The 137,236-nt window shown below is 60.1% G+C and overlaps 3 protein-coding genes, 2 long non-coding RNA genes and 1 other non-coding gene across 22 annotated transcripts; 3 read left to right on the forward strand and 3 right to left on the reverse strand.

Annotated features, from left to right (window-relative positions):
- The first annotated feature begins 1,649 nt into the window (after window positions 1–1,649).
- PTP4A3 (protein tyrosine phosphatase 4A3) lies at window positions 1,650–38,607 on the forward strand. Of its 10 annotated transcripts, none has more exons than XM_070631116.1 (8): window positions 26,273–26,377; window positions 26,606–26,732; window positions 27,380–27,520; window positions 29,121–29,995; window positions 32,204–32,296; window positions 34,965–35,095; window positions 35,765–35,839; window positions 37,860–38,607. In XM_070631116.1, the coding sequence occupies exons 4-8, from the start codon at window positions 29,891–29,893 to the stop codon at window positions 37,975–37,977; spliced, it is 522 nt and encodes a 173-aa protein (XP_070487217.1). In that variant the 5' UTR covers window positions 26,273–26,377; window positions 26,606–26,732; window positions 27,380–27,520; window positions 29,121–29,890; the 3' UTR covers window positions 37,978–38,607. The 10 variants fall into 10 exon arrangements, with proteins under 10 accessions (XP_070487219.1, XP_070487218.1, XP_070487213.1 ...); XM_070631115.1 differs by having other exon boundaries at window positions 26,606–26,672; XM_070631118.1 differs by lacking the exons at window positions 26,273–26,377; window positions 26,606–26,732; window positions 27,380–27,520 and adding exons at window positions 1,650–1,738; window positions 11,023–11,152.
- LOC139085182 (uncharacterized) lies at window positions 19,542–26,944 on the reverse strand. Of its 2 annotated transcripts, XR_011543286.1 has the most exons (4): window positions 26,751–26,928; window positions 26,558–26,670; window positions 25,571–25,727; window positions 19,542–24,832 (listed from the first exon to the last, which is right to left on the reverse strand). It is a non-coding gene; the product is annotated as an uncharacterized lncRNA (long non-coding RNA). The 2 variants fall into 2 exon arrangements; XR_011543285.1 differs by lacking the exon at window positions 25,571–25,727 and having other exon boundaries at window positions 26,751–26,944.
- Window positions 38,608–41,500: 2,893 nt separating the features above from the next.
- On the reverse strand, window positions 41,501–106,523 carry LOC103542478 (maestro heat-like repeat family member 5). Of its 7 annotated transcripts, none has more exons than XM_070631103.1 (30): window positions 106,245–106,523; window positions 100,112–100,278; window positions 98,604–98,749; window positions 97,232–97,360; window positions 93,916–94,075; window positions 93,602–93,654; window positions 83,239–83,346; window positions 82,794–82,910; window positions 81,997–82,116; window positions 80,806–80,952; window positions 80,018–80,140; window positions 79,167–79,246; window positions 76,545–76,680; window positions 75,277–75,372; window positions 73,484–73,588; window positions 72,045–72,180; window positions 71,586–71,755; window positions 67,337–67,486; window positions 65,968–66,122; window positions 58,106–58,265; window positions 56,491–56,672; window positions 51,114–51,251; window positions 50,539–50,653; window positions 49,640–49,783; window positions 44,257–44,433; window positions 43,599–43,754; window positions 42,722–42,844; window positions 42,404–42,506; window positions 42,085–42,159; window positions 41,503–41,739 (listed from the first exon to the last, which is right to left on the reverse strand). In XM_070631103.1, exons 1-30 carry the CDS (start codon window positions 106,433–106,435, stop codon window positions 41,642–41,644), a joined length of 3,960 nt encoding a protein of 1,319 aa, XP_070487204.1. In that variant the 5' UTR covers window positions 106,436–106,523; the 3' UTR covers window positions 41,503–41,641. The 7 variants fall into 7 exon arrangements, with proteins under 7 accessions (XP_070487207.1, XP_070487204.1, XP_070487203.1 ...); XM_070631102.1 differs by having other exon boundaries at window positions 93,602–93,657; XM_070631105.1 differs by having other exon boundaries at window positions 41,510–41,739; window positions 42,722–42,841.
- Window positions 88,513–88,584, reverse strand: TRNAA-UGC (transfer RNA alanine (anticodon UGC)). The gene has a single exon. It is a non-coding gene; the product is annotated as a tRNA-Ala (tRNA).
- Window positions 106,524–115,170: 8,647 nt separating the features above from the next.
- Window positions 115,171–119,582, forward strand: C8H8orf90 (chromosome 8 C8orf90 homolog). Its single transcript, XM_070631100.1, has 2 exons — window positions 115,171–115,305; window positions 119,088–119,582. The coding sequence occupies exons 1-2, from the start codon at window positions 115,239–115,241 to the stop codon at window positions 119,558–119,560; spliced, it is 540 nt and encodes a 179-aa protein (XP_070487201.1). The 5' UTR covers window positions 115,171–115,238; the 3' UTR covers window positions 119,561–119,582.
- Window positions 119,583–123,029: 3,447 nt separating this feature from the next.
- On the forward strand, window positions 123,030–123,888 carry LOC139085179 (uncharacterized). Its single transcript, XR_011543281.1, has 2 exons — window positions 123,030–123,402; window positions 123,701–123,888. It is a non-coding gene; the product is annotated as an uncharacterized lncRNA (long non-coding RNA).
- Window positions 123,889–137,236: the final 13,348 nt, after the last annotated feature.

The following is a 137,236-nucleotide window of genomic DNA, read 5'->3' on the forward strand; positions in this document are numbered from 1 at the left end:
AGGTCAAGCTAAACACTTAAAACAATTAATAATTAAAATAAAGTGGGAAATGGGCAGCGTTAGTGGGGGCTGAGCTCCCGTTTCAGCGGAGGGCTCCTTTCTCCTGGGACCTCAAAGCTGGAATGCACCCCAGATGTTGCTGGACCAACAGCAAACCTGCCTGTTGTTCTCTCCTTGAATGCACCCAGGATAGGGAACCCCAGCTTTCTGGTTAAACGTGGGAACCCTGGAGCAGCTCTACTCCTGACTTGCTGTGTGATCTTTGGAAGGTGCTTAACCTCTCTGTGTCTCATCTACAGAATGGGGAGAACAGGCCTTACCTCTTAGGGCTGTGTGGGAGTTAAATATGCTGGTGAACTGAGATTCACACCCAGGTCTGCAAGGCTCTGCCCTCCGCCCCCTGCTGCTCCTTAGGGAGGAATTGGGGGCTTCTGGGCACCATCCAACCACCCCCATCCACAACCGAGCACACATCTTCGGGGTGCCAGATGCTGGTCTGGGCACTGGGGACACAGCTGGGGACACAGGTGAGGTCCCCACTCAGACCGTGATGTGTGTTCTAACTGCTTAGGGGGACTTTCTGGCAGAGTCGAGAGCACAGTGGGGCTGAGAAGGGGATGGCCACGGAGATGGAGCTCTCAGAGGTGGTGACAGCTGAAAGGGACCACAGCAAGTACAAAGGCCCTGAGGAGGGTGGGACCAACTGTTGGAGAAACAGCAGGTGCCTGAGGCTGCAGCAGCGAGGTGGCACATGGAGGAAGCTTGGAAGACAACCCTGGTCCCAGTCCGGTGGCCTTGGGACAGTGAGGTGCCACCCTGAAGGGTTCAGCAGAAGAGCAGGCACTCATGCTTGTCTTCCAGCGGTCACTACGGCTGCTGAGGGCCGATGGACCGAGGGGCGTCCTCCTTGGGGAAGTGGAGGCAGTACTGGAGCAGGCTTCGAGCCTGGGCATTTGCCTGGGCTGGGGGCTCAATGACCCTGGTGCGGGGGACAGGGTTGGGTGCATGGGTCCCAGGGAGACCCCGGCTTGTTTTCATGCCCACCTCTGTTCCCCCTCTGTCCTGGGCCTCCTCCCCCGCCACCACTGGCCTAGCCATAAGCCTTCCTAGGAAGGGCTGACCCACAGGGAACCCCCTCCGCACTCCCCAAGGGGCACCCTAAGATCTCCCCAGGGGCTGGCTGGGGGCGGGAACGGCCGGCCCCCCACGTGGCAGCGTGGTACGGAGGCGTGGCGGAGCGCAGGCGCTCAGGGGGGGTCCGTCCACGCGACCCCACTTCCCACCACCGGCCCTCAGAGGGACAGCAGCCACTTTCTGCGTGCCTCTGTGTGTGGCCCCCTTGTAAGCACCATCCAGGCCACGCGCTCCCAGCAACCCCGCCCGTGCACGTGGGGCTCAGCCTCGATCGACATGGGGGAAACTGAGGACTGCAGAAGTTTCCTGTAACCCCCGGCCTCCGGATCCCCTCCCTCCGCCCTGGCGCACACGCCCTTTTCATCCTCACTTTTGGGCAAACCCACCCTTGCGCCCGCTGTCCGCCGCCCCACACGCCCCTTCCCGCCCCGCGGAGCCGCCGGGGCGCGTGACCGCGGCGTGGGGAGCGCTCCCATTGGGCCCCGCCGCCCACGTGACCGGCGGCCGGCCGCGCGCCCGGGGGCCGGGGCCGCCCATGCGCGCCGGGCCCACGTGCGCGCGCGCCCCGAGCCCTCCGCCCGTCGTGCCGGCGCCGGACCGCCAGGTCAGTCTCCTCGGCGCCGCTCGGCGGGGGCGCGCGCGGCGGGGGCGCGCGGGGCCGAGGGCGCACAGGCGCGGCCCCGGCTCCGGACGCAGCTCTGGGGCGCGCAGGCGGAGGGCTGGCCGCCATCCCCGCGGAGACGCGTCCCGAGACCCTCGCCCTGTGCCGGGCGGCCGCTCCCAGGAGCGCGGGCCCGGCGGGGGGCTGCCACGTGCAGGGTCTCAGCCCGGGAGGCCGGGCTCGGGGACGCAGCCTGCCGCTCCTCGCCTTGCGGGCAACGGGACGCCTCGGGCTGGAAGGCGTGACCCTCCTGTTTCTGCAGGGCGGGAAACCCGCTACCCCGAATTCATCCTCCCCAAGGTCCTGCGCAGAATCTGGCTCTGCCCCCATTCCCTGCTCAGTTTCCGCATCTGCACAGTTCTGGGGACGTGCTCTCTAGAGCTCCTGCCCACCAGAACCCCACTGGGCTTTTCTGCCCCGGGGTAGGAGGGGGATGCCAGCGGATGTCGCCGGAGGCTGAGCTCCAGGTCCCAGTACCATGGCTCAGACCCGCGTTGGGGCTGGTAGCCCGGCAACGGAGCCTCACCTCCCCAGGCAGTACCCCGCCTACAGAAGAGGTCAGCTGCCTTGTCCCAGGTGTCGCAGGGATTAAACAGGTGGCTCTTGACAGGCTCCTATGTCCTGTGGCAGCTGGTGGCCGGTGGGGTTGGGGTGGGTGGGAGAGCAGCCATCAGCCCAGCCCGGCGCTTTCTGGGAGGAACGTGGTGACCCCACAGGTCAGAGCCTGGCTGTCGAGGTAAGGCTGCCTGTCTGCTCTGAGATAGCAGGTCTGAGGGCAGCTGGGGCCCATGCCAGCAGGTCACAGTGTGCCTGGGCACCCCAGCCCTGGCAGACGGGCATGCGCCGTGCCTCCTCTCCTGGCCTGTGGGCTCTGTGGTCTGCTGTGAGGCGACAGCGGGTGCCAAGCGCCAGTGTGGCGTGTGGGCACTGAGGGGGCCCTGCTTCTAGGCTGGAGCAGTGCAGGGGACTGTGGACCAGATGCCGTCAATGGCCACAGGGTGCCCCCGTGGCCTTGCCCAAATGGAGGCCCTGTGCAGTACTGTGCCAGCTCCCTGCCCCACTGACCTCACAGCCTCCCACGAGGTTATTAACCTCATTCTCGGCGAGGCCCTGCGAGGTGGAGACGTCCACCCCACAGCTGCAGACCTAACCAGAGCCTGTTTCCTCGTCCGTGAAGGGGGTGCTGGTTGTCCCACCCTGCAGGCTGCTGTGAGGAGTAAACCAGAGAGGCGCCGAGCCGGGGGCCCACCCTGAGGCAGGCATGGGGGTCTCCCCACGCCCCCCATCCCCGGGTACCCTCACTGCAGGTATTCAGGAGAGAAGCTGTCCTGGTCAAGTGAGAATGCCAGGGTGCCCCTTGAATGTGCCGTGGTGCAGCTGGCTGCCCCCTCCACAAACACACAGTGTGCCAGGCCCCACGCTGGGCTCAGCCTCAGCATCCCGTGTCTCCCTTGGGACTGTGACACTGTGTAGCCGATGGGGCTGTGTGTGCTGACCGATGCGTGTGTCCAGGGCCCACTCTGCCGGGTGGGCTCCCGCCACTGAGGACCAGGGAACGGAACAGATGTGGCCCTGCCCTCGTGGGCCCTGCCTTCAGTGCCCGGTGGTCTAGTGGGAGGTGGGGAAGCGTGGCTGGGAGACGGGAGTTGCCAGGGTGTGTGGGGCGCCTGCTGGGAGCCAGACCCCTTCCCCACCCCATCCTGTCTACCCCCTGACAACGGGAGGCATTGTCCACTCCTCGTGCAATGAGAGGCTGAGGCTCAGCGAGGCTCCTCGCTTCCTGAGGTCACATGGCCTCTGGCAGGGTGGCTCAGGAAGGAGGCCCCTTCTGTCGGACCCCACGTCTGACCCCGTGACCCGAGTCCCCTGTGCGGGCTGGGCAGTGTCCCAGTCGGTAAACTGGGAGGCTGGCCCAGGCCAGGGTGGGTGGAAGGGCCTCAGCCAGGCCCACTTCCTGCCGCAATGACCACCTGCTGCCTGGCTGCCCGGCCCTGGCCTGGCCTGGGGCCCGTCCCCTCCCCTGCCCAGGCCTCAGCTGGGAACCCAGGGAGTTGGGGGGGAAGCTGGGCGCATGTCCCCTGCCAGCCCTCGAAAGGCAGGTGGTGGTGTGTACGTTTGGACGACACGAGCCCCAGTGCCTGGGGGTCTCAGCCTCAGCGGGCGTTGAGGCGGCTTGAGCCTCGTGGGGACCGGTGTTCTCCTCTCTGAGAGGCGACAGTCTGTCAGGGTGGCTGGGGTGAGCTTCCACGGTTCCCGGCTGGCACAGCGGGCAGGGAGTTTCAGAGACTGCTTGTCCAGACTCAGGCCTGAGCCCAGCATTGCCCCCCACTGTCCCAGGGTCTCAGGCCTCTGTGCCACTAACCCCTGCTCTGTCCCGAATCTTCCAGGCCACCGCCTTTATTGTGCACCTACTGTGTGCTCTGCTCGAGCTTGGCTGAGTCCTGGATGGGACAAGCTTGGGATGCGGGACCCTGGAAGGTCGGTGCAGGCCAACCGTGAACGAAGTGGTGCCCAGAGGTGTTGGGGCCAGAGCCCCTGCTCAGGGCCCGGCGGGGCTGGGGCCAGCAGGGAGGAGAGCCCGGGGTCCTGTGCTCAGGAGATGCTTGCTGGACGAGAGGCCGGTGGGGTCGGGCCCGGAAGGTGGGTTCAAGGCCCCTCTCCTGCTGGGTGACCCCGGGGGTGGGCGTCACCGCCCTCGGTCTCCGTCCTGCACCAGCAAATAAGAGGCTGTACCAGATCAGTGTTTGTCATCTTGGGAGGCACCCCCAGGCGCTTGGTGCTCTTTGAGATGCACACGCACATCCCCAGGAGATTCTGATGTCCCCAGGCAGGAAGCACCATTGCTAATGTGGACAGATGGAAGGTTGGGCCCCCCGCCCACTGCAGCAGCCTGTGGTTCCGTTCCCTGATTCCGATCCTGGCGATGGGGTGGCAGGAGCCCTGGAATGTTCTAGAGCAGGACGGTGGGATGGAGCAGGGCCTGTAGGGGTTCGACTTCCCTGGGTTATGGCCAGAAGTGGGGGCATCAAGAGGAAGGCTCCCACCATGGGGGCCTGGGGGTCTTGGGTGCAGGGCTGGGGGCTGTGGGCTGGAACAGAACTCTAAGCCGAGGACATTGGGGTGGGTGCGTCCCTGCCTGGCTGCACAGAGTGTGCCAGTCCATGGCAGGTCCTCGGCAGTGTGGCTTTGGGCCAGCTCTTCTCCTCTGGGGTCTCAGGTTCCCTTTCTGCAGAAGGGGGCTCTGACCTACTCTCTGCGGCTCCTCCATCCCCCCAACCCCCCCCGGGAGCCGAGGAGCCTGTTCCCACGGCCTCACTCGCCGCAGAGACCCCGCAGCCGGGGCTGGCCCAGCTGGAGGAGGCGGGTGCGAGGCTCTGCCCGTCCCCTTCCCATGGGACCGGTGCTCCCGGCTGGCCGCTCTCCTGGCCCCGGGGCCCCTCTTGTGACTCAGGCTTCCTGGAAGAGGCTCGGAGAGTGCGGAGGATTCCCCACCACCCCACCCAGAGTTCCTGCCCACCAGCCCGCATGACCCATCCCACCCCCGCAGCTACACACGGGGGCTTTACCTGCTTATCTGCTCTGCCCCTGGCTGCAGACATGCCCCTTCCTGCTGGCTCCCCCCACCTCCCCCTTGTCTGCTGGTGTCGGGACAGCAGCCCCCTCGGCCCCGCGCCTGGCCTGGGCCCTGCCAAAGCAAACATCTCCCTCCTTCCTTTCATCTCCTCGCCGGGTCAGCTGCTGGGCTTCCTCCTGGCCTCCGATCCTCTCTGGCCGCCTGCCCGGTGGCCCATCTGCTGGGAATTGCCATGCGGAACTCAGGGGGTGCCCGGGACTGCCCGGGGCTCCCCACAGTGACCTCACTGTCCGCTCCACACGGCCCTAGGGAGCCCAGAGCCGTGGCCCCAGCTCTGCCGGCCTCTCTGGGCCTGCCCCTGCCCTTCCTGGACCTCGGTTTTCTTGTCTGGAGAACGGGGAGCTTAGAGCAGACCACGGACCCCCTAGCAGACTGGGTGAGGGGTCCGGACAAAGCTGATGGCCTTGGTGGTGAAGCCCCAGCAGCCTGAGCCAGGCTGCCTGCTTCCAGTCCTGCACCTGCCCTGTGTGACCGGATCATGGAGGCTCGCCGTGTACGCTCTCTGAGGCCTGTGACCTCGGGAAGAGCTGTCCGTGGGTGCCTCGGTTTCCCTGTCTGTCAAGTTGTACTCTTGGGCCAGGCCCTGTGCAGGGGGTGGGCAGAGAGTGCCTGGGGTCCTGCAGTGACAGGACCGCCTGGCCCCGGGAGCTCATGTGCGGGAGAGACAACATTCAAACAGTGCTCTGTGTTGTTATTGTTTCAATCACAGATTTAGTGAGGTTCCTTCTAATGATGCAAACAGCCTGGGACTCCGTGGCTGCTGTGGGCCCTGGGCTTCCGGGCCTGCGCTTGACTTCACAGGAGCAGACGGCCCATACACGCTGTTCTGCATCTCACTTGAAATTTCCCTTGATGCTGACCGTGGACCACTCCCCTGATGGCGCTTGTGGGCCCTTGTTTGTTAATCAGGACCCTTGTGATAGGGTTTTATAAACAGGGCCCTCGTCCCTCCCGCCCCCATCACCTCCGTCTTGGCTGCTGCGTAGATGAGTAGGTGGTGCAGGCTACTGGCTTGGCCTCACTCCTGCCTCCCAGTGCCTCTTGTGGGGTGACCCAGGCCTGTGTGGGCCCCTGTGGGGGATGGGAGGAAGCAGAAAGAGATGGTCTTGAACCCAGGAGGGAGCCGTGGGTGAATAGGACCCACAGGAGACCCAAAACTTTGAGGCCGTGGTGGGGCAGGAAGTCAAGGTGGCCTTCTGGGAGGAGGTGGCATCTGGCCTGGGCTTGAAGGATGTGGGCGTCACAGTAGCTGGAGAGAGGGGTCTCTAGGAAGGGGGCTAGGTAAAGACAGGCCCCCGTGGGGCTCAGGGCCTGTTGAACAGCATCACCCTATGTGGTATCACCACACGCTTGTGCGGGGCCGGCGGTGAAGCTCGTCTGGGACGCCTCCCTGACCCTTACTGACCCTCACGGTCAGCTGTGTGGCAGCTGCTGTCACCACCTCGGTTCCCAGGCGGGAAAGCTAGGCATTTGAGGCCGAGTGTGTGCTCAGGGTGTCAGGGTGGGACATGGGGCTGGGGTGGAAGGCAGGTGTCTAGTGCTCCTTCAGCCAGGGCTGTGCGGTCCTAGCAGAGCGGCCTGGGGCCATATCGGCCATCCCCTTGTCCTGCTCTGGCCTGGGGTGTAACTTGCCTGTCTGTGCCTCAGTTCCCCATCTGTAAATGGGGGTGCAAAGCCCTTTTGTGGGGATGTTGGGAGGCATGGGGGGGTGGGCCCAGGCGGCCTGGCCACACAGTGGGTGCTCTGTGGTGGGTGACGCGGCCCTCCCTGCTCCCGCCGCTCCTCCGTGGCCTGCGCGGCTGGGCCGTTCCCACGGCTGCCGGGCAGCGGCAGGAAGCCATCTGGAGGCCTTGTTTACCCCTCCCCCTGCTGCCCTGGCAGGAAGTCACCGGAAGGGCCGTCCCGAGGGGCCCCCAGGCCTGTGAGGACAGCCAGTGGCTGGGGGTCCCCAGCTGGAGTGTGGGGGCAGGGAATGCGGAGGACAGAGCCTGGCGCAGCTGAGCGCGCCAGGGCCCACCGTGTCACGTGGCCTGGAGCGTGGGTTAAATCATTCGTCGAGGGTGTCCATCTGTCCGTCCACCCTGTCAGCTACCCCGTCCCCCAGCTTGGGCCCCAGACAGGGCCCAGTGCGGCCATGGCCCACCAAGTCACAGTCTCTGGACGTGGACGAGGCCACGGCAGCCTCAGCCGTGGGTCGTCTGTGTGATGTTGGGGAAGGGTGGGGTCCAGGGAGCCAGAGGAGGGGCTGCTATCCCACGGGGTGGGGGGGCCACCGGAAGAGACCTTGGGGCCAGCTGACGGTCGAGGAGGAGGTGTCCAGGAGAAGTGGGGAGAGGGGTGCAGGCAGAGGGTCGGAGGCCACCCCGTGTGGTGGGTCTGAGGCCCTGAGAGGCTGAGAGGGGGGAGGTGGCAGGAGGCAAGGTAGAGAGGGGGTAGGGTCTGGGGCATGGGCGGTGACAGTGGGGGGATGGTGACCATAGGGGTGGTCACGGTCCTGCAGACCCCTTTCTCTCCACCCCTCCCCACCTCTCCCGCCCCTCCTCTGACCCCCCACAAGACCCCCAGAGCAGCCTGTAGATCCAGACATGCCCGGAGCAGGATCTGGGCCTGGGCTTCTGCCCCTCGGGATGTGCCCAGCTGCCCTGGCATTTGCGGCCACTGCGATGCCCAGTGACTGGCCTGAGTGTGGCCCGCCAGGCCTGGGGACTGTTCCCACGGACACTGCCAGCTGGGCCTGCCCTGCCCTAGGAGGGACCTTGACCCCAGCACGGCCTTGCGTCCTGTGTTCTTGGCTGCCTCCCGCCTTCAGGAGCCTGGTGGGCTCGAGGTTCAGACAGCCCTGCCTGGCCAGCCACGGGGGGCCGAGGAGCATCCCCAGCCTCGGTTTCTTCCTCTCCCCCTCTTAGTTCTTGGCCTGCCTGTGTTCTCACTGCTTTTCCTCCCTCTCCCCTCCCCCCTCCTCTCCTTCCTCCCTTTGGGAGGTTGTGGCCCAGGGTCCTTGTGGGCAGAGCCCTCCCTGAATGTGCTGGGGTTTGGGGCCAGGCGAGTGTCCCCCACCCTCCCCGTGAGGAAGTGAGCGTGAGAACCAGGGCTTCGGTCGGGATCCGGGATCCAGGAGACGCGGTGGGAGGCGTGTCCATCGGCCAGTCCTGGGCGAGAGTGGATGTTCCAGGGGCATCCACGGGCTGAGGAGGGCGGTCGTGGGCCTGTCCCGGGAGGGTCGCTGGCTGTTCCCAAGCCCGTATGTACTGCGTGCGAGGTCTGCTAGTCTGTGACCCAGCCTCACAGCCACCCTTGGGGTGCCGGCACCCCGTTTGCAGAGGATCGCCTCTCCAGGGCAGAGCCTAGGCTGACCCCGGGTCTGAGCAAGGGCGGCCTTGCCCCACTGCCTTGTCATGAGACACTAGGTCCCACAGAACGTGGAAGCAGAGGGACGATGCAGTCTTTAGAAGACGGTGGGCTGTGTGCGTGCCCAGGCGGTGGCTGGGTTCCCTGGCGCTTCCGGAGATGCATTTGAAATGGGAGCAGCCTGAGGGGTGTTGGGGCACCCTGGGCAGAGGGTCAGGAGCCCGGGGAGCTGGCCTCGGGACAGCAGCTGGCATCAGCTCCTCAGACTGTTTTTTCCTGGGGGTATGACAGGATGGGGGTCCCCCCGCCCCTCCCCTCCTGTGAGGGGGTCTGGCTGGAAACTGGGTGGAAAGTGGGAGAGTCTTGGTGTGTTGAGGGGTCCGGTTGGGGGCTCCTCGGCAGCCGAGGGCCTCTCTCCCTCTCCTGCTGTTGCTGGGCTGGGTCCGGGAGCGCTGGCCCCCAGGGTCCCCACCTGGTTGCTGTGGCCGGGAACTGCGCTTTTCTCCCCGTGAGCTCCCCTGCACCCCAGCACAGCCATGGTGTCCAGAAGGGCTAGGTGATTGTCAGCTGGTGGCTGGGCCTCCGAGGAGCTGGGATTCAGGTGGACAGGGTGGTGCCAGGCGGGGGTCCTAGGTAGGTGGCACTGAGTGGGCAGAGGCCTGGTGGCAGCACAGGATGCTGTGAGGACACAGTGCTCCTGGCAGAGGGCACAGCGTGTGCAAAGGGCCGGAGGCAGGCCCATGCTGGCAAGTTGCAGGAATGGCAGGAAGGCAGGTGAGGCTACAGCAGAGAGAGCAGGGGAGCGGTGGGAGAGGGGGGTCGGCAGGTGGGCCTTCGGGCCGTAAGGGTGTGGGCTTCTTTCTGAGTGCCATTGGAGGGTGTCAGCTGAGGAGGACAGGATGGACTTAGGTGTCACCGGGTAGGAAGTGGAGGGGCAGGGGCGGGGGCACCCAGATGCCAAGGTAGGGGCTGGCTCTGGGCAGAGCTCCCCCCAGGCAGCACCTGGCCCAGGTGTTGTCATCTCACCTGTCACCCTCCACCCGCCCTGGGGTGACGCTTCTGGGCCCGCTGGGGATTCCAGGAGTTTCCGCTCCCTCCTCTTTCGCTTAGTCCTGGGACACACCTGGATTTGCAATGGCAGAGACCTGCCCATTGCCGCAGCGATGCTGAGAGCCCATGCCCACCCGAGCCCGCCCTCCCGGGAGCAGCCCCTGCGGGTTCCCCTGAAGCCTGGACTCCTCTCTGCTCTCCACCCTGGCCTGCCTCCTGGCCGTGGCTCAGGCTGTGCCCTCCGCCCCGCACACCCACCCCCATTCTCCCTTCTTGGTTAGATCTCTTAAGGCCAAAGGGGGACAGCGTGCCCTGCAGTGAGTGCCTTATGGGTGTCGTCCAGCAGGCCGCCCAGGGCAGTCCCACTCTCCAGGGCCATCCGCAGTGCTGCTGTGGCTGAATGGGGCCTAGACTCTGGGGGGTCACGCGTGAAGCTGCAGGTGTCTGTCTGGCAGGGAAGGTGGCCCCTGCGCGGGTGAGGGAGGCGTCGCCCCGTGGAACCACCTGGCTCTGTGCTCCTCTCTTGTCTGGCGCTCACTCTTGGCTGTGAGCGAGCGCACCCTCATTCTGCTCTGAGCCGGCTTTGCCTCCTGCCCCTTCCCTCCCCAACGAATGCATCTCCCGCCTGTGCTCACTCGTGCGTTAGTTGTGTTTTAACTTCTAAAAGTGCTTGGACAAACCTCCCCGCCCTCAGAGGCCAGCGGGCCAGCCTGGAGCCCTGGAGGGCGCCTCCCCACCTGTCTGGCTGCTGGGACCTCTGTCCCTCCCCGACCTGCCCAGTGCCCTCGGCTGCCTGGTGCAGCCCCCTGGGCCCGGGAAGGGGCCAGCTAGGTGCCCCCAGGTGTGGACCCAGATCCTGCCCACCATGGCCCCGGACCCCTAGGCCTGCACCCCCCTGCATACCCCGTCTGCCCCCTCACTCCCTCCCTGGGTTTCTTCCCACACCTGGGCGCGTGGAGGACTCCACCAGGTTGCGTTAGTTGGCATCTAACCCTCCTGCTGTTCTGGTACGCTGTGGGGTCTCAGCGGGATGGATGCCTGTGGGTGTTTGTTGAGACGGCCCCCCATGTCCAGCATTGCTCCCCGGGACGTGCTGCAGCTGAGGCCCTGTGGGTGAAATGAAAACAGATCTGGAAGTGACCCCAGTGTCTGTCAGCTGAGGAGCAGATAAGCAGAATGTGGTCTCTCCACACAGTGGAATATTACTCAGCGGTGGAAAAGGACGAAGTCCCGGTCCGCGCTACGACACGGATGACCCTTGAAAGCGTTGTGCTGGGTGAAGGAAGCCAGACACAAAAGACCACATAATGTACGATTTCATTCAGGTAAAATGTCCAGAAAGGGCAAATCCGTACAGACGGAGAGTAGATGAGTGGTTCCAGGGCCGGGGCGGGTCGTGCGGAGGGCTCACTAACAGGTGTGGGGTTTCTTTTTGGGGCGATGGAAATGTTCTGGGATTAGACAGTGGTCATGATAACACAACACTGTGAATGTACTAAAAAATACCAAAGTGCATACTTTAAAATAGTTACAATAGTCAACGTCAAGTTATGTGCATTTCATCTCAATTAAGAAAAGGAAATTTAAACAGCTGCCCTGCCCCGCACAGCCTGGCCGGAGCGGGGCCTCAGTTAAAGTCTGCAGAATAGGATTAACCCAGCTCTGCCCAGGCGGCCAGCAGGGAGGGACTTTGTTAGCTCTTAGAGAAGAGAGGGAAGCCGACACTGGTGCTGCGCTGGGACACGGCGGGGACTCGAGAAGCACTGGAAAGCGGAGTGAGGCCGTCTTCCCTCCTGCCTGAGCGAGGGCCTTGCCGCGGTGAGGTTTGTTGAGTGAATGAAGGAGGGGAGGCTTAGGGACAGGTTGACGTGTGCGAGCCTCAGCCCCCAATGCGCACGGCCTGGGCTCCTGTTTGTCGAGAGTCTGTCGTCAGTGTCTCCCCCCGGGTGTCTGTCGAGCCTGGGTGGCCGGGTGCACACAGGGTGCGGCACAGGGTCGTGACAGACGAGGACTGCACAGTGCCTGAGCGTGGCCCTGGGCAGCCCCGTCTTGCTCTGCACGCAGTCCTTGCCCCATCCGGGCTCAGAGCTGCCCTGGGGTCAGATGGAGCAGTGGGCACACCTTGGTCACCTCTAAAGTATGTGCCTCGCCCGTTCTGTCCTCGTACACTTCCTCGTTTCTCCTGGCTGGTCCCCGTGAGGAGGGGCCCGAGGCCCTCTCGCCCACCCAGCTCTGGGCATTTTGCCCTGTGTGAAGAAGGTGCAGCCCCGGGGCTCCTGGCCCCCGAGGGGCTGACTGGTGGTGGCCCCCCAAGTCCGGGCCCGGCTCTGTGTGGGGAGGCCTGCGAACCGCAGCGTCCATCTGACTGCATGGTGCTGCTGAGTGGGACAAAGTTCCCGGGCCCTGGGGACTGTCCTCTGAGCTCCCTGGCCCCTGCCCCACCTTTAGGGTCCGAGGCTGTTAGTGCTGCCGCCCCAGGGAGAGGGGCTCAGTCTGCTCCTGTGTGGGGAGCAGGCAGGGAGCCGGCTGGGAGTGGCCCGCGCTGTGCCTGTCACAGGCCTGCCAGCCTGGTGGCTGCTGCTGCACCTCCCGCCACCCGTGCTGGGTGCCCCAGCAATGCCCAGAGCCTCGGGAGGGAGCAGGGCCCAGCGCAGACCCCAAGCTGGAAGGCGCCTTATAAAGTGCCCGGTGGTTTCCAGTCCCTCCTGGGGGTCCTCAGATGCTCGGGAGAGGGGGCTTTCCCTCGGGACACCGGTTCTGATGGTTACCTGCCCCCTTCCCTGGAGCAGGCAGGTGCTCTAGGCAGCCGTGCAGGTGGCCTGGGGTCCTGATGCCCAGCTCCCTGGACACACTGTGCTGGGCCCTCTGCTGCCTGCTGTCTGGGAAAGCTGTCTGATGGCGCTGGCCAGGCTGCCGCAGGGCTGGCAGGGGCAGGGGTGAGGGTGGCACGCTTGGCGCGTGGTGGTGCCTGGGGAGGGGTCTTCCTCCAGTCTGGGCTGTCGTCATGGCCTGTGACACCTGCAGCCAGGAGCTCATCTCGCCACCCTCAGTCAGTGTCACCATGGCATGAACAATGTGGGGACACCAGGCAGGGGGTCAGGGTGCGGGGGTGGCCGGACCTGGCCTCTGCCCCCACCCCTGCTGTGACGGTCACCGCAGTGACAACCAGTGTGGCCCGCCTGTGACGCTCTTCCTGGCCACGAGCCGGGGTCTTCGTGGTCACATTTCACAGATGAGGCGCCAGCTCAGAGAGCTGGACCCGGCCACACAGGTGAGCGGGAGTCAGGGGGCCAGGAGGCCGCTGGGAGGCTGGGGCCCGAGGCTGCCCCAGCCTGGCGTTGCTGAGGGGGTCTTCCGTGAGTGCCTCCATCGCTAGTGCCTGGTGTCAAAAACATTCTGGAAATGTGCTGATGGCTGCCCCCCGTCCCCGTATCAGAGACGAACGGTCTCTGAGCCGTGCTGTGGGAAAGAAGCCCCCTGCAGTGCCCTGAGGAACCCACTGGGAGGACCACAAACCTGAATGTGGATCCTCCTGGGGACCTCAGAGTCCTGCCAGAGCGCCCGTGGGTGCCCAGCACTGCAGAAGCATTTGAGGGGCTCGGGCAAAGCTGCGTGGAAGAGGAGCGTCCTTCCAGACTCCAGGAGAACAGCCACCCGCAGCCCCACGAAGGACGAGCTTCTAGCAAACCCTTTTGACAGATGAGCGAACTGAGGCACAGGGAGGTTGAAAGATGTGCCTAATGTCACACAGCTGGCAATGGGGGAGCCAGGATGGGACCCAGTCCAGGCTCCCAAGCTGGGGACCCTGTGGGAGGGGCCGGCTCTGCGGGCAGTAGCCATAGCCTGAGCAAGAGTATGGGACCGATGCTGGAGCCACGCTGGGCTTGGGGTGACAGGAGGGAGCTGTCCCCTCCCCTCGGGTCCCCTGAGAACCTGCCCGGCCTGGGTTAGGGCAGAGGCTCCATCTCGGGGTTGGTTCCCGTTGGTATGACGGTCACTGGCACCCACAAGGTTATGGGGGGTGGTGACTGTATGGGGTACGTGGAGTCCCGGGCACGGTGCAGCGATGGCCCCTCTGGGCGTGGGGGCCGGTGGGGTGTGAGGCGCCCGTAGGGGCACACAGCGGCGTCTGGGCCGCGGTCACCCTCCTGTGGCCTGGCTGCTCGGGGCGGGGCTGCTGAGGCGTGGGGGGCAGAGCCCCTGGGTGGTTCGGGTCCCCGAGTACCCTGCACGGGGCCCGGCAACCGAGACGGCCCGAGAACGCCATGGGGCCAGCATGGGGCCGACGCGCTCCTCGCCTGAACGGGCTTCTGATGGGACCTGGTGAGGAGCGAGAGGCAGCCCGCGGTGGGCCCTCGGCCCCGCGCCCGCAGGCCCCTCTCTGTTGCCAGCCTCGGCCGCCCTCGCGCCTGCTCTTTGGGGCGCCAGGGGGCTGCGTCTCGCTGCCAGGCTGGCCCAGAAATAGCCGTGACCTCCGCACCCGACTTGGCAGCGCCCAGCCCGCAGGCCTACGTGCGCCCCGCTGGGTCCGGGCGGCGCGGCCGGTTATTTTGGCCGTGGCCTCCCGAGGCCAGGTCAGAGCTCTTTCCCGCGGCCCCTCTGACGCGCGTCCACCGGGCCTTGGCCCGCGGCCTGGCCACCTCCGTGACCTCGTGGCCCCCTCCTGCCCCTGACCCCAGTGGCCTGCACTCTGGGCAGGCAGGGGGCTCCTGGGGCTGGCGCAGGCACTGGCAATGGGGCCTCCTGGAGCCAGGACATCTTTCAGAGGGCTGGGCCTCAGTTTCCCCTTCAGGGGCTGTTTTAAGGAGAAAATACATAGGAAGTGCCCACCTTGGGTTGGCTCTGAAACCTGGCTCAGCCCCTCATAGCTGTGTGGGCTCAGGCAAGTCACTGACCGCTCGGCCTGGGCCTCGGTGTCCTCATCCATACACTGGGGCCATGGGTGCCTTCCAGGACTGCTTCGAGGGTGGGTGTGGGGAGGGGCCTGTGTCGAGGGCACTGTGTGAGGCCATTACATGGAGCGGTCCTCGGGCCTTCCCCCCATTTCACAGGACTGGACCCCAGGCCTAGGGAGGGGACATCCATGGGATGTATGAGGAGTGGTGAGCTGGGCAGTGGCCGAGTGTGGACTCAGGGCCGTGAGTGGCCTGTGGACCTGGGTTCCAGCTGGGCCGCAGTCTCCTCTTCTGTGACATGGGCAGAATGTGCATGCCTCCTGCTCTGGCCAGCTTCTAGGGGTGGTGATGAGCACAAGTGGCCACCAAGCCCTGATGCCCCAAGGTCCCGTCACCCCTGAGGCCCAAAGCTTGCTGGGCACCCGTCCCACAGGGTCCTGCTGTGGAGGACAGGCCAGCTCTGCTCCCTGCCTCCCAAGTGGGTACAGAGGGGCTGGTGGGCGTAGGGGATTGGCTGCCCTGTCTGAGGGCGGAGGCCCCCTCCCCTGAGGTGCTGGGGAGGGGTCTGACCCTGCCTCCTGTTGGGATCAGACTACAGCAGGAGGGGCTGCATTGCCCGCCTGGGGCTGGCCGCACGCTGACAGCCCTTCTCCCGTGCCCCGGGTCTCCCTCTCCCTTGGGACCCTGCCCTGCCCTGCCACTGCTGCCCCTCCACGGAGAGCAGCTGGGGGCCCCGGGTGGGCGCGTGGAATCCAGCCCAGTTCTGGGTCCCTTCTGCAGAGTAGGCTTAACGAGCCTGCTCCTCTCCTGTGTGCCCGCCTCCTGCCCTCCAGGCCATGGGACAAGTCTGTGGGCACCTGCGGGGTGGGCACCTGTGGGTTACAGTTCCTGTTGGCTCGCCTTGCCATGGGCCGGTTATACTCACTTCGTGCTGGTGACTCAGAAGACCCAGAGAGGTTGGGAGATGGGCCCAGGGACACACATCAGCTGTGGGGAGGACTTTCTTAGTTGTCCTGGGCATCCCAGTGGGCACTCAGTGGAGGCCTTGTCCCTTTATGGGCTGAGGACCCCTGTGGGGCCTCCAACTGATCCTAGTGGGTGAGGATTGGTGGGCAGCCTGCCCCGGCCAGTGTGCGGAACTGTTAGGCCACACAGACCCTCTGCGAGGGCCATGACACCTACTCCAGGTCTCTGAGGCCCTGGCCCAGGGGTGGGCTTGTGCCCTGGGGTTCCTTTTGCCTGTCGAGGGTCCCGTGTGTGCACATGGCACGGGAGGGGCCGGCGCTCTGCCTGGTGAGCTGGAGAGTCCTGACTCTCTTGGGGAGGCCAGACTCGGGGGCCGCCTCTGGGTCTCCTGGGGGCCTCCACGTTCCTGGCAGGGGCTGGAGCTGGGGGCCTGGGGGCGTGAGGGCCTCTCAAGGGCCATGAGCTCCAAGTGGATCCGTGAAACTCCGTGCCCTGCTGGGACGCCACGCCCATTCTGGGCACCAGCCTTCAGGGGCCTTGGAGACTCGGTGGCATAGTGCCAGGAGTTGGTGCCAGCCCAACGTGGCCCCAGAGGAGAGTGCCGGGCACTGAGGGTACAGGCTGGGGCTGGCTTTCAAGCTCCGTTCCTCCTGTCTAGAATCCTGGAGCGGCGGGATTCCCAGTCCAACACGCCATACTCCGGAATAATGGGCTCTGGGCTGCTGCTGCTGCTGGCGTCTCAGATCAGCAGACCTCCTGCTCCACGGGCAGGGAGGCGGGGGTGGGGGGGCGAACGCTGCTCCCCATGGTGCAGGGTCAGCTGGGCCGTGTGTGTGAATGCAGATGCTGGGGCCCCATCGCAGGTAGCGAGCCCTGGGACCCTTCCTGTGACCCAGGCCGCAGTTTTGGAAACAGGGATGAGTCCAGCTATGTCCATTCCAAGACGGCTGGGCTGGGGCCCCGGAAGGGACCGTGACGGGCCCAGGGCCCATGGTGGGAGGCTCCAACCCTCTGGGTACCAAGGTGGGGCCCCTGGGCATCAGAAGGGTGGACACCCCATCTCCATGTGGAGGTCCCTGGCAGTGTAAGGCTGGACAGCTCGCCCTTTCTGCTCCAACTTCCAGCCTGGGCTGAGGCCTCCCTGGCCTCATGGAAGAGGGAGTGTGGATCAGAGGGCATGCAGGTGGAGGGCCGCTGGTGGCATGGTGGTGCCAGGCTGCGGCAGGGTGGTGGGGACCCCAGCCCTCCTGGTACAGGCATCTGGTCTGGACGTCCCTATTTGTGGCATACGTGAGTGTACGTGTCTCCGATGTACACATGGACAGAGTGGCCATCGGGTTGTGTTCTCGGTCACACTGGGGGACGGAGGATGAGCACTGGGAGTGCTGAGCCCCTGACCTGGCCGCGGGAGCAGAGGCATACTGTCCACTTGTGTACCAGGATCCTCGGAGGTCTGTGTCCTCCCGTGGGGGGATGTGAAGGGGACTGGAGTGGTGGGTGGTCCTGGGTGGACCTGGCCTCTGGCACTGGCCCAGAGAGAGGGACGGGAGGTGGAGGCAGGGCAGCTGGGCGAGGGGAGGTTTGTGCAGTGGGGTGGGAGAGATGGGGAGAAGGGCAGTCAGATGGGGGCGCAGCCAGACAAAGGCCTGGCGGCAGGTGTGTAAGTCACAGCACCTGGCAGGGGCCGCAGTAGGTGCAATGGGGAGCAGGAGAGGTGGCCGGGCTGGGGGCTCAGGAGGGCCTTGGGGACTGGCTGAGGCACCTAGGGGCCACGATGCAGCTGAGCTTGCACCACCGGCCCTTGGGAGGGGCCTCCATCTGGGTTAGGGTGACTGATGGCAGTGGGTGGGCAGCCAGTGGGAACCAGTGGGGACATGTGGATGGGGGAATGCCCTGGCAGGGGGCGATGAAGTTATGGGGCAGCCGTCTGGGTGGCAGGGGCTAGAGGCCCCTCCTACAGCTAGAAATTGCCCCTCATGGCTCCCCCTGCAGAGGAGCAGCCTAAGCATGGTGGCTCCCAAGGAGTACAGTCCTGGGGGCTGTGCTGGGCCTGAGATGCCCCCACCCCCACCCAGGGTCGGGGAGAGGGCTCTGCCCCTCCTGATGTCACCATGACTTGGGCAGCATCCTGGTGTGGGAGGAACAAGCGACCCTGGCCCTGGGAGGCAGGACCAGCCCCTACCCCACTGGGGGTTCCTACTTCCTGGTGCTTTTTCTGGGCTGGAGCCCAGGCCTAAGTGGGATGGGCTGACTGGCCTCTCCCTGCTTGCTCGTGGAGGCGTTGGGGACTGAGCACTGAGCTCAGAGGGCTCTCTCGGCAAACCTGGCCGGGAGAGACCTTGAGCCCCTGAGCGGGGGCTACTTAGCTTGGGGGCAGGTTGCAGAGGGCTGGGCTGTTTCTGTGTGGGGCGTGGGGGTACAGTGAGCCCCCCCCCCCCGCCCCCGCAAGGATCTCCTTCCCAGGCCACAGCAGGCAGGGGGAGCCGGCCAGAGACCTGGAAGCCCCTAGCTGTCCCCCTGTCCCCGCCCACCCGCCGGCTGCAGGGCCTGGGCCTTGGTGCCTGGGACCCCCCTCCCCACTGGCTCTGTGCCCGCCCTCCTGCCCCTCCAGCTCTGGCTGCCTGCCATTACAGGGCCCTGGGGACTGTTCTGCCCTGGCGGGCCCCAGAGCCCAGCCCAGAAAGGGAGGGGGGCTCTCCTGCCCTCTTCCCGGGCCCAGGGTGCCCGCGGGACCTCAGACCGGAGTCCGCCCCCTCCCCGGCTGCCCCAGCCACGCTGCGTGTGGGGCGGGGGGGCTGGCTGGGCCGGCTGGGCGCGGGATCTTTCCGGGCTGCCCCACCCGCGCCCCCGCCTCCGGCACGATTTGCGATTTACGGCGCGGGCGGGCCCAGGGCCTTTGACGCGGGAGGGCGGGGGTGGCCGGGATAAAGCCTGGCCGGGCGCGGCGCCGGGGCCTCCAGGACTCCGGACGGTGAGTGTCCTCGGGCTCCCGCGGCCCTGGGCTGGGGCTGGGCTGTGGGAGGTGGGGGCCCGGGGTCAGACCCCTGAGGGGGCGGGGCCGGGTCCCCAGGCTACCCTCGGGGCTCACAGCTCAACTGGGAGCCTCAGTGGTTTCCTCTGTCCAATGGGGCGAGGGGTCGCCCTGGGATGGAGCCTTTTCCTTCCAGAGCCCACGCTGACCGTGTTGGAGCCTGCACTCTCCCTGCAGCCTCCTTGATATTGCTGTGTGCCCGGGTCTCCGGGTGGGGGTACCCTGGCCTCAGTGGTACAGGAGGAGGGTGACCGACTGCCGCTCCCACGGTCCCTTCCCCACTGCTGCACCATCCGGAGCTGGGACGGGGTCACAGAGCAGAGCGGGGCCTCAGCCAGCAGTGGGGTCCAGCGTGGTTCCTCTGCCCCTCGGGTAGGTACCCAGCCCGGTGGTGCCCTCTCTTGTGAAATGAGGGTCTCGGTGCAGTGCTGGCACGATTGTTCGTATATTGTTCCATTGGGGAGTGGAAGAAGGCTCTTGAATCATCTCTCCAGGCCAGCTGGTGTGGGCAGGGCTGTCCCGGTCATCGTCAGGTGCTGCGGGAATGGAACCCGCCACGCGGTGATCTGTGGTTGGTAAGACTGTTAATTGAGATGCTGATTTTGGCCACAGCCTCTCTGGCTGGGGTGTAGACTGACATCCCCCTCTGATCCTTCAGCCACCTGTGGCGCCCTGTCAAACCCCCTCATACAAAACAAATCAGTGGAGCTTTGGGGACACAGACCGCCCCCCCAATAAACAGAGGAGCTTAGATCTCTGTGGCCCTTGCAATCTTTAGGCTGTGTCAGAAAGCGTGTTTTCAACAAGTGGTAACTGCCATCATGAATATTTTAATTTTAATTAAAATTAATTTTTAGTGAAAGTTTTATTAGTATTAATAACAATATTTATTGTTCTTAATGGCAGCTTAGTCGTCTGTTGTTATCTTGGGTTTTAATCATCCCCTGAGGGGTTTGGAAGTACCTATGGCTTTCTAGGTTGGTCATAACTGTGTGCAAAGCAGGAGTCCCTGGGCTGAGTTGAGGACCTGGGGCCTCTCCTGGGGCTCGGCGGCTGATGGTGGCTCATGTTGGCGGCTGGGCCTCCGGCGTCCACTTTGGCTGCTCTGAAGGCTTTGAGGTGTGTGTGAAGACTTCCTGGGGCCTGTGCTCTGAGCGGGTGAGATTTGTGTGATTCGTTGGTGGAGGAGAAGAAGGAACCCTGGGCTCGGGACCAGAAAGCCAGCTCTCTCCGTCTCGCTGTCTGGCCCCCGGGTAAGATGGGGCTCGTAGTCTTTGGCCTGCAGGGCTGTGCACGTGTGCAGGAGCGGGGTGATGGAGACGGCCTGAAAGGGCCTCCTGAGCTCTCGTGGGGCTCACGAGGAGTCTGCTGCGTTCCCCATCTCAGGGGGCCACACCATGTGCCTGCCATGTTCTCTGCCCAAAGGCCACCTCCTCACAGAGGTCTCCCTGATTAACCTCCCCGCTAAGTCATTTCTGTCTGCCACAATCCATTACCTGTTTATTATGTGTCCCCCCACCAACCCCCACTCCAGACTCGGAGCTCTCTGAGGGTGGGGTCATGGGGGTTTGCTCACCCTGACCCTCAGCACCCACCATGGGGCCTGGAGCCAAGAGGGTGCTGGGAAGGTACACAGAGGAGTGAAAACTCAGTGGGAGAAACTTGGGCACTGAGGGTCCTGAGGGCTTCCTGGAGGATAAGGGGCCCCTCACCGGGTCTCGAGGGTGAGGAGTATCTGAGGGCATTCTGGGCAGAGAGAAAAGGGTGACTGGAGGTGAGAATCCTACAGCCCCCTTTCCCCTCCCCCTGGGCTAAGGGTAGGAGGGGCAGGGGCCGGTGGGCCAGGCTGAAAAGTCAGAACTCAGTTTTGCAGGCCATAGGGAGCCACAGAGGGTGTGTGAGCAGCAGGACGCTGAGGGCCGCCATTCTAACTCCAGCCCTACGCCAAGCCTCACTGTGGGGCTGCACCAGGTGGGCCTTGATCCCGGGTCTAGTCTGAGGCTGGAGCTGGGACATGCACCCATGGAACCGTCCTCCGAGATAGAAATACATGTATCTCTTGACACCCACCCTGGTGGGGAGGGTGGGCCAGCTGGTCTGGCGGGGGTGGTGGAGAGAGAAGGGTGGGCTGGGGGGCTGGAGACTCCCAAGATTCCCCCCCGATGCGGGGCAGGGAGGGTAGGCTGCCCCCGAATTTGGGTCTCAGGTGGGGTCCTTAGCTGCTTTGGAGTCAGGGTAGAAGGGGCATCGGTGACATGGGTGAGGGGCCTGGGCAGGTGAAGCCTTGAGATGGTGAGACAGGGGTCAAAGGCACTAGGCCTCCGTGGACAGATGCCCAGGCTGGTGGACGCGCTGAGAAGGGAGGAGGGCAGTGGTGGTCTGCACCCTGGTGCAGGGGTCCAGCAGACGTTGCGGACAGCAGGCTCCGCGGTGCTCTGCGCCAGGCCCTGTCTTGAGCACGTTCCATGGCTGGATCCATCCATTCCTGACAGGGGCCCCGAGAGGCAGCGACTGTCCTTTTCCCTCTTTGCAGATGAGGAAACTGAGGCACAGAGAGTGACCACCTGAGGTCACAGGTCAGAAAAGCTCTCCTGAGGAGCTGGAGCTGTGGAAAGGCTGCGGTGGGAGGAGAGAAGGGCCCGGTGGAAGGGCGTGTGCGGCCAAGGGCTGGAGCTGGGGGGGCCCCACTGGCAGCCATGCAGGGGCAGCTCGTGGGGGCCCTGGGGCTCAGGCTGGGGTTCCATGGGGGACCACGCTGCCCAAGGCAGGAGCCGAGGGAGGGAGGGGAGGCTTGGCCAGTGCCAGCATGAAGGTCCTGGAACCCCAGTCTGCCAGCCTCAGGGGCGGCCCAGGTGTGACCCAGGAAGCCCAGTGACAGTTGATGCTGGGAAAATGCCACATTCTAACCCTCCATGTGACAGCCTGGGAAACTGAGGCACAGGATGGAGCAAGGATTCTGCGAGGAACCTAAGGAGCTTAGCTCTGGGGATGGGGGACCCCTGACTCAGTAGTGTTGTCTGCCTGGGGGGGCACCCCCATCCCCCTCTTGGGACAGCATTACCCGGCCCACCCATGGTGGGCAGTCTGGGAGGTGGCTCCTCAGGGCAGGGGTGGAGGGGTGGCCAGCAGCCCCATCTAGGAGGGCAGGAGAGGGCGGGCTGGGCCTTTTGCCTGTTCTGGTGATTTCTTCCCCTGCGTCCTCCAAGCTTAGCCCAGTGCCTACATTGGAAGATGCTCAATATATATTTTTAAGTTGGATGAATGAATGAATGAATGGACGAGTGAATGCATGCCTGGTTCTCTTTTCTCCCTTGGTGGGAGTCGTGAGGTCTGGGGTGGGAGCAGGGGAGGCCACAGCTGGGACACAAGTAGCAGAAGGGGCTCAGAGCCAGTGCTGAGCTCCGGGGAGGGGGGTGCAGTGTGGGGTTGGGGACGTCCTGGTCAGTGACGGGTGAGGGGTGGGGCCTCGAGCAGAGGAGTGCAGTCCCCCCACGTGCTGGAGCACCTGGATGGGCTGTGGCCAGTGTGTCACCATGTGATGTCACAGATGGCCTGGCCAGCAGTGGCCACATCTTCCAAGCCACGGACCTGCCCCTGTCGCTGCCCCTAGCCGTGAGCTCCCGCAGGAAGGGCCACACGGGGGCTGGGGTGCAGGGGGGCAGCTGGGAGGGAGGCTGCTGTCTCAGGCCCCTAGCCACGGGGGGCGCCTGCCCCTTGCTGCCAGGTGGGCTCATGAGGTGGCAGAAGGGGCACCTGCAGGGCACGGGGGGGGGGGGGTCCGGCTTCTCCTGCCGCACCTCAGTTTCTCATCTGAGCTGCTGCCTGGTGGCCACAGAGGCCCCGTTTTCCAGCTGTCAGTCAGTGCCTGGTGTCCCCTTTGTCCCTTCAACACCCCAGCAAGGCAGGGCTTGTTGTACGTTTACAGGCGAGGAGCCAGGCTGCGGGGGACGTGGTCTCAGGCAGCTTGGCGTCGCTCGGGTCTGTGAGCCTGCAGCCTGGCCCTGACCGTGACGGTCCGGTTCTCATCCCTCTGCCTGCCCTGCTCTGTTCTCTGGCACTGGTCCCATTAGGGGAGGGGCCAGGCCCCGCAGGGTGAGCCCACCTGGCTGAGGCCAAGGCAGGGAGGGCCAGGGGCTCAAGAGCTGGGCTGTGGGGAATGGTCCTCCTCTGGCCGGGATTGGGGTGACAGCAGGCACCTGGACGATTCTCCTGGTGCCACCAGGTGAGTGCCATCGAGGCCGGGGAGGCTCAGGGTGGGCCTGGCGGGCTCCAGGTGGCCACAGGGTTCGGGAGATCCAAGGTGCCTGGTCTGGCGCCCCCTGCTGCCTGCCTGGCCGCTAATGACAGCCAGGGTGGAGCCCAGCAGCCTTGCCCGTGCCCATGCGGTGCCCGCCCGCCCGCCCACCCACGGAGGCGGCAATTCCAGCTCCCAGGTCTGCGGTGGAGCTGTGGCCAGCCTGGGCAGTGCTCGTGGCTGACCGCACGTGAGGGTAGCCTTGGGGGGCCAGCTGCTTGGGTTGGCAAGTTGGCACTATGCCCCACGGGGCACCATTGAAGCCAAGTGTGTGGTGAGGGTGGCCCCGTGCGGCACCGAGGGCCGCAGCCAAGCTCCAGGGCGTGTCCTGCAGCCCTCTTCTCCATCTCGAGATCCCAGTGGGCGGAACAGGTGCCTGCCCGGGGGGGGAAACCTAATCCTGCTCCCAACAGCTCTGCTTCCAGGTCACGGCTGGGAGCCTTGTGACTGGCTTAGAGCTGGCACCACTGTGGAAGGTGGCTTTCCTCCCTGGCAGTGTATCCATTTATAGAGGCGGCCACAGGTCCCAGAGAGGGCGAGTGTTGGCCCCGGGTCACACAGGGAATCAGGGCAGCTGGTCAAGTTCTGATGATGAGGCTCCAGGCAACAGGAGCATGCTGGTCTCTCCCGCTGGCCACCTCCTCCGGGAAGCATTCCTGGACCACCTGATCCACATCTGTGCCTTCTGCAACGCCTGCTGTGCTGGCTTATTCTGCTCAGAGACTTTCCTCTTGCTGGTTCCCATCCTAGCAGTGGCACTCAGGAGGCGCTAGAGGGAGGGACTGATAACTTGGGGAGCCGCCCGAAGGCAGAAGGTGCTGCCAAGGGGTAGTGAGCTCCCCGTCATCGGAGGTGGGCAAGCTGGGGGATTAGATTGCATAGGTGACCTTTGAGGTTCCTCTGGAACTCAGGGGCTGAGCTCCCATGATGGGTTCTGGACATTTCCCAGATCTGGATCTCTGCCCAGAACGTTGGGTCATGTGTTCCTTCCACAAACAAGTGGGGAGCCCTCCTGGTGCCAGGCCCCGAGTGGGAGGCAGGGCGGAACTGACAGCCTCTGAGCCCTTCCTTTGGGACGTGCCCTCCCAGGGGCTGCGAAAGGCGTGTGGCTGGAGGAGAGGGGACAGGGCAGGGTGGGGGGAAGGAGGCAGCAGTGCTTGGTCAGTGGGGGATGCGGGACCCTCGGGGCTGCCGAGGGCTCTGGGAAGGTGTCCTGGGGATCAGGGTGGGCTTGGCCCGCTCAGGTCTCCCCTCCCGGCGCCCCCAGCAGTGGGGGACTTGAGCTCGCTCCGGGAGGATTCCAGGAACGGCTCCTGCCCTGATAAAAATAGACTTCTCCGAAGGGCTTGGGGCTGCTCCAGCTGCAGCAGGTGCCCCCCAGGCCTGGCTGGAGCGGGGGCCCCAGGCAAGGGGGCACAGGGATGCTGGGGCCCAGGGCTGCAGCCTGAGCAGCCTGGTGGGCTCTGTGTCCCGGGTGCAGTATCACTGAGCTTGACGGGAACTTTCAGGAGACAGGCTGGGATGGTGGAGGCGGCTTGCCCCAGAGGACTTCTCTCCCAGACAGCCAGGGTGGGATGAGCAGGGTCCCTGGGGGTCAGCGAAACTCAGCCCCAACTCTGGTTCTTCTGCTTCCTGGCTGTGTGACTTGGGCAGGTCGGTTGACCTCTCTGAGTTGCTGTGATTTATCAATCCAATGTGGCCAATATGTCTTGTTCACGGGACGTGTGTCTGGCAGTGTCCACAGGGATAGACTCTGAAAGCGGTCAAGGTGGGAGATGGGTGGGGCGCTGAGTGCCCAGAGCTGGCCTTCAGGAGGATGCTGCTGGAAGCAGGGAGTAAAAGCACTGAAGTGGGAGTCCCAGCCCGAGGCCCACCTTGATGCCCGAGGGCCGGAGCCCCGATGCTCCACCGGGCTTCGTTGGGGGCGTGCCTGTGGGTGGGGCTCCTTCCACTTGTACAGTCCTCCCATTCTCGCCTCCCTGACCGCTTGCCCAGCTCAGGGATGGGAGGACGCAGGGTCACAGGCATGGCTGACGCTCTCTGGGTATGCGTGTGGGGAGAGCCCGGGAGGGGGCCTTGTTCTCGCCTGGGCCCCTGGCCAGCTCCCCCCATCCCCCCGCCCTTGTGGTGCTGACCGCTGATTGCAGGGGCCAGCCTGGCTGTCTGGGAGCCAGGCTCAGAGCCGGGTTCCCAGCGAGGCGAGGCCTCCAGGGACTCTGTGTGCTGGGGGCTCTACCCACCCTGCTCCACCCCCTTCCAAGCGAGGGCCTCCGGGCTGGCCAGGCCAGGTACCGAGTGGACTGTGATGGCAGGTCCACTCTTGGAGCTCCTGGTCTGGGGAGCACTTACGTTCCTGACGTGGTGCTCCCAGGAGGCAAAGCCAGGACCCTGCTGGTAGGGGCAGGCTGGGACCCCAGGGTGGGGGGTGGCTTCACCTGGGAGAGTCACGGGGGGCCTCATGGGGTGTGGGCCCCTGCACTGAGAGTTGGAGGGTGAGCGGGATGTGGAGGTGGCTCCCTGGGTGACCCTGTGTGGGCTCCTGGTCCCAGTGCCTCACCTGCACACTGGGTGGGTGGGGAGGGCGGTGAGGACTCTGAGGGACAGCATTGACTCGGACGTGGTAGGTGCTCTGGAAGCGGAGGGGTCCTTGCATGTGAGGCTGGAGAGCTGGGCAGGGTTCTGAGCCCGCGGACTGGGCACCGTGGGCCCACATCCTGTGGGCGTCAGCCACCTTAAGCCACCTGGGCCAGGGTGCTCTCCTTCCATTTTCAAAGTTAGGAGCCCTCCCTCCAGGCCTTTGCCTGTGCTGAGGTCCCCACCAGGCGCGCGGCTCTGCACTAAGAGACTCCTGGCGCTCCAGCACGGAGCCCTGTGCAGCCCCCTCTGCTGTGGGAGCCCTCCTGCGAGGTGGGGCCATGGGGAGCCCCAGAGGGTTGTAGGGCTGGCGCGCACACGACGAGGGGCCCCTCTCCCTAGCACAGTGGGAGGAGGGCGGCTGCGTCGGCGGCAGGGGCCCCGCCCCGCGGTGGCCAGCGCCCTCCCCTCTGCCCTTGCGTTTCCCTTTCCTCCGCGGCGCTTCCTCTCCGGCTCGGCCCTCCGCAGCCCCTTTGTCTGCCCGGCGCGAGGCGGGCCCACGGTTATATTTAGGCGGCAGGTGTGGGAGCCACAACTAGCCTGGTCGCCCGCCGGTCACCGGCCACCCCGCCCACGTGATGCCCGGGCGCTATAAATAGCCCCCCCGGCGCGGGCCCGCCGAGCATCCGCTGGGAGGCCGGTGCGCCCCGCGCTCTGGGTCTCGGCCGCCGCGCCCGGCCCGGCCCGGCCCGCACGGATGGAGGCGGCGGCGGGACGCCTGCGTGCGCGGGTGAGCCTGGGCGGAGGCGGGCCGTGGGGCGTGTCGGGAGGACCCCAGCCCTGCACCCGGGAGGGGGCCGCACCTCTCAGAACCAGCTCCTACCCTCCCCGGGGAGCATGCACCGCGGGACAAGGTGGCGCCCGCCCACGACCCCGTCCTGCCCACGGTGCTCCCACGCCCCTGCCTTACCTCTCCTGGGACCCCACCCAGTCCTAGTCCTCCCCTCATATCATCCAGGGTCAGCCGTCCAGAGGGGCCGCCTCTCTCTGAAGCCCTCCGGATTCGCCTAGCTCCTCAGCCAGCTGTGAGCAGGAATGAGGGTGGTAGCCTCTCCAAACCTCGGGTTCCTCTTCCATAAACTGGGGTTGAGTGTTGTTCTTACCTCCTGGTCTTGAGATTGAAACCCCTGGGGAGCCCTCGCCGGGTGCTGGTCTGGTCAGGGCCCAGAGAAGGTCCCCCAGCTCCCAGCCGTTCACTCATTTGTGAACAGGGTGGATGCTGGGGCCTCCCCTCACGGGCTTCTAAAGGATGGCTGTTTGGGACACAGCAGAGAACTCAGTGCCCTCGGGTGGGAGGAGGCGGGCTGGAGTCCCAGGAGGGGGGTGTGGGGCGAGTGGCAGGGGGACCAGAGGGAGGGAGGGGCATCGGGCTCCCAGTCTGCTCCTGCATCGTGGCTGGTGGGCTTGGGGGATGGTGGCTGGGTGGACCCTACCTGGGGTCCTGCTCAGTGACCTCTCTGAGAGGTATGGTCAGGAGGGAGGGCCCCTCGGTGGGGGGATGCAAGGCCTGGTTGAGCCATGTGGGGGTGCCTGGGGCAGGAGTGGGGGGACATCACTGCTTTGCTCCCACCTGAGGTGGAGGCCCCAGACTCTGTGGAGACAGGTAGGGTGTGTAGCAAAACCCCACCCCAGGCTGGGCAGTGACCTTGGTCTAACCTCGGCCCAGACCCCTGACCCTATTCTAACCTGGAACCTGCCCCCTGACCGTCTAACCCCTGACCTGTGCCAACAGGTGACAACTTCCGGCTCAGGAGGGCATGGTGTGCAGTGGCGCTGGGCCCCTCCCTGCCCAGGACCCTCAGCCCTGAGGACCCGTCCAGGGATCCTGGGCTGTAGAGCCAGGCCATCTGCTGTTGCCGTGGGGTCTCGCCAGGTGCCCAGCAGCTGTGGGCGGTGAGGTGGCGGGTCAGCCCTGCAGGGAGAGACCTGTAGTCGTGTGGCTTCCTTGGGCCTTTTCCCTGCTTTCTTTCTGGTAAACATACACACACTTACGCACGCACGCACGCACATGGGAAACAGCCCGCTGCCCCAGGAGGGCCAGTGTTTGCGAGCTGTTCAGGGTGCCCGCGGCTCTCTTTCCTCACCTGCACTTCGAGCCGAAGCTCGCTTGGGGCCGTGGAGGCTCGGGGCCGGCTGAACCAGGACAGGATTCCTTCTCTCAGCCTTTCTCCCCTGCTTGGGGTACCCCCCATGTACCCCTCCCAGGATGGGGCAAGGGGCAGCGTGTGACATCTGGCACCTTCCCTGAGCTGGGAGCAGCGGTGGAGGTGGCCCCTGCCTGTCTGGGGTCCCTGGCTAAGGCTGCGGGGGCCCAGCCTGCCTGGTGGGCATCTGCAGAAGGGGGCACGGGGGGGGGCAGAGGTAAGAGGTGGGGGTGGGGTGGGACTCTCTGGAGGAGCAGCTAGGAGTGCAGGGGGCCTTGGGTTGAGCCCAGTGGCTGGAGGGGTCGGCTGACCACTGGGTCACTGCTGGAGGGAACTTGGGGCATCTGGTTTGGCTGCTCATGGTGCAGATGGGGAAACCAACGCCAGTGACGTGCCCGAGGTCTCGCAGCCCGTCCTGGGCGGGTGGGAGTGGGGCTGCGCTCCTGCTGGGTCCCCTGGCCCGGGAGCTTTGGGGCTCAGAGAGGGAGAGACAGGCTTAGAGGTGCTTGATGCCTGTCTCTGTGACCCAGAGGTGTCCCTCCCCGGGGCCCTGTCACAGCGTGACCCCACTCCTGGCCACCTGTGCTGTCACCACCTTGGCATGCGGCTGGCTGCCGGCCCTTTGACCGTCGTGGTCTGTCCTTGCTTCTCGGAGCTCTGGAGGGCAGAGCCCGGCTTGTGTCCCTCCATGCCGCTAGTCCTGTGGGTGCGTGGGGGAGGCGGTGGCCAAGGGGCAGAGGCTGATCAGGGCGGAGGTTTCCGTGGGGGCCTGGAGAGGTGCTGAGGTGGCTCCTGCTGTGCATGGGGCTGCCACCCCTCACCGCACTGTGGCCGGCCCTCCGCCCTCCGTGCCCGAACCCCTTCCCTGAGGACCAGCCGCTCCAGCATGATCTGGGCTCAGAAATGCCCCAGAGGAGGGGCTGGCTGTCCCGGGGTGGGGGGTGTGTCAGCTGATCACAGGCCTGGGGGCCCAGGCCCAGGGGGGCGAGGCCCATGTTACCACCGACTGCCTCGAAGTCTGTGTCTTGGGGTTCAGCACGCTCCGAGGTTGATGCTGAAATCTGAAATCCCCTGTCCTTCTGTACTCCCCTTGCCCCCCGGCCCTGGTGGCTGTCCTGTCACCTCAGGGCCCTGGGTCAGCCCTGGCAGGAGGTGTCCTTCCTTTGTGTTCCCAGGTGGGGAAACTGAGGCCTGAGGAGGGTCACTCTCTCAGAGGGTCCCGCAGGAGGGCCCGGAGAAGCGTGGACCGTGCTGGGGTGCGGGGGTCGGGCAGGCTCAGGCGGCAGGGGCTCTGATGACCCTGTTCTGCTCGTTTCCTCCTCCCCGCAGACATTGCCTGCCGCTGACCAGCCTGGGATTTATGGAGAGGGCCTCGGGGGGCAGCTCTGAGCACTGCCGCGCCCAGCATCGCCACTGCGCCTGCTGCTGAGGAGGCCCTGCCGCCGGCCTCCCCTCGCCCCGCCGCGCATGGCCCCCGCCCGGCCCAGGGCCGGCCCTGCCGCCTGAGCCCACCTGCCTGCCCGCCCTCCGGACTCCTGGGACCCCGATGGGGTAACGGGACGGCGGCCGCGCGTCGAGCCGCCGGCGACCCCCCCCAGGCTGCCCTGTCGGGTCCGTTCCAGGTCGTTTTCCTTTGATCCTTGGGGTCTGGGGCCCGCCTCTGAGCCCGGGGGCCGGCCGCCGTCCACCGATGCCCAGAGGACGTCCCCGCCAGCGCTCGGAGTCCCCGCAGGCTTTTTAAAGGGTTCTTTGCTGAAGTTTTTTTGGTTGTCGTTTTTATTTTTGCCCCCTGCTAATCCCCGGCTCTGAGAGGCAGGAGCTCAGACTGGCCGTTTTCCTTCTGCGGGCGCTTTTTTCTTTTTCTTTTGTAAGGCGTCAGGTTCTCTTGTTTCCGTGTCCCTACGCCAGCCGCATCCTCCCCCCTCCCGAGTATTTGCACAATATTTGTGCGGGGTATAGGGGGCAGGGTTTTTAAAAGGCATTTCCTCTCTCTCGGACAAGCACAGGGATCTCCTTCTCCCCAGATTCTGGGGGGCTGCCGGGGGTGTCTCTTGCCCGTGTCCCCAGCGCCCTCCTGGCCCCTGGCCTCACGGGGAGCCATGGCTCGGATGAACCGGCCCGCCCCCGTGGAGGTGAGCTACAAGAACATGCGCTTCCTCATCACGCACAACCCCACCAACGCCACCCTCAGCACCTTCATCGAGGTGAGTGGGGCCCGCGGACGTCCAGCCCCGGGCCTCCCGGGAGGCGTCGACAGGCCGGGGCTGGCCGGGTGGGGTTTAGGGTTGTTAACCCACGTGTCGCGCCGGGACCCTGGTTAGAGGACTTCCGGGGCCGGCCGCGAGACATGGGAGTGTCCTGGGGAGCACGGGTGTGGGGCTGTTGGGGGATCAGCTGGGCTCCCCAGGGGCCTGCAGGGTGGGCTGGCGTGAGGGCAGGTGGGACTCCGCACTGCGTGAATAGAGGCAGGGTCAGAGACAGGAGGCGGGATGGGCATCACCTCCTCAGGGCATCGTCTGTGGCTGGGGCATCCTGAGCCCTCTGCTGGCCCTTCCTTCGGCCTCGGTGCAGAGGCTGAGCAGGAGGGAGGCGGAGAGATGCCCTGGGAGGAGAGGCTGTGGACAGCCGGGAGACAGGCAGATGGGGGATGGGGCACGAAGGCTGGCTGCACGGCCAGCCCAGGCCACAGGGAGCCCCTGGGCTCTGGGGGAGGCCTGGGGGCTTTGGGCACATATGCTTGTGAGGAGGGGCTGGGCACGAGTCCAAGCTGGCCACAGGAGAGAGTGGCCACCGTTCCCTTGGGCGTCGGCAGGAAGAGATGCGTGTGGCTCCTAGCCACAGCGGATGGAGCAGATGTGTTTGCAGAGCCTTCAGCTCTCCATGTGGCCTCCCCTAGGAGCCTGGCCTCTGCAGAACTCCTTGCTGTTTGCAGAGCTTGTGGCTGTGTGTAGGGCTGTTTGTGACCTAGACTCTCAGCCCTTCCCTCTGCAACATGAGATAAGCCCTCATGGGTGCTTGTCATAGTTAAACAGGGACCTGGGCATGAGGAGACCTTGACAACTGTATAGTGGGAGGCAGTGGGCACTCTGCCATCAGGGGACCTGGACCCTGGACACTGAGCCAGGTGCCCTACAGAGGAGTGCTGCCTCCTCACAGCTGAGACCCTGAAGATAATGGCAGGACTTGGGGAAAGACTGAGCACAGCACTCAGAGTGTGACCAGGATCAGGGCTCAGAGTATGACCAGGATCAGGGCTCAGTGTGTGAGCAGGGTCAGGGCTCAGAGTGTGAGCAGGGTCAGGGCTCAGCCTATGATTAGGGTCAAGCTCAGCACATGACTAGAACTGGAGCTCAGCCTCTGGCTGGGGTCGGGGCTCAGAGGGTGTGTGGGCTCAGGGCTCAGTGTGTGGCTAGAGTTAAGGGTCAGTCTGCGTGAGGGTCAGGGCTTAGCATGTGACCCGTGTCAGGGCCATGTGCGTGACTGGGGTCAGGGCTCAGCCCTAGGCTGGGTGGCTGCACCCTCTGTGCAGGCACAGAGGGATTCTGAGGCACCCCACAACCTCCAAACCCTGCACCCCCTCCTGCATTCTCAGAATAGCTATGTCCTGGCTGTACTGTGTCCGGTGTCCCCATCGCATGACAAGCAAGGTCCAGCAGCTGATTCCTCACCACTCCCAAATTAGCTGCTGGGAGCAGGTGGGGTGGGAGCAGCCCCTGCACGTGGCTTCATGGAGTGGACCCTCTCCCCTGGTATTAATATCCCTGTGCCTGGCTGTGAATTCCCTTGACCTTTTCCCTGGTAGCCTGGGGCTTCCCCACTGGTGTGCAGGGCCAGAGTCCCTCCCAGCCGCCTCTGAGCGGGTGCCTGCCTTGCCGCTCTGAGGCCCCTGCCCGCTGAGGCCTGCCCCTCCCAGGCTCTGAAGGCCCCAGTGAGGGGTCTGGCCTTGCCCTTGACTGGACTCTTCATGCACCTCTGGCTGGATGGTCTGCTCACAGCGGGGACCATGCAGGGGCCCGTGTGTGGGCTGGCAGTGTTCTGTCCCTGCTTGGGGACCCAGGAGCTTTGACTGGAAAGTGGGGCCTTGCTGGTGCCATCTGGGATTCTGAGCGCCCAATAGGAGGGAGGTGATGTGCTGGGAAGCAAGGCTCATGGTCTCCATCACCATGAGAGTGGGTGGGGACGCCACCCCCCGTCTGTGGGGGTGGGGGGGGCCAAGGGACAGTTGCCCCAGAAGCATCAGGAAAGACTCTTCCACCCCCGGCAGATCATTGAGTGTGAAAGTCCCGCACCAGCGGTTCAGGCTCGGCCTCAACCTTCCTGTTTTGTTGAGGGGGGTACGGCTCTGCCCTGGGGGCCTGGTCAGGGGATCCCCACCCCTGAGCCTTGCCTTCCGCCTCCTCCCTCCCTGCCAGGACCTGAAGAAGTATGGGGCCACCACCGTGGTGCGCGTGTGCGAAGTGACCTACGACAAGGCCCCACTGGAGAAGGACGGCATCACCGTCGTGGTGAGGGCCGCATGGTGCTGGGTGGGCTGGGGGCGGGGGCTCCCTCAGCCTGGGCAGTGAGTTTCGTGCCCCCTCTCTGTGACGGAGGCACACGTGGCCTTGCTGCGTGCCACCTGCCACTTGCCTGGTCCTCGTGCATGGTGGGCACATCTCAGGGAGTCCCAGGTTTCTGATTGTGTGACCTTGTAAGAGTCCCCTCCCCTCTGCAAGGCCATTTTCCACCTCTAGAGTGGGCGGGCCTGTCATGGCCAGCTGGCTCAGGAGGCGGAGCACAGCCCGCACTGGCCCAGCCCCAGCCCACGCAGCCAGCCCTCCCCCGTGCTGGCACTGGCAGGCTCTGCCACGCGCCGCGGCTTCTCAGCCTCGGGAGAGCCCGGCATGCAGCTCTGCTGTGGGGAGACTGAGGCTGGGGTCATTTGCTGTCTGAGGCCAGGCCAGACTGTGGCAGAGCTGGGGCGGCTCGGGGAGCGGCACTTTAGTAATACCCCTTCCTGGTGCGTCCCGTCCAGGTGAACACCCCCTCCAGGTGCAGCTCCCCTCCAGGTGCAGCTCCCCTCCAGGTGTGCCCCTCTCCAGGTGCAGATCCCCACCAGGTGCAGCTCCCCTCCAGGTGTGCCCCTCTCCAGGTGCAGTTCCCCCTCCAGGTGCAGCTCCCCTCCAGGTGTGCCCCTCTCCAGGTGCAGCTCCCCTCCAGGTGTGCCCCTCTCCAGGTGCAGTTCCCCCTCCAGGTGCAGCTCCCCTCCAGGTGTGCCCCTCTCCAGGTGCAGCTCCCCTCCAGGTGTGCCCCTCTCCAGGTGCAGTTCCCCCTCCAGGTGCAGCTCCCCTCCAGGTGTTCCCCTCTCCAGGTGCAGCTCCCCTCCAGGTGTGCCCCTCTCCAGGTGCAGTTCCCCCTCCAGGTGCAGCTCCCCTCCAGGTGTGCCCCTCTCCAGGTGCAGTTCCCCCTCCAGGTGCAGCTCCCCCTCCAGGTGCAGCTCCCCTCCAGGTGTGCCCCTCTCCAGGTGCAGCTCCCCCTCCAGGTGCAGCTCCCCTCCAGGTGTGCCCCTCTCCAGGTGCAGCTCTCCTCCCGGTGCGCCCCTGTCCAGGTGTGCTCCCTTTCACGGGCTGGGTCTGACCCCATAGTCCTGCCTGGTGGAGAACACAGCCCCACTATGCAGACAGCCCGAGGCTCAGAGGCCACCCACAGCCCCCAGTGGCTCCTGCTGGCTCCTCTGCATCTGGGCCTGTCTTAGGGCCTCATCTCGCTGCCTGTGTTTGGGGCCCTGTTGCTGGGCAGCAGGTGCCACGGGAGGGTGGGTGGGCACACCTGGCTGGTCCCCGGGGTGGCTATCTGTGAAGGCCGTGGGGAGGGACCCTTGGGGCTGTTTCCTTGGTCCCCTGGCCCTGGGGAACCGTGTCCAGGCGGAGGGCAGGCGGCTGTGCTGCCACATTCCTGTGGGACGGGCTGTGGGTTCCTGGTGTCTCCCCAGCGCAGGGCTGCCCGCCTCGGGCTGGAGGCATGGAGCGGGAGACGCGGTCCTGTGTCCAGCAGGCCCCACCTGGCTCTGCTCGGGCCTCGGGCTCCTCAGCCCTTAGTTATCACTTTTCATTCAAGGACCCACTTATGACCCGTGTTACTGTGTGTAGTCACCTCTGATCGTCAGTTTGGAGTGGTGGTCTGATCGTCAGTTTGGAGTGGTGGACGCAGCCAGAGCTGGGGTGGGGTTGGCCTGGCCTGAAGCCGCCTCCGCCCCTGCCTGGCTGTGTGGCCCCTGGTGCCTCACCTGTAAGGCGTGGGTGCCTGTGGCCACGAGGTGAACCCGTGGGAAGCGCCTGTCCGTGCGGGGTGCAGTGCCCTTTCCTGCCCGCCCGCCGCAGCACAAAGGAGGCCGTTAGACTTAGGGGGCCCATGCAGATGGCTGCCCCCCGGCATTGCCGCTTCTGGAGGCTGGGGGCGGGATTAGCTGGGCCTGGGGATGTCTCCCCGTCAGCCTGGGGAGTGGGGCCCACCTAGGTTCACCCCTGGTGCCTACAGCACTCGTTCTGGGACCGTGCCCCCTCTGCGTCTGCTGCCCCAGGCCTCGAGCATCTCTGTCCTCACTGCCTGTGCCCTGAGCCCGGCCCGGCCCCCCCTGGGGCGCCTCCCCTCGCCTGGGACTGGCGGAGGCGGGTGGCACAGCTAAGTCTTCAAAATGAGCGTCTGGAGAGGCCGCAGGTGGAGCTGACCATGAGGCACCCTGGCCCCCGAGTGACGGGCCTCCCCCTCCAACCCTCTCTTCACTTCTTCCTGGTCACCGGGCTGGCCTGCTCTGTGTGGCCGTGCTGTGGGCTGGGGACGTGGAGAGGCACGGGGCAACCACGCTTGTGGACCAGACCCTTTGGGCCTGCTGACCCGGAACCTCTCTGACCCTAGAACCACAGTGCGGGCTGTCAGGAAGGGCGAGTAGGGCTCCTGGGGCTCCCGAAAGAAAAGGGCAGAGCATTCCCAGGGGGCTTCCTGGAGGAGGGAACAGCTGCGGTGAGCAGAAGAGGGTGAGGAGGCCGCCCCTCCGAGTGACCTCTGCCGCCCGCTGCCTCCCACCCTCGGGGGCTCCTGAGTGCCCTGACCCTGTGGAGCCCGCAGGCCGGCGGCCTGGGCCCCGCCTCTCCCCCCCACCCTCCGTCGGGGTCCTCACGCTGCTCCCCTCTGCAGGACTGGCCGTTCGATGACGGGGCGCCCCCTCCCGGCAAAGTGGTGGAGGACTGGCTGAGCCTGCTGAAGGCCAAATTCTGTGATGACCCCGGCAGCTGCGTGGCTGTGCACTGCGTGGCCGGCCTGGGACGGTGAGCAGGGGGCCGGGCGGGGCTCGCCTGCCCTTGGGATCTTGTGGTCTGACTTGCTGTCCGGTGTGGGTCTGAGCCCGCATCTCACGTGCCCTACTTCCCAGAGGGCGCCCGGACATGGCCTCCACCACCTCGCGGCAAGGAAGTCCTTCCCGAAGTCTGACCCCATTCTCTCCTGCTGTGGTTGCAGCTTTGTCCCTGCACTTGAGCAGGAAGGCACTGCCAGCACCCCGTCCCCAGACCCAAAGACCCCTGCCCCCACCAAACAGCCTGGCTTTGCCTGAAAGGACCCAGGCAGGGGAACCCCCAGTTGGCAGAGGGAAGACCAGGCAGGTGGGGTTGGTAGAGCATCAAGCTCTTAGCCGGGGCCACACCCAAGCTCGGCTGTGCTGTTCTCCTTCAGTCCTCCCAGCAACACATTTTACACACAAGGAGCCTGAGGCACAGAGAGGTTGCCTGGTCCACCTGAGGTCACACAGCAGAGATGGGAGGGAGCAGGATTTGGACCCAGGAGGTCGGGCTGAGCTGTGAGTCAGTGCCCACCATGAGGGACTGGGGGGCGTCTGAGCCATCCTCGGCCGTGAGGGTGAGGGCATCTTCCATAGGCGGCCTGTCAGGGGAGGGAGGTGAGGGGGGCAGAGCTTGGATGACTCTGCCGTGTGTCCCCAGGGCTCCTGTTCTCGTGGCGCTGGCCCTCATCGAGAGTGGGATGAAGTACGAGGACGCCATCCAGTTCATCCGACAGTGAGTGGCCAGCCGGTGGGGGAGGGCGGTTGGTGAGCGCCTGGGGGTGTGGGTTTAGGGGGCCCTTATCCTGCACTCCCCACCCTGCAGGGGCCCGGCGCCTTATCAGTGGGCAGTCCTGACCCCTGGCCCTGGGGTGTCCTCTGAGGTGTTCCCCAGTCCCACCAGCCTCATGTTGTGGTACCAACACAGCCTCCAGGCCACGAGGGCCCCGCAGTCAGGCCGCTGGGCTCCGAGTGAGGCCTGTGCCTGTGTGTGTGGCCTGCCGGCGGGTGCTGGGCGGTGTGATGAGGAGAGGCTGCGGTGAAGGCCCAGCCGGTCCCATCTCGTGGCTCAGCCCGGAGAGCATCGGTTAGCCAGGCCGGGCTATGCTGAGTAACGAGCAGGCCCAGCCCCATCTCTGACAGTAGGGAGTCGGGCAAATAACAACTCTTCAGGCCCCGTGATCCTGACATGGGGATGTCACTCCTCTCACCTTCCAGAAGAGGAAGGAGCCCCAGAAGCCATCCACTCCAGCCCTTCGGTGACAAACAGAAACCCACAAACCTCTCCCGGCACCTTGTCCACTCTGCTTCCGCACCCCTGGGGATGCTCACACACGGCATCCTTGAGAGCTGCCCTTGTGACTGCCCCCCGTGGTCCTGGCCGGCCCTCGTGGCCCCAGTCGGCCTCTCCCAGCCGCCCCTCCTCGGCCCCCATGGAGATGTCCAGGCCCACTGCTTCCTTGTGGCCCGCTGCTCCCGGGAGAGGAGGCCCGGCTGGTGCAGGGGTCCTGGGGCGACAGCAGGGACGGGCGGGGCTGACTGCAGAGGTGCTGGTGCTGCGCTGGCCCCAGCCACCCTCCAGCCCCATCCACCGTGTGTGTGTGCGTGCGACATGTACCCGCAGCCACATGCACGCACTCTGGAGGCTGTGCTCCCCCCTGCGCCTCTGATGGTGGCTCCCAGGGCACAGCCATCGTGTTCTCCCCAGGGCAGGCTTGTTTACCAGCCAAGCCTCCAGCTTTGCGTGCACTGGTGAGCATCTGTGCCTGCAGGAGCTCTGGCCTCCTTAGGGAGCTTGGCACGTGCACATGCGCACACACACATACACACACTCGCGCACACTCTTTTCTATCTGTGAGCTCACTGCAGCTCTGTGAATGGGCATAGATCCCAGGAGCGGCACCAGGGCGAGGGCTGGGCATCCCCATAGCCTCCCCTCACCCCACCCCTCACTGAGCCTGGGCTGGTCCCACTTCCTGTGGCTGTGGTTCCCTCACCCCGGGGTGCGTGAGTCAGGGCAGGCCGGGCTGTGCTGAGTAACAAGTGGGCCCAGACCCTGGGGACCGAGAACAGCCCAGGCTAGTCTCTCACTTCTGTGGCCTGACGCGGTTAGCAGGGGCTCTGCTCAGGGACCCTGGGATGCCGGCCGTGGGGGCTGCCCCATCTCCAGCACTGCTGGTCGCTGGGCCGGAGGGACAGGGCGATCGTGGAGCCATACGATGGCTCCAAAGCTTTATCTGGCAGACATGTGTGTCTCTGCCACTCATGTTTCATTGGCCGAAGCGAGGCCATGGCCATGCCTGAGGTCACGGGCAGGTGGGGAGGGATGGCTCCAGAAGTGCTTGGTGAGCAGCCCAGGTGCCCCCCGCACCCCATCCCCTGAGGTCCTCCCCTCCCTCCCAGACAGTAGAGGTGCCAGCTGCCCCCTGTGGCCCTCTGGGAGCCCATGGCCTGGGGGTGGGTGACAGTCGGGTACACATGGGGCCATGGGAGGGTGGGGACCATGGGGGGATGGAAGCCAGGGAGTCAGCCTGGAGGAGGTGATAGCCAGGTGAGTTGAAGGCCAGCAGGGGTGACTGCAGGGGGCCGGGGAAGGGGGATTCTGGCAGCGGGAACAGCCTGGGCAAAGGATGGGCTCTGCTGGCCACGAGGACCCGCCCCAGCCCCGCTGGACTCTGGGCCTCGAGCCCCTTGGGGCAGGTCACGTGGCCGAGCCCGGGTCCCGCCCGATCCGCACCCTGGTCCCTTCTCCCCAGGAAGCGGCGCGGAGCCATCAACAGCAAACAGCTCACCTACCTGGAAAAGTACCGGCCTAAACAGAGACTGCGGTTCAAAGACCCGCACACACACAGGACCAGATGCTGTGTCATGTAGCTCAGGACCTCGCCCGCGGGGGCCCCGCCCTGGCTGCCTGCACCTCGCCTTTCTCCGGACACCTCAGCGCGCCTGCGTCCGACTGGTCCAGCGCGCCCGCACGCCCTTTGCTGTGTCTGTCCGTCTGTCTCTCCCTGCGTCTGTCTGCCCGTGTCAGCGCCTTCTGGACCCCTTTCCCTTTGTCTCCGTGCCCTCCATCTCTTCATGTCTCTCTGTCTCTGTGCCCAAGGCTCTATCATCTCTTTGTCCTCGGCTCTCTCTCTGTGCTGTGTGTCTCTGTATCTCTGTGTCTGTCTCTGTGCTCTTGGCTCTCTCTGTCTCTGTCTCTGCTGTGTGTGTCTCTATCTCTGTCTCTGTGTCCTGTGTCTCTGTGCTCTCGGCGCTCTCTGTCTCTCTCAGGCTTACTGGGGGCCCCCGGTCCCTGGCCCTCCCGCCAGCACCCTCCCCACACTGCCCCGGGCAGCTCTCCTCTCTGGCCCGTTTGTTGGGGGACAGGTGTGTTTTTTGACTGCTGGGGGCCCGACCCCTCGTCTGTGGCCCCTCGCCCCGACATGTTCATGGCACCTTAAATTATTGGGTCTGGGCGGTCACATGTTCCGGACACTCGAAGGCAATAAACAGGTCCCTGTGGCTGTGTGTGCTGAGAGCCGGTGCGCGGCCGTGCAGGGTGGGCGGGTGGCCCTGCATGGTGCGTGGGGCCCAGGAGGCCACTGTCCAGGGCTGGACCTGCTGGGGCTCCCCCTGGTGGCCACGCCGGGTCCCTGTGCTCCAGTTCACAGAGTGGCCTGAGCCGGGCCTGCCCTGTGCCGTTTGGGGGACCTGGGGCAGGGAAGGCCAGGCTGGGTCCCCAGGTTCTAGCCCCCTGCAGGGAGGGTGGGTTCACTTGGTACTTCCTTGGGGCCTGTGCCCAGCAGGGTGGCCGCCCTGTCCTGCCTCCACCAGGCATCCTCCTTTCAGCCTTAGATGTCCAGAGGAGGGAGGGGGTGATGGAGGCCGTCTCTGCTCGGGTGGGGGGACACGCCCTCTCATCAGCCCAGGGTGGGGTGCCTCGGGGGCTGGGTGTGTGGGGGCCTTGGCCTGCCTGAAGGCACAGACTGCCATGCTCACGTGGGCCTGGGGGTCGGCCCCTTCCCAGGCTGAGGGAAAGGGTCAAGGAGTGGGCGGAGGTGGGAGGAGGAGCCCAGGGCTGGTCTGGTTGGGAGCAGAGAGGCTGGGGGCGGTCTGCCCCAGGGCCCCCACGCACGGCCACCCACCTCTGGACACCCCCCAGAGGTCTTTACTGATCCCTTTTCGCCCAGTTGCTGGGACCTCCTGGCTGTCGCAGCCCCGGGCCCCTGTCCAGGCGGCCTCCTTGCCTCTGCCACCTGGCCTCCTCTTCCTTGGGGCCCCATCCCGGCCTGCTCTTCCATCTATCTCACCCTGTACCCTACACCACGCTGGGGTGGGTCTACAGGGAGGGGCTCTCCAGTTCCCCAGGTCGTCACTCCTCTGTTCCCAGGGGAGGAGGGGGGCCCAGGAAGGGCAGGCCTTGTGCCCAGGGCTCACAGCGAGGCCTTGGCAGAGACTTGTGTCCCCCGGGTGTGAGTGCCCCCTGCCTGGGCCCATTCCACTAGTCCTTGAAAGTTGGCCCTGGGGTGGCTGTGTGGGCTGTGTCTTCCCTGGGGCCCTGGGCAGGTGGCCAACAGGGACACAGACCCGGTCCGTCCCTCCCCGGCCTGCTGCAGCTGGCCTGGCCGTGAACTGTCACACTGGTGCCGTTAATGGGCACCTCCCGTGCCGGGCTCTGGAGGGCCCAGCAGCCCTGCCTGGTAGGAATCCAGTTCCTTCCCGCTTCCAAACACGGTCTCTCTGTCTCGGTTCCCTGAGGGGCTAGTCCAGTCACTGCCGGCTCCAGGAACCCACTGGGTCAGTGCCTGTCAGCTCCCAGCTTTTACTAAACCAGACTGTCCCCAGGGAGAGTGAGCCAGCCGGAGGGGGAGTGTGGAGGGCAGCCTACCTGCCCACTGCCCCACGGCGGCCAGAGGGCAGCTGATGGCTGAACCAGGCAGGCATCCCCCTTTAGGGGACATGGCACCCCTGACCTGGGACCACAGCCACCAGGCTGGACCAAGAGCACCCTCCCCTCGGCCCCTTGGTGCCGATGGAGCACACCCACCGCAGCCAGGGGGTGGGAGCAAGGAGGGGTAGTGGGTGCTTGCAAAGGTCAGTGGACAACATGGGGAGTCGTGAAAAGGTAAGACCACCCACAGCCCTCCTTGGGGCGCCATTCAGAGACGGATGGACAGACGGACGGACAAGACGGGGCCGCAGACTCCGGCCCTCTCCCGGCTCCTCCAGCTGCACCACACGGTCATTTCCTCCTTTCCCCGAACACATCCGAGAACACAAATAAATCTGGTGCGTGCTCCATGAAGGTCACTGTATTTTTTTCAACCCACCATCCAAGTTGTGGGGCCTCCTCTGTGCCAGCCCCGTGCAGCCACATCGCTGCTCTGAGGGGCTCACAGTCTAGAGGGAGTCGGGGGTGACAGGCTAGGGGTCTGTCTAGTGCCGGAGGGGTGCCCAGCCTCAGGAGGCGCTGATGAGGCTCCCTCCAGCAGGGGACACGTAGGCTGGTCCTTGAACAGTGGGGTGGTGTGGAGGTACCGAGGTGGGTGCTCCAGGTGGGAGGAGCTGCCTGAGCAGAGGGGTGGAGGGGACCAGTGTGAGCACTTGAGAGAAAAGGCATGTGGGCAGGCTGGGCAGGAGCACCCCATTGGAGGCGCAGCCGGCTGGTCTGGCGGGGATCCCAAGAGAGACAGCCCGGGGGGTGGGGCCCTAAGGAGAACTCCGGCAGGCAGGAGACGGGCCAGCTGCCTGCTTCACACGTGGGAAAACCAAGGCTGAGAGGGGCAGGGACTCGGCTGAAGGTCAGGCGGGTCTCCAGGTGGCTCCCAGGGAGTCAGGGGACATGGCCAGGAAGGGCTTGAGCCCTCCGAGGGGTCTCTGGAGGAAGGTCTTAGTACCCATTTTACAGATGGAACAGCTGAGGCTCAGAGAGCTGAAATGCCTCAGCCACAGAGCTCGTCCAGAGTGGGCCAGGTCCCACTGGGAAGGTGTGACTCTGTGCCCAGGCTGGTTCTGCTGCCACCCCCACATGCCAACCCCGAGTGGGCTCAGGAGGATGGAGGTGGGGGCGAGGGAGACCAGCCAAGGGGCCTCTTCCCCACCCACAGCCCCTCAGCGACTATGGAGCTGGAGACAAACTGAAGGCTGTGGGGGCGCCTGGGTGAATGGCTCCATGCAGCCTTGAGGCCTGAAGGCCAAGGATGCCCTTGGAGGGCCCTCTCAGTGCCCAGGACGTCGGTGGGCTGTGGCTTGGGCTCCAGTCCAGTGGAGTCTACCTGATCTCCACGAGTGGAGGGGCCGTCATTTGCAGGGCCCCACACAGACTTCACAGTTTGTCTTCCTGTTCCCTAGTCCTGCCAGTGTCTCCTGGGCTGGCCTCAGTCCCCTGGGGGCCCACAGGTGGTGAGCAGGGAGCTGACAGGTGTGATGCTTCTTTGTTGAATCTAGATCTTTCTTTTAAATGGAAAATTGTGCAACCAAGCTCTGTGCAGACGGGGCGAGGCTGACCGATGCGGTGGGCACAGGGGAGGGGAAGGGGAGGGAGGATGGCTGGAGGTCAGTGTGGTTTGGCTGCCACCTCCTGAATGAATGACAGCTGCCTGGTAGCAAATTCGCGGAGGCCAGGCTCCGGGGCCTTCTTGAGATCTTCAAAAGCTCCAGGAGAGGAGGGACACGTCAGAGGTGACCTGGTCCAGCACCCACAGCCCCACCCTGGTGGAGGGAGCCCGGCCCCCACGCTCCCTGGGAGCAGCCCCCTCATCCCAGCCCGGGGTTGGGGGCTGGCAGGATGGGCCCAGACCCCCTCCTCCACCTTCAAGACCTGGGGTGCTCCCTTGCCTCCCCCACTCCAGCCCCCCATGTTTGGGAGCCCACCACAGCCTTATCGAGCCTCAGGCAGCCCGTGGAGTGGGTGTGAGCCCCCTTCTGGCAGGTGCCCGCATCCGCCTCCAGACGCGGGCTGCGGGTGTGGACTGGGGGGCGGGGCCGGGGGCCGCTTACTACAGAGCAGCAGGTTTCTGTCGACGCTGTTCACCATCCTGGACACGGCCCGGGGGTGGCAGCAGATGGTATAACCTGTGCGACAGATGGAGGAGTTCGCTGGCCACTGGAAGGGGGCTCGCTGGTGAGTGGGGGGCTCTTACCCAGTCCTGCCCCCCTGAGGCCCCCCCATCCACCACTTTCCCCTCTTGCCTGTGGACCCTGAGCTCCAGCTGCCGAGGTGTGGCGGGTGCTAGGTGGGCGAGCTAGGGCGGGTGAGAGTCGGGGGCTCTGGTGGGTCAGGCCCGGGGTGCCCCAAGCCCGGCCACACCCTGCTTACCTATGAAGAGCACGGCCCAAGTCTTCATGTGGTGTTGGCGGCTGTGCAGGTAGCTGAGCGCCTGTGCCAAGTGGATGCTGAACTCCTCCTGGCTGCGGGTCATCTGGAGAGCCCAGCTGTCACTGGCTGGGGCCAGGGGGGCTGGCCTTCCACAGACCACAGCCGGGAGCCCCAGCCCGGTGCCCCCTGCCCTCAGGGTCATGTGTCGAGTGGAGGACACGTGGGGAACGCCCAGCCTGGCCCCCGTTCCCCAGCCCTGCCTCCCCTGCTCCCCACTGCAGCCCAGTATCCCCCGCCCCTGGTCCTCAGGTCCCTCACCAGGCGGGTCCAGAGGAAGTGACGGGCACTGAGGCCCCTCTCCCAGGCCAGCGTGCAGAAGGTGGTGTGTTGCAGCCGCCAACGGAGCAGCACGGTACAGCGGTAGAAGGCAAACCTGGCCTGCTGTGGGGACAGCACGGGAGGGTCTGCCGGGGTCTCTGAGCTTGAGGACCACCGGCTTTGGGTGGGGTCTGGGGAAGCCTGCAGTGCTAGTGTGGCCGCCGTCCCTCCTGGGTCCCCGTCTCCCTCCCGCTGCCAGACCTCCTTCTGCCTGACACACTCCTCCTGGACTGACTCTTAACCCACCCTGGGCTCCCCAGCGTGGGCCTTGGGGAAGACCCCCCCACCTCCCGGCTCTGTGTCAGGCCTCAGGCAGGACTGAAGGTGGTTCTCCCATTCGCTTCCTAACTGGCTGCTTATTGTCCATCCCCCCCGATGGCCTGGAGCCCCGGGAAGGCTGAGCTGGGCCTTAAGGGCCTGGGCGCGGGGCACGGGCTGGCACACATTTCAGCAAGTTCAACCAACAGCCTGCGCCCCACCACGTGCTGGGTGCTGGGGACACAGCAGTGAGCAGAACAGACTGGGTCCTGCCTACACAGACGGCACAGTGCATGTGTGTATGTGGGTGTGTGTGTGCACGTGCATATGCCCACGTATGTGCCGGCCTGTGTGTGTACGTGCATGTATATGGGGGGGCGCAGGGAGACCTCGGTCAGGGAGATTGGTGTAGGTGTGCAAACCCATGGCCCCAGGGAGCACCCTTCACCCTCGGGCAGCCCTCTGCTCCCACAGACCCCCCATCGCCTGGTCCACTGGCCCCTGGGGCCCCTAGCCCCGCTGGGGGAAAGGCCCGCCAGGCCCGAGGGGAAGCACTGACCGTGACGACGTCTGGGCAGCGGTCCTGCAGGTGCAGGAGCAGGGGCACCATGCTCTGGTGCACCTGGGTTCGCAGGCTGCTCAGTTCCCTGCCTGCCATGGCTTCCACCAGGTCACCGAACAGCGCCATGGCCGCCGCCCGGATCCCGTCCCGCTCCTGCAAGGCAGGGGCTCAGAGCCAGAGCTAAACGGGCCTGGGGTTCCCAGCCTCCACCCAACTTGAGACTTCCCCCCCCATTGTGGGGAAGGGGCTCCGTGCCCTCAGCAGGACCCTCTCACCCAGGCCCGGGGCCCCTGGGGCAGAGCTGTGCCTCTCCGTGGGGCCATCCTCAGGGACCTACAATCACTCTTCTCACCCTGGTGATCACGTCCTAACACCCCAGCGTCATGAACGCAGCTGGCGAGAGCCTAGCCCTCTACTTCCCAGGGAGGGAAGCCGGCCCTGTAACGTGGGGACCGGCGGGGCTGGGGGCCTTGGGCGGGCGCTCGTTCAACCACGTGGAGCAGGGGCCCGGCACCACCTGGCGACCCCCGCCGGACCCTGAGCCCAGGCCGTCCCCCAGCCTCCATCCCCCGTCCTAGAGGAGGGGCCTGGGGCCCTCCTGGCCTTGGAGGAAGAGGGGGCGGCGTGGGGGCCACGCGCGCACGGGTGCACTCACGTCGTCGAAGAAGGAGCGGGTTTTGACGGCGATGCCGAGGCTCTGCGCGCCCGCGCCGTGGGCACCCAGCCGGTGCAGCACGTCCGACACGGTGCCCATGATGCGCACCACCACCGGCTCGCTGTTCTGGAAGAAGCCGTTGAGAAAGGGCGGCAGCTGTCCGCGGAGCAGGATTCCCTGGGGGCGGCAAGGGCCGGCGGGCTGAGGACACCAGGACCGGCCGCCTCTGCGCCCCTCCCACCCCCAGCCCTGCCGGCTGGACCCAGACAAACGCAGGCTGTCCCCAACGCCCCTCCCTAGATGCCATCCTGGCCTGGGCACCTGCAGTGCTGCGCCTCCCTACCGGGCAGTGTCCCCCACCCCCTGGGGGCCCGCTCTGGCTCTGCCCACAAGGGGAACGCACGCCCAGCTGTGACTTGCCCACCAGGAGCTGTGTGGCTGTGGACAAGGGCTTTCCCTCTCTGAGCCCCCTGGGGTCCTCCAGGGGTAGGGACTAGGAACCCCATGCCACTTGGCCCCCAGGTCCTTTCTTCTCCCGTCCCCGTGCTGGCCAGAAGGCCCCTCGCCAAGTGGCGGAGACCACCCCTCCCTGCCTCTGCTGGATCCTGCCTTCCCCTCTATTCCAGACCTCGCCTGGGTCAGACGGGGCCTGGGGGCTGGGCGGGACCAGGCTGGTCAGGTGTGCGCATCCTGAGGTCACTGGTTTCTCTCATCACAGGGAGCTGGGGTGCTCCAGTGGTGGCGCCAGACCTTCTAGGTTGCAGTGACCATTTTTCAATTTTATGCCACCTGAAAACAGCCTGAATTCATCTTCAGCCCATTCTGTCCGCACCACTTGCGTGCAGCGGACCCGTGTGCATCGTCCAGACTGACTGTTGGAGAGCAGCGTGTGGGCAGCGGACGTTTCCCGCCATCATGCCCCTTATCCACGACTTGTGTGCAAACCAGGCTGATGTGACAACTTTTAAACAAGCTTTGGGCAACCTCACTGGTTTTACAATATTATCATTTTCAGCAAGTGAGTCCCTTAACAGCAACACTTTCTGAGCTCCTTCTGGGTGCAGCCAGGGTTCTGGCTGTGGACGGCAGGGGCAGAGTGGAATTCTGATGGGAAGGACCACACAGTAACTGAGGCACGCCCACCATCATGTGTGTCAGAGGGTGACGAGCGAGATGAGGGAAGATAAAGCAGGGCAGGGGATGCAACGGGCTGGAGTGGAGGTGGGAGGGGGCGGCAATGTTGTTATAAAACTTTAAGTAGGATCAGAGAAGGTGCCACTGGGAAGGTGACAGCCGAGCAAATTCTTACAAAGAGGAACTGGAAGAGCATTCCAGCAGAGGGAGCAGCAGTGCAAAGGCCCTGAGGCAGGAGCACACCTGTGCTGTTTGTGAGCAGAGGAGAGACTGATTCACATCACCACAGGAGCCCCCTGGCCACGGGGTGAGATACACCGAAAAGGAGAAGTGTATCGTCTGTGGGGGAGATGTTGGTAGCTTCAGTGGGGAGCAGTGAAGTGGGAGAAGTGGTTGGATTCTGGGTGTACTGTGGGGTTTGTTGATCGACTGGATGACCCCAAGGTTTGGGGCCAGAGCAACTGGACAGGTGGAGTCCCCATCAGCTGCGATAGCGGCTGCAGGAGGAGCCTGAGTGGGGGAGGAGTCCGTTGTCCGCATGTGGAGTTTGAGACACCGGCCGTGATCCTAGCAGTTAGAGAGTCAAGGCTGGAGCTCAGGTCCCGGGTTGGGAGACAAATATGGGAGCAACTGGCCAATAGACGGTGCTTCAAGACTGGAGGAGACCACCAAGGGAGCGAGTGTAGACCAAGAAGAGGAATGGGGAAGGATTCCTGGGGTGGGCCTCAGTGCCAGGCCAGGGACAGGAAGAAAGACCAGCGAAGGTGAGAAGGCGCCTGCACACCGTGGGAGGAAAACCAAGTGAGTGAGGCGCCCCGGGGCCCAGTGGACGGAGAGGTCACCCAGTCCTGTGCGCTAAGGGGTCCAATAAGATGAGCACCGAGTGACCCCTGGGGGAGGCCATGGGTGGCCTGGACAGGGGGATGCTGACCAGAGGGCTGCCTGCCGTGCCCAGCGGCTACCTCTGCGCTGTTTTCAGCTGAATGTTTCCTTGATACGCGAGCATCTTCATAAAGGGCAGTTTCCAACAAGGACGGAAGTGGCTGGGATGCCATCCATGAGGACAGCACCCAGCTTTTCCCTGTGATTTCCACGTGGCAGTGCGGAACAAAGACTGCGGGCTGGTCCTCTAGACCCTTCTCTGGAGGTGAATGGGGACCACAGGAGGTACCTCCTCCTGCAACACTGGGCAGAGCTGGCGAGCGGCCCCATGGACAGTCACCCCCACCCCGTTCCTTGGTCAGAGGACCCCCTTGCGGCTTCTCCTTGAAGCTAGGTGCGACTGCTTGGCCGATCGGACAGGAGCGGGAGGGAGTGAACACCTGGTGGGTTGTGCCCTCCAAGGGCGGGCCTGCCTGCTGGCTGGCATGGGCCTGGTGGTGGCCACGCGGATCCCGCAGATGAGGGCGGCAACCAGGTTTGGGGGGCAACAGAGGAGGAGGGGCCTGGACCCCTGGAGGCGGAGCAGACGGCCGCACTGCGGAGAGAAACACTTCTGTCTTGCTTATGCTGCGGGGAACCTGGGTCTTTTGCACGCAGCTACTGGCCTCCTGACGCACACGTCATTACCCAGTTAGTGCAATTTATGTTTGATGGCAGACAGGTGCCTGAAAAGCTGCGAAGCAGGGAGCGGACACAGTCCTGTGGGGCCATTTGTTCTCATGGGTCCCAGCAGAGGGCACCTCTCTGGCGTGTGTGGGCAGTGACTGTGACCCTCCCACCGTCCTGTGGCCTGCTCCATCCCCGCCGAGTCCAGCCTGTCCTGTCCCCACACCAGCAGGCGTTTCTGGCTGGGGGTGCTCTGGGTGTGCCCATTTCCCCTAGCCCCGCTGTGGCTGCCAGCCCACACCCTACTCGGGAACCATCCTCCCTTCCCCAGCCTGGGCCGTCCTGGTTTGGCAGCCCGCCTGGTCTGTCTGCTCCATCCTTCATAGGGCCTCAGTATGGGGTATATAGGAGTCACATGGAAACTTCCTACTGATGGCCTGTCCGGGGGAGCAGCTGGAGAAAGACGTACAGAAGAATGACCACTGACTGACTGAATGAATAAATGAATGAGAGAGCAGACATGAATAACTGGTTGAGTGAATGAATAAATATAAAAGAATGAATGAAAGAAATAACAAAAGAATAAGTCATAAATGAAAGACTCAAGGAACAAATGGATGGGTGAACGAGTGGGTGAATGGACAGATGGATGAGTGGATGGATGGATGGGTGGATGGATGGATGGGTGGATGGATGGGTTGATGGATGGATGGATGGATGTGTGGATGGATGGATGGATAGATAGATGAGTGGGTGGATGGCTGGCTGGCTGAGTGGGTGGATGGATAGGTGGATGGATGGATGGATGGATGGATGGATGGGTGGATGGATGGGTGGATGGGTGGGTGGATGGATGGGTGGATGGGTGGATGGATGGATGGGTGGGTGGATGGATGGATGGGTGGATGGATGGATGGGTGGGTGAGTGGATGGATGGGTGGGTAGGTGGATGGATGGAGTGTGGATGGATGGATGGATGCGTGGGTGGATGGATGGATGGGTGGATGGATGGGTTGATGGATGGATGGATGGATGTGTGGATGGATGGATGGATAGATAGATGAGTGGGTGGATGGCTGGCTGGCTGAGTGGGTGGATGGATAGGTGGATGGATGGATGGATGGATGGATGGATGGGTGGATGGATGGGTGGATGGATGGGTGGATGGGTGGATGGATGGATGGGTGGGTGGATGGATGGATGGGTGGATGGATGGATGGGTGGGTGAGTGGATGGATGGGTGGGTAGGTGGATGGATGGAGTGTGGATGGATGGATGGATGCGTGGGTGGATGGATGGATGGATGGGTGGGTGAGTGGATGGATGGATGGGTGGGTGAGTGGATGGATGGGTGGGTAGGTGGATGGATGGAGTGTGGATGGATGGATGGGTGGATGGATGGGTGGGTGGGTGGATGGATGGATGGGTGGATGGATGGAAGGACAGATCAATGAGGAAGTGCTATCTAGTCTCCATTACTAAGTACCTACTATGTCTCAAGCTCAGTGCAAAGGGCTTTGCCAGCCGTGACCCTAATGGAGGTCACCTCTTCACCACGTGGAGACCTACAAGGCGAACACAATGGGAGTGAAGTGGGCTGACAGGCAAAAGGCTTCGGAGTCTCTCTGGAACCTGGCCCTTCTGTGGCCTGCCTATGATCAGACACTTTCTCCGACAAGCCCTGAAAATCCTTGTGTTCATAACAGCCCCTCCCACCGCAGTGGAGACAGGGTCTGGGCATCTCGCCCTCTCCTTGGGGGGTTACTACAGCCCCTGGGGTGGGTGGGGGTGAAGGTGAGCTCCTCCTGGTCAGGTGAGAAAAGATCTTTCTCTAACTTGGCATTTTTTTTGTGTGGCATCAGCCACTGGCAGGACCCACACGAGGCGCCAGGGATAAAAGGCTGCTGCTTGTGACAGTAGATGGCCGGAGGGGACCACGTGTTCGGTCCTGGCCTCAGCCCGGTATTGAGGGTCTGCTGACAGATGAGGCAGGTCCTGCCTCCACTCGCCTCTTACAGGTGTGGACGCTGGGGCCTGGAGAGCCGAAGACACTAGCCGGCTAGCAAGTGCTGGGGAGGGTTTGGTGGCCTGGCATCCTAGGCAGCACCTGGCATTTCACCCTTGCCTGGCACCCAGGGACCCACAGCGGGGGTGCGGTCAGGAATTCCAGGGCCTGCACAGGGGGGCTGTGGACGGGGAAGGCCAGGGACCTGGGCAGCGTCGCAGGCCTCGGTCCCGCTCTTCAGCAATGCGTCCACTGTGCATGGCGGTATGGGGGTTGTTCCAGGGATGGGGCGGAGCTGGGAGGGAACAGAGAAGATGAGGCTACAGTGGAAGGTGGACCCATCCATAGATTCTCAGAGGGCGTGCTCCTCTGCGGGCAGCCTGGGGGCCACACGGGGGCTCCTCCCAGGTGCCTGGGGGTCTGCAGCAGCGTTCCTCGCCCTCTTGGGCCTGGAGGAGACGATGTTCCGGGAATAGACACTTCATCCTGCCCGCCCCCGGCCCCGGTGGCGCTCATACAACCTGCCAAGAGGCCCTCACCTGCCCCATTCTTCAGACGAGGAAACAGAGGCCCTGAGAAGTGAAGCCGTGTCCCCCCAGCTCCACTGATGGAAGGGATGGAGCCCAGACTCCAATCCAGTGGCCTTGTCTACACCCCACGTCCCTGGTGCTCGGGTGGGGTGGGGAGGGCCCTCACCTTCGCCGGGTGGAAGAGGATGTTCCCCATGCCCTCCAGGCTCAGCACACGGATCTCGGGGCTGGAGTCCCTGAGGCTTCGGGCCAGCACGACCAGGGCGGTCTGTTCGGGGAGCACCTCCAGCAGGGCGGGGCTGTAGAGGAACTGGGGCGGCCCCCAAGGGCAGGCAGGTCAGGCCTGGCCCGCCTCACCCTGCCTCTGTGTCTGGGAGTGCGGCTCTAGGACCAGGGTCTGGTGGGATATTTGGGGAGGGGGGTCGACCAGCCCCCTCCGAGTATCTTGGTGAACAAGGATTTGAAACTCACTTCCAAGCTAGTTCTATCCTTCAGCATATAGCTGGGGAAACTGAGGCCCAGAGGGGGCAGGGGCCTTGCCCCAGGTAACACAGCAAGGCTGGGGCCAACGTACATCAACAGCCTGGCTCAGGGGGCACCTTTGGAGGGAGCCCCGACTATCCTGCTGGTGGGGTGGGGTGGGCAGCGGCCCCAGGCTTTGATTTAAATCTCTCTATGTGTCCGTTATGGAAATGAGGCACGGCCCCCACGCCCTGCCCTGCCACTGCCCCGAGCTCCCAGCTGCAACGCCTGCCACCCCCCAGCATCTGCCTGGTTCTAAGCACCGCCCGCTCAGCTTCACAGCCCAGGGGAGGGAGGGTGGAGAGATGGGTCCCCTCAGGGCGCAGGCTGAGCAGGGCCTGAAAGGTGGGGACCCGGCCAGGAGCCCCAGACTGTGGCCCCTGTGGAGCTGGAGGCGGATGGAGTGGGTGTGACGGGTCTGCCTGGGCGTGCCTGCCGCTCCAGGGCGAGGTGCTGGGCGGGTCCTGCCTGACGGGGCGCTTTGGCAGCTGGAGGAGGGGTTCAGGATGTGTCTGAGGGCTCCCGGCCCGCCCAGGCCCCTACCTCAACGAGGATGAGCATGGACACCTTCCTCTCGCGCTCCTCCTTGCTCAGCAGGTTGGGCAGCAGCTGGCTGGCCACTGCCTTGATCTGCACGCAGCGGTTCTGCACCATGGCCCTGGGGCGCGGGGCGCAGGGCGGTGTCGGGGTCTGGGCGCGTGAACACTGTGTGCAGCCCCTGCTGCCACCCCACCCAGCCAGGGCCGGCGGCCAGTGGGGTCGCGGAGCGTGGGTGGGCACCCATCTCTGAGCATGTTCCCCCTCCCTCTGCACCCGCTGGCCCCTGCTGGGTGCCGGCTGGAAGTGGGCGTTGGGGAGACACAGAGGCAGGCATGGCCTTTGTGCCCCAGGAACCTCAGGCCCAGGTGGAGGCGGGAGGCATCCACAGGCTCCCGGTGTGTGCACGTGGGACCTGGGGCAGGGGGTGCGTGCCTTCCACGCCGGAGGGCCAGGTGTGCACAGGCGCCAGTCTGTGCTCATAGGCAGGCCCCGGAGGTCACTGTCCTCCATACACCCAGCCTCCTGAATGGGTGATGGCCTGGGGCAGGGCCCCTCCTCTGCCCCGGCCGCACTCCTACCTGGCGAGGAGGCCCACGCCCTGCGGGTAGGTGTGGATGGCAGTGAAGTGGTCCCAGGCGCCCTGCAGCTCCAGGTGAGCGAAGTCCTGCCAGTGCCCCGTGGTGGACAGCAGGCTCTTGAGCGCCTCCAGCGACGCGCTGTGGTGGATCAGAGGGGCGTCACTGGCCCGCCCCGTCCCTGGGGAGGGTGCCCAGCCACCCGGCATGCACAGAAAGGTGCATTTGGGCTCCTGTCTTGGCTCGGAGCCCGACGCCTCCCTGGGGCCAGCTCATCCCCACCCTCACTTAAGAGAAATGGTGAGGCGTAGGACGGGCTGGGGGCTGTGCTGGGCTCAGGGCAGGGGCTGCGCAAGTGCAACCAGACCCCCAGCCGGCGCTCCAGGGTGGCTGGCTCGGGCAAGAGACTGGAGGGCCCTTCCAGGAGCCGGGACTGTTCTGGGAGAAGCTGGAGAGAAGCTGGCACACAGGCGCTGTGAGGCGTCTTTGGAATATGTTAGAGGAGACGCAATTGCGTCTGCAGCCGGCTTTCCAAAGCTGAGGCCCAGGGACACAGCTGGAGAGAGAGCTCTGCAGACATCTGGGGATCGGTGGTCCCCCGAGACAGTGGGGAGAGGGTCTCAGGTGAGCCTTGAGAGACGGTGCCGTTTAAATGTGGGGCCGAGAATACTGAGGGGGCACGGCAGGGAGGGAGGAGGACAGCCAAGGGGTGGGGCATCATGGAAGCCCAGAGAAGGTCCCTTTGCAGCTCCTGACACTCCTCTGCCCTCAGAGGACCTGGAGAAACGAGGTTCCACCGCGGCACGCCATGTGCAACGGAGAAAGCATGCCAGGCATGAACCGTGGTGTGACCACGCGCTGGTCAGCCACCGGCCTCCACTGCGCTGTCTCGGGTGACCCGCTACTGCCACCTCCTGACAGAAGAGGAAGCCGCCCGGAGAGGTGACGCTCCCTGTCCTGGTCCCTAGGTGGGGCCCGGGCAGCAGAAGTGGAGCCCACCCAGCCCCCAGCTCCAAACCTGCAGGCCTCGTCATGGCCCCAGGCCAGCGATGCCCCGGGCACTGCAGGCCAGACACAGGTGGCGGGCCTGGAATGCAGACCCGCAGAAAGCAGGCAGCCCCGCTCTGCGGCCTGGCTCCCCATCCTGGCACCCCCTCCGCTCCCCGGCGCTGGGTCACACCACCCTGGCAGGGCAAGCAAGCCCCCGGAAGAGGCCGTCAGCTTGGACTGGGCACAATTCTGAGCCAATCTGCAAAGCCGAGTGTCCAAGGCTGAAATGCCACTCCGGGAAAGTCCCCCGGGGTGCCAAAACAAATGCCAGCTGGCCTGTCATCTCGCTGCAAGCCGTGCCGCTGAACAGAGGTGGCGTCTTCCAGGCCAGTGGTCCCAGCCACAGAGTGACGAGGGTTTCAGGAGAAGAAAACCTCGGGCAGAGTGGCGTCTGTCCCTCCGTGACGACTCTCGGAAGCCCCTGGTCCTGGAGCGCCTTGGGCCTCGTCTTTCCTGACCGCCTTGTCCCTGTAGCCTCACACGGGGTGGTGCCCGGGGCAGCGCGGACATGAGGATGAGCCCGGTCGGGGAGGATGCGGTGTGTGGAGAGTCTGCTGCGCTGCACGAACCAGGGCTGCCTGTGCATCGTCTCATGTAACCTGCCCAACCCCCTGGGCACAGACCGCTGTTGTCCACAGGATAGTGACGAGGATGTGAGGCGCAGCCCTCTTCTCTTCCACTTGGAGTTGCAAGGCCTCCCTGGAGACCCTCCCTACAGATGTGAGCTGCAGAAGCGGGCTCTGCGTCTCCCTCATCTCTGTGCATCACCCAGTCTGCCCGTCTCTCCGCGGTGCCAGTGGGATCCTCCCATGCCCTCTGCAAGGAGCCCTCCATGGCTCCCCACTGCTCTGGGTGTGGAGGCTGACCTCGAGGCTTCTTTCCTATCTCTTCCCATCTTGGGTCCCCCCACCCCGAAGGCTCTCTGCCCTCCCTGCCCCCACCTGGTGACCTTGAACCCATCATTCAGGTTTATATCCCGATGCCTGGTCCTCAAGGAACCACGTGACAGGTGGTGCCCCGCCTCCATCATCCTCTGCAGAGGCCGTGACTCTCCTTCAGGGCACTCTCCGTGGTGTGTCACTGTCCCCAGGCCGTTACTTGACTCCTGTCTGCATTTCCATGGGACAACCTCTGATGAGGCGCATGGTCTGGGACATAGCAAGCGCCCGTCGATATTTATTAAGTGACAAGAGTGGGGCCTGTAGCGGCACTTTGCAAATATCGACTGAACGATCCACAGCCCGTTAGTGCTCTCTCTCCTTTCCACCCGGAGCCGCGGGGAGCACGCAGGGGCAGGGAGGCTGAGGCCCGGGGCCGGGGTGGCCAGGAAAGGAGGCAGGCCCCGGCCGGGCAGTGGGGGCGCTCAGGGTGGGAAGAGGACAGCTGGACAGAGCGTCATGCCCTCCGTTGGCCCCGCCCTGCCCAGGGCTCCCTGCTCAACTCCCTGGGGGGTCACACCCCCTGCAGATCCTAGGGGTCAGGAGGCCCCTGGGCCCCTGAGACCACGATGCCCCCGCTGCGCAGAGTGACGAGAAGATGCTTGCGTTTGGGTCATGATGGCAAACCCTTCACCTTGGATGGGCAACTGAGGCCCAGAGCGTCAGCCAGTTGTCCAGGGTCACCCATCAAGCTGGGTCTAGAACAAAGGCTGCCGTCTTTTGCCATGTCTGACCCCCACAACCCCCGATGAGGGAGTGATCCCACTGCACTGATGAAGAAACCAAGAGTGAGATGGAGAGACCAGCTCAGAGTGCTCACTGGTGAGGTTAGGACGAGCTCTTAGATCTCAGGTGCAGGCTCCAAATAGCATTTCATTATTAATTGCTTATTTGTTCCTTGTCAAGTGCCAAAAACCAGGATCATGAACAGTGTTTTAAATAAAAAAGATTTAAGTTTAAAAGAGAACTAATCAGAAGGAGATGAGAAACAAAAAAGAAGCACCAAGCACCACAGTGAGTGGGTACTGAGCATTAACTTTAGATATGAGCTTCCTGGCAGCCAGGGCAAAAAGGGAAATATGTTGGCTTGTACTTATAAGTGGTCCAAGGAATTGTCATTGAAATAAAGAGAAATCAGATGGCCCATGAGAACTAAAGAGAGTCAATCCAAAATGGATGAAATGAGAGAAATGAGAAGTCCTTCATGGGGCAGGATGGACATTGGCTGGAGGAAGACCCAGCTCTGAGAACTGACCAAAGTAGCTTGTGTCTGCAAAGAAAGGAGCTTTGCTCCCCAGAGATGCAAAGGAACGGGAGGGCCCCACCAGCTGAAGAGTACATGCCCACACCCCCAGGGGCCAGCCCAGCTGAGTAGGATGTCAAAAACCTCAGAGGCCCAGGGCTAGTCTCACCCTGCCTCAAGGCTCACCTGGCTGCCACCCAGCATCCCCTGTTGCCGAGGGCACCCACACCGTGCACCTCTCAGCAGTGGCTGCCCGGACCCCTTCCTCGGTTCCCTGTGTCCTTGACGATCCGCCGGGCGTCAGAACCTGGACCACAGCGATCCACGGGGTTGACGATGCCTTCTGTGGCCCTGGGAGTGGCTGCCAACTCCCCACCATCCGCCTCCCCAGCATCGCCCCTGGGGGACTGCCCCTCACCTGGGCCCCTCTGGGGTTGCACCAACATCGTGGTTTACCTCTGAAGAAGCAGGGCCCGGGTCCCATCCCAGCTCTGAGGGTCTGTCTCATGGTTGCTCGAAGGGGAGGACCTGCCCAGAGAGAGGCCAGGGGGCTGCTGGGGGGGAAGGGGAGAGGGCGGGAGAACACAGCAGTGAGGGGGTGGTTGAGGAGACCTGGGGAATGATGGGCCCAGGAGGAGGGAGCAGTGGAGCAAAGGCCCTGAGGCAGGAGCAAGCAGGTCTGAGGAACCTTGGGGACACAGCTGAGGCTGGAGCAGGGGCTGTGACGGTGTGTGTGTGTCCAGAAACGCCCGTCCCGGAGGCAACGGGAGCCAGATGGAGAGGGGCCTGTGGGCCACTGCAAGGATCTGGCTCTTTCTCAGTTAAATGAAGTGGGGTCAGGAGGGTTCTGAGCGCAGGTTTTAATAGGATCTGGGCTGCGGCGTGGAGGGTGGCCCGGGAGGGCAGGAGGGAGCAGGAGAGTGGGGTGGGGAGGGCGGAGGAGCAGAGGGAGGCGGCGTCCTGGCAGCTCTCCCCAGCACTCCCGCGCTCCGGGAGAAGAGCATTTTATTAGCTTATTAGGGAAGATTCATGCCTTTTGCATGGTCGATCTGAATAAAAAAGGAGCTTTACACACCCGCATTCCGAGGCTGCGGGATCGGAGTGGAGCCCGGAAAACTGACAAATCGCGGGAGGCGGAATACAAACGGGGAGTCGACCAGCGGTTGTTAGAGACTCGCTCACAGATTTCTCGAAAGAGGGCAGGCGCGGAGGGTGTACGAGGCGGCCAGCCGCACTGTAGTGGCCGAGGGCTGGGCGCAGACCCTCCCCCACAGGTCTGTCCCACCGTCAGGGAGGGGGCCAGGCGGGCAACCATCCATAACGTCAGCGCAAAAATATGCGGGGGGCCAGCCAAAGGTGCCAGGGGACTCCGAAGAGTGTCTGCCTCCAGGGACTGAGTGGTGGCCAGGCCGAAAGCCCTGCTCTCCTAGGGATCTAGCTCAGCAACACATGGACATGCTGTGTGGCTCAGGGGAAGCTCTGACCCTCTCTGAGCACTCAGTTTCATCCGTAAAATGGGGAAGACACCATTCATCTCACAGAATCCCCGCGAGGACCACATTCAGCAAAGACGTGGCACACTGTGGCGGCAGGCGGCAAGCGCTGTCCCCTGGTGTCCCCTACGCCAGCAGTCACTGAGGGCCTCTGCTGCCGAGCCCCTTGGGTACCGAGTGAACGGGACTCATGCTGGCCGCCGCGCTGGCCACGCACGGAGTCTGGAGTCACGTCCGCTGGGGTTGAACCATGTGCCTCCAAGAGCTACGTTGAAGTCCTGCCCCTGGTACCTGGGAAGGTGATCTTATTTGGAAATAGGGTCTTTGCAGAAGGAATCAGGCTAAGCTGAGGTCACAGGGCGGCCCCAGTCCCTCGTGGCCGGCGTCCTCGTAAGAGGGGGGAAGTTCAGACGCAGACACGCGGGGGAGAATGCGCGTGCCGATGGAGGCAGAGACGGCAGGGAGGCATCTGTGAGCCAGGGAGCGCCGCAGGATGCTGGGGGGCACCAGAAGTGGAAGAGGCGGGAAGGACGCCCGTCAGGGCTCTGAGGGAGCACAGCCCTGCCCACACCTTGATCTCAGCCCACCCCGAGCCGGCCCCTTGTTACTCAGCCCCAGGGAGCAGACACGGCTGACCCCAAGGGCCCGGGCCTTACCCCTGGGGGCTGGGCGCGGCCGCCTCCTGGGCCTCCTGGCCGGGCCAGGGCCCCCTGGGCAGGTCCAGCTCCAGGACGTAGTGCATCTGGGTAAGGAGGGCCAGGAGCAGCATTGGGTAGGCCTCCTGCATAGCCTTCTTGAACTCCTGGGTGCCCTGCAGCTGGCGCAGCGTGTTCATGGCCTGTGGGGGGGGGGGGGGGTGGACAGCAGGGGACGCTGAAGCTGCCCAGCCCCCAGGGTCTTCCCACAAACCCGCGGCTGACCATGCCTCTCCCTCCTGCTCACAGCCAGCAGAGGCCTCTGGTGCACTCAGGCCACGTCCCTGAGCCACCCTCCCTCCCGCGGGGCCCTGGCTCTCTCTGGACCCTCCCCTTGTCGCCCTCTCCCTGCTGCTCCCTGCAGGCCAGGCAGGGGCCCTCCATCCCTCCAGGCCTCAGGGACGCTCCCTGACTCTGCTCGTTCCCTCTGCCATCTCTCTGAGCCCCTGTGCTTAGTCCCTGCTGAGCAGGGGACCCTCTCCCTGGGGTCTGGCCCTGCCGGCCGGCCGTGCGGGTTTGTGCTCCCACAGCATCCTCAGCACAGAGCCTGCACACAGCAGGTGCCTAATGAATGAACGCTGGGAGAACAAACGGTCCTGGCAGGCAGAGCGCCCAGACAGCAGCTCTGGGGCCACCTGTGCCTCGAGGGGCATTTGGTCCAGAATGTTCTGGGGGAGGTGGCCAGCACTGGCCGGTGATGCCAAGGGGAAGGCAGGAGCCGGGGGCACGGTGAGACGCAGGGAGGGCCACCCTGCCGACCCCACGCTGCTGTGTGGTCTCCGACCAGGAAGCCAGCATCAGCCTGGGGCTGGGGTCTTCTGGGAGAAGGGCCGACCGAGGGCCAGGCCGGAAGACAGGGTGGGACATCCCTTCAGCCACCACATCAGCGGTCACAGCTTGTCTAGGGGGCTCTGGGTGGGGAGGGGCAGCGGCATGCTCTGGGCGGCTGCCCAGGGGGCTCTTGGGGTAGGGGGTGAGCTCAGCCCGGAGGAAACTGGGGTTGGGCCCAGGTGCTGCCTCGTGATCCGGGAGGACAGGTGTGGTTGTGTTAGGAAGTGAGCTTCCTGCCCCTGGGGCTGTGCAAGCAGGGCCTGGGCTTGTGGGTAAAGCTGGGGGATGGGGAGGGCGTGGGCCGAAGGAGGCAGCCTCTAAGATTCCTCCAGAAGCCAAGGATGGGGGCAGCGGCTCACCGCCTTCCTCCCGGCTTGAGCGTGCCCCAAAGCCCCCATGCTACAGCAAGCCCTGGATACACACCGTGTGACCAGTGCCCTCCCCGGCCCTCGGGACTGCCACGGTCCCACTTCACCCAGGGGAGATGGGGTCCTTGGCCAGGAAGCGGGGAGCTGGGCCTGGGACAGCCCGTGTGGTCAGCCCCCCCATGTGGCCTCGGAGGCCCCTCCAACAGGCTGGGCTGGGCGGGACTGGGCTTCCACAGCCTGCATGTGGGCTCCCCCTGCTGGGGGCCTGGCACCCAGCGGGGGCCCAGATGCCATGGACATCTGACTGAAGGCACCCGTGACGTCATCCTCGCCTGGTGGCAGCTGGGGACACGTCTGGGCTGGGGGCAGGGACTCACGGCCAGCGAGCGCAGGCAGGTCTCCTCCTTGGGCGGGGGGCTGCTGTCGGTGGCCTGGGCGGGCAGGGGCCGCTCCCGCAGCCAGGCCAGCAGTATGGCCAGCACCAGGCGGCTCCCGGACCTCTCGGCTCCCAGGGCCCTCCAGAGCTGGAAGGCGTGGCTGCGGGGAGAAGGGGCCGAGGGCCACTGAGACGCTGGCCTGCTGGGCTCGGTACGCCTGGGGCCCCACGACCAGGGCCTCAGGTGCCTGGAGTGGGGTTGAGGGTGGAGGCCAGGCTGGGTCCTGGGCTAGATCCTGGCAGGGCGTGAGGTGGAGGGTGGAAGGAGCTCTCGGGGGGGTGGGGGTGCTGGACAGGGCAGAGGGTGGTCCTGGGGACAGTGGTGGAGATGGGCCAGCTTCCCGGCCTGTGCTCCTGGATCTCCTCACTTCAGGGTCTCCCCTCAGGCCCCTCACATCCCAGCTGCAGGCTCTGACTCTGTCTGTCACCCTCAGTGGCTCCCAAGTGCTGGCAGGACAAGTCCGGCCGGTGCTCAAAGCTGTCACCCTCTGACCTCCAGCCCCTGCCTGCCTTCCCTCCTCTCCTGCCTCTGGGCCCCCACACGTGCTATTACTCCTTGTGTGCGGAGACCTCCCCGTCGCCCACCCGGCCTCTTCCCACCCAGCTTAGGACTCGCCATCAAGTCACTGCCTCCTGGAAGCCCGCCTGGGGCTGCTCCCTCCTAGGCCTGGCTTTGCTGGGGTTCAGTTCCCCAGGGCCCATCTGGGTCAAGTTAGGGGCCATCACTGGTATGTGCAGAGCTCTGCAGTGTCCTTGTGCCCATTGTGCAGAGGGGGACACTGAGGACTGGAGAGAGAGGATGTGCCCTGATCGGGCCCTTCCTTGTATGCAGGGAGCTGGGACTGAGGCCATGCCCACCGGGTCCTATGGCCTTTCCACCTGGTCCAAGGACGTGGCCCTGCGAGACCTGGGGGAGGAGGTGGTGTCAGGGCTCCCGGGATGTTGGTGACCATGACGGCCCCCTGGTTTCTGTGCCCGGTGCCCGTTGGGACTGAGAGCTGGGTGGGAGGGGCTGGAGTGGCGGGGGGGGGGGTCTGGAGTGATGGGGGGCTGCAAGGGCCATAGTGGGGGAGCTGGATGAGCCCACCCTCAGGTTTAAGACAGACCCAAGGGGGGCTGCCTTTGAGCCCTGGGGAAGCCACCCCAGTCCCATGCGCCCCAGGGGCCTCTGGGAGATTCCCACATGTGGTCACTGCCCACCTGGCAAGAGCAGGGCCTTTGCAGTCAGAAGGGCCTGGGCTCAAATTCCCGCTCTGCCCTGTGCTGGCTGTGTGACCTTGGGCAAGTCACGTCACCTCTCTGGGGCCAAGCCTGCCTCGAGAGGCTTAAGTGCGATGACCCTCCAGGAGGGAGGGGGCCCAGAAGGCCAAGGGTTCTATCTTGCGCCCTGTGGGCACCCGTCACTCAGTCGGCACTCGTGTGCTGAACGCTGTCACCTGCAGGCAATGTCCCAGGGGACCCACAGTGACAGAACTGGGAAAAATCCCTGACTGTGGAGTGACCGCCTGTGGTTTTGACACGGGCATGTCGGATGCTAAGTGCATAAAGTGGGTGGGGGGGGGACAGTGGAGAGGGGGCAGCAGACAATGGGGGGACAGTGGACGGGGACAATGGGGGACAGCGGGCAGTGGGGGGACAGTGGATGGGGACAGTGGGGGACAGCGGGCAGTGGGGGACAGTGGATGGGGACAATGGGGGACAGTGGGAGGGACAGCGGGCAGTGGGGGCCAGTGGATGGGGACAATGGGGGACAGTGGGAGGGACAGCGGGCAGTGGGGGACAGTGGATGGGGACAATGGGGGACAGCGGGACGGGACAACGGGCAGTAGGGGACAGTGGATGGGGACAATGGGGGACAGTGGGATGGGACAGCAGGCAGTGGGGGACAGTGGATGGGGACAATGGGGGACAGCGGGATGGGACAGCAGGCAGTGGGGGACAGTGGATTGGGGACAATGGGAGGGACAGCGGACAGTGGGGGGCCAGCGGGGAGATGGGGGCTGGGGGATATGATGGGGGCTGGAGGAGATGAGGGGGGCTAGGGGAGATGGTGGGGGCTGGGGGAGATGATGGGGGCTGGGGGAGATGATGGGGGCTGGGGGAGACGATGGGGGCTGGGCGACATGGGGGAGATGGGGGCTAGGGGAGACGACAGGGGCTGGGGGAGATGGGAGATGGGGGCTGGGGGAGATGATGGGGGCTGGGGGAGATGATGGGGGCTGGGGGACATGGGTCACAAGCAAGATCCTAGCTTTTGCAGAGAGGATGGCTTCCCTGGTGTGTATTCGATCAGTACAAAGAACCCCCGCTCTAAGAAAGAACCAAATGGAAGCAGGCCACGCACAGAGTGAAGACGGGTGTCTTCCAAGGATGGCGCCTAGTCCAGTTTTGAGCAGTGAGGGCCAGCCCAGTAAAAGTAGTAGTTGGAGGATGAAAGAGAAAAAAGAGGAAACAAGAAAACGTGGTAAACTGCCTCTGAAGGTTGTGTTGAAATGCAAAGGGCCATGAACAGCCAAAGATGGTCTTGAGTAAGGAAGGAGGGTGCTTTCTGTGTCAGGGGAGGAGAATTATGATAAAGTGACAGGACTTAGAACCTTGGGTGTTGGCACAGGGACAGATAAGCACAGGACGCTGAGCAGAGACAGGGCCTAGAACGCGCACTGGACTGTGAGGCGGGGCGTCCAGAGCTGAAGGAACAGGTGTTTTCAGTGAATGATGCTGGGAGGGTTAGATGAAACTGGAGCCTGACCTCACATCTCATGAAAATCACTTCCGGGGGCGGAGGGCTGGAGACCTGAATGCCACAGGCAAACACCGGAACTTTCCCAGGACAGCGTCCGAGCAGGATTAAACTCGGAGCTCCTTTTCATGAAAGACATAAGGGAGTGAAGAGGCAAGCGGCAGATGGAGGAAGATATTTGAAACATAATAGTCAGCGGAGGACGGGGTCCAGATTCCACAAAGAACTCTCAGGAACTGACAAGAGGAAGGACAGCCCAAGAGAAGAATGTGTCGGATACCCAAACAGGCATATCGCCAAGAAGACAGCCAAATGGCCAAAAGCACGTGAAAAGATGTTCGGCCCCAGTATTTAATCAGGAAAGTGTAAACTGACGCCACAATGTGACTAATACCACCAGACGGGCTAAACTTTTGATGACTGGCTAAAAAGTTGATGTGAAATGTTGGTGAAGAGGTGGAGCGACAGACTCAAAAAAAAAAAAAAAAAAACTACTGGCGGAGTGTGAGGTGGTGCGGCATCTTGGAAAACACTTTGCATCATGTATTAAAGTTGGACCTATGCAGAGCTTAACGCATCCGACATCTCTGTCCCGCATGCACTGTGGAGACGGAGCGCTTCCGTGCATCAGGGCACACGGGGAGCCGCTCACAGCAGCGCTGTTTGCCACCGCCCCAAAGAGGAAACAACCCACCAGTCCATCTGGAGTGAACAGGGCAACCGGCACCCATAAGCTGGGGTACTCACAGCAACAATAACCAACCAGCTCCAACCTACGTAACAATCAGGATGGATCTCCAACACGCAATGTTGAGGGAAAAAGCCAGATAACAAAAGAATATCGGAAGAAGTCATATTGCACAACTCCGTGTATACTCTCAGGACACACCGCTATTATTTCACGTACATCTACAGAAGAAAAATCACCAAGACGGGAGTCTAGTAGGAGACCTTGTCCTAGAGTGGGGCCCCCAAGGGCTGCACGGTCAGTGTAAATGTGATAAAAAAACAACCCAAACACCTTCGTTGCAGAAAGAAACAGCGAGGAAACCTGCGTGCCTTGGTCAGCCCGGGTAGAGGGAGGCGGGCTCTCCTGAGAATCTGAACCACCAAACCTGTTTTGGGGTCTGAATTCACACCACCAGTGTGGCCAAAAAAGCCCTCAAGCAGAGACTTTAAGTGTGAGGAGGCCTCAGGCTGACAGTGCCCCGGACGACGGGGAAGCCCACGTAAATCCAGCTGTAAGCGCCGTCGGTGCACAGTGCACTCCCATTTCAGAGACGTTACAGCATGAAAAACGTGTTTCTTAGAGCTGAGGAAATAAGATACAAATTCCAATCCAGGCAAAACCCAACTATAGGCTTGTGGGCAGCTGCAGATAACAGCAGCTGCCTTGGTCCCATCTCTCCGAAGTTCCTTGAAAAACAACACAGAGCAAGAAGAAGGGAAAAGTAAAATGACACAAAAACCATGACCTCAGAGAATACCCAATCTTCAAAATTACTATAAGCAAAAAAGAAGGATGCCAGCCCGAGCCTGCCATCTCTTACACCCCACCCCGTCCATGCTCCCCCAAAGGCTTTGGGACAGACAAAGGCAGAATGAGAGAAACCGTGGAGCGCAGAGGAGACAGGAGCTAGCTACAGGGCTCCAAGTTGGTACACATCACCTTCAGGAAGGCAGAGTCCATGCTGAGTCTGAAAATTTGAAAAAAGAAAAAAAGAGTGCAGGTAGACCAGAGCACTGAGCACAGGAGAGGTGCTGAAGAGCACCCTCAATCCGAAGGGCCACCTGCAAGATGCACAGCCTTGGGGAGAGAAAGAGAGCAAAGAAGAAAAGAAATGGGGTGGTGAGAGGGAAAGATGCAGGAGGGAGAAACTTAGGGCCCTGCAAGAGAAAAGAGAACCCCGGAACTGGAGGCCACGTGACCCTTTCACCACCACCCAAACAAAAAACTCTACTACGTTCTCTGGGCTTTGCTATACTGACAGAAGAGGGTGCCATTGAACTGGAAATCCTACAAAACACTCCAATAGTGTTTCACATGAACAGGAAGAAAATTAACAGATTCACAGAGCTATTGCAAAGAAATCAGAGAACAAAAATCAACACACATCCAGTGAGGAAACTCCTCCGAAAAACAAGCATGATGCTGAGAAAACTGTAAGACAGTGCTCCAAATGCAATTAAATATACTCAAGCAAGCATTTAAAGAGATGAAAGACATGAAGGTAAACTTAAGAAGGAAGTAAAAAGGATCAGAGAGAAAACAGTGGAAATGGAAGACAAGCAAGGAAAGACCAGCATATGTATTACTGGAGTCTGTGAAGAAGAAATACAACAATGGAACAGAACTAATATTTAAAACTATAACCAAGAGAACTTTCCAGAAACAACAGACTCAAATCTTCACTTTCAAAGGACCCACCATGTACCTGGGAAAATTAACACAAAATGATCAGTTCTGAGACATTTCTTGGTAAAACTGTTAAATTTCAAAGATAAAGAAAAAATTTCCAAGGTCTCCAGGGGGAAAGGTCAAACAACTTACAAAGGCCAAAAAAAAATTACTGTCGGCAGACTTTTCAAAAATAAAGCAAGGTGGCAATTGAGCAGCATTTTAAAAATAATAAAAGTGGGAACTAAGAGTTTTATATCCAGCCAATTTGTCCTCCAAGTAAACAAGTTTCAACATAAAAGAACCCAAGGGCTTCTGAAGCCATGAACCTTAGTTGAGGAATCTATCAGAGGACGAGCTTCATCAAGCTAAGAGATGACTAGAAAATTCTGGCACGGGGACTGATGGTGAGTGTGTGTACACATTGAAAACAAATGTGGGGTGAAGGTGGACCAGCAGAGTGAAAACTTCGACAAACTAGAAATGTGCAACTGAAAACAGAGGGGGAGAAGGGAGACAGAAAGAGGGAGCTAGAACAAACTCACTGATGATTATATGGGCAAGGGGTGGCAGCATATCGATAAAAATGGATACGCCGGATATTAAAAGGTTAAATAAGAAAACAAGGGACGCAGGGCATTGAAATAGGTCCGGAGTAGAAAGGTAACAATTAGAACAAAAACACAACCCTTCCTAAATTTAAAAAACACACTAAAGATCAAAGAATACACATCTCATAGAAAAAGAAACATAGCAAATATAACAGAATGCACACAATTACGAAATATTATAACGGAGCTGAGATCTAACACATCAGTCGTATCTACAAATGTGAATGGACTTAACTCATTTCTTAAAAGAAAAAGATTTTCAGTTTGGATCACAAATCAAGACCAAACTATACGCTGTATATAAGATGACACTAAAACAGTGGATTCTGAAAGGTTACAGTAAAAGGAACGACAAACACATATTGGGAAAATGGGAAACAATAAGAAAGCAGAGATGTGGTCCCAATAACAGACGTAGTGGATTGAGGCCCTCAGAGCATTAAACGTGACAAGGCACGACACTTTTTAATGCTAAAAGTCACAATTCATAGAGCAGATATAACACTTAGGAGTATGAATGCACCAAATGACATGGCACCCACCTTTATGAAGGAAAAACTGGAGCACGGAAGGATGCATAGACAGAAACCCGTTAATACGAGAAGACCCAGCACATAGCTCTTAGCACAAGACAGAGCGAGTGGACACAAATTAAGTGAGGATGCGGAAGACCCAAACAACGCAGTCAATAAGGTAAATCTCATGGGATGTATCAAGCCCTACACCTGATAATAGAAAATACGCCTTCTTCTCAAGCGCCCGTAGAACATCCCCCAAAATTGTCTGAAACATCAGTAAATTCCGTAAAGCAGAAAAGTCGCAGACGACATTCTCTGATCACAATGCCATAAAACGAGAAATCGGTAACAAGGAGAAAAAGGCCCTTCCACACGGAAACTGGAAATCTTTCTGGAAACAGGCCTCGGGTGCTGGGAGCCTGGGGGAGTCTCTTCTGGTGGCTTCTGGTTTTTCAGTGGAATGAAGGAAAGGTGGGCGGCTGTGATGAGGGGTGGGTGGAGGAGTTGGGGGCTGAGAGGAGACAGGGGTGGGGAGAGGCAGCTGGTGCGGGCAGTGCGGAGGGCCCTGGGAGGTGTGCCGTGCTGTGCTTTTCCTGCGGAAGTGAAGTGGGTGGAGCCAGGTTTAACGAGTTGGGTTTTGCCAGCTAAGTGTGACAGAGGGGACAAGGGACTTGAGGTGTGTTTAGAGAGTGACTGTAACGCTGGAAGATGGAATCCATGCTGGCAGGCAGGGAGAGGAGGACACATGAGGGGCCGTGAGAAGGTGGGCAGGGCCGTGGACTAGGAGGTCTTGGGGAGCAGAGGCTCCTTGGGGTGCCGGACGGAGGGAGCGGCAATGGTGGGAGGTGGTCGAAGGTGGGGGAGAGACGCTTGAAGCTAGAGATGACTGAGCGAGGGGGTGACACTGGGATGGATGGCGGAGGGAGGGTGGAGGACAGGATCACTGGGAGAGAGGACATACAGGCGTTGAGAAGTCAGGGTGAAGCAAAGATAGTGAAATCCCCAAGATCAAGACGGGGGAGCAAGCTAGAGGGGGGTCCGTGACCAGGAGCTACATCCTCAAGGTCCAAGGGGTGACCCAGGGCAGGCACGAGGTGGTTGGGTAGCAGGTGACACAGACTGAGGACCTGGGACTCAGAGCAGGGAGGAAGAGGACGCCTACAGGCTCAGGGGTCTGAGGCTGTGGTGGCCACTGTTGGGGGGCGGGGGGCGCAGCAAGGAGGCTCCTTGGAGGAGCAGGAAGGATGGCCAGGCTTTGGTGTTGGCTGGGGTCATGCCAGGAGCATCCTGGGCCCCGTCTCCACTAGGTGACAGGTGGTCCAGCCTGGGGCAGGGGTGCTTCATGTGGAACACCGACAGAAGGAACGGTGAGCAGAGCCTCCCAGAGCCAGCCCCAGGGGGAGCACCGTAAATGAACAGGTATATGGCTTTCTCCCTAACCCCAGCCCCGTGGGGTCTCCCCGTGGGTTGTGAGGGGCCAGGCAGCAGGGCCCCCTGGGAGGGCAGTGGGGCGGGAGGGAGGGCGGGGCTGGGCACCTGTCCAGGGATATGGAGAAGTCCAGGAAGGCGGCCACCAGCTCGGGGGTGTGGTTCCGGGCCAGCAGGGTGACGGCAAGCAGGACATTCTCCCTGGCTTGGGGAATGCGGACAGAGCAGAGCTGCAGGTGGATGGCCCGGCCCAGGTTGGCAACCTGTGCAGGGAGGCAGAGGATGGGGGAGACGGTCAGTCTGAGGGGTGTGGCCAGGCCCTGCGCTGCTGAGCCTAACGGGGGAGGGAGGTCCTGCCCTGGGGAGCGTGGAGTCCCTTCAGACATGGGAGAGGCACAGCTCTGCCCAGGGAAGTCTGATGGGGGAGGCACAGTCCTGCCCGGGGAAGTCTGAGGGGAGAGGCACAGCCCTGCCCAGGGAAGTCTGATGGGGAAGGCACAGCCCTCCCAGGAAAGTATGATGGGGGAGGCACAGTCTTGCCCAGGGAAGTCTGAGGGGAGAGGCACAGCCCTGCCCAGGGAAGTCTGATGGGGAAGGCACAGCCCTGCCCAGGGAAGTCTGATGGGGGAGGCACTGCCCTGCCCAGGGAAGTCTGATGGGGGAGGCACAGCCCTGCCCAGGGAAATCTGAGCGGGGAGGCACAGCCCTCCCAGGGAATTCTGACGGGGGAGGCACCGCCCTGCCCAGGGAAGTCTGACGGGGGAGGCATTTCCCTCTCCTGGATGCCTGGTCAGATGGGGAGTCCCAGTGTGAGGGGGAGACAGGTCCCACTACTTTTTGCATGGCATGTGGGGTCTTCTAACTCTGTCCGAAAGGCGCCCAGTCACTGGAGGGTTTGGACACACCTGCCTCGCCCTCTCCTAACACACCACTTGGCACCTGCTGTTCGGATGCCCTGAATGCCCTCCTCTCCCGCTTCCTGTCCGTTAACGCCCAGCTCCAGCATCCCCCCACCCGAGGCTTCCGAGGCTGCAGGACATGGCACTAGTCCTCCTCTTTTGGGGGCCCCCGCCCCCTGGGTGCAGCCCTTTGCCTTCCGGTCACTATGCTGTCCACCCTCAGCTGTCCCATGTCTGTCCCCTCCATCAGACGGAGGGCTCCTGGAGGGCCAGGCTGTGCCCTCTCCTCCTCTACTCTCATACTAGGGTGAACAGCAGCTGCTCAATCAATGCACGTCTGCCCCACGACCCTGCAAACACCACCCAGGGCGCCACAACACCTCAACCCATGGCCATCCCCTCATTCCTTCATTCAGTGGGACCTATCAGGGTGGGGTCTGTGTCTCCCCCATCAGGCCCAAGCTCAGGGACACCCCCTTGGCCCAGAGGCCCTAGCCCCTGGGTGCCGACTGCCGGGCTGGCCCTCCGCCCCCTGCCCCATCCTGTCTGGCCCTCAGCGGGGGCCCCAGGCCCCTCACAGTCTCCAGCGTGGCCCCGTGCTCCTGGACGGCAGCGAGCAGCATGTCGGCAGCCGCCTGCACGCGGAAGGGGCTAGCGGAGCCCAGGCCGTCGATGGCCGTCCAGAGGAAGTCGGTCAGCTCTGCCATGGTGAGATGCTTCATGACCTCCTGTGGCAGCGGGAGTGGAGGGCAGCCATCAGCGCGGGTTGCCTGTGGCCGGGTGCCCACATCCTGCCTCTGCTCTCAGCTCCTCTCCTTTGCTCCAGCTCCCACAGCCTCTGAGCGCTTCCAGACTCCTGAGCCCCAGTCCTCCGGCTCCTCCAACACGTGTCCCCCATTTTGCAGTTTGGTCACCTGCACATCTCTCTGAGCCCACCACAGCCCAGGGGGCAGGAAGGGAGGGCACGATGCCCATCGCAGGGCAGAAGCACGGACCCCCATCACTCAGACTCCAGCGTGTGTCCCGGGACCCGTGTGGCCCAGCCAGCCTCCTCTCCTCCCTGCCTCTGCCCCGTCCTCACCTCACGGCCTTCCTCATCTGCTAGCCTCATCCCAGCTGGGTGCTCCCCACACCAGGCCCCCGCATTTTAATCAAGAGCCACTGAACCGTAGAGCTTCGAAGGATCTTCAAGGCCACAGGGACCCAGCCCCAGGCCCAGAGAGGCGCAGGGGCCGCCCTCAGCATGGTGTAGGGTGGGGCTGGGCAGGCCAAGGCTGGGTCTGGAACCCAGGGCTCTGTCCCACCATAGGGCCTCCTCGGGAGCCTGACTCTGCTCTCAGCCCACATTCTCCCAGCAGCAGCTCTAACAGTCCAGCGAGGTGGGTGTCACCTCCGACACCAGACCATGAGCGCTCAGGGCAATGAAGAGGCGCTGGGGGAAATGCAAGGTGGTGGATGGGATCGCTGCTCCACAGCCTCAGACCGTGTCTCTGAAAGGGAGTGCTGGGCCAGCGTGGGCTGCCCAGGCAGAACCTTCCAGAAAGATTTAGAGCATCGTTGCTCAATATGGTAGTCACCAGCCACATGCAACTATTTAAACTTTAAGTAAAATTTAAAATTCAGTCCCTCCGTTGCACTAGTCACATTTCAAGTGCTCCGTAGCCACACACGGCCAGTGGCTACCTTGGATAGTGCAGACATAGACACTTCCGTCCTCCCAGAAAGTTCTATCGGAAGGGCCTGACATGGAGCATCTGATAATCAGAGGAAAACAGAATGCTGCCGATGGAGTGACAGTTGGGAAGCCTGACAGAAAATTATAATGTTTACAAGGATGTTAAGGATGGTAACACGTTTCTTTGCATGTTAGGGTATTTGTTGAAATGTGTGAAAGTCTGTTAGGACGATTTTTTTTATATCACATATAAAAATAAGTGTTAAATAATGGATGTTAGAATATTTATTAGAATCTTATTATTCTAAAATTCTGGTAAAATGTGAGAATAGTAGGTTATTAGTTTGTTAGAATGTTAAAATAATTTTAATGAAATATTTGTATTTTATAATAACTTTAAAAAGAATATTTTGCTATTATAAATGTAGTTAGAACATTTGTTAGAAGATTAAATTTAAAATCGTTTTCTAAATATTAAATTTTGGTTAAACTTCTAGTATTTAGAACGTTTGTGAAGAAATTCAACTTGGAATGGTGGTTAGATTCTCAGAATTCCAGAATACTACAATCTCAGGATTGGTAAACACTTATGAGATGTCTTCCTTTAACCCAGGGCATGATCAGTGTGAGATGGAGGTGGCAGAGATGGTGGTCATGGTGGTGATGGTGGTGGTGATGGTGGTGGTGATGGTGGTGGTGATGGTGTTGCTGTTGCTGATGGTGGTGATGGTGGTGGTGGTGATGGCGGTGATGGTGATGGTGGTGGTGGTGATGATAATGGTGGTAGAGATGATGGTGATGGTGGTGATAGTGGTGGTAATGGTATTGCTGTTGCTGATAGTGGTGATGGTGGTGGTGGTGATGGTGGTGGTGATGGTGGTGATGATGATGGTGGTAGTGATGATGGTGATGGTGGTGATGGTGGTGGTGATGGTGTTGCTGTTGCTGATGGTGATGATGGTGGTGGTGGTGATGGTGGTGGTGGTGGTGATGGTGTTGCTGATGGTGGTGATGGTGGTGGTGGTGGTGGTGGTGGTGATGGTGATGGTGGTGATAGTGGTGGTAATGGTATTGCTGTTGCTGATAGTGGTGATGGTGGTGGTGGTGATGGTGGTGGTGATGGTGGTGATGATGATGGTGGTAGTGATGATGGTGATGGTGATGGTGGTGGTGATGGTGTTGCTGTTGCTGATGGTGATGATGGTGGTGGTGGTGATGGTGGTGGTGGTGGTGGTGGTGGTGGTGGTGATGGTGTTGCTGATGGTGGTGATGGTGGTGGTGGTGGTGGTGATGGTGATGGTGATGGTGGTGGTGGTGGTGCTGGTGGTGGTGGCAATGGTGGTGGTGGTGCTGGTGGTGGTGATGGTGTTGCTGTTGCTGATGGTGGTGATGGTGGTGGTGGTGGTGATGGTGCTGCTATTGCTGATGGTGGTGATGGTGATGATGATGGTGGTGATAAAGGTGTAGTGTGTCCAAGACCATATGGGGAGTCAAGGACAGACTTGGGACCAGAACCCAGGTCTGTTCTCCATACTAAACCTTCCTGGATCTACCATCCCTTGATTAGCAGACTGTCCCATCCTCTCTCCTCTCTGTGCTCCTATTTGTCATTGTCTCTCGTCCAAGGAGAGCCAGAGCTGAACACCCACTCCCTGGGTGTGGGGACAGCACAGGTTAGGGCAGACTGCCCCTTCCTGGTTCTAGATGCTAGGCTTCCAGTCAGTCAGTCCACCTGTGAGCCTGAGGGCTCTGGGGCCCTTCACCACCAGCCTCCACTGAGCTGGCGGTCACTGGGGCCCTCCTTTGCTGCCTTGCCTCTGCCCCGAGCCCAGGTTCTTTGGCATAAACTGAAGCCAAGCCAAGTTTTCCCATTTGGGCCCAGACAATCGATGTGTTGGCCCCAGGGCTTCAGACTTTCTTACTAAACTTCTGATCAGCCTCAGCACTGACAGCTTGCTGTAGCTGCAGAGAGCACGGGTTTGGAGTCAGCCGGGACTGGATTCAAAACCCGCTGGGGCACTTACGAGCCGTGTGCCCCCACATCATCATTTGGTTCCATTTGTTTCAACTTAATGGTGTTTACTGAAGACTGGCTCTGCCCTCAGGCCCTGTGCTGGGCCCTGGCGAGATCTCACTTCTGGCTCGAGGTCTAATGGGAGACTGACAAGCATAGCAAGAGCGGGGGTCTTCGTTAGCCATGGGCTCCACACCCAGAACGGGCAGGTCACCATGCTGAAGCCACTATGTCTAGACGTCATGAACTGACCGCTCAGGACATGAGGCTCCGTGGAACATGGCCCGTTCAGCCAACGCCAGCATCCCGCCCTCACCCTGTGCCTCAGCCTCGCTCGTCTTCAGAGGAGAACACAGTTCGCATCAGATGCGGACTGTCCCAAAGATAGGAGATTTCGCTGGGGCGGGGGGCAGGGTGTGATGAAAGGGACCTTGGGGAACTGACCTTGGGGATCCTCCCTGAGCTGTTGACCTGGGAGGATCTGGCCGGGGTAGACCGGATGACAGTGGGAGGGGAGACACGACACGCCTTCAAAGGAGGGGGGTTTGGCTTTTGGAGGATTAAGGGAAGCCCCTGGGAAAATGAGGAAGTGGGGGGTATTTCTGCAGAGTGGTCTTCCTGCAAGGGTCAGACTCAGAGGGCAGGACATCTATGGTGCCTCAGAGAGAACCTACCGTCGGAACCGCCCTAAGAGCGCCACTATTGGGGCCTCATGGCGGCCAGGACTTCATTGGCACCACTCTGCCCATTTTACAGAGGAAGGCTGAGGCTCAGAGAGGAGAGGGGCTTGGCCAAGGTTGCACAGCCATGAGAGACAGAGCTGGGACTCAAGCCTGGGCTGCTGACCCCAGAGTCTGTCCCCAGTCCCTTCCCTCCTTTCCCCCTCCCCCAGCTCCCCCATCCCAGGCCAGGGGCTGGGGTCTTCTCCAAACGCTCTCAGTTAACCACCAAAGATGCAGGCAAGATCCCAGCCTCAGTTTTAATACTCACACCCCAGCCTGGGTGCTGACCCCCTGAATCCAGCCAGGCCACACAGACAGCGGGAACCCTCTCAGACAGGGCGGTGGCAGTGGGGCTCGGAGCAGAGCATGACCACGCCCCCCACCCCTGACCTGCCCACGACTCTAAGGGCTTTGACCTTGATGACTTGGGAGCTGCTGAGCTGGGAGATGCTGTCCTTCGGGGTCACCATCTCCTGGGGGGTCGGGGGAGTGGTCTTCTGGTCCCCGCTGCTCCATAAAGAGGCTTCATCGGCACCGGGCTGGGAAGACTGCTTGGGGGTCTGTGCTTCCACCTGTGAAGCCATCCCTGCTGGCCAGGGGCGGCGGGGAGGGATCGGGCAGGGCCGGCGTGGGCTTGGGGTCTAGGGTGGGATGGGCAGGAGTTGGGCTGGGCTCATTGTAGTAAGGGTCAGGCCTGTGCCTGAGTTTGTGGACGGGAGTCAGAGAGGGTCTGGGGGTCAGGTGAGGCCATCACAGGGCTATGGTTGAGGTCAGAGGTGGGTTTGGGAGCTGAATTCAGGGGTGCTGGCACAGGTGAGGCTGAGGCTGTGGTTGGCGTGGGAGTGGGTCCACCGTGGTGGCCCGTGGGGGCTCACCTCTCTGGCGTATCAGGAGCTGGTAGAGATGGCCCACCCCCTCCAGGCTGGAGCCCTGAGTGGCCTTGTCCGGGTCCTGGCACAGAATCCCCAGCATGCCCACCAGCTGCCCAATCCGTTTGAAGTCCTCTTTTGGCTGTGGTGAGAGTACAGGGGACCCACTGAAGACAGGACCTACCACGGAGCCCCCACCCTGCTGTGCACTCAGCCCAGCAAGGCCAGCGTCAGAAGGGACCCCTCAAACTGTGTGCCAGGGCCAGGACGGGTTTGGGTAAAACTTAAGAGGTGGTCAAAAAGCTCAGAAATCAAGAGAAATAATAGTTTAATGTCATATTTAGAAAAATGAAAATGAATGCAAAAATCCATGATGAACGAAGTTTCAAAATTGTAAATAAAGACAGGATCCGACCTGGCAGTTCTATGACCTTGCCTCTCTCTCCTCACCCTGATGCCCGCCCTGGTCCCAATAAACCTTTATTTACAATAATAGGCGGCCAGCCCCCAGGCCACAGTGTGCAGAGCGGATTGTTTAAAACATCACATTAAAATACTTATCTGACTGTGGGGTGTCTTAGCGCCCCTATAAATGTCACCTGCGAGGCAAGTGCCTCTCTTGTCTCACCCTAGTCCCAGTCCCGTGGCGTGGAAATTGATTTGGAGTAAAGTGAAGGCACTTTGAACCCCTCCAGAGGGGGCCCCCTCATCACAGGAATGCTGGAGGGGTCTGTGCAGTGAGCTCTGCCGCACAGACAGTCCCTGCTGTCCAACACCGCTCCGGCATCAGAAAGGCACACCCGCCAGCATGGGGCCAGGAACTAATTACCACGTCTCCCCATGCGTCTCCCCGAGGAATTAAGGCCGACTTTGGCTGATAAACACAGAACCGCTCACTCCCTGAACATGTGCTGGTGTTCGTTCAACCCAAGGGCGAGAGCGACAGGTGGCCAGTTGTGAACCATGAAACGATGGGGGTGGTGATGGACGGAGAGGAGGGCGGTGGGCTGGTGGCTGCCCCACGCAGTAGCTGCTGACCCTAGTCTGGGGCAGGGCACACACTTTAGGAGCCCTCTCACGGCCCCCCCCCATGTGATTCCCACTGTATCACTCTGACAGGACTCGGGGCTCAGAAGAACCTGCCCAAGGTGTCAAGATGTGTGGACGAGAGCCCAGCCTCCTGGGTCAGGGGTCAGGGGTCAGGGCACCTGGGTTCAGAGCCCAGCTGGGATGCCTTGAGCAGGGGTCCCACACCCTCGCTCCAGGCTGTTTCCTTGTGGGTAAAAAGGGGGATTACCTGGCTGGGCAGGGCACTCAGGGATCCACCCTGTCCTGGTGGCAGGGACCCAGGGGGCTTTGAACCCCAAAAGCCTGGCTGGCTCTGGAAGGAGGGTGTTTGGTTGGGGCAGCAGAAGGGGCGTGGGGCCGGCGACGCGTGTACTCACGTCCAGGCAGATGTTTCGGTTCAGGAATTCCAGGAGGGTCTTGCAGCTGTGCACAGCCCGCTGCCGCTCGTGCGCCTTCTCCGACGCCAGCCAGACGTACAGGTGCTGCGGGGGCGGGGGGAAAGGAAGGCTGCTACAGCCGCGGACCCCAGCTCCGGCCAGGCTCGGCCCTGCCCTGGAACCAGGCTCTGCCCATCCCGGCCCAGGCCAAGCCCAGCCTCAGCCCAGGCCACACCCCCTGCTCAGGCCCCGCCCACCCTCCGACCAGGCTCCACCCCCTCGGCAAGATGCTCCATAAGCAAGGTACTGCCCTTTTCCTGGGCTCAGGCCCCGCCCATCGACAAGGCCACGCCCACCCCAGACCAGGCCACACCCCACAGCTCAAGCCCCACCCACCCCGGCTCAGGCCCCGCCCCCTCAGCAAGGCTCTCTTCCAGAAGCGAGGCTCTGGCTCCACCCCCTCACCTAGGCCCCGCCCACCCTCGGCCCAGGCTCCACCCCCTCGGCTTCCAGGCCAGCCCCCCATCAGTCGGGCCTTCCTTGTCCCTTCGCACAGCATCGCCAATGCCTGTGCCCAGGCAGAGGGCCACAAGAGGAGTCATTTCCTTCCTTTGGAGCTGACACGCCCCTCCTGCTCAAGGCCCTTTGAGGCTCCTGGTTTTTAACCTGTTTCACACTGTGTGCCTCTTTCCAGAGCAATGCTTTTCAGTGCACAACATAAGCACACAGAATTACAAAGGGATACAAAGGCATATTGACACAGTTATGTTGAACACTGTTAAGCCAAATTTGAGCCTCTCTGTGAAGGTGATAGATAATTAGAGCCAGTGATTCTGAAGTTGGGTGAGGATAAACCGCGTTTGGAGATTCTGTGACCCCGTGACGTGCTACGACAACATCTGTGACTTCCCTTGGTGGCAGACACAGCTACTCCTGGCACTGCCGTGGTTTGTCACCGACATTCCCAGGGGAGGGACGCACTACTCTGCAGTGTGAGTTGAGTGAAAAGGCAGCTGCCATTTCCTCCTAGCCGTGTTCTCACACCCCAACTTCCATCTCTGCGCCCAGGTCGGGAGCCCCTGCCTCAGCGGCTCCCCTCACCGCCACCAGGCCCCTAAGCCTGAGGTGGTCTGGCCCCTGCTGCCCTGACCTCACTCTAACCCCCCTGCACACCCCGCCCTTGCCCCCTCCCCTGCTCCAGCGGTCAGAGCAGCCTCCGTTCTGGGACACTGTGCTCCATCGTGCTGCTCCCCTCTCCCCTGCCTGCCTCTGCGGCTGGCCCTTCCCTTCTCTTCCCAGCCACCTCCTTACTCCTCATTCTGGTGAGTCTCCTACCCTCCCAGCAGAGCCAGCCTCCCCTCTCTGGGCCCTCGCCCGCCCCTGCACTCTCCCTGCCTGTTGACTGGCTTCCATCCTCTCAGGCAGTATGTTCAGGGGGCAGTGAGAGAATGGGGTTGGTGGGCTCATGAGACCCCCTCCCCGCTGGGGGCACTGCTGCAGGGGAAGTTCGCTGGGGGCAGGGAGGGCAGGTCCTGGCCTGGGCCATGGCCGTTTCCTCACCTGTTCCCTTTAGTGTGGCATTCAAGTCCCACTTACCAGCAAGCTGCACCTGCTGACCCCTCACCGAGTTGTTCCAAACCACTGTGACCCCTAAAGATGGACAGCCCTCAGGCCTCTGTGACCCGGGACCACACCTGCGCCCAGTTCAGGCCCTGCCTCCTCTGGGACATCCTCCTTTGTCCATCCTCTGCCCCATCCGTGCCACCCCCTGTGCCGCCCCCGCCGGCCCTCACCGACAGCAGGAGGTGCAGCTCGTCAGCTGTAGGGTTCTGAATGATGAAGCTCTGTAGCATCTGGTCCAGTGCCTCTGAGGTCTTGTTGTAGAGGGCCTGTGCCAGGGTGAGGAGCAGGTCAGGGGGCCACCAAGTCCTGTGGGACGGAGCGCCGAGGCCTGCCGTGGGGCCTGAGGGCACTGGCCTCTCCATGCTGGTGGTACCACTTCCTGCACACTCCCTGGGCTAGGCTGCACAGCAGCAAGCTCACGCCACGCCCAGGAGGGCCCTACCACAGTCGATCCCTATTTGGCAGCTGGGGCAGGGGGCAGTCTGGGACCCGGCCAAGGTCACAGGTTTCTCAGTGGCCAAAGCAAGTTCACTCCCAGCAGGGCTGGATTCATGGGCGTGCAACCCATCCAAGATAGGGCGCTCAGAAGTGCGCTCCGAGAGCTGGGTTTACGGCTCTGATGTCACCATCTGGGAATTCTTCATAAGTTTTAAACACGGGTCTCCCATTTTCATTTTGCACCCGTCCCAGCAAATTATGCAGCTAGTCTGGACTGCCGAGTTTCACACACGAGACCCCCCGTCTCTACTGCTTGGCTTGCCTCAGGGAGGGTGGGGGCCACAGAAAAGACCCAGTCTACCCTCCTGTCAGCGCCCAAGTGGAGTGGAGCCCTGGGCCGCTGGCGAAGATCTCCCTGGGCGTCCTGGGGAAGTCCCTTTGGCTCTCTGAGCCCACCTTTATCACCTGAGAACTGGGCGTGAAGCCAGCCCCACCTGCCAGGGTGCAGGTGGACACTTGATGGGGACAAACAGGCGCCTCCAGCCCAGCGCCTGGCACCAGGTTGCGCTTCCTGTGTGAGCCAGTCACGATGTCTCCCTGCAGGGGGGGCTTCTATTCACCAGAACCCAGAAGGGGTGGGCGGCTGCCCAGAGGGCTGGAGAGCATCCCAGAGCTCCCTCCTGCAGGCTCAGTGGGGCAGCAGAGGAGGGAGCCATCTTCACTCCTATTTAAAGAGTGCCCTCAGCACCCCGCACGGGGCACCCAGTATCTCCTTTCGCCCCAGGTGTTAAGTACCGTCGGCTCTGTGATGCTCACCCCCATTTTACAGGTGGGCAAAGGAGGCTCAGAGCAGTTAAGAAATATGCCCAGGGTCCCCCAGCCCTGGCCTGTCGGGGGGTCAGGGCCATGCCCATCCAGCCCGCCCCCTCTCAAGCCACGAGCAGCAGGCAGAGCCTGAGGGGCCCCTCTTGGCGTAGGGCTGCGGGCGCCCAGGTGGCACCTGTATGTCGGGCGGCTCCAGATAGAGGCAGGTGTGTTTCTCCAGGACGTCCAGCAGCGGCAGGGCCAGCACGCTCCGGAGGCAGGTGGACAGAAGCCGCGATTTCTTCTCTGGGTCTGGGGGCGGCCTCAGCTTGCTGTTGGAGGATGGAGGGCCGTGAGGGCGGGGCGTGGGGGCTGGTGGCTGGGAGGGGGCCCGCAGCAGAACAGTCAGGAGTCTGTGAGCCCAGAGCAGGGACTCAGGTATGCCCTCACTGCGTTGACCAGAGACTCCGGCCTCCTGAGCAGGCCAATTCCACGGGGGTCTGTAAGGGACTCCCCTGGCCTGGCTGGGAGCAGGAGCTCCCCTTTATTGGCAGACTGGTCTTGCCCAGCCCTGGTTATACCATTGACCTTCGGTGGCTCTGTTTTGGCAAATCATGCCAAACTTTCATTCTTTGAGGTCTGAATTAATAATAATAGCTGCTGTTTATTGAGGGCTTCCTGTGGGCCGACCCTGAGAGGCGTTTTACCTGGGTGTGGCTACCGGGATCCCCACAGCTGGCATTTTCTCCTGCCTAATAGATCTCTCCCGACTCTGCTTCCCCTCCAGGCTCTGCCCCACTCCTCTCCTCCCCGTCATCCCAAAACTACAGGAAGGGTGGTCTGCACGTGACCTCCTGGCTCTCCCCGCCCCCGTCAGGTGCACCCAATCTGGATTCCACCCTGAACACTCCCCACTGCTCCCAGCCGGTCATGGGGGGCCTCCGATGGGCAGGTCCGAGGCCTGGTCCTGGCTGGCCATCAGTGGCTTTGATGAATTGATCGCCCCGTCCTGGGCACGCTCCTTCCCTTGCTCCCTGCCTCACCCCCGACCCTCTACCCCCGTCTGGGCCCCTCCACCAGCTCCTCCCGTTCCCTGGCCCTCTCAGCACCAGGCGCCCAGCCCCGGCCTTGGTCCACTTCTTTCCATCCCTGGCCTTAAAAGCCACCTGGATGCTGATGACCCTGACCTTGTGTCTTCAGTCTGGGCCTCTCCCTGAACTCCAGACAAATGTCCTCAACTACCCACTGTGTCGTTAGGTGATATCTGACAGGTGTCTCAATCTTAGCTTGTCCCCAAATGGACCTGCCCTCGAGGCCACCGCCCACGGCCTGCCCCAACACAGTAGACGGCGATGCCGTCCTTCTGGATGCTTGGGGCGAAGCCCTCTGCACACCCATGACTCTTTCCCTTCTCTCAGCAGGAAAGAAGGTCTCGCCAGCTCTCCCATCACAATTTATCCAGAATTTCAGCAGCGACTACCCTCGTCACTCATTATCTTTCTGCTGGGTTGTTCTAGGGGCTCCTCACAGGTCCTGCATTTTCCACCCTGGTAGCACCATCCGCTCTCCGCCCAGAAGCCACACATCTCTCTCAAACATCATCCCCTCAAAGGCCCACTTTGCTCAGCCAAGAGCCCACGTCCCTGCTGTGGCCTGTATGACCTTCCTGTGACCCCTGGGACCTCACCGGTACTCGCCCCTTGCTCACTCTGCCCCAGTCACTCTGGCCCCCTTGCTGGTCCTCCAGCACCCAGGTGTGTTCCAGCCTCAGGGCCTTTGCACAGGCCATTCCCTTGGGTGGGTACCTACAGGGCTCCCTCTCTCACTCGTTCAGGGCTTTGTTCAAGCGTCTCCTCTCACAGAAGCCCAAGAGTGCCAGGCCCATGTGGGCGCTCCATCTGTCAATGCTCAGGCCGTCGATTCTCCTTGACTCAGCCCGAGGCTCGCTTAGTCCTCAACCCCACAAGGGTTTTACGTGCCCTCTACCCTCTGCCTCATTTTCCTTCATCAGCCCCTGATACGTGTGGTTTGCTCTCTCTGTCCCCATCCAATGGTGTCAGCCCTCAGAGAGCAGGCACATTCCCTGCTGGCTCACAGCTGGGTCCCCAGAACCCAGAACAATGCCTGGAACAGCGCGGTGCTTGAAGGTTATCTGTGGCCGGATGAGTTAGGAATGCGAGGCGTGGAGCCCGGAGGTGGATATTTAAACCTGGCCTGCCTGCTCCAGGAAGGCCCGCCCACCTGCACCTGCCACCTGCCCACTGCAGTGCAGGGCCCGCGGGGCGCACGCCTGCTGCCTGCCCTGGCCTCTGCAGCCTGAGAACGGGCAGCTGGGAAGGGCCCCCACTTCCTCATCAGCCTCACCCTGTCCTGGCCAGGGGAGGGAGGCCAGGTGCCCCCTGGCCCCACCTGAAGGGAAACGGCTAAATCCGGACCTGCTGCCTGCAGCCCTGAGACCCCTGAGCCCTCTGGACTGTAGCCTCCCTTCCTCCCCTGGGATGTTGGTTGGGGTCTGGACTCAGCGACCCTTTGCACTTCCTCTCCTGAGAGCTGGAGGCTGCTCTAGATTCTGCCCACGGCTGGGTCTTGCCATGAATAGCTGCTCTGATCTTGATTGGGGTGTGAGTTCACTGTGGGGAATGGTTGTGACCCCCCAACCCAATGCTCTGGTCTCCATGAGCTGCCCCTCCCCCAGCCCTGCTCAGCGGGACCTTGACTTCTGACCTCTCCCCCCTCGCTGTCCTGCTGGCACCAGGCCTGAGCTGCGAGGCAGCTATTGGACGCAGGGGGAGGCCCTGTGCAGGGCCGGGGAGCCTACCAGATGCTGGAGATGATGTGGATGGTCTGCTGGCGGGTCAGTGTGCACAGAGAGTCCGGGGGCTCCTTGTCCAGCAGAACCTGCAAACGCCCAGGTGAAGGCTGAGTCGCTCAAGCCTGGCCTGTCTCGCTTCTGACACCAAGCCGCGTCCTCCCTAAGGACCTCAGTGCTCAGCACCCCGAGACCCCCAGGGCTGTGCTGCAGCTCCTCACCCTCCCAGGGGGGCCTCGGGCCCCCGGGGCCCCGGCCCCCACCTGCAGAACTGGAGCACAGACTTTAGGATCAGACAGGTCGTGTCTGAATACTGGTTACCATACACCAGCGGCATGACCTTGGCAAGTCTCCAAATTGCTCCGAGCTTCGTTTATTCATAAAGAACACGGCATTGTCACACATGTGTTAAGTGTGAAGGAAGGTGTGCAAAGCACCACGTCTGGGTCACAGCAGGAGCTCAGTAAAGGGGAACAGTTACTATGACTATTTTTAATATTATTTCTAACTATTATAATTGTCTATCACTTGTGCATCTCCTCCACTACCCGGGGGTTCTATGGGGCCAACATCTCTGGTAACTAGTGCTCTGAGCTAGAGAATGGATGGTGCTGGCCTTTCCGGGCCTTAGCCACAGCAGCTGTGAGGTGGACACAACTGCCAGCTCAGGGCCACCGTAAGAACCAAGAGAAGTGGGGGACACAGATGTGCTCCCAGGTGCAAAAGGCCTGGACACACTCAGAAATCCAACTTCCCACCCCTTTTCCAGCGGGAGCCTCTCATGAGCCCCGCTGGTCCAGGGAGGGCACCCCCTCCATCCCCAGGAAGCCTCGTCCTCTGCTCCGAGACCAGGCGCTCACCATCAGACTCTCGAGCAGCTCAGAGGTCTGGGAGAATTCATAGCTGTGGGCGCCCTCGTTGCGGCTGATGGCCCGCGCCAGCATGAGGACAGCCGTGAGGAAGCTCTCCTTCAGGGTCTCGTCCTGGCATGGGGTCAGGCCGTGGAACAACAGGGGTGAGGTTCCCGCGTGAGAGCACAGGAGGGGGCAGGAGAGAGCAAGAGCCAAGGTCACATGGAGCAGCGGGGGGGCCCCTGCTGGGAACTTCCAGCCGGGGCCACATACACGTGGGGCTTTTTTTTGATGGGAGAGCCCATGTGGTTTTGTTTAAAAGTGTGAACAAGTTGACAGCATTTAAACATCAGGAGGGGGCCTGTAAGAAGCCCAGAGTCCAGCTTCTCTTGACGGGTGGCAGCCCTGAGCCTGAAGGTCTCAAGTATGGTGACCTCACGGCTGCCTGGTCCCTCATGGGTGCCCGGGGGAGGGGAGGTCCTGGTGCAGAGTCTAGAGTCAGGGGACTGTTGTCATAGGGCAGGATGGGGAGTCACCTGGAGCAAAAACCCAGGGTTTGCTGTAAGGGGAGAAATGTGGGATGGATGGGGTCATCACGAAAGCCCGCACAGCTTCAGGTGGGGTGGAAGCATGAGCAGCTGGGGCAACAAGGAGGCCAGGCCTGGCTCTTTAGGATCCCAGGGTGGAGCAGAAGGTGGGGAGGTGGGCTCCAAGGCCTGGGAGGTCCCGGCATTCTCAGACTCAGGTTCTGGCGGGGCCCCCGGGCTCCAGAGGGGCGGCCCCGGCACCGCGCGTACCCAGGAGCTGTAGTGGAAGAAGTAGATCATTCGTGACAAGATGTTGTCCACCCACGGCAGGATGTGGGCCTTGGCCCTGACCGCCACCTGGCCGTAAGCAAGGAGGATGGTGCTGCTGGCCCACTTCCACCTCAAGTCCTCTGAATTCTGACACGGGAGGGGGTGGGAGGGCGGATAAGAAACTTGGACCCCTCCTGTGGCTGGGGTGGTGACAGGAGGTGCCCCGGGCCTAGAGGGGTACTGGAGGCAGGGTGTTCTGAGAGGTTGGGGCCTCAGTTTACCTCAGTAGGAAAATAGGGAAGTGGGATTGTCTCCCTGGGGGATTGGGACGGGCCTTGGGGGTCACCCGGGCGTGGACGCGGGGGTGCTCAGCTCTGCCGCAACCTGCTGGCGTCCAAGCCCCTCACCCTCCCCACCTGGCGTAGCCACTCCCCAGGGGGCCATCCCCCGCTCCCTCCCCTTGGCTCCGGGGGCCTGGCGTCATCGTGCCTTGATCAAGAGAGGCAGTGATGGCACTTGGAGCTTTGGCTCCGGGTGAGACCCAGAGAGGGAGGGTCATCTGGGACACCCCTGGATGTCCCCAGAGCACCATTATGCTCACGCCCATCAGTGACAAGGCCCCTCGGAGTTTGAGACATGGGTCCCAGTCCCTGCTCTGCCGCCTGCCAGCTGAGGTGGCCGGTCCTCGCTGGGCTGTCCCCGGTTAACCATGATGGCTCCCTTCCCCCATCTGTCCTAAGGGAGCTCCCGCAGCCCCAGGTTCTGCCACGGGACGTCTCTGGGGTTCAGTGAGGGCGGGGCGGGTGTGCCGTCCATCACTGGGGGCACAAGGTTGACCTTTGGCCCTTGGCGCGTTTCCGAGGAAGCACGTGGTCAAAGAGCCATTAATAAACAGACAGCGGCCACCCCAGCTACTGTGAGAGCCGTCACCGAGCGCTTCCCAGCCATGGCTCCTTTCAACCCCAACAGCCAGGGAGGGAGGAATCGTTATTCAAGAGGAAGAAACTGAGGCTCAGGGCGTCACACCGCAGGTGGGCGTAGAGACGGTCCACAGGCCAGGATGCATGGACCAAAGCCTGTGCCCCTAAATCACCCCACAGGTCCCCACCCGAGGCTCAGACCTTCATGGAGGGTAGGGGTCCCAATGTCCCAGCCACTTGCTGAGACCCTCGAGGACCCCTGAGCCAGCACCTTCGGAGAGCAGCTGTGGAGGCTCCACTTGATGGGCGTGCTCCGGCCAAACTGCTCCAGGATGGCCCAGACCTGGTCCAGGTGGCGGGCTGCGGCCAGCCCCACCGCGAGAGCGATGCCCTACCGGGGGAAGCAGAGTCACCAACATGGGACACAGGACCAGGCCTGGTCCCTCGCCTGGGGGAAGGGAAACTGAGGCCCATAAGGGGGAGGCTCGTCGGAGGTCACAGGCATCGGCCTCCCAGCCCCACACTCTTTAGGACACGTGACTCTGAGCCCAGCCCCGTGAAGCATCTCGTACGGGGTATGGTGGGTGGGTGGGGGAGGCAAGAAGAAGGGGGACTCCCTAGAGGCCTGTTACCCCACCGGCTCAGAGCAGACCCATGCCAAAGCGGGGAGTGAGCGCCCAGGAAACACGCGTGACAAGGAAGCGGACAGCTGTGATGGGCTGTCTGTGATGGGTCAGGACTCAGAGTGTGACCAGGGTCAGGGCTCAGAGTGTGAGCAGGGTCAGGACTCAGAGAGTGATCAGGATCAGGGCTTAGAGTGTGAGCAGGATCAGGGCTCAGAGTGTGACCAGGGTCAGGGCTCAGAGAGTGACCAGGGTCAGGGCTCAGAGTTTTATGAGCGTCAGGGCTCAGAGTGTGAGCAGGGTCAGGACTCAGAGAGTTATCAGGATCAGGGCTCAGAGTGTCACCAGGGTCAGGGTTAAGACATTCCAAGGAGGAAGGCTCAGTCTGACCAGCGTTGTATGCCCAGGTTCAGGCAGTTGTGGGTGGACTGGGGCCGTGTCCTACCTCCCTCTGCTTGGGCCACTGGTGGGATGTTTCCAGCAGGGCTAGCAGGTGCCTCCTGACAGTGTTGCTGTTCTCCTCGGCTTGAAGGATCAGCCCAAAGTAGAGGAACAGGAAGGCCTGGGGTGGGAGGGGTCAGCTTCCTGTCTTGGGCCTGACCCCCTTCTTGGTCCATCCCCGTACCCTCATGGCCTGCCTCCTCCCCTGACCAGGCTCCCTCGGCCTCCCTGGGCCCCTGCAGCTGCCCTCACCAGCCTGCTCTGGGACCATGTGACCCCAGCCTGGTGGTGGAGCTTGGAGTCCTGGTGCCCGAGCCCCCGTGTTTCCCTCGGGCCCACCAGTTCCTTTCGAGGACCCGGCCCTCCTTTAGGTCTGCATCCTGCAGTCAGAGCCCTGGCCTGCGCGTGGGCAGCAGGGGCTGCTTGCGGGGAGGCGGGGAGTGGCCCACCTTCTCCGGGGGCTGCTCCTGATGTGTCCGGTCGGGCCGGCTGAGTGCCCACAGCAGCTCCTTGGACCACACGTCCGTGTTCAAGAACTGGACCGACTTGATGGCCATCTGTGAGCAGATGGTGGTGGGCAGGGCTGGAGTTGTCTCTCCCTCCACCCCGGGAGCTGGGACTGAGGCCTCCCCCAGCCTGGAGCCACCCCCGGCCCCTTCGGAGCCCTGACTCTGTCCTCTTCTTGCCCCCTTCCCCCTTCTGAGCTCTCTGGGTTGTTCCATGGCCCTCATGGGTGAGGAACTCATTCCTCCAGATTCTCTCTCTGGACGTGTTCATGGGAGGCTGGAAACCGGGAGCCTGACCGTGCCCTTAGCACTGGGCGGGGCTCGAACATCGCAGATGCTCAGTGAGCATCAGCTGAGGGCGGCCCCAGCAGGGGTGGGTGCCAGGAGGGCCAGGTTCGTCTCATTTGCTCATGGCTGTCTCCCCGGCACCTGGAACCGTGCCCACATGAAGCCAATGCTCCGTCCACATTTCTTTGAGTGGATGAGTGAATAAATGAGACATCAAGTAAACGAGTGAAATGTCCCTTTGAAATATAAAGTCCTAAAAGTTCTGCCCGAGCGTCACATGACTTTATGATGACGACCACAAGCTTCTCTGTTTCCAGGGTTCCCAGAGTCCACTATTTGGCACTTCCAGGGTTTGGGACCCCGAGATTCTTTGAGGTGGAGACACCCCTCCCAAGTATGACCCCAAACCCAAAAATCTTAAAAGAAAGAGAGATTGATAAATGTGAAGATCAACATTTCATAAAGTTTGTTCAGCAAAATCACCCTAAGTTGAAAGATGCAGTAAAGTTTTGTTTTGCTTTTTTTTTTTCTTTGCTGTGACCTATTGCCAACAGTTAACACCAGGCGTCAAGAGCCCTTTATAAACCAAAAAGTCCACTTTGAAATGGCGAGTCGTATGTTTAGCTTTATAAGAATATGTCAGCTTTCCAGGGAGGGCGTGCCGTTTCCCCATCCCACAGCTGGTCCGGTAGCTCCACATCCTGGTCGACGTGATGGTGGCGCTCTTTCTCATCTGAGCTTTCTCCGTGGATGGGTAGTGGTACCTCATTGTGTTTTTTAAATTGGTATTTCCCTGGGGTTTCAAGATGTTGATAATTGTTTTATTGGCTTATCGGTCATCAATATGCCTTCCTTTGTGAAGTGTGTATTTAAATCCTTTGCTGACTTTTTTGGTTGAGCTCTTGTCTTCTTACTGAGTTGTAAGAGTTCTTCATTATTCTGGATACGATCCCTTGTCAGATGTAAGTCTGCTGAATATTTTCTCCACGTCTGTGGCTTGCCTTTTCACTTTCCTAGTGGTATTGTTTGATGAGCAGATGTTTTGATTTTTATGAAGTCCAATGTGTGCATTTTTTTCTTTTTGTGATGAGTGCTTTCTGGGTCCTAAGAAATATTTACCTGCCCCAAGGTTGGCAAGATTTTCTCCTGCGTTTTCTTCTAGAAGCTTTTTTAGTATTAGCTTCTACATTTAGGTGTTAGTTCCATCTCAAATGAATTTTTGTGAATGGTTTGGGGCAGGCATTGATAGAATAAATGAAAAGCAAGAAGGAAAGTGAATAGATTGAGGTGTATGAGGAAGCCGTTTTGGTTTAAAACAGATTTGGCCTGACCGTGCTTTTCCAGAATGGCCTGGCAAGCATGCATTGAACATCTGCTTTAAACATTTACAGTGTCCCAAAGCAAAGAACGCTGCCTTTAAAGATAGGATGTTGCCTCCCTCCCTATCAGCGTTTGTTTAAAGACAAGCATCCTTGCCAGAAACCAGCGTCAGAGCGACCTGCGGTATGGAGCAAAACCTCTTGTGATTGCAGTAAAAAGAAAAAAAGTATTCCTGTCATATTTGATGTATGTTTCTTGTTCCAAAATGGTCTGCAACCACTCCGTGCACCTCACTTCTCCAAATGCGTCCCTCCCTGGTGGAGGTCGCTCTCCCAGGCTCCAGTCCTCGAATTGGCTCATATTTGATGAAACTCACCTCATTTTTGATGTATAGATTGATGATCAGTTATTTGCGTCAACAGCATTAACATTCATTTTTTTTCGTTATAGATATGCAATTGTTCCAGAACCATTTGTTCAAAAAGACTTTTCTTTCCCTATTGAATTGCTTTGGTATTTTTGCAAAAAAAAAGAACAAGGAAAATTAACTGACCACATAAATGTGTTTGTTTTTAAGGACTATTTTTTTCTTTTTTTTTAAGATTAGCACCTGAGCTAACATCTGTTGCCAATCTTCTTTTTTTTTTCCCTTCTCCCCAAAGCCCCCCAGTGCATGGTTGTATGTTCTAGTTGTGAGTGCCTCTGGTTGTGCTATGTGGGACGCCGCCTCAGCATGGCTTGACGAGTGGTGCTGTGTCTGTGCCCAGGATCCAAACCGGCGAAATCCTGGGCCGCCGAAGTAGAGAGAAAGAACTTAATCACTCCGCCCTGGGGCTGGCCCCATAAATGTGGTTTTTTATTTAGGATTCTTATTCTGTTCCCATTGATTTATTTGCTTAATCTGTGTCAATTTCTTACTGTCTTGTTGACTGTAGCTGTATAGTAAATCTTGAAATCAGGTAGCATAATCCTTGTGACTTTGTTCCTTTTCAAGACTGTTTTGGCTCTTCCAGGCCCTTTGAAATTTCCATATAAAATTTTAATTTATAGACCACACTCAATTCCATAATAAAGTCTGCCGGGATTTTGATTGTCATTGTGTGAACCTATAAGTTGATTTTGGGAGAACTGGCGTCTTAACGTTATTGACTCTTCTTATCTGTGAACGTCATATATCTCCATGTGTTTAGGTTTTCTTTAATTTTTGTTTTGCAATGTTTTGTAAAGATCTTGCACATATTTTGCTAAATTTGTCTTTGACTCTTTTATGTTTTTGATACTGATGTATCAGTGTTTTTGTTAAAACTCATCCAATTGTTGCTGGTATATAGAAATTCAATCGGCTTTTGTATATTGATCTTATGTCCTGAGATCTTGCTAAAGTCAGTTATTAGTAATTAATAGTTTTAGTATTTTTTTAAAGCTTCTGTAAGATTATCTATGAATGAAATCATGTTGTCCACAGAGAAAGACAGTTTTACTTTTTCCATTGCAATCTGGACGTCTTCCCCCCGCTTTTTTCTTACCGTATTGCACTGGTCAGGACCTCAGTGCAATGTTGACTAGATGTGAAGAAAATGGATGTTTCTGCCTTATTTCTGATCTCGTTGGGAAAGTGTTCAGCTGATCGTCAATAGGTATGTGAGTTGTAGATTTTTCGTAGGTACCAGTTTCCCGCTGTTCCTACTTTGTTGAGAGCCTTTATCACTGTGATGTGTGATTTATAACAAGAAAAATATCTTTGGTCTTCATCCCTGTTCCTGGCACAGAGCACCTAAAATGCTTGGAGCTTCCTAGGTGATTAGAGCGACAAAGGTGTCTTTTGTTATTTGTAACAAGTCCCTTTCAACCACATCTGAGTTTATGCTAATGAGGTGACCTTTGGAAATCCCCCCAAAACTGGATGGGGGCTGGGTGCCCGGGGAACCAGCTGTGTGACGACGGGGTTGGAACTGTCAGTCCCCTCCCTGCAAACTGAGTTGAATCACCGACAGTCGGTGATTTCATCCGTCGTGCCGAGGTAATGAGCCTCTGCCAAAACCCCAGAGGATGGGGTTTGGAGAGCTTTCAGGGTGGTGATGATGTGGAGGTGCTGGGAGAGGGGCGCACCTGGTGAGGGCATGGCAGCCCCGTGCCCCCTCCCCACGCCTTGCCCTGGGCATGTCTTCCATCACGCTGTTCCTGACTTACACCCTTTTCTAATAAACTGGTAATCTAGTAGGTAAACTGTTTTCCTGAGTTCGGTGAGCAGCTGTAGCAAATTAGTTGAACCCAAGGAGGGGGTCGTGGGAACCTCCCCGTGTATGGCTGGTGGGTCAGAAGCACATGGGACAACCTGGACTTGCAATTGGCATCTGAATCGGGGACGAGGTCTCGCGGGACGGCGCCCTTACCCTGTGGGGTCTGATGTCCTCTCCAGGGAGACAGTGTCAGAACGATTAGACTGTAGGACGTCCACTCAGTGTCTGCTGAGAACTGGAGACCTGGTGGCTGGTGCTGGAAAACACACCTCAGAATCATGAGTAGACGCTGCATTTTGTCAAACGCTTTTTCTTCATTGAGATGATCGTAATTTTAACACTTCATTCTGTTAACGAGTTGAGTTACATTTATTGCTTTTCATATGTTGAATTGACCTCTCGTCCCTGGGATAAAACCCCCTTGCTCCTGGCGTATTATCCTTTTTATATATCGCTGGATTCAGTTCGCTGATATTTTGTTAAAGATACTAGTCTGCAGTTTTCTTGTGATATCTTTGGCTTTGTTATCAGAGTTGTGCTGGCCTCATAAATGATTTGGGAAGTGTTCTTTCCTCTATTTTCTGAAAGAATTCGTGTAGAATTGATATTAGTTTTTCCTTACCTGTGTGACAGAATCAACTAATGTCACGTATCTGAGTCTGGAGTTTTCTTTGTGAAGGTTTACAATTAGGATTTCAATTTCTTTGATACAAGAAGATACTACTCAGATTTTTCATTTCTTCTTGTGTCAGTTTGGTAAATTGCGTTTTACAGACACTTTGTCTATTCAACCTAAGTTGCCTAATTTATTGGAATCATATTTCATTATTGCCATTTCATGCCTAAAAGATGTGTAGTGATGTTCCTTCTTCTTTTCTGATATTGCTGTTTTGTGCTTTTTATTTTGTTGATCAGTCTATCAAGAAGCTTGTCATTTTATCAATCTTTTTGAATAACTTATCTTTGGTTTTATTCACTCTTTACTGTTTGTTTGTTCCTTTAAAAAGTTTTGTTGATTTCTACTATAGTTTTTTTTTTTTTCTGAGGAAGATTGCCCCTGAGCTAACATCTGTTGCCAATCTTTCCCTTTTTGCTTGAGGAAGATTGTTGCTGAGCTAACATCTGTGCCAGTCTTCCTCTACTTTGTATGTGGGATGCCGCCACAGTGTCGCTTGATGGGTGGTGCTAGGTCTGTGCCTGGGATCCAAACTCGTGAACCCCAGGCTGCTGAAGGGGAGCGCACGAATTTAACCACTACACCACTGGGTCAGTCCCTTTTATGATTCCAAGCAGGGGCATCTGGGACCCTTTTGCTGCTTTGCCTTCCCACTGTGTAATTGTGATTAGAGAGAAAAAGGGAAAAAACCCATGGAGATGCTGGGGATTGAACCCAGGGCCTTACACATGCAAAGCGTATGCTCTACCACTGAGCCACATCCCCTGACTGCAGCATTTATTATTTCCTTCCTTCTACTTACTTTGGGTTTAATTTGCTCTTCTTTTTGGAAAACTTCTTAAAATGGAAGTTTATAAAATAGACTTTACATCTTTCTTCTTTTCTAATATAGGCATTAAAAATTATAAATTTCCTTCTAAGCACTGCTTTTCATTGAACCCCACAAATTTTCATGTTGTGTTTTCATTTTTATTCAGTTCAAAATATTTTCTAGTTCTCCTTTTGATGTCTTCTTTGACCCATGGGTATTTAGAAGTGTGCTGTGTAATTTCCAAATATTTGGAATTTTTCCACGTATATACATTTTATTGAGGTCACATTGGTTTATAATATTATATAAATTTCACGTGTACATCATTATATTCTGACTTCTGTATAGGTTGCATTGTATTTACCACCAAAAGTCTAGTTGCCATCTGTCACCATACACACATGTCCCTTGTACCCTCTAATAATCACCAATCTGCTCTGCACCTATGTGTTTGTTTATCTTCCACATATGAATGAAGTCTTATGGTAAGTGTCTTTCTCTGTCTGACTTATTTTGCTTACATAATACCCTCAAGGTCTGTTCATGTTGATGCAAATGGCAAGATTTCGTCTTTTTTTCTGGCTAAGTGGTATTCCATTGTGTATCCATATATATACCGCATCTTCTGTATCCATTCATCACCCATTGATGGGCACTTGGGTTGTTTCCACATCTTAGCTGTTGTGATTAATGCTGCAATGAACATAGGGCTGCACAGATCTTTCCAAATTAGTGTGTTTGTGTTCTTTGCATAAATACTCAGAAGTGGAACAGCTGGATCATATGATAGTTCTATTTTTAATTATTTGAGGAATCTCCATACTGTTTTCCATAGTGGCTGCACCAATTTACATTCCCACTAGCAGTGTACGAGGGCTCCTTTTTCTCCACATCCTCTCCAACACTTGTTATTTCTTGTCTTTTTAATGATAGCCATTCTGATGGGCTTGAGTTGATACCTCAGTATTGTTTTGGTTTGTATTTCCCTAATGATTAGTGATGTTGAACATCTTTTCATGTGTCTATTGGCCATCTGTGTACCTTCTTTGGAAAAATGTCTGTTCATATCCTCTGCCTATTTTTTGACTGGGTTGTTTTTTTGTTGTTGTTGTGTTATGTGAGTTCTTTATGTATTTTGGACATTAACCCCTTATCAGATATATGATTTGCAAATATTTTCTCCTAATTGTTCGGTTGTCTTTTTGTTTTGTTGATGGTTTCCTTTGCTGTGCAGAAGATTTTTAGTTTGTTGTAGTCACAGTTGTTTATTTTTTCTTTTGTTTCCCTTGCCTGAAGATACATGATACTCAGAAAGATAATGCTAAGACAGATGTCAAAGAGCCTACTGCTTATGTTTTCTTCTGAGAGTTTTATGGTTTCAGGTCTTACATTCAAGTTTTTAATCCGTTTTGAGTTCATTTTTGTGTATGGTGTAAGATACTGGTCTACTTTAATTCTTTTGCACGTGGCTGTCCAGTTTTCCCAACACCGTTTATTGAAGAGACTTTCCTTCCTCCATTCTATATTCTCACCTCCTTTTTTGAAAAATTAGCTGTCTGTAGATGTGTAGGTTTATTTCTGGGCTCTCAATTCTGTTCCATTAATCTGTGTGTCTGTTTCTCTGCCAGTACCATGCTGTTTTGATTACTATATCTTTGTAGTATATTTTGAAATCAGGGATTGTGATGCCTCCAGCTTTGTTCTTTTTTCTCAGGATTGCTTTGACTATTTAACGTCTTTTGTTGTTCCGCATACATTTTAGGATTCTTTGTTCTATTTCCATGAAAAATGTTGTTGGGATTCTGATAGGGATTGCACTGAAGCTGTAGATTGCTTTAGGTAATATGGACATTTTAACTATGTCAGTTCTTACAATCCATGAGCATGGAGTATCTTTCCAATTCTTTCTTTCTTTCTTTCTTTCTTTCTTTCTTTTTTTTTTGCTGAGGAAGATTTGCCCTGAACTAACATCCATTGCCAATCTTCCTCTTTTTTCGCTTGAGGAAGATTAGCCCTGAGCCAACCTCTGTGCCAATCTTCCTCCATTTTGTATGTAGATCACTGCCACAGCATGGCTTGACGAGTGGTGTAGGTCTGTACCTGGGATCCAAACCCATTAATCCGAGCTGCCGAAGCAGAATGCGTGGAACTTTCACCATTCAGCCATGGGGCCAGCTCCTCTTTCCATTTCTTTGTGTCTTCTTTCATTTCTTTCAACAATGTCATATAGTTTTCAGTCTACAGTTCTTTCACCAAGGTTAAATTTATTCCTAGGTATTTTATTCTTTTTGTTGCAACTATAAATGAGCTTGTATTCTTGATTTCTCTTTCTGTGATTTTTGTGTGTTCATTTTGTACCCTTCAACTTTACTATTGTATCTGTTAATTATTTCTAACAGCTTTTTGGTGGGTTCTTTAGGGTTTTCTATATAGAATCATGTCACACACAAATAGGGACAGTTTTCCTTCTCCTTTCTAATTTGGATAATTTTTATTTCTTTTTATTGCCTAATTGCTCTGGCCAGGACTTCCAATGCTACGTTGAGTAGGAGTGGTGACAGCGGGCAGCCTTGTCTTGTTCCTGTTCTTAGAGGAATAGCTTTCAGTCTTTCCCCATTGAGTATGATGTTGGCTGTGGGTTTGTCATATGTGGCCTTTATTATTTTGAAGCACTGTCCTTCTCTACCCATTTTATTGAGAGTTTTTATCACAAATGGATGCTGGATCTTGTCAAATGCTTTCACTGTGTCTATTGAGATGATCATGTGATTTTTATTCCTCATTTGTTAATGTGGTGTATCACATTGATTGATTTGTGGATGTTGAACCATCCCTGTGTCCCTGGAATAAATTCCACTTGATCGTGGTGTATGATCTTTGTGATGTATTGTTGTATTCGATTTACTAATATTTTGTTGAGGATTTTTGCATCTATGTTCGTCAGTGATATTGGCCTGTAATTTTCCTTTTTTTGCATTGTCCTTGTGTGATTTTGGGATCAGGGTAAGGTTGGCCTCATAAAATGAGTTAGGAAGGCTCCTATCCTCTTCAGTTTTTTGGAAGAGTTTGAGAAGGATAGATGTTAGGTCTTTGAATGTTTGGTAGAATTCACTAGAGAAGCCAACTGGCCCTGGACTTTTGTTTTGGGGAGGTTTTTGGTTACTGATTTAATCTCTTGTGATTAGTTTATTCAGAGTCTCCATTCCTTCTTGACTCAGTTTTGGGAGTTTATATGATTCTAAGAATTTGTCCATTTCTTCTAGGTTATCCAGAGTGCTGGGGTACAGCTTTTTATAGTATTCACTTATAATCCTTTGTATTTTTGTGGTATTTGTTGTAATTTCTCCTCTTTTATTTCTGATTTTACTTATTTGAGTCTTCTCTCTTTTTTTCATAGTGAGTCTGACTAAGGGTTTGTCAATTTTGTTTATATTTTCAAAGAACCATTCCATCTGGTCTAGTGTTTCATTTAAGGCCATGTTTTCCCTGTTGACTCTCTGTCTGGATGATCTATCCATTGATGTTAGTGGGTCCAGATATATTTTTTCCTATTGACTTTTAATTTGTGGTCTGGTCAGAGAATGTACTCTGTTTGACTTCAGTCCTTTTAAATTTATTGAAACTTGATATATGGCACAGCAAATGATCTATCTTGGTGAATGTTCTATTTTCATTTGAAAGGAATGTCAATTAGATCAATTTGGTTAATTATGCTGTTCAAGTCTTCTATATCCTGAATGATTTTCTGTCTCATTTTTCTATTAATTACTTGTGTTGTTGCTGCTGCTGGTTTTATTTCTACTAGATGCCATTAATCCCTCCTATCCTGCTGTTGCTGCTACTACATGATCATGATAACTAGCATTTAATGAGGGCCTCCTATGTACCAGGCACAGTGCCAGGCACTTTATATGGATTATTTCCTATAATCTTCACAACAAACATACAATCCAGGTACTTTTTTTTTTTTTTTTAAAAAGATTGGCACCTGAGCTAATAACTGTTGCCAATCTTCTTTTTTCCCCCCCTGCTTTTTCTTCCCAAATCCCCCCAGTACATAGATGCATATTTTAGTTGTGGGTCCTTCTAGTTGTGGCATGTGGGATGCTGCCTCAACGTGGCCTGATGAGTGGTGCCATGTCCATGCCCAGGATCCGAACCAGCGAAACCCTGGGCTGCTGAAGCAGAGTGCCTGAACTTAATCACTTGGCCACGGGGCTGGCCCCACGATCCAGGTGCTTTTATCCTCATTTGACAGATGAGAAACTAAGATATGGAGAGGAAACTAGGTCATCCAGGCCCCACAGCTGTGATTGGTTGAATCTGCACTTTAACCCAGTTCTGCCAGGTCCCTTGTCCCTTCTTCCAGCCAAACATGCCCCTCACTTGGGTGTGTGGTCAGAGATGGACCTGCATGACACCACTCCTTGGCTGTGGTGGCTTCTGTCCACTCCCACCTGCTTCCTTCCTCCCCTGTTCTCAGATCTGGCCTCTGCATCCTCTCTGGCCCTTGTATGTGTTGGACACTGGCTCTGTGTCAGGCATTTAGAGGCCAAGATTCAAGTCCCAGCTCCCCAGGGACCAGCCCCACCACTGAGGTCAAGTCCCTTTTCCTCCTCAAGCCCATTTGCTCATCTGTAAAGTGGGGGTCTCCCTCCTCCTCTCTAACTCCTCCCCCCTCCCCTTCCCCCTCCCTCCTTCCCCCCTTCTCCCTCCCTCCTCCCCCCTCATTCCCACTTCTCCACCTCTCTCCTCTCCCCTCTCCCCTTCTCCCTCCTTCTCCCCCTCCCTCCTTCCCCCTCCATCCTTTCCGCTCCCTCCTTCTCCCTCCTTCCCTGTACTCCCTCCCTCCCATCCCTCTTCCCCCTCTCAGGGCTGAGCAGGTGCCCATCCACACTGGGTTGCCTCCCGCTCCCTGTTGTTCCCACATCATCCCTGCAGAAGGCCCCAGTGGCTGGGTTCCCTCCCTACCTGGGCCAGCTGCTCTTCCCAGCACGCCTTCTCTCCATTGTTGAAGATCTGTTCTGCTGGAGAGAGGGGGGTCACTGGAAGCCAGGTCTGGTGTCCACAGCCAGAGCCAGATCTTGGGCCCCATCTCCCCAACCCCTTGGACACTGGACTGAGTCAGGGTGACATTGTCCTGCCTCTGTCCATTCTGGCTCCATGGAGGAAGTGAACTCTGAGGACAGTAAGCCAGGCTTGGGATCCAGAGAACTGGGTTGGAGTTGTGGTCCTGTCACCCACCCAGCAGTAGGGGGCCCTTAGACCCCAAGGGTGGGACATACTGTTAGAGGTCAGGATGCCCATCACGTAGAGGAGGCTGCGGTGGGGGAAGACGCCCGTCAAGACCTCGGTCTCCAGGTGCTGGGCCACCGCCAGCCATGAGTGCCTACAGATGGCCACCAGCACGTTGCTGGCCGCATCCTGGTACACCTCTTCCAGATCCTGGGGTGGGGAAGCGGAAGCAAGAGCGGGCGCTTGGATGGAGCTGTGGTTTTTCACACCTGGTCTGGTCTGGTGGGCAGGGCAGCCATTGTCAACCCATCTGTGGGACAGAAAATGGAGGCCCAGGGGCCCAACACACACACCTGGCAGGTGGAGCTCAGGCTTAACCCCAGGGCTTAGGACTGAGCGACTCCCAAGATTCCTGGTCCTCTTACAGTTCCAGAAAGCCCTCATCATTCTTCCTGCTTCGGAGCCTTTGCTCAGGCTGTGCCCTCCGCCTGGAACGCAGTTCCCACTTGCCCTGTGTATCCGCACCCTAGTCCATTTCTAAAGCTCGCCCCCAGGCCTACGCTCAGGAACTGTGTCCTGAAGGCTCTAGTCCGTGCCGCCTGTGTTCCCGGGTTCCTGGCAGCTCAGGACAATGCCACATCCTTTGGTTCTTCATCACCACGGATCCAGAACCCGAGTCTATGCTGCTGTCTGGAGTTCCCCGGCCTGAGGAGGCAGAGTGTCAGCTGCCGGGGTCAGAGGCCCAGCGGGCTGGTCCCCTGGCTGGGCCTCCACAGTCTGGTGGAGGGGCCATCAGGAAGGAAGGGACCGCCCCTGACCTGGAGCCCGGCGCTGTGTTGCCACGCCTGGTACTTTCTCAACGAGTGTGTGGTGTTTCCTTTGCTCTCGCTCCAATCTTGAGTTTCTCTCTTCCCCGCTTCTTAGCGAGAGCCGTCAGGTGGCTGGAGTGAGGAGGTGTCACAGGACCATCGCTGGCTGGGGCCGGGGGTGGGCCCTGCATTTGGTGGCATCTGAAAGGCCCCTTCCTGTGTGCCCTGGGATGCTGTCTGAATCATCGTATGAAATCATTCTGCCATTTATCATTTACGAGGGCTTCTCGTTCAGATGGATTGAATCTGACTTTACTCTTCCAAAAAAAGACCTCAACTGAACTACATTTAGGAGATTTTCTAAAAGGATGACAGCAACCACATTCGGGAAGCTGGAAAGCAGATGGAGGAGAGGTACCCAGGCCGAGTGCTAAGCCAGCAGCGGGGCAAGCTGAGAACCAGGCTCGCCTACGCCAGACAATCTTCTTATTGTCTGATGGAGACCCAGGAGGCGGCGTCTCCTGCACCCTGGAATTGCCATGGTGGGGATGCAGGTAAAGTGGTTCAAGAATGGGTCAGATGCCTACATGCCCTGCCCTCTCTGCACACCCGGAGGGTCCAGCAAAGTCTGGAAGCTTGGTCTCCGGAGAGAGCCAGCAGGGGTCACTGAGCTGGGAGGCCAGGCCTGTAAGCACAGGGGAGAGTCCCTTCACAGGCCGGGCTGCCCACCGCGCTGCCTTCGGCCGCAGCCTCCAGGCCAGGCACTGGATCGGGGTCTTCTCTGGGATTTCTGGACATCCCAGGAGGAAAGATACAGAGGTGCCGACACGGGGGGCCTGGAGGGGCGCAGTGGGCTCACCTCATTACTCTACAGTGGACCCCAAATCTTACCCCCTCACCTGTGTGTTCGGAGCGCCCTGTCAGCTCCCAGCCACAGGCAGACAGCCACGCTGGAGGAGCCCCCAGACGTGCGAGCGACTGAAACCCACAACTACACACCCGGCGACACCCACAAAAAAAGCTACTTGGAGGAAAGGGAGGCCAAACAGAGATGAAAACTTCGAGCCAAACTCTCTTTAATATCCTCTGAGAGATAAGAACAGACACTGCATCCACGGATGCTATAAACAGAACGGTACAAAAAAAGGAACGTTCTGAGAACAAAATCAAGATCTCTTGAAAGTTAAAGATGCAAGAGCATAAATGGGAAACTCAACAGAAGGCCTGAAAGATAAGAAGGAATCTTCAGAGAGCAGAACAAAGAAGCGAGAGAGGGAAAAGCAGAGGCAAGGAAAGAACTTGAGGAATTATCGGAAGTTCTGTGTTGGAGGGTTAGGCATTCCTGAAGCCCAGAACAGACACACACTGGGACAGCATCATCAGTGAATTCGTGTAAGCAATCTTGCAGAAGCAGAGGACCCGGGAGGCCAGACCGCAAGGACCCGAGACCACAAAGCCTGGTGGCTGAAAACAGACCCGGAGCGAGACAGCACGTCACAGGATGGCAGAGCACACGGCGCGAGAGAAGGCTCTAGGAGCCGCCGGCGGAGGGGCAGGTCGTGGATAAAGGACCAGTGGTCAGGAAGGTTTTGAAGCCTCTCCAGTCGCACTAGGGGAAGAAGACCATGGGACAATGACCTCCACGCAGAGGCCATGGTGAAACAGACGAGAGGTATTTCCAGAAATGCATGGTCTCAAGATTGGCCTGCCTGACTTGTGCTGGAGAGCTGGAGGTGGGCGGCCGTGCGCTTGGAAGCACAAAGTGCAGAGCAGCACCCCCCGCCCCCCCCCACCAAGAGAGGCTGACGCCAGGGCGCACCTCTGGACATGGGCCAGCTTTGTTGTCCTGCGGCGCTCGCCAGGCTGGGGCACCACCCGCTCCCCCCAGCTGCTCTTTATTATCATTAGTCTGTGGACTCTACATAGATGCCTTGCACTTTTACAATATGCCTGATGTGTCTCACAAAGATGAGTTAAAAATTAAGAAAAGAATTTTAGAGAGAAAACAAATCTAGTCCCACTAGGACGGATTCACAAACGCCTCTGTGGGGACGTGGGAGCCGATCACACCTGCTGTTCACAGCCGGGTGGGGACTGCGGGCAAGTCTCCTCAACTCTCTGGGCCTCGGTCCCTCCCTCTGGACATGGGACTCACAAACACCAGATGGGAGGGTTAAATTAAGCCGCTTCCCGCTTTGGGGAGAGCCAGGGCCTGGACCTGTGGTGGTGGCCTTGGTGACTGGTCACTGCTCTCTGACCGTCATGGGTCACGTGTTTATTGACTAGCCCACCTCTGGGCAGGGACTTCTGGGGAAAGTGCACTCAGTGCCACAGTGGACACTCGGCTCTTGCACTTATGGGCCCTGTGGCCTGAGATGAGCAGCGAGCTTGCTGAACTTCCCTTCCTCACTATAAATGGGGGTGTGAGGCTGTCCCTCCGAAGGAGCCGATGGGGAGAAACTGGACAGAAGTCACTTGGTCCCCCACAAGGCTGGGCACCACCAGCCTTACTTGGACCCCGGGGCAGCGGTCTATGTGCTGGGGAGGGGAGGCCCACCGTGGACTTGGTCATGTTCTCCAGGGCCAGCTCTATGAAGGTTTTCTCCCAGGTCTCTTCCAGGGAGTCAATGGCTCCAATGACAGCCTCCAGGACATGGAACAGCCGGAACTTGTGCCGGGTGGAGATCTGCGGGTGACAGAGTAGATGGAGGCTCAGAGACAAGTTGTGTCTGACCATGCGGCGAGCCGCCAGGGGGAGCACAGGTTGGGGGAGGGTGAGGAGGCCAGAAGGAAAAGATCACAAGTGGATGAATTTGGCCATTCGTCCAATAACCATTTATGGAATATATACTCTATGCAGACCCTGAGCTAGTTTCTGCAGAGACAGATGAATAGAAAGTTGTCCTTATCCTCAGGGAATTACTGTGAGATTTTAAAAGCATTCCGTCTCTAAAGTCAGTTCATTCTTTCATTCATTTATTCATTCATTCATTAAAACTCAGACAGATCCTCCCCCCAATCATCCACACAACTATTCACCCACCCATCCATCCATCCATCCGTCCACCCATCCATCCATCCACCCATTCACCCATCCATCCATCTACCCATTCACCCATCCATCCATCCATCCACTCATCCATCCATCCATCCACTCATCCATCCATCCACCCATTCACCCATCCATCCATCTACCCATTCACCCATCCATCCATCTACCCATTCACCCATCCATCCATCCATCCACTCATCCATTCATCCACCCACCCACCTATCCATCCATACACTCATCCACCCATCCATCCACTCATCCACCTCCATCCATCCACTCATCCATCCATCCATCCACTCATCCATCCATCCACCCATTCACCCATCCATCCATCTACCCATTCACCCATCCATCCATCACCCATTCACCCATCCATCCATCCATCCACTCATCCATCCATCCACCCACCCACCTATCCATCCATACACTCATCCACCCATCCATCCACTCATCCACCCATCCACCCATCCATCCACCCATCCATCCATCCACCCATTCACCCATCCATCCATCCATCCACTCATCCATCCATCCACCCATCCACCCATCCATCCACTCAACCACCCATCCAAACACCCATCCATCTCTACCACTTGAAGACTCTGTGACTTTAGGCAAATCGCTCCCCTTACCTAAGCCTCAGTTTCCTCATCTATTGGGATCGTAATATCTATATCATGAGACTGTTCTGAGGGTGGTCAATACATCTCCCATTACTTTCCTCCCTTCCCCCTCTGCCCATTGGACATATGAGGAGATTGATTTGCCCCAAATCATGAAGCTGCTATATGGAGAAGCCAAGATTTGAGCCCTCCTTGGGATCTAGCTCTCCCCTCTGCTCCCCATGCCTGCCCCAAATGGCCCCAGCAGCTCCCACCTCCATGTTGTCTACAAAGTAGTCATGGATGGTTTCCAGCACCAGGTTGGGGGCCCCCTGAGCCATGTTCTTGATCTTCTTGATGATGTACTTCATGCGGAGGGAGTCTGCACTGTTCAGGTCCCGGAGCATCTTGAAGCAGATGGCTAAAGCAGATGGCAAGAGGGTGTGAGGGTGAATGGCCTTCGGGAAGGTCACACTGAGCCAGCAGTGCTGGGTGGGCAGGGAAGGGGAGGGCTGGGAATGGGAAGGAGTGATCGGAAAATGAAGCCTGGAGACTTGAACACACTGGAAAATCCTGGGCCTCCTGATGTCTCAACAGTCCTCCTGGGGTTCAGGATAGGATAAGAAGCAGGAATGCATGCAGATCTGCACAACCTTACTTACCCATGCATATTTTCATCCTTTCATTGATTCAACCATCTTTTCATCCACCCATTTACCCATTCATCTATTATCCACCTACTCATAAATCCATCTGTCTAGCCACCCACACGTTCATCTATATGTCTGTCTATCAATCCATCTATCCATCCACTTGTCTGTCCATCTTTATACTCATCCACCAATGCATCCGTTAATAAGTTTATCCATCTACCCACCCATCCACCTATCCATCCATCTATCTATCTATCCGTCTATACCCCATCCACCCATAAATTCATCTGTCCATCCACCCATCTATCTACCTATCCATTAATAAATTCATCCATCCATCCACCCATCTATCTACCTATCCATTCATAAATTCATCTATCCATCCATCTACCCACCATCATCCATTTTAAAATCCACCCATCCATCCATCCGCACATCTATTCATAAATCAGTCATCTATCCCTCTATCCTTCCATCTATTCGCTCTTTCATTCCTGACCCTCTCTCCAGTCATCCGACATTCAGTGATGTTTGCTCTGTGTGGTCACGGAGCTGTGTGTGGGGGCTCAAAGAGGAGTCAGGGCCCAGCTCTGTTCTGAAGGAGCCTCCAGCCCAGGGGAGCCCTACCCAGTATCTGTGCACTTTGGTTCTGCGGGGTAGTTACATAAAAGGCCCTAGGTACACAGAGAGGGTAGGGGCAATAAATCCTGACCAAGATGGAGGCGCAGTCAGGCCTGACTTCTCAGAGGAGGTGGCAATTTGACTTTGCCTAGAAGGATGAGGGCAAGTGATCCTTTGAATGAGGAGAAAAGCAGATCAGTGAGAGGGCCAGACCTGAGCTGAGGGTCTCAGGTGTGACAGGGTGTGGGAGGAGAGTGGCAGGTGGGGTGTGAGAGAGGGCATTTTTTGGGCTTTGGATGGTGCCTCTGGGAGGTGTGAAGGGGCCGCGGAGGGGGTGCAAGGCTCTGGAGGAAGCTTCACTGTGTCCTCTCCCCTTGACATCTCCGAGGTTCCAGACTCCCCCCGGCTCTCATCCCCAGGACTTCTCCGGGCGGAGGGACATGGCGGGATCCCCTGGAGCCTGACCACCCCCCACCCCGGCCCGCCCGCGTCCCAGGGCTGGCGGTCACCCGCGTTGTAGGCTTCCTCCATGAACATCTTGTGCTCCTTGGGCACCAGCGCGGCCTGGCTGCTCTGCGACTTGCGGAGCACGATGGTGGCGGGGTGCACCTGTCTGTCCCTGTGGGCAGAGTCCTGAGGTGCCCTCGTATTGGATTCGAAGATGTGGGAGGGGATTCTGAAATGGCAAAGGGATCCTGGGTGTCCGCATCTGGACGCCCCGTGTGTGTTCACCTATGCAAGGGCAGTCATTGCCAAGAGCCGCGGCGGTCTGGGTGGGCCTGGCCGCGCCCTCCCATGCGTCCGCTCTTCCCTTCCATGGACTGGCTGAGCTGGGGGAGGAGACGGCTTAAGGCCTCAGGGACACTGTTGAGCAGGTGGCATCACCTGTGGGCCCGGTGGGGCCTGGCTTCCCAGCAAGGGTCGGCGGGACCGACACGGCTGTGGGACATGGAGGGCAGGGCAAGCAACCCCGGCTCCAGCTCTCCCACTGACTTGAGGAGCCAGTCTTTCCAGGACCACAAGTGAGATGGCCGTGGCTACCGAGCCATCACTGGTGGGGCCTTTCAGGGCGGCCAGGGAGCTACAGGAGGAGGAGCCTGAGGCCGGGCGTGCTGCCCCGCACCTGCCCGTGATACGCCCCCGGCCCCACCTCCTGGTGCTTCAGGGCGTTAGTGCCTGCGTGAGAGACCTGAGGAGAAGTGTGCGGCAGGAGCAAGGGAAGATGGGGGCGTCCCTTGAGGCTGACTGTGCCCTCTCCTCCTCTCCTTCCTCCCCACCCCGTCTTTCCCTCCTCTTCTTCTGCTAGTGTGGGAACAGGACTCCCCCAGACAGTGCTCATCGCCATAAGGGGCCCAAAAAGTGGGCATCCTTCATTTTGGGGGTGCTGCACAAGCCTGGCTGTCCCACAGCGCCCTCCCGTGGATCCCTCATGGCAGGAGTGGGTTTCTGCTCCCCCAGCTTCATGACCTCAGGTGCTCGTTTCCTCTTGGTTCCTGCTTCCAAAGACCTGCCGTGGGAGAGGCTGGCTCTTCCTAGGCCCCAGGGAAGCAACGGTGAGCCCGACAAACAGCAGCCGGGCAACACGTTAAACAGGTGCGCCGCGTGCTGCGTGAGAACGTGGTTCATCTCTTAATGTTTTATCCATTCGTTTGCTCCACCGTGTAAGAAATATGTCAGGTCGTGTCACTCAAAACCCTCCACGGTTCCCCAAAACTACCAGAACTCAAGAGCCAGTTATGCAGCTTGGCAAATACAGAGTCAGCATACGCAAATCAGTCATGTTCCTACATACTAGCAACAAACCACGGGGAACTGAAATAAAAAGGCACCCTCTACAACAGCACTAAAGGTCGTGAGGCATTTGGGCAGAAATCTAACAAATAATTGCAAGACCTGCATACTGTAAAGTCAAAAGATTGAGGAAAGGGATCCAGGAGACTGCAATGAGTAGAGTCGTATACCATGTTCATGGACCAGGAGACTGCTGATATCGTGAGGATCTCTCTAAAGTTCTCTAAATATTCAATGCAAATCCAGTTGCAATCCCAGGAGGATTTCTTTGTAGGAACCACAAGTTGTTTCTCGTATTTATATGGAAAAATACAGGGACTAAGAAACTCAAACAATTTTGAGGAAGAGCAGAATTGGAAGCTGACACCACTGGTTTCAAGTCTTATTATAAAGCCACAGGGACCAGGACGGTGTGGTGTTGATTGAAGCATAGAAATATAAACAAATGGAGCAAAATAGAGTCCAGAAAAAGACCCACACACATGAGGCCAATTGATTTTTGATGAAAGTGCAAAAGCAGCTCAATTAAGAAAAGAGAGTCTATTAAACTGATGGTGCTACAATAATAATTGGATACACACGCAAAAAATACCCCGTTATACCCCACACTATGCGCAAAAATTAACTCAAAATAGGTCATAGACTAAAGTAAAACCTAAAAATTTAAAACTTCTGAAGACAATGCAGGGGAAAGTCTTCCCGAGCTGGGTTAGACAAAGATTTCTTAGATGTGACATCAAAAGCATTATCCATAAAAGAAAAAAAAATGATAAGTTGAATTTCATCAAAATTAAGAACTTCTGTTTTTTGAAAGACAGCTATAAAACACGAAAGGATAAGCTTTGGTCTTGGAGGGAATATTTGCAAATCACATGTCTGATAAAGGATGATGTTTGTAATACGTAAATCACACAAAACCAAACGACAGCAACCAAACAAAATGCAAAGCGAACGACGTGAGCAGAGCTCCCACCAAGGGGGACACACAGACGGAAACAAGGAAACAAAACGCGCTCAGCGTCCTTCATCACGAGGGAATCAGGTTAAAACCGCAGGGGGAGATCACGTCCCAGCTGCTAGGATGGCCAAAGTCGGAAAATGGGCAATTCCCCAGTGCTGGCCAGGTTGCAGAGTGACCAGCAGTGTCTACACGGCTCTGGGGAGTGCAGACCGGCATGGCCGGGGTGGCGGGTAGTCTGGGATTTTCTAAGAAAGTTAATCCCACGTTTACCTTCCAACTCAGCTTTCCACGCCTGGGTGTTCACTCCAGTGAAAGAACTTACATTCACACGAAATCTGGACACGAGCGTTTGTAACAGTTTTATCTGTAACAGCCCCAAAGGGAAGCAATGCAAATGTCCTTCGACTGGGGGATGCATGAATGAACCGTGCTGTGTGCACAGAAATACTCTCAGCAATAACAAGAACCGAGTGACCGATAAATGCAGCCACACGGGCGATTCCTACACGCACTGTGCTGTGCGAGAGAGAGCAGAGCCCGGAGCTGCAAGCTCGATCGTTCCATTCTTAGGACTTTCTGAAAAGGGTAAAACCACACAGACAGAAGACAGAGCTGTGGTTTCTGGGGACAGGGAGCTGTGGGAGCGTTGGTTATGAAAGGGCCTGGGGGGTTAGGGGGGAGATAGACCTGCTTCATGTCTCCGTTTCCGTAGTGGATACACGACTGTTTGAGTTTGTCAGAACTTAAACAACCGTATGCTAAAAAGAGTGAATTTGACTGTATGTAAATTATACCATAACAAAGAAGAAAACAAGAACAAAAGAAGTAAGAACGCAATCATTTCACCTCCTCTGATCTCATCCTCTCCTGCTCTCTCTTGCTTCCTCCACCCCAGTCACGGTGAGCACCTGCTGCCCTCACACCAGCAGGCATGGCTCTGCCTCAGGACCTTTGCACCAGCTGTGACTTCAGTCTGTGGGCATTCTTCCTCCAGAGACCTGCTTGGCTCAGTCCCTCACCTCCTTCAAGTCTTGGCTCCATAGTTACCTTCTTGATGAACCTATTTAAAATTGCACCCTGACGCTCACTCGGCACTCTCCACCCCATCCCTGTCCATTTTCTTCCATATCACTTTTCGCCTTGTGACATGTAATTTACTACATCTATCATTTACCGGCTGTCTCCCTCTGCTGTGTGTAAGCCACGAGGGCAGAGACCTCTTTCTCTCTTGTTCCTAGCTATGTCCCCGACATCTACGACAGTGTCTGGAACCCTTGGCAGGTGCTCAGCAAACATTGTAAGATGAATGGCAGAGCTATGCAGCTGAAGCACCAATCGGCTTGGTCCTGATCTTCTGGATACGGCCCTGTAACAGGCCCTCCCCGCGCACCGGGTCCTGGGGGTCTGTCCCCACAGGCTTCAGACCTGGACCCAACTGCCCAAGCCCGGTGCAGTGGACCTCCCGGGCTCCGCTCGCCTGGCCCCTCTGCTCAGAGCATGCGTCCTTCCTGCTCCTGTCTCTGTCCCCTCGTCAGGGCCATGCAAAGATGCTCTTCAGCCCTCTTCACTTGGAAAGAGCATCCAAGGGCTGGGGGTGCCTGCCCTGACTCCCCAGCTGACGGAGCTGCCCCGAACCCGGGTGGCACAGCTGACTTTCCTTCCCGAGTCTCCCTGGGGATGTGCTGGTGTCTCTGGGTCCCCAGTGCACCCCAGGGCAGGCCCTTGTGAAGGTCGACAGCCCAAGGGAGGAGTGGGTGCATGCGAGTGTGCTGCCCGGACAGTGGGGTCCTCCTCCTGCCCACCCGGAGCTGGGCCCAGCAGCCCCACCTCGTCGGCTCCCCTCCCAGATGGCATTCATGCTTGTGGCCTGGGGCACCTCGTCCGTGCATGGCCATGCCCAGCCTGAGGACCCTCCACCCTCCCCACCATCTGCCCTTTTGGGAACCACTGACCAAGTGGCTGAGCAGGGGACACTTGTGGGGGTGCTGGAGAGGTTGCCTCCCTGCACGTCTGAGCATTGGTGACACAGAGGACTCAGCCAGCCCTGTCCTCGGGCAGCTCGCAGCGTCCAGGGGGCAGGCTGGGGTGAAAGCATTTGCAAGGTGCTCAGAACAGAGACTGGGGGCAGCTGGCCTGAGGGCGGACGAGCATCTCTATGGTCCTCGAGGCCCACAGGGTGCCCGGCGCAGAATCATTCCTTCCTGCCTTCGTCCGTTCAGTGGGCGTTTATGAAATGCCTACTGTGCGCCAGGCACCGCTCCAGGCCCCGGAGTGTCAGTGAACAACACACACGGGAGCCCCTTCCATTGCAGCTCTCACATTCTTGGGGGAGAGAGGATGCACGGGCAAGAAGCTATGTCCTGTGTCAGCTGGGGACAGTGACACAGAGGATCCGGCAGGCACAGGGGTTGGACGAGCCACGGGGGTCATTTTAAATAGCCCGGTTCAGGGAGGCGTGGCCGAGCACGTGCCCACTGTGGGTGTTGGATGACTGAACAAATGAATGAACGATGAATGAATGAAGGCATTCTGGCAATAGGGCAGCTCCCCCCAGCTGGATACTTCCTGCCAGAGAGGGATGGGCATCTCCCTTCTCGTCACCTCATGGGCCCCTCTACCCCCACCATGGCCTCCATCACCGCCCACGAGGACGGCCACATGCTGGGTGCTTGATCTCACCCACGCTGCCCTCACACCAACTTCACAAGGTGCTGAGACACAGAGAGGTTCAGTGACCTGTCCCAGGACACACAGCCTCCAAGGATGGTGCCAGTTCAGACCCTGGCCCCGACTCCAAAGCCTGCGTCCTAGGGACTGTGGCCTTTCCCAGGGTGGCCACTTTGGGGCTCAGGGCATACTTTACCCCTCCTGCAGGGCCCCTTCTTTCTACAGCCTCTCAGAAAACCAGCCACTTCCTTCTGCTCCGGGGGACTCCGCCTTTCCCACTGACCCAGCGGGCGCCACATCTGCGGGCACCCCACAGGGGTCGGAGCTGGGCCTCCCTCTGTGCCTGGAGGGCCTCGGGCCAGGCAGCATTGGCCACAGGCACGAGGGAGACCCCGAGTCTCACCCCAAACCCACATCGCAGGCCCGCGGCAGCCACAATCGAACGTATTTTTAAATATAGAAAAACGGTGGGAAGACAGTTCAGCAAACAGCTGCAGGGGGAGCGTTTCCTCGCCTTAGAAGCATCCAAGACGCGGCAGAGGAGCAGGCGGGCCTGACAACACAGCACACGGGCGGGAGCAACTCTGTGCAGACCCAAAGAACTGAGTTCAAGGCAGGTCTGAAGCTGTTCCTCCTGGAACAGCCCGGAGCGCAGGGAACGCGGGCAGGGATGTGCTCCGGAACCCTCCTGGGAGCGCCTGCCAGCAGCGCCTGCCCTGCCCCAGGACGGGGGGAGCCCGCCGGCCAGCCTCCGAGCCGCCGGGGCGGCAGGAAGGCGGAGCGTCCCTGGTGCCCACCCAGGATGCTGGGGACACGACCCGAAGGCCATAGAGGAGCCCTCTTTGACGCATGTTCCTTAAGTCTCTGCAAGGACGCTGGCTGTTGTATCACCACCTCTGTGCAGATGGAGAAGCCAGGGCTCAGGGAAGCAGATGGACGGATGGACTGTCCATCTGTCCACTCGTTCACACAGCGGGCATGTGCGGACGAGCACTGACATGGCTCGCCACACCTCTGGTCCTCACAAGCAGTCAACAGCCACAGGACGACATGATGGCCAAGCCGCTTCCTCCCTCTCAGCCTCCCCTCCATCAGGTCAAGGCTGCCAGGAGTGGGGGGTAACCCCAGGTCCCTCCCCAGGCTGCTCCTGGCTGCAGGGCCCCTCCCTCCTCAGCTCGGGGCCTCAGGGGCCCAGATGGACCTCAGGGGTGTCGCTCGCTGACCTGCAGGAAGGCGATCTCCTGAAGCAGGGGGAGGCCAGGGCACCCGTGGGAAGCAGGGTATTGGGGTCCCCTCCTGGGCTCCCACTTGTCCTGGCCTGGAGCTTGGCTGGCCTGGGGTTCTGGGACAGGGCTGATGGCGCCCGGTCAGCCGTGGTGTGGCGGTGTGACTTTTCCAAACGCTGCTTGTCCATGTTGGGGTGTGGTTTGGAGAACCCACGGGCCCCAGTCTCAGCTCTGTCCTTACGCCGGGCGGGGCAGCCCTATGTCTGGGCAGTGCCCTCCCCTGCCCCCACCAGCCCTGACCTCACCCCCGAGGTCACAATGGTTCCTGCATCCACAGGACCTTTCCAAGGACAGTGCTGTGGAGCTGGACACTTTGTTCTGGGCACGGCACGTGCACGGCTGTGTGGGTATACTTGTGCTCCCAGAATGGCCTCAGACTTGGCCCCACCCCATCCCTGGTTCTTGGGCATCTCCTGTAAGAGCCGTAGAGGGGCCCAGCCGACGCCTTGACAGCAGCCTTTTGAGAGGCCCTGGGACAGAAGACCCAACTAAGCCTGGATTCCTGACCTGAGAAACTGTGAGACAGTAAACGTGGGTTGTTTTAAGCCACTGAGTTTTGAGGTCATTTGTTACACAGCAGTAGATAGCAGTCATGTGTTCTGTCCCAGGGACAAAGTGGCAGAGGGAGGATTCTGTCTGACGTCCTTACACATGGGGCCAGGGTCCAGGTGCTTGGTTGCAGCATGAGGCTGGGTCCAGAAGGCAGACTGGGGACTCCTAGCACGGACCCTTGTCACCACACTGGGCTGTCGGAGGCCCTCGGGGTGGGGCTTGTGTGAGGAGGGGCTGAGAGCGAGGACGCTGCAGGGGCCATGGGCCTGTTGGTGCCGGGACCCGCTGCCAGGCCAGCTAGCTGCAGCCCCGTGGGCGTCTCCCTCTGCCCAGCCAGGCCCTGGGCTCGAGGAGTCCTTGCAGCTCTGGGACTGCGGGCTGGTTGACCTCTCTGAGGCCATGACCCCTTTGTAACGGGGGCTGGTAGAGCCCACCCCCCCAGTTGTTGTGCGACTTAAGTCGCTCTTCTGTGCAAGGCTATTATAGATCCGCACAGTGTGGCAGGAGGAAACAGGCTGGGAGGAGTGAGGTGAGAGTGAGGGGAGGGTATGTTTACTGAAGCCTTGAGGGTCCCTGCGCTGTTCCCAGCATGTTACTTTGTGTCTTAAGGCTCAGCACAGCCCAAGCTCAGCACAAGCCCAGGAGGCGGGCACTGCACTTTGCTCCAAGTCACAGACGCTGGCCTTCCACCCTCACAGCATCATGCAGTGGACTGTTAAAAGCTGGGTCCCTAAATGCATTCACAAAGGAGGGTCCCTGGGAGGCCGCATCCTGCAGAGCTGCCAGAGAAGGCGTTTGGGGGGCTCCCCTTCTCTGAGACCCGCGCCCCGCCTCTGGGGTGCCCCTGGCAGCTATTTTGCCTGGCGGCCTTGGCCAGTGGTGTGCTGGAGCCGCGCCAATGGGCTTGCATGATCTGTGCTTAAATATTCAGCCGTTTTGAGAGCTGGTTGATAAATGCAGTCATCGAAGCTTACAATTAAGTGGATTATATTAAAAACAGAGGTCGTGAACACCCCAGACTCATCACTTCCTCATCTCTCGGCTGTACCTCACTGTCGCCTGTGTCCCAGAGGCTGTTCATATCCACGCAGCTCTTCCCAGCTCCGCGGCAGCACTGTGGCCTCGGTAGCGGGAAATTGGCCGTGGCGGGAGCATTCACACCAGGGAAATGGCCGACGTTCCAAGTCAAGGCCTTTGGTTTTCGGAGAGCTTCTTGCTAAACCCTGGCCCAGCTGACTGGGCCACTGGGTTGACCAGGTCCCCTTCCTCGGGAATCTGAAACTGGGGTGAAGAGTGAGGCTGGGGCTGGGGTGGGGTCCCCTGGAGCTGCCCACGCCCTCCTCAGGACTCCAGGCAGAAGGAGGAGAGGAGAGCGGCACGAGCCCTGGGGGCTTCTCGGGTCCCAGCCCCAGGCCCTCCCAGGGCCCCCGGGGGGCCTTTGGGTTCCTGGAGCACCCTGGACTCATTCGTTCCTGGAGCTTGGTGCCGCAGGTTTTCTGCAACCCCGTTCCAAAAGAGAACTTTCTGGCAAGTCCTGGTCGGGGCAAAGTGAGATGAGCCACTTTAGAGGACGTGTGCTCCTATCTCTGCAGGGCCCCCAGGAGGCTGGATGACGGGGACCCGAGCATCACTCTGGTGGGTGGAAGTGCATGAGCCTCGTCTGTGGACCGACCTTGACCCCAGGGGACACGGGGAGAGACACCTATTGAGACCCGGGACCTGACCCTTGCCCATCTCCTCTACCCCTCACCATGTTTGAGACGGTGAGACATTGCAATGCCCGCGGCTGCGCCATGCCGTGTGCCTGTCTCCCCCACGAACCTCTCAAGAAATAGGAAGCACCGTCAGCACCGGGGTGCACAGCCTTTGCGGGATGTGGGCTCCCAGCTTGGCGGCTGCTTCTCCCACCAGCGCAGGCGACAGGTGCCCTCACCACCCTGGGCCTAGGATGAAGCTCAGAGAGGGTCAGGAACCGGCTGAGGTCACACTGCAGTCAGCGGTGAGGCCAGGTGCAAACTCAGCCTCCTAACCCCAGTCCAGGGAGAGGATGAGACCCATGGACCACCTCACACCCGCCTCCCCAGGGTGCCAGCCTGTCTCCAGGGTACCAGGCCCTCCCCGGGTATGCAGCCGGCAGGGGCCTCGAGGCCGCGCCTCCCCGCGCCGCCGGCAGATGGCGCTGCGGGCCCAGGCAGGTCTGGCGAGGGTCCCGGAGGGGCGGACGCGCGGGCGCGGTCCTGCCAAGGCGCGCTCTCCCCAGCCGCGGCCCTGCAAGCCCAAACCGCGGGTCGGGGGGAGGGGACCCGGGTGGGCCTGAGGGTGCGACACGGCTGCCCCTGGGAGGGGGCAGCTGCGGGAGGGCTCCAGCTCGCTCCCACCCCCGCGCCTTTGCACAGGCTGTCCCCTCTCCTGGGTTCCGGGGTCGGGGGTGGGGGGGGGGCTGGGGCTCCTGCTGGGGAGCACACAAGAGGCTGCTGTTCCTGCCCCGGAGAGGACGGAGAGGACGGAGCCTAACCCCGGGCCGGCAGCCCAGTCCCTGCCCTGCTCCGGGGACCCCGTCTCTCTGCGCCCACACTTGCCCCTGCGGCTCCGTGCAGCGCCCTCCTGGGATGCCCTTGACGAGGATTCTGTGCCCGACCAAACTCTAGTCAGACTCCCGAGCCGCCGCCCGGCCCCAGTGCGCCCTGTCGTCTTACATCCAGTTTTAGCGAGAACCCCACCCTCCATATCTGATGACCTCGATGTGCGATGGGGCTCCTCATCCGTGCCCCACACCCGGCCCAGGTGAGGTCTGACCACCTGGCCGCCTTCGGCAAGCATCCTGGTAGGTCGGTTTAGTCAGATGCCCCCCTGCCCCCGCCCCCATGTTTCCTGTTGGTCATTTCCCATCCTCTGCCCCACCTGCTCCTCCGTGGTTCTACAGCCCCACCTGCCCCTGAGTATTCAGACTTGAGCCCAATCCCTCTGCCCACTGCGCCGACCCACTGCTGAGGGCCCTGCACCTATTGCCATAGCCCCCGCTCCCCCAATAAGTCTGCCCTACCAGTGTCAACAAGTGTCATGAGTATTTTTTTCATTAACATCCACTCCCTCCCCACCACAAGTCTACTTTCCTAAACAAAACTCCTTGCATTCTCCTGTGCGTCCTTGGAGACCTCCAGCCCAGGCCACCTCCTCTGTGATGCCCTCCCTGATTTCTCTGGGCTCCCATAGCATTTACTCTCGCTGCTGTGGCTGATTCAGCATGAACTCTCTGAGCCCCAGCTCTATGCTGGGCTCCTCTGGGAGGCGGATGGACGGTGGAGGCTGCGGTGTTGACGGGAGGGGCCAGGTGAGCATCCCCAGGCTGGGCCTCAGGCGGCAGGGCAAGCATTCCCGCCCCCACTTGCTCTCGGCTTCTGCTGGTTCTCTCCACCCCCCCACGGCTCCAGGCTCCAGTTCCAGTTCCAGCGCCTCCTGGCTCAGGCAGTTACCCCCTTGCTGAGCCGCCTGGTCAGTCCAGGTCCTGCCAGCCCACCCAGGGTGGCTCCGCCCCGCCCACACCTGCAGCCCTGCGTCTACTGGAGCCCTCCCTGCGCTTGGGCCGCTGTCACTGCTCCAGGCAGCCTTTGCTGACAGCCCTGGCCGGCCTGCGGCCCAGCCCCCCGCCCTGGGCTCCCCCTCTGGGCCCTTGGCTCATAGCTGGCGTCTCCCCACTGGACCCTGTGCCTGTGAAGGTGGAGACCTGGCGTTCCCTCTGAGCCATGCTCCAGCTCACGGTGGGTGCCCACGGAACGCCCGCTGGTGAAAGAAGCGCATAAGTCTGAAGGAGGGGTCCTGCCCGTGTCTCTGGGGCTGTGGGATGGGGGCCAGAGTCAGCAGAGGCCCTCGGGTCCCCAAGCACGTGCTGCCCGGGGATGCCTGCTCGTCCTCCAGGGTCTCCTCCCCCTCCACACCCTCTCCTAAGCTTTCACAGAAAAAAGAGGTGGGAAAAGGCAAAAGAAAGAGGCTTTCTTCTCCACTTTCTGAAAACGAGATTTTAAAAATAACTCAGAGGCAGTGGCAGCGCCAGAATGGGATTATGTGGGGAGCTCGGGCGGCCGGGCTGCAGCCCCTCCTCCTCGGCCGCCACACCAGCTGCTCTCTCTGCCTGGACACCCTTCTCTGCCCCTCAGGGGGCGGGCGCCTCTGTCCCTGCTGATGGGGAATGTGTGGTGGGAGCGCTGCTGAGAAGGGAGGCGGCTGTGATGGTTCAGGAGGAAGGCATGTGTGACCTCAGGCTGCACGAGGGCCCATACCACACCGCCTCCTGGGCTGTTCTTGCTCCTGCACAGGGCCTTTGCACATGCTGTTCCTCAGACCCTTTCCCCTCTCTTCACATGACAGACTGCCCTTACCCTCAGCTTCCATATCACTTTCCCAAGAGACAATCCCTGACTACAGAATGGTACGAGGAGTGTCCCCCCATCCCAGCCACTGCCACTGTCACAGCTCCCTGACAGTTTCCTTCTGCATCCTGATCACGATTGGTATGTCTTTTATTTATTGATTTACTGGTCTTTTATCTGTCTCTCTAGCCAGACTGCAGGGTCGGTGAAGTGGGGGACGGGGGAGCAGAAGTACTGGTCCCCTGCATCACCTGGCACTTACTATTTCTGGAGTTCAACGCCAGCCCCTGCCTTTCTCTGTCTGAGGGGCTCTCTGGCCGTTGGCTGAGCTCTCCTGCTCTCCTGGGAGCTGCACTCAGCCCAGGGCTGACGGGCGGGTCGCTGACTGGCTTGGCCCCTCGCCCTCAGATGGGTGGCCCTGTGGGATGGAGCCCCTGTGGCTCCCAGGGATCACTACTTGCCTGATAATACCCTGGATGGGCCTCCTTGCGTCCCCTCAGTGTGCCCTGGGACCCCTTCCCAGGTCACCTCTCATCCTCGGATCGTTGTCTTAGGGGCTGGTGGCAGGCCAGATGACAGCCCCCAGAGGTGTCTATGGTCTCATCCTGGAACCTGTAACTGTCCCCTTATGTGGCAAAGATGACCTTGTGGCTGTGGTTAGTTTGGGGATCTTCAGATGGGGTGGTCACCCCGGGTTATCCGGGTGGTCCATCAATGCCGTCACACGTGTCTTCTAAGACGGACACAGAGGGCGTTTGATGCACAGATGCAAGAGGAGGAGCCGGTGGCCACAGAGGCAGAGACTGGAGTGATGTGGCTACAAACCCAGGGGGCCGGCGGCCACCAGAAGCTGGGCGAGGCAAGGCAAGGATTCTCCCCGGAGCCTTGAGGGGAGCGCGGCCCTGCTGACACTTCCATTCCGACCCGCTGATGCAGCTTTAAACCACTGTTGGCAGTCCCTCGCTACAGCAGCCCTGGGAAACCAACAGTGGCCTCGACTAAGCTTTGGGCCCCGACTAAGACACACTCGGTCTGTCTTAGTCATTGCGGCAAACAGGAAGTCATCCCTCCACAAGCTGGGCACCTGGGGTCCAGGGTTGGATCACACTTCCCAGCCTCCCCTGCAGCCGAGGGTGACCATGTGACTCAGTTCTCGCCCCTGGGATCTGAGAAGTGAGAAACGTCTCCCTCACGTTTTAACAGGAAACTGCCTCCTGCCCGTGACTGCCTCTCACGCCTCCTCCTGGGCTGGGACGTGATGGGTGGGACTCTACCTCAACCGGGAGACAAAGACAATACCCAAGGGGCGCAGAGCCACAAGCTGGAAGGAGCTTGGGCCACCCAGTGGCCCTGGGGAGCAGAGCTGCCTCGCGGCCGGGACAGCTGGATGGCTGCAGGAGGGAGACGAATGCTCCATCTTAGTGAAGCCACTGTCCTGGGGCTCTTTGTTGAGTGGCCACTAACTGGCCTGGGCTTGGTCCGCAGCACTCAGTGACTGTCTATAGACTGAGAATGTCAGGAATGGGTTTCTTTTCTCCTGTATTAACCCCATAATCTGGATAGCTGAGGTGCCACCAGGCCTGGTCGCACCAGGCTGAGCCAAGTTGATCTGACGCCTGCCCTGAGCGGTGATGTTTCGCGGCCTGTGTGACTTGAGTGCCAGACACTGGATGACACACACCAGGACATCGGAAACACAGGCACCCCTTGCCCACGGCTGACTTTGAGGCCTGAGAGCTGGTCAAAGTCCTGCGTGTGAGCACCACGAGGGCCAGGCCCTTGTTTGGCCTCTGGTCCTCCTCCATGTCCCAGCCCAGGGGCTGGCCTGGCCACAGGCTCAGGATGCGCTGTAGGGGAGGCAGTGTGTGCCAGGCCAGGGTATTGGGCCCTGTGAGGGGCTCATGGGGTGCTGGGCCGCTGCTTCTCAAGACCCTAGTGGCACTTAGGGCCCAGGAATCAGAGCCCAGATGGGTGCCTGGCCCGAGGCCGGACCCTGGAAACACCCATCGGGGCTCACGCTCAGGCCCTGGAGCCTCCTGGAGCCGTGGCATCCATGCTGGGTGCTGGAGAGTCTGCTGGGGGCCCCCACGGGACGAGCAGCGGGAGGCAGCTGCCGGTCCCCACTCTGGCTGGCTGCAGGAATGCAGGGGAATTTTCTCCATCGTGTGCACCTCTCTCGTTTTATGTTCATGACTGTGAAACACCCTCCCCGCCTTTCAGAGGAGAGCGATCCAGCCCCAGCCCCGCTGGCCCCCCGAAGAGCCAAGGTTCCTCAGCCACCATGCTCCTGTCACCAGGCGGCTGGGAGCCAGTCCTCGGGGAAGCGGGAATTCTTCATGACGGGGTCGGACTTCCAGTTTTGCTGCCTTGTGTCATCCACCTCGAAGGTCCGTTACTCTTCTCATTTAACCTCAGGCTGGCGGGTCTCAGCCCCATTTACAGATGGGAAAACTGAGGCTTGGAGAGGTAATGTCTGCCCAGCCTGCAGCGGCCACACCCTCCCCAGTCCTCTCCCCGGCTGCTTTGCTGGGGCTGGTGGGAACACACGGGATGCCATTCATCTGGGGGGAGGGATTTCGGGGCTGGGCTGACCATGCCCAGGGGTCTGGCCCAGCGGAGCTGTCCAGGGCTGTCCCTGAGGGGCTCCCAGGGAGGTGGGCAGACAGAGTGGCTGCGGGGTCCTCACTGTGGTGGTCACAGCCTCCAGGACCTCCCCTCACACACCTTCCTGGGCTGAGGGTGGCACTCGACCCAGCCCTCTAACTGAGGGAGACAGAGCCCGCGCTGGTTGGGGGCGGTGGCTAAGCAGTGAGGGCCCTGGACTCAGAGATGGGTCTGTGTGTACCCCGATGCACTCAGGTGTCCTCACCAGGACACATGGGGGGACACAGGGAGTCCACGGGAGGCAAGGGCAGGACCACATCTGACAAGGCGACTTCCAGTGGGAGGGCCGGCCAGGCTCTGTGGGGCTCTGAGGCCTGGAGCAGGCAGGGAGGGCTTCCTGGAGGGGGCGGTGTGAGCGAGTCTGCATTGCAGAGGTGGGTGGGCAGAGGCGTGGAGATGTGGAAATGCAGGAACAGACCACTAGAGACTTCCTTCCACGGCAGTAGCTTGTGGGGCTGGGTAACAAATAGCCCCGGGCACGTGTAACGGCTCGGCTGCCGTGGACATTTACTTCCTGCTCACATAACAGTCTAAGGCTGGGGGTCCAGGGACCCAGGCTCACAGTGCGTCCAGGTCTTCGCCTGGGGGTGTCTCTGGCCCTGGAGCCCGCTGCAGACGCAGCGCTGGGGAGAAACGCCTGCCCAGGAGCACTCATGGGAGTCAGGGACGAGCGCCTGGCCCAGAGCCCTGGGGCGGGCGGGGTGACTCAGACCATCCCAGCTGCCCACGAGGGTCCCAGTGCTCCCTCGCGCCCTTCCTGGGCTTCCTTCCTCCCACTGTCTCACGTCCTCGCTCCCCTGTTGGTGCTTGGGTCTGCTTTGGGGGAGCCCAAACCCACACCGGTTCCTTGAGGCCAGGGGCTGGGTCTGACCCAGACCTTGGGGACTATGGAGTGACTGAGGATGGGGCTGCCGACCCGCCCCCTCAACCCTGGGAATCCCTGTGGGGTGCCCGAGGTTGGGACAGGCTGCCAGCTTCAGCTGGATCACGGTTTCTGCTGCCCCGTGAGCACATATGGGACGGGGGACCATGGACACCAGACTGACCTGAGCAGAGCGGGAAGGAGGGGCGTGGGGGCTGATCAACCTGGGCAGGTTATAGGGCCGGGCTGGAGGTCTCTGTGGGCCAGGGTGGGGACGCCATGGTCCCTGAGCAGGCCCAGGTGAACCGCAGGGGTCGGAGGGAGAGGCCACTGTGCCTGTGGATCCCCCCCAGGCCCTTCCCAGCCCCAGGCCACTTCCAGGTGGGGCCCCTTTAAATGCAAGGTTCTCTCTGCCCCTAGAAGGCCCCTCCCCCAGTCTCCTGGGCAGCCAGGTAAACAAGCCTGGCCCTGCCAGCGCCTGCAGCCATGGCATCCCCCTGTTCCGGGGACCCCAGTTCAGCAGGTCTGCCCCCTCCTTCTGTAGCCACTCCAGGTGAGACACATGGTGCAGGGGAGGGAGGAGAAGGGGGCATCCCGAGGGTGCAGCCGTCACACTCCCTCTCCTGGGGGGGACGCTCTGCCAAGGTCACACAGCAGGACAGGGCCAGCATGGGGGCACTGGCCTCATCCCCAACAGTCCCTTCTTCCCACTCTCCTGCAGGACCTGCTGCCCTGCAGCCCTCCTGGGGGTCCCGCAGCCCTCGGACCCCTGAGCCTGGAGGTGGTCCAGGGCTCTCCTCACTCCTCAGGGCCCCTTCTAGATCATTCTCTAGCTTCCCTCCCCCACCGCCTCCCCCAAACCCCAGTGCTGGATCCCAGGTCCTGGGGAGGGGCGACGGGTCATTCACCCCACCGAGGTCACTCCTCACCTTGAATCTTGGACTCTCATCCCCGCCCCTCTTTCCATCTCTGCTGTCCTCACATTGGTGATTTCTTCCCTGGTCCCGGCCCCAGTGCTGCAGGCTCCTCTCCAAGTATCTCATCCCCACACCCAGCCCTGGTCACACCCTTGGCCTTGTCAGTACCCAGACTGTAGCCGGCCCTGACCCCAACCCCGGGAGTCTGGCCCCAGCTCACACCCTCTAGAGCAGGACCCCAGCGCCCCCGGGCAAACCGCAGTCCAGTGTCGGCGCATTTCCGCCTCCGCCCACCTGTCCTCCTCCTGCTCTGCTCACCCTCAGGCACACACACCCTCCTCCTCTCATTTCATTGTACCAGCCTGGCAGCCCCCCAACTCTCTGCCCTCTCCGCAGCCGCTCCGTACAGCTGAGCGAGCTGGGGTAAGCCCGACCGCGCTGCGGCTCCCTCCACATCCTTGACTGCGCCCGGTGGGGGCCTCGGACGCTGGGTCCCTTGCATTCCCCCACTGTCCAGTCACTCGCTCTCTCCTAGCAACAACCTTGCACCTTCTGTCTCTCCCAGCCCCACCCCCATGTGCCTCCTCGCACTCCGCTGCTGGCCTCGCGCCCTCTCTCACTGAGAAACTGAAGCCATGGGAGAGGAATCCCACGGGCTCCCAGCACCGCCTGTCCCTGTGCCGGGGACCCCCTCCTCCCCCGCCTGCCCCCTGCCTGACTCACCCCTGCTCCCAGCTGAGGCCAACTGCCCACTGGGCTTCCCTGCCCCTCACGCCAGCGCCCACCCTCCCTCCCCTGCGGCTGTCTCTCTTTACCAGATCTTCCCCATCAACATAAAAGCGCGCCGCTATTTATCCTGTCTCCTGACCCCACTTCCCTTTTAGCTCCCGCCCTATTTCCCTGCTCCCCATTTACAGTGAAATTACTCCTCGAGAAGGTTATTTACACTCGCTGCCTCCCCAGCTTTCCCTCCCATTTGCTCCTGAACCCGCTCGAACCTTCATTTGCAGCTCTGCTCAAGGTCACTGATAACCTCCGCGTTGCTAAATGGTCAGTTCTCAGGCCTCGTTTGCCGTGACCCAGTGGCAGGTTGTAGCTCAGGATGGCCCTGTCCTCACTTGGCTCCCAGGAACCCCTCCTGGTTCTTCTCCAGCATCACTGCCGCTCCTTCTCCTCTGACCTGGTGAGGGCAGGGGCCCCAGGCTGGTCCTCAGGCCCTTCTCTTTCTATCTTCACATTCTTGGTGATCTCATCCATTCTGGGGCTTTAGCTGCCATCTCCCAGGTGTCCGTCTCCAGCCTGGAGACCCCACCCCAGCTCCAGATTCACAGCCGCCTGTCCTCCGTACCTCTTCTCTGGCCGGTCTAAAGGTGTCCATCTGCCCACGAGACTCTTAACCCCCCACCCCTCTCACCCCGTGCTCAGCCATCCGTGTCTCAGTGAATGGGACCTCCTTTCTTCCAGCTGCTCAGGCCAAAAGCCTCAGCGTCCTCCTCTTTCTCCCCTCCCTGCCCCCATCCCCTTCATCGACAAATCCTCCAGGTTCTGTCTTCAAGACGGCCTGAATCTGAGCACTGCTCGGTGGCACAACCCCGGCAGAGCCCCCAGCCCCTCCCCCCTGGATTACCGCCCTGGCTGTCCCATGGTGCCCTTGCTGCCACCCTCACCCCTCACCTGTCTGCACCACAACAGCCAGACTCACCTGGCTAAGTGCAAGTCACACAGTGTCACCCCTCTCAGGTGCCCGGGGCCCTCTCCTCTCCTCTCCTGGGGGCCCCGTCCACAGCTCCCCTTTTCTCTACAGCTTTCCTTCACCTCCAGCCCACGGCAACGCCCCATAGCCCCTCCCCTGACTGCCTGCTCCACCGCTGGTACCAAGTGCCTGGCCCACCGCTCACCCTGGGGCCTGCGGGCAGGCAGCATCCCAGGGGACAGGAGGGGCTGCCCTGGGTAAGACTGGCTCTCAGACCATCAGGGTCCGAGGCTCCTGCCAGCTGACTCGGAGCTGTCCGAGGTGCTGGGCGCGCAGGCTGGCGGCTGCCGTGGTCAGAGGCTCCTGGTGGGCGCAGTCGCTTTGGGGCGTTGGCGGGGTTGAGCCAGGAGAGCACTTTCCATGACAAAGCAGGTTCGTCAGTGCCTTCTCATTTGTGAAGGTGGCAGGACAGGCTTGATGGTTTCCACTTTTTAGAAGGGGAAACTGAGGCACAAGGAAGCTAAATGGCTAGTCCAGGCACTCACAGGTGGAAGGTAGGACCCCCAGGTCAGGTGTGCCGGCTCTTTGCCCAGGAGTGCACGAGAAGCTGAGCGTGTGCTGTCCACGGCTGTAGCTGGTGCCTGGCACAGTGCTGGTCCAGCACACGGCAGGTGTCCCTGGAGTGTCTGTGTGAAGGGGAAGATGGTCACCACCAGGAGCCTCTGGAGCCAGAAGGGTGTGGCACAGTGGAAAGCGACACCCAGCCGAGGTCTGAGTCGGGCTCTGTGTGTGACTTCTCTGGGTCTGTATCTTCGCCCTTAAAACGGACTGAATATTGTCGCCCCCTCTCGGGATGCTGGAAGAAGGACCTGAGGATTCACGTCAGAGCCTTGAGCAGGTTCATCCATTCCCTCCTCCCGGGGCCCCCAGTCTGCCTGTTCTCTGGGAGCTGCCCAGGCTGTCCTGTGTCCACCGGAGGCTTGTCTACATCCCTCTCTGGGCTTGTCCTCGATGAGGGCCCGTGGCTGCGTCGCTGCCTTCAGTGTGCCCAGGGATAAGCACGTTTGCTGAATGACTGAACTAAGGAAGGAAAGAACAAAGGGGTCTCTCCTGAATCGAGGGGCGCAGAATTGGGCACAGCGGCCAGACAGGGTGTGGGCACGGAGCAGCATCTTTCAATTCTTCCCCACCCGGATCCACACGGCCTGGTGTTCAGCCCCTCAAACTCCGCCCAGCTGAGTGCTTCTGTCCTCGTCCTTACTTCACCCTGACCTGGATCTGACCCCACCTGCAGGCTGGGCCCCCACAGTCCACGCCCTGCACAACCCAGGATCAATTTTCAACTGAGAGTGACCTGGTCACCCCTTGTCTGGTCGCCACTGCCTGTGGGATGAGTGCAGCATCAGGAGCTTGTTCAGGAAGGCCCTGCACTGTCAGCCTCGCCAAACTGTCCAGACTCCCCGCCCCATCTGGGATTTGCCGCCCAAGTAATACTCAGCTGTGTATACTCTGCCTTTCTGCCCTTCGCAGTCTGTTGGTGCTGTCCCCTCGAAAATGCCTCCTCCTCCCCTCTCGGCCAGCACGTGGCCCTCACCTTGGCCCTCCAAGGCCCAGCCAGGCGGCAGGGCCTCCGATCTCTCTGCTCTCCGCCCCGTCTGGCCTGGCGGCTCTGCCTGCTGCACAGCGGTCACTTACCTTCCTCCCCTCCCCTGACCCCACCCGCAGGTCCCGCCGCGCCCCCGGAGCCCCCCTTCCCAGACATCTACGGCGGGGACGCGCAGCTCTGGGAGGCGCACTTCCGCGGCATCGGGCGCGCCTACCGCGCGCTGGGCAAGGAGGACGACTTCGCCATCCGCCTGCTCACCGAGGACTTCACGCTGCCCTTCCCGTTCGCCTGGCCGCCGGGGCCCGACCCGGCCCGCGGGCCGCTCTTCTACGACCCCCACGACCGCGCGGGCTTCGACTTCCTGCTGCGGGGCCCGGGCGCGCCGCCCCCCGCGCTGCTGCGGCCCCTGCACAGCACGGCGCAGGCGGCCGAGCGCAAGCGGCGCCTGGAGAGGCTGGCGCGCAGCTACGCGCACGCGGGCGCCGGCCAGCCCCCTGGCCTCGTGCTGCTCCCGCCTGGGCCCGAGGCCGGCACCCCCGCGGCGGCGCCCCCCGGCTGGGCCAGCCCCCGGCGGCCCCGAGAAAGTCAATAAAGTTGCCTCTGCTTCTGCCGCCCCCCAGGCTCTTTGCTGCACGCACGTGGACAGGCATCCGGTGCCCGCTGGACCCCTGCGCCCGGACAGGAGGCGGGGACCTGGTCAGCGGTGCTGCGGGACACCCGACTGGGTCTCCAGCAGACAGGGCATGCAGGAGTGAAACCGAAATGGCCACGGGAGCAGGCCGGCCGCGCTGGAGCGGCTTTTGGAGAAGAGGACCTGGGTTGGGGGTGGGAGTGGGGGTAGGGGCCGTGCCCTCCACCCGCAGGGCCTTCCCTCTGGGATCTTAGCCGCAGCCCCGCGGTGCCGATTAGCGTCCCCATCCCACGGATCAGGACGCAGAGGTCTCGGCTCCTCCAAGAAGCACTTGGCATCTGGTTCCCTGTGTGTCTGACTCCACTTCAGCGGTTTTGCCCTTTTCGAAGACAGAGGGGCATCCGGATGCGGGGAGAGGGGGTAGATGGATGGAGAGGTGGATGTGAGGAGACAGGAGATAGATGGAGAGGTAGAAGGAAGGACAACAGGTGGCAGAGCAGAGAAAGGCACACGAGGAGCCGAGAGTACAGAGGAAATGGGAGCAGAGGATGTGACCGAGAAAGGGACGCCAAGGTGGGAATGCCACTTGTCACGGTCCCCACAACTGCCGCCCCGGCTGCCCGCCCCCTGCTGGCTCTCGGGAGAAGAGGGTGCCTCCTGCTTCCCCCTTGTGGGGCTCAGAGAATTGGCTGATCCCAGAACTGGGATCCGGCCTCCATCCTGGGTGCCTCTCCTGCTGCAGGTGACAAGCCCTGGCAGAGGCCTGTCTGCCACCGCCGGCTGACCGCAGGGCAGAGCCACTGCATGTGGACCTGGTGGCTTCCTCCTCTGACCGCGGGGCCCCCAGGCTTCCTCTGGTTGGGGGTTTGGGGTCTAGGTGTGGGGGGGCGCGTGGGCTGGGAGGGCGTGTTCTCAGCAAGTGCAGATGGAATCAGAGCTTATTTTCCCCTTCTTCTAATCCAGGAGTTATTTATAGCTTCCTGGCTGTGGGCAGACACGGTTTCTCTGAGCCTTGCTTGGTTTGCTGGAGCACCAGTGACAGGAAATGCCCACCCCTGGAGGAGGAGGAGGACCCGGGCCCTGGAAGAGGGGTCTCCAGCTTCCCCCTCCTGCTCTGGGGGGCCCGTAGGACCCCTGGCTGCTGCTCCAGGCTCCTTGCTGCCTGCCGACTTGTCTCGTGGCTTCCACAGGGACGCACAGCAGTTACAGGGTAACACACATGCATTTGAGTCGCATCGGGCAGCTGCACCCGTGACACTCGGGATTGCATATCCTGTATTGTATATTAATTGTTTGGATTCCCCTGGAAGCAGCCCCTAAACGTGGAATTGAGTGCAGGCGGTTTGTCTGGGAGGCGACACTTGAGTCGGGGAGGGAGGCAGAGAGACAGAGAAGGCAGGAAGCCCAGCAGAGTGTGAGCCACAGCAAGTGACCCCAGGCGCAGCTGGAGGCGCCACGGCCCAGGGGGACAGCGGCTGGTGGGCTGCCCCACCCCAGGGACAAGGGAGCCAAGACTGTAGCCCCTGCCTCCCGGGGCGTTGAGTCTTTGTCAGTTCAGCTTGCCCCCCGGGGTGGAGCACGCACTCCTCCCGAAAACAGCGGAAACGGAGAGGAACCGTTCAGGAACCTTTATAGCAAGTTGGCAGAGTAATTTATGACCGTAAAATGTAATAATAAGAATTTAGGGTGTATATTTAGTATGTTTTTTTGAGTAGAAATTTTTCTAGAAGTGTATTTTTAATGTAGTCTATGAAAGTATTGGTCTGTGACAGACTGGGAATAAACATACTGGTCCTTTACCACCCCTGGTTTGAGAAGCTTTGCCCTGGGGGACAAAGACCCCAAATGAGTAACTCAATAAAGAAACAAACGTGATTTAAAAAAAAAAAAGAACGAAACACAGCAGTAAATCCTATGAAGGAGATGAATGGGGACTGACCCTATTTCAAATGGGGTAGTCAGGGAAGGCCTCTGGGAGGAGGTGGTGTTTAAAGGAAGATGGGGAGGATGAGGGGGGAGCCAGTCATGCGAACATTGGGAGGGGTGCTCCAGGCAGAGGGGCAGCGCGGCCAAAGGCTGGCAGGATAAGAGCTTTAAGGGTCAAGGGACCAGAAGCAGGGCCTGTGAGGCCAGAGCAGAGTGCGTGAGAAGGGGGACACACGGACTGATGAACAGCCACTCTCCTGATGGGGGCGCCACGCTCTAGGGTTCAAGAGCCCTTTCACACATGCTGCATCACTTCGTCCTCACTGCAGCTCCTGAGGTCAGTGGACAGACGGGGACACTGAGGTCTAGAGAGGTGAAGGGACTCCCCCACGGGCATGTGTCAGTGTGTTATTAAAACGCCGTGTTGCTACCTCAGAAGGCCCGGCTTCAATAGGCTTAAACCACAAAAGTTTCAAAAACAGTTCATGTAACTGGAAGGTCCAAAACTAAACTGAGCAACTGAACTTCAGGTAAGGTTTGATCCAGGGGCTCAAAGTTAGATCCAGTGAGTAACATGCATTGCCTGGCTTGGGCCTGTGTTCCCTGTGGCTGAGGGTGGGATTACCTTGACTGACTTGTAAGAATAAGGCCAGGAACACTATGGTGGCCCAGGAGGATGGGAGGGATGATGGGGAATGACTGCCACGTTCATCACAGCCAGGTGGTGTGAGCAGTGGGATTTGGCCCCAGGGCTGGCTTTTTCTGCCAAATCAAACATTTTTCTTTTTCACTTAGAAATGCTGCTCCTAGGGAGAAGCATGCTCAGAAACTGCCCTTTTGTGTAAAGCAGAATCTGTTTTCTGAGTGCCTGCTGGTTGTGGGGTCCAGTTCTGGGGCTGAGCATCCAGGCAGGGAAGACACTGCCTGCATCAAGGGGCTCATGGACTGGGGGCTGGGCAGACATCAGAACAACCCCGCTCACTGTCCTCTCGATGAAAGCCTGGGCAGTCCCTCTGGGACTCAGCTTCTCCTCTTCCCTCCCTCACACATGGGGAGAGCTGTGGATCCCTCGCCTTGCCCTTTTTGCTCTGGCTGCTGGGATGCTCAGAGCACATTCGTGCCTGGTTGCTCTAACTTTCCTCAGGCATGATCTTCCGGGGCAACGTGCCTCTCCCGCTGGCTCCGTTGTCTTCTCCGGCTGTCTGGCTTTCAAGTCGTAGGAGGCGGGGCTAGAGCTATAAGAATTATTGTTCTTGTTATTTTTGGGAGGTGGAGGGAAACACCTCCTTTTAAAGTCATAGATCCTGGGTCTGGGAGGCATCACTGTGCCCCCACCCCCACCACTGACTTGCCAGAAGATTCTGCCGTATTCTCAGAGCAAAGCCCCGTGGTCTGTGCTGGAATATGGTGGCTGTCATGTCAGGGGCCACCTGCTGTGACGTCAGGCTCTGCGTCACAGAGGGGGCAGCAGCTACCGCCCAGGCTTTGGGAGACCACAGACCTCGGTTTGAATACTGGGTCCCCCACCCACTGACTCTCTTCTCCGGCCTCGGGTCCTCAGCTGTCAGTGGGAGCACGGTCACAGTGCCTCCTCGAGGATTACTGGCAGCATGTGGGGGATCTGGGCGGGCAGGTCCCTGGGCCAGCCTGGCACATGGCAGGAACCCAGCAGAGAGAGGGCAGCCATTTCCACCAGGATTGGCTATTCTCCCAGGGGCCATCACTTGTCCCCTCGTCTTAAGCTGTGGTGGCCGCCCCTCCTCTGTCCATGTCCTGCTTACCCCCCGGAGCCCGGGCTGCCTGCTCTCTCTCGGCTCAGCCCCAGAACACACCTTCTCTCCATCTCCCTCGCTTGGGTGCCAACGGCCTTGCAGGTGGTGAGCATCAGCTGTGGGGCTGCAGCCCTGAGAGGGCAGGGGGGTGGTCCCTGTCAACCTTTGCTGGGGAACCTGGCACCCGGAACACTGCTCAACAATAGAGGGGGCTCAGTGGATAGTTTCGGAATGTGTGAATGTGACCCGGGGGTGTGACCTTGCTGAGCAGAGGAGCTGGGCATCCAGGGGTCCCCCTTCCATTCTGGGTCAGGCAGAGCTCAGGGGGAGGGGGAGGGCAGGACTCTGGGGCGTCAGCTCAGAGCCCCGAGGCTGGGCTCTCTCTCACTCACGGCTGCCACAGGTTTCCCAGGGGGCAGGAGACACCCCGTCCTTCGAAATTCAAAGGAGCCGCCTCCTGCTCGATTCCTGGGCTGCTGGGAACAAGGGTCGGGGCAGCCCCACCCCCGCCTCTGCTCCAGTTTCCTCGGGAACAGACTCTGAGGAGCAGCGAGGATGTTTAATTAATTGCAATTACAATCTTCAAAGGAAGTCGAGAGTTGAAAGTTGTTCCTAATTACTGTGTTATGGTGTCGGCCGGCTCCCCAAATTGATTGTGTTAGAATTTCCGATGGAGGATTAATTGAGTTGCTGAGAGGACCCACGGACGTCCCTCCCCTTTAGATAAAGCCCGGGTTCAGCCTGGGCAAAGGCGAGGCCTGGAATGACAATGAGGCTGGGGCCCCGTGGAGGCTGGAGGCAGCTGCTCGCCTGAAGGTCTCAATGCCAAGGTCGGGCCGAGGGCGTTCGGTCAGGTTGCCGAGTGGAGGCTCCGTGTGGTCGCTAGCATAGTTCACCAACTGCTTACTGTTCCTGCCTTCTGGACTTCCCAGGGTGGGACTGCTTCCCCAGATCCTTGGTGGCGGTGGGGGGGGGGGTGATCACTGCTGGCCCATGAGTCGTGGGCACCATGACATCTGTCACTTCTGGGCCAGAGCGTTTATTGCCAGTGTGAGACCCTCTGGGGCCCTTTTTCCCTCTGTCACAGTGATCAGCGGTGCTGGAGACACGGGTCCTTGTCCAAAATTAGTGAGAATTGCAAAATGGCGACAGCAGAGCGTCACAACAGCTCGGGGTCCCTCTGAGCATGGGTCCCTGTGCAGCTGCTGGTCCCACCGTGCAGCCAGCGCCGCTGCAGGCCTGGGTTTCTTCTTCGTTCTGCAGATCAGGGTGTGTGATGTTGGCTGGGTGGCTTTCTTTCTCTGGGCCTCAGTTTCCTCATCTGTCAAGTGGGACATGAATGAGACGGAGGCAGGGTGTGAACATGAGTCACGGACAGCAGGTTCTGTGGCCCACGTGGCCCCTGAGTTGAGGTGGCCCTGCTCCTTCCTCCTGCGGCTCGCTTTCCTCCCATCCTTCCGCCTGGCCCAAGGGGCCTTCTACTTCTTTCTACAGACCGTCCCTGAGCCCCTTGCTGCATTTCAGATGCAGGTCTCTGCACCGACCTGCAGGGACCCCTGCCCTCGAGGTGGGCCACGGGCATCAGGCAGTGCGTGCCCCCTCGGGGTGCTAAGTGGCTCAGAGGGGCATAAGGCTGGGGGGGGGGGAGGGCTGGAGGGGCGTGGAGGGCGATACTTGCTGTAGGCCCAGGGAGACAAGGAGAAGGGAGATGGGAGCAGAGCCCTCAGGGAAAGGAGGGTGGGGAGGCAGCCAGCTGGGGGAGGAGCGCAGCTGGAGGGAATGGCCTGTGTCCCTGCGGGGAGGCTATGAGACTGGGGCCCAGGGGCGGGGTGGGGGGGTGGAAGTGGAGGCTGCAGGCGTCTCCTGTGGGGGCCTGATGGAGGGGACTGGGGCTTGTCCCCGGGGTTTGGAACAGAGAAATGACACGATCTCATGAATGCTTTAGAACATACATTCGTAAGGGGGGTGACATCACCCCCAAGTGCAAAATTTGGTTCTTGGGGCACAGGGAAGTCTCACTGCATGTGTCTGAAGCATAGCCATGCAGGCAGCGCAGGGACAGACACACAGCTCACCTGTGCCGTTAACATTCCATGGCGGCAAATTAGGGAAAAAAGCTCTAAAGAGGTTTCGTAGGTGTGTGCGTGGGTGATAATGAAAGGAAGGTTGAGGAACGCCGGTCTAGAAGGTGTGGAGGGCTGTTTTGCTGCCAGGGTTGGAAATGGATTTGGGGCGGGCTGGCGCACAGGCGGGCACGGGCGGGGCTGCGGCACTGATCCCGGTGAGCCGCCCTGGGCATCCAACCGGGCGGTACCAGGGCTTCCAGAAGGGTAGCTGCGAACGGAAAGGAGGAGAGAGGTCAGGGATGCCCAAGGTTGGGCTGGAGCCGCGGGAAGGAGGGAGCTTCCATCTGCTGAGATGGGGGCTGAGGGGGAGAAGCATGGGAACCCGGGGGGCCCCCGGAGCAGCAGGCCACATGGTGAAGGCCTGCAGCAGAGGGGCGTGTTGGGGACACAGGCTCGGCATGGAAGGAGGACTTGTCTGGTGGCGGCTGAGATGCTCAAATGGCCCGTGGTGGGGGCGGTGCACTGGGACCCCTCCACTTGGCAGGCCCTCAGCTTCTCATCTGTGAAATGGGCCCGCTGACACTTGGCCCGGAGGCTGGTTCTTCTCTGCAGCAGGGGGACAACCCCCAGCAGGAGCTTCTGAGGCCCGTTGGAGGCCCCAGTGCTGGGCTGTTGTGGGGGCCACGAGCTCTCCCCTGGCTCTTTAATTACTGAGCACTAGCGAGCCCTGAAATTAAATTAAGGAGAGGAGCTGATGGCCCACGGGATAGTTAATGGGAATCTCGGGGACAGGTGGGGGCCGGGAGGGGGTGGCTTAGAGCAGGCCGTGCCAGGTTCCACCCAGGAGGGTGGCGGCCTGCAGACTTACACGGTATTCTGAGGTCCAGGCATCCGCTGGGCTCGGGGGTGCCCAGGAGAGAGGGGGACAGCAGGGGCAGGCATGCCTGAGAGCATCCCGGCCCCAGACCAGGTGGGTCCCAGCATTCCCCAGTTTCCCAGTTGGGGAAACTGAGGCATGTCGCAATGGCTGGGCAGAGAGTGACCCAACAGGTTTCTGGCTCCAACGTCTGTGTTCCCAGTGACAGCCCTGAATGCTCTGAGCCCTGGTCCACCATCTGTGAAATGGGGTGATGGGTGCCTCCCATGGTATGGGGTCAGTCGTGCAGATTGAAGAAGACGACTGTGCCCGTGCTCGGTCAGGGCCTGGCCAAGGCAGTGGGACCTGCCCGCCGTGCTTCCCCGAGCCGTCGAGGCCTGGGGCCTGGAAGCTCCAGACACCTGTGACCCCTGCCTGCTGACCCTGCCATCAGTCACCTGTCACACTGGGTCCCATCCGGTTCCCAGGCCCACAGAGCCGGAAAAAGTCCCAGGGCACTTCCCCCTCAGTCCCCACTAGATGTGCGTTTGTTCCAAATCCATGAATATGCGATTGTCGCCCACCTCCTCCCGCGAACTTCCTCTAGTCCTGCAGCCAGTTCTGTATTAATCACGGCTAATTGTAGCGGGAGTCGTTTGTGTCAAGAGCCATTATTCCTGGGAATAAAGAGAAATAAAAGATGGTCCTTTCAGGAAGCCGTGCGTTGCCCGGGGAAGAACAATGCCAGGCGCTTGGCCGCCCGGCCCCCTTCCAGGGCCTCCAAACGGCATGTGACGGATGGCGGGCCTCTGGCCTTTGCTGAATATTCAGGGAAATGAGCACATCCATCATCTTCACGCGTTTTTCTGAAGTTGCTGTGAGTTTCCTTGAAACCGGGAGAGTTTTTTCTTTTTCCCTTTTTTTGGCAACAACAGCTGGGAATAAGTTGACACTTTCTAAAAACTGCCACTTACTGCTTGGGAAGGGGGCAGGGGAGGGAGCCCGTGCTGGCTGAGCCCCAGACCCAGATCTGAGCTTGCCGCCAGGACTGGACCTGTCCTGGCCTTGCAGCAGGTCGGAGGTGGGAGGTCAGGGGCAGAGCGAGTCTGGGGGAGGCGGGGGTGGGGGTGGGGAGGGCCTTAGCCAGCGGGCTCTGGGGTGGGCTCACCTCCCAGGGCCCACAGGACGATGGAGGGGACGGTGGGGAGCACGGTCTGCGCGTTGCCCTTGCTTTACGCCGTGTCTGCGTTCTCATCTTTACTGGAGCGTGTCTTAAATCCGCCAATTGACCCGAGTATCCAGCTGTTATTTTCCTATCACCAGGGCGTTGTGTCTGATGGCTGCTAATCCTGACGGGGCCACATCTGTGTCGAAGAAGGGGGCACGAGAGCAGAGGCTGTGCAGGGGGCCCCCGGGGGTTCTCCGACTCCTCCCTCACCCACGTGTCCACCAGCAGCAGCCCAGCACCTCCCTGCTCTCCCCCCCTCCACCTCTCTGGCTCAGACGGGCTCCCGATCACGTCTCCTCCAGGAAGCCTCCTGGGTCCAGGCTGCTGTCACTCTGAGTGACTGTGGCTCTGCTCCCAGCCAGCAGAGTCCTGTGTGCCTGCGTGCCCAGGTACAGCAGCAAATGCTCTGTGGTCCCATAGTGGGTGAGGTGAGCTGTCGACTAGGACCTCAGGCAAGAGTGGGAGCCCCACGTCCTGCCCTCCACGCTAGCTTCCAACCTGACGTCACTGCGGGCATGGCAGACAGGTCTCACACTGTACCCGGGCTTCTTCTGGTGATGTGTTGAGAAGGATCCTGAAGCGAGTTCTCAGCTCAGGCAGACGTACGCCTGTTGATCGGTGATGCCTGTGTGTGCCTGTTGATTGGTGATGCCTGCCGTGGGTGTGGGCAGGTGGGGTGGGGTCGGCTTGCGTTCCACTAGGCCGCCAGCTCTGGACCTTCCTTTGGCCTGTAAACCACCTGAGGGCAGACTCGGGGGGGGGGGGTCTCTTGTTCTGTGTGGCTGTCCTGGCACAGGGCGTGGAGCAGGGAGCTGGCCCAGCGACCCACCGAAGGCACCAGAGGAGTGGGCAGGAGCGGGAGGAGAGAGGAGGAGGGAGTGAGCAGGGAGGATGGGCCCCCGGGTGAGGAGGGTGGGCCTCTGGGGCTGGATGTAGCCGGGTCCCCACTCCTCTGGGGCCAGGAGCAGAACTGCACGGCCCGGGGACGCCATTAGCTCTCCCTGCAACGTTGCCCAGCCCCGTGGTTCTGGAGCTGGAGAGCCAGCCCTCAGGGCCACTCAGAAGGCCCCCCTCCTCACCCGGGGGGGCCCTGTGGGGGACAGTGTGCAAAACCCTCCGCCACTTGGGGAAGAGAGGACTCTGGCCCACCCACAGAGCGGGCCCCAGGCAGTGGTGTCCCTTTTTGAAAGCCCTGCAGGCAGACAGTGAAAGCCCAGCCCCTCCCCTGTCCTGGCTCCGTGGATTGATGAGGCTGCTCCAGCTCCTTGCCCACCCCCCACCTCCTGTCCTCCCTGGAGGAAGCCTGGGCCTCCGGTCAGACAGGCCCAGGCTCCCACCCTCCGCGTCCCTCTTAGTGGCTACGCCATTCTGGGCAAGTGTCTTCCCACTTTTGAGCCTGTTTCCTCGTCTATGAGATGGGGGTGCTGTGGGACAAAGCGGGGCGAGGAGTGTGAGGTTGCAGGCTGCGACCCCCGGAGAACGCTCAGAACTGGGTGGGAAAATGGATCTCGCCCCCCTGCTGGGAATCTCCAGGTCTCCAGGCGCGCGCGGGGCCACCTCCGCGACGTTCCTGCGTCTCAGCTCAGGACCAGATGGTGTTTTGAGCATTTTAATAAGAGCTATTTGCAGTGTTGCTGCCATAAAAAAAAATTCCTGCTTAATGAGCAAATGCACGTCGGTAGCGAGTTGAAGGCGCTTGGATGTTTTAAATATTATGTACGTCGTGTTCGTGTTAACAAACCTGATTTTTAATTACACCTTCTCCTGCTGCCTGGCTGGGCTGAGGGTAGGGGAAGGGAGAAAAAAATCAGGCAAAACAAGCGTGGTTTGCCGTCAGAAGCGACAGCCAATTTCTCTGGATCTTCTCTTCCCAGACACTGCACTGATGGCACACAACACTGGAGCTCGGCAGAGATGCGGCGATGGCTCCACCCTTGCCGACCCTCATTTCTCAGTCACAGGCTGAGCTCTGACCCTGCTCACACACTGAACCCTGATCCTGGTCCCACTCTGAGCCCTGACCCTGATCCCACACTGAGCCCTGATCCTGGTCCCACTCTGAGCCATGACCCTGGTCCCACACTGAGCCCTGATCCTGGTCACACACTGAGCCCTGATCCCTGGTTGACCATTGAGCCTAATCCTGGTCATGTACTGAGACATGATCCCTGGTCACACACTGAGCCCTAACCCCAGTTACACAGTGAACTCTGACCATGGTCATAGACTGAGCTCTGACTTTATTCATAGGCTAAGCCCTGATTCTGGGCACTAATTGAGCCTTGACCCTGCTTATGAACTTAGCCCTATTCCTGGTGCTGGTCTGAGCCCAGATCCCCGCCATGGATTGAGTCTTGATCATGTTCATAGACAAGCCCTTAGACATGCACTGATGACCTCAGCTCCCTTTGCTGGTGCCTCCAATGAGAGGCGAATGGTGGGTCGGAGCATGCGGGAAGACCTGTGGGCCCCGGCATAACAGTGCGGGCCTCAAGGAAGGCAGTGCTTGGATGGGCTCCTTTGCTGGGGGCTGAGACATGACCTCCAGCTTCCCAGATGCCCAAGTGTCTCCTCCTTCCCACATTCAGGCCATGACATTCCTGCCTGCTTCCCCGTGAGGATTCAGAGGTCCCTGAAGGATCTCGTGGTCTCATCTTTTGGAGAGAGGATGTGACCCTTGTCCAGCGCCCACTTTGGTTGGCTCGTGCACATATATATTTCTGATCCCCCAACAACCTCCAGGCACCTATTATCTATTCTCTCCCTTTCACGAGGGAGAAAACGGTGGCTCTGGGATGTGATGTGCCCACGTGTCATCATGGCTGCCAACATCACCAGGGCTGGAGTGCCGGGCAGGGGGCAGGGTCCTTCCCAAGGTGGGGCTCCAAGAGGAGTGGCTCCCGGGAGGCCAGGTGAGTCAGCCTTGGGATGGAGATGCAGAAGGAGGAGGAGCCAACGGCCCTCCCTGCGGCACCCTGCAGGCCATGGCTTCTGTGGGTTTATCCCTGGCACCTGCAGGGGAGCCTGGCACCCCCTAGGCCCCAGGAAGGAATGGGAGGGGCCGTACCTCCTTCCGACGTGTGCATACAGTAGGTGCTCCGTCTTGGCAGAAGCGTCTGTGTCGAGGCCCAGGGGAGGTTTAGAGCCAGGGCGTTGGATGCTGGCACGTCTGAGCGTGACTCTTACCCCAGTGCTCTAGCTCTTCGTTTGTGTTCGTGTCCTGAGCACCCACGAAGCCGGCGTCTTCCAGGTCCTGGTGACACACCGCAGATGAGACGCTGTCCCTGCCCTCCAGGTGCGTGTCCAGGGGTGGGAGACACATGGCATGTGCCCAGCAGATGCTCCTGGGCAGTGATGGTGGCGGGAGGCGAGACACAGGAAGCCAAGGTGACAGGGGCAGCTCAGTCTTCAAAGCCCTGAGGACGTGACGGTGCAGCCTGAATGGGGAGAAGGAGGTGCTGGAGACGCAGAATTCAGGCCCAAGGGCAAGCAGGGCGAGTGCCCAAGGGGGCCCGGAGCCCGGGTTCCAGGCTGGTGTGCAGCGTGACCCGTCTCTGGGCCTCGTTTCTGCGTGTCAGGCGGCATAGTGACTCATTGGGCAAGTGCCGCCCATAGACAGGCCGTGTTCTAGGACACCAAACACACAGGGTCCCTGCCCCCTGGAGCCTGCAGCTTATACCACCAGTTCTCAAAGTGTGGTCCCTGGAACCCCAAGCGGGGTCCCCGAGGTGCTTTCAGGGGACCCACAAGGTCGAACCCCCTTCACAGCCGCCCTTAGATGGTGCATGCCTCTTTCGTGTCGGCCTTTGCACAGCTGGTGAGAAGGCAGCCACAGGCGAAGTGAGGATGCCCGAGCATCCTGCCCTGGCAGGTCGTCCGTCCACGTGGCCTCAGCCCCACAGAGGACAGGCCAGCTGGGGGTTGGAGGGAGCTGGGGACAAGGCCGCAGCCTCCCCGGGACCTTTCTCCCACCTGGGACACTGGACAGTTACACCTTCCTCAAGGTCTTTGAGAGCGTTTTAAAGTGCTGGCACTTATAGAGTTTTGAAAAACGACCCCATTTATCGCTAGGAAGGAAAACCTTCGTGCCAACCTTATGAATTAGGCCCCAATATGTCTGCTTTCCAGAGGGGGAAACTGAGGCTCAGAGCAGGGAACCCACCTGTCCGGGGTTCCACAGCGAGTGAGGGTTGCAGCTGGGCCCACCCGACACCCAAGGCTGGCCGTCCCACTCAGCAGGGCCGCCTGGCACCCCCCTACCAGCTCTCCTCAGACCCCTGGGGTCCTCCCATGCCAACACCCCACCCTGTCTGGGGCTCGGGGCTCCGCAGAGCCGACTTCTCAGAGTGACTCTCCCATCGGAGCTGGCTCCCTGGCCAGTGTCATGGGGATGCTCTCTCGTGCCCACAGGCTGCCCACGGGGAGGCCAGGTTGGATGGACAGAGGGGAGAGAGGAGCTGAACGGGCAGGAATGAGGGGACAGGAGGGGACACGGCAGCTTCTGGGTGGGCCCGGATGGGCTGATCCTGCGTCTCATAGATGGGCCACCACACTTCACTGTGCCAGGTGTGAGTCGGGGAGCTGGGGGCCAGGGTGCCACACGGCTGACCCTGGGGTCGGGGGGCAGGTGAGGGATCAGAGCTGGACTTTGGGTTATTATGGGGCCATTTGACTTCGGCAGGGCCCAGGACTGCCCACAGCTCGCCTGCCAGTCACTCCCCACCCCCTGGCAAGGTCTCAAGTGACCTTGACACAAGTATGAGGGAAGGGTGAGGACTGATCGGCCACTTGTCTGCAGCTGCAGGTCTCTGGTCAAGGCCAGGTGGGGGCAGGAGTCCTGGGCGTGAGCCCGAGTGGTAGAGGGGCTGACCTGTCCGGGTCAGGGGGCCTGGGGGAACCGTGGGGTGGAGGCGGCCCCAGGAGCGTGCAGGAGAGCCTCCCATGAGGGAACGGGGTGGCGGGAGGGGCAGAGAGCGTCCCAGGAGGGAACAGCTGTGCAAAGTCCTGGGAGGAAGGAGTTGGGGTGTCAGGGGGAGAGGGAGGGGTCCTGTGGGGCTAGAGCTGAGGGCGGGCCTTGAGGGGGGTCACGGGAGGTCTTGTTGCAGTGACTGCAGATTTGCATTCTCCTGTGCATGAGATGGGCCCCCGGGAGGCTCTGCATGGACATTTTTAAAGGGTCACCTGGCTACTGGTGGGTCCTGGAGCAGGGTGAGGGTGGAGGTGGGGGTAGGGGCAGGGCCCCACTGAGAGGGGAGGCGGCTCGGCCCCAGCGGAGAGGTTGTGGGGGAAGCTGTGACAGAGAAGCGGGGTGGGGGGCTTAGGGGGCAGGTGTGACGCAAGTGCGGTCCAAAGACCGTAGCCTCGTGCTCCCCAGGGTTTTCCCAGAGGCCTGACCCTCTCCCAGGAGCCCTGATGGCAGCCTGGCCCAGGCGGGGACCATTGGAACATACAGATGAGAGACAGGAGTGATACAGGACAGGAATCCAAGGTGTCAGGCCCTGCAGACAGATAGACGGTTGAACAGGGGGCTGGGGAAGAGGCAGCGGGAGGGGAACGCACCTGCACCCCCAGGGAAACCCCTGGATCCCAGACCCCCACATCAAGTCCCGAGGGCATTCCCCTTCCCTCCCCCCACAACTCCTCAGGAGCCACTTCTGGCCCTGCCTAAGCCCCAGGCACCTTTGACCCAACCAGGGGGCCAGGCAGCTCTCGGGTTGGTGGGTTGGCTGGCCTGACCCCAGACTCATTGAGGGTGGAGTTCCTCTTCCTCCTGCCCCCGGGCCCAGCCTGGGGCTCTGCGGTGCTACTGTAGTGTTGAGGCCAGCTGGCCCAGGACACGGGCTCGAAGGGAGCCCGCACGGTGTGAGGGCACTGGCTCCCGGCCCCACCCGGCTCTGGACCCAGGGAGTGACTGCCCTCATCTGACAGCCGCCCCCGGCCTCCATCTCCTGGGATTTTGAGACATTTCTGGGGCCTGAAATCTGACTGCCCCGCCTCCCGGCCATGACAGAGTGGGGCTGGCTCGTCCCTGGGCGCCGGAGCTGCTGGAACGTTCACTCTCAGAAGGAACACGCTTCGCAAAAATAGCAGCCTGGCGCCGATGAGCATATGCTGCCTCCAGGGGGGCGGCGGGAGGGGCTGAGGCCCACTGCTGGGCTCAGAGCTGGGGGCCGCGCAGCTCCCGGGTGAGGGTGACAACGTTGCTGGCACTGATGTGGGATGGCAGATTTGAGCTGCTGCTTATGAGGCACCTACTGTGTGCCAGATGCTGCCGTATGTCGTCAGTCGCTTCCTAATGACCTGACAGGCAGGTGCTGTTGTCTCCTCCCCCAGGTAGGAAAACTGGGGGGAGAGAGGCCAAGTGACTGCAGGTCACACAGAGGAAGGGGCAGAGCCAGGCTGGTTGGCCTCACCCCAAGGGAAGTGGTGCTGTTGTTGGTGTGGCTGGGACAGACTCACTGGCCTATCCACCCATCCAACTACTACCCATCTATCTACCCATTCAGTCATCCACCCATCTACCCACTCATCCATCCATCATCAATCTATCATCCATCATCCACCACCCATCCATCTACCACCCATCCACCATCATCCATCTATCCATCTATCCATCCATCCATCCATCCATCCATCACCCATCATCTATATACCTATCCACCACCCACCCATCTACCACCCTTCCATCCATCCACCACCCATCCACCCATCCCCCATCTGCTACCACCCATCCATACATCCATCCATCCATCCATCCCCCACCATCCAGCCACCCATCCACTCATCCACCATCCATCCACCTATTCACCACCCATCCATCTACCACCCTTCCATCCATCCACCATGCACCCACCCATACGCCGCCATCGATCCATCCGTCCATCATCCATCATCCACCATCCATCCATCATCCATCATCCATCCATCTATCTACCCATTCACCACCATCCAACCCCATCCATCCATCCATTTGTTATCTGGCTAGATGCGGAATGCTCACCTTATATTGGCCTGGCTCACTCTGTACCCTAGGCCATGCCAGGGGGCTCTCTGGGCCTCAGTTTCCCCCATCTATGAAATGGAGGGGGGTTGAAGTCAACAAACGTGTCACCAAGGGCCCTTCGGAACTCTGCATACTCAGGCTGAGACATTGAAAGTCACCCCATGAGCCCTTTCCCCCTACACAGGGGCGTTCTAGCTCCTTAGCCTAAGTCCAGGCCCCCTGCCTGGCCAGCCTGTTTCTCCCTGCCTCCTGCCCTGCCCGCGTTTCTCTCCATCGCCCCCCATTCAGGCCTTTCCTCCTTGCTCCCACTCCAGGGAGCCCTCTCACTCCTGGGGGTGCCTGGAGGGCTGACTGATGAGGTCTCTTCCTCCATTACTTCCTCTGTCTTCCTAGCACAGAGGGTCACGTCATGGTCTTGGAGCCAGGCTGCTTGACCCGCCATCTGGCTCCACTCACTGATCTCTGCCTCAGTTTCCCCAGCTGTGAAATGGGGAGTCCCCACCTCAGCAGCTAGTTGGGAGGATTCAATGAGGCCATGGATCAGAAGCCCTCCTAACAGAGCCTGGCCCACATGGGTGCCTAGGTGTTGGCTGTCGTTATTATGATGGTCCAACATCTCCTGGGCTCCCACTGAGGGCTGGGCCCAGTTCTGGGGTCCAGGGACCCAGAGTGAATGCCCCTCATCAGGCCTCACCTTTGGGATCTCAGGTCCAGCTGGGTGCCTGACAGGCTGGGGGACATCAGCCATACAGTGTGATCAATGACAGTGGAGGTGCAGCGGGCAGCTCCATGGAGAGATGTCCAACTCGGGCCACCCCCGTGCTGGCCCTGGCCTCAGGGGGCTCCTCCTGCCATCCCAGGGGCGGTTCTGAGGGGAGGGACACACAGCCAGAGGAGCAGCGGGGGCCAGCGGCACTCCCTTCCCGGTCCCTGCGGTGAGAGGCTAGCCCTGATGGGGTAGGCTCCTGGGTGAGGGTGGTCCCCGCTCCATCTGGCCAGGCTCAGGCTGCAGGGCTCCATGTGAGATTTGAATTCATGTCGGTGAAGCCTGAGCAGGGCAGGAGACCCACTCTGGGCTGGGGCCTCTCCTGGCATCATCCCCTTGCCTCCAGGTCCCCCTGGGGCTTTGGGAAGTGCCTCCTCTGGTCTATTCCAGCTTCCACCTGCTGCAGCTCTAATCAGCCTCCTATTTGGAGCCTAATTACCGGGGAGGGTCAGGGAGAAGCTGTGGGAAAGGCTTCTGGCCCTGCTCCGAGGGACAGCTCCTCGCTCCTTTCAAAGGCTTCTTCCAGGTGCTCCTGGCGGCCGGAGCTGTTGACGGAGAGGCTAGAAGCTGCCTGGCGGGGAGTGGAGACCAGAGGAGCTTCTGAGCAGAGAAAGGAGCTATTATCTGCACAACTGGGAGCCCGGCGCTCGGCTCTCTCATCCAGAATGAGGTTAAGAGGGACGGCAGAGGGAATAATCTCCTCCGTTTACTTTCCATCAGGGCGGCTCACGGTCACACCAAGAACTCAAAGAACGTCCCCTGTGTCTTCATAATCACCAGTTAAAACCGCTGGGCCGCCCTCCCTCCCCCAGAACCTCCTGCCTCCCCCCGGGTGGGATGTGGGGGTCTGTGGTCCTGACGAACGGGGTGAGGTGACAGCAGTCGCTCCAAACCTCTCCCTCACCCGTGTCCCCCAGACAGGCCTTCTAGGGCCTCGGGAGCTGCCTGAAAACATGGCTTGCACGTGGGAGGTCAAGCCCAGAGACCTCAGGTGCAGTGCACAGGGTGTCAGGACAGACGGCTTCCAGGAGTCGCTGGGTTCAAGCCCCGTGTGTCTGAGGCTGGGGGGCGGGGATGAGACCCAGATGGTCCCCCAGCTGCCCAACTGCAGGCCCCTCACCACACAGGCCCCCGGAACAGGAAGGCCCCACGTGACAGAACAGGGGCGGGGACATCTCACAGGTGAAGAAACTGAACCCGGGGCAGAGGGATGCGTCTGAGGTCACAGCTGAGGCTCAGCGTGGCTCCTGTGGGTGCGTGAGCACGAGCCGTGGGGGGATGGGCTGGGCCAGAGGGTAGGGCCCTTCTCTCAGCCCCCCACTACCTCTGCCCCCTCCGTCACAGCCCTCATCCCCCTGAGGGGTCCCTAACTGGCTCCTTGGCCATGCCCCTCAGACTAGGTTCCCCAGGGATGACTTCTGTGTGACATATTCATGCCGTGTCCCCACTGCCTGGGCCAGAGCCGGTGTTGGACAATTACTGAATGATCATCTGCACAGATAAACGTCATGACTGGCTCCCGGCCAGCCTGAGAATTTGGGGTGTTTGCAGACTGATAAAAGGACTCACCACCATCAAGCCTGTGCCTCGCCGCCTAGGCTCCTGGCAGACATTGCCAATCAATCACAGAGCTGTTCTCTCTGACCCAGGCATAGGGAGCCTCAATCCTCCATTCAGTGCTCCAGGAGGCCTCTCCCAAGGAGGCTTTGCACACTCCTAAGGTGCCCCCTTGGCTTGTCCATCGTGCCTGCTTGCCTTCTTCCCGAGCTGGGTTCACTAGAGACCAACGCCTTCCTGGAGGAGCAGGGGCCGCCGTGGGTGGGGGTGCATCACGTGACTCTCATCTGCTGCCTCCTCCCTGATCCCTTCACCTTTGCTCTCCCCTCCCGCCGGTGACGGCTGGGACCCCAGGGGTTCCATCTGCTGGAGTTGGGTGGTGAGTGGGCAGCTCCATGCAGGACGTTCCCCATCCTGTCGCCTTGCTTTTAACCAGCCAGCTGCATGCGGGCTGGGGAGCTGA

This window comes from Equus przewalskii, chromosome 8 (assembly GCF_037783145.1).
Source record: "Equus przewalskii isolate Varuska chromosome 8, EquPr2, whole genome shotgun sequence".
NCBI classification, from domain to species: Eukaryota; Metazoa; Chordata; class Mammalia; order Perissodactyla; family Equidae; genus Equus; species Equus przewalskii.

Bases quoted from the DNA above. Each gene is read 5' to 3' on its own strand.
- LOC103542478 (XM_070631102.1), bottom strand. From the start codon at position 106,435: ATGGACAAGCAGCGTTTGGAAAAGTCACACCGCCACACCACGGCTGAC. The intron at 82,117-82,793 runs GTAGGACACGGC...TTCCCCCGGTAG, and splicing joins AGTGGCCCAAGCAGAGGGAG to GGCATCGCTCTCGCGGTGGG. The intron at 80,953-81,996 runs GTGCTGGCTCAG...CTCCCGTGTCAG, and splicing joins TCCACAGCTGCTCTCCGAAG to AATTCAGAGGACTTGAGGTG.
- C8H8orf90 (XM_070631100.1), top strand. From the start codon at position 115,239: ATGGCATCCCCCTGTTCCGGGGACCCCAGTTCAGCAGGTCTGCCCCCT. The intron at 115,306-119,087 runs GTGAGACACATG...CCCCACCCGCAG, and splicing joins TCCTTCTGTAGCCACTCCAG to GTCCCGCCGCGCCCCCGGAG.
- PTP4A3 (XM_070631118.1), top strand. From the start codon at position 29,891: ATGGCTCGGATGAACCGGCCCGCCCCCGTGGAGGTGAGCTACAAGAAC. The intron at 29,996-32,203 runs GTGAGTGGGGCC...CCTCCCTGCCAG, and splicing joins CCCTCAGCACCTTCATCGAG to GACCTGAAGAAGTATGGGGC. The intron at 32,297-34,964 runs GTGAGGGCCGCA...TCCCCTCTGCAG, and splicing joins AGGACGGCATCACCGTCGTG to GACTGGCCGTTCGATGACGG.